The sequence below is a fragment of the Phyllostomus hastatus genome, unplaced genomic scaffold (assembly GCF_019186645.2).
Source record: "Phyllostomus hastatus isolate PE091 unplaced genomic scaffold, TTU_PhHast_1.1 phas_contig_86, whole genome shotgun sequence".
Classification (NCBI taxonomy): Eukaryota; Metazoa; Chordata; class Mammalia; order Chiroptera; family Phyllostomidae; genus Phyllostomus; species Phyllostomus hastatus.
In genome coordinates this window covers 7,829,978-7,974,156 of record NW_025333977.1, presented here as the reverse complement: position 1 = coordinate 7,974,156, position 144,179 = coordinate 7,829,978, and the positions used below count along the sequence as shown (strand labels likewise).

The following is a 144,179-nucleotide window of genomic DNA, read 5'->3' as shown; positions in this document are numbered from 1 at the left end:
TTTCCTACATTCTCTTCATCTGTGAACTGGAAATACAGGTTTTCATATGCTTTTGTGTTTAATAGGGAAAAATTCCAACCCAGCGTTAGACATTCAAACTCTAATTCAGTTGTTATTTCTGTTCTGTTTTTTGTAAGAAGCAAATGACAACCAGAATTTTGAACATGTAACTTCCTGGGGGAGACCTAATCTCAGAGCATGCTTTACCCAAGTCACAAAGTCTTTGATGTCTAGTGATCTCAGATCATAAAGATACATCACACAAGAGAGATTCCACTGTATTTTCCCCATTCTCCACTAAACAGGACAAGAGCATAAGCAAACAGAAATCTAGATATTTCAGCTGGATTGGGCAAGATATTCTTGGTAGGCCTATAAACCAAATCATTGAGTTAATCTGAAGAGCCTGGCCTCCACACATTCTAGTACCAGTCATAAATGGTTGGGGTTGCGTTTTTTGCTTGTTTGTTTGCTTAACATTCAGGTTTGGTTTCTCAATGAGGAAAAGGGTGTTTTTCATTTATCAGTTTTAATGATGGCAGCTTAGTGCTTTCTTATATGACCTCAGAAACTGTTACCTCTATCAGTGCATAATATGTACACCTGTGTGAACAATGATTAGCTTATTTATAAACCTTATATGATAACTATATTAGAGAGTTTATTTATTTCTAATTGAAAATTGGAAGGCACCAACTTTTCCAAAAAAGATAATGCACCTTTCCTATTTTACAATAAAGAGTAAAGTTCACATTACATTTCATGTATTTGTCTAACATTTTCCTGCTGTAACGCTAAAAAATAAAAGGAAATTAGGTCAGTCTTAGCCTTTATAGAAGGCATTTTTACTCTGACACGCCACTGGGTGGAGTACACTGCTAGCCCAGAGTCTAATATTACTGCGTTACTGGGCGTTTCTGTGCCAGAAGAGAGAAACTCCTAATCAATTTTGAGGTTTTGTGTATTGTTTTAAAAAGCTGGACATGTTTAATAAAGGCCAAATGACTAGAATATAATACCAACATTGAATATGCTCTGGCATTATAACTTTCAAGAGTCAATCCATCTTCTCTAAGCCCATGGGAGATAAGGTTTGACACCCTGCCTAGAAAACTCAGAGAGATTTATTTGGAAGAAGGCCATTTTATGTTTGGTCAAAAGAGCAGCTGCAATTTGGGCTGAATTAGTGCTTTAACTCTACATGGAAAAGCATAAAGCTTATTTTTCATAATGGAATCACACCGTATCCAGATATTGAATTTGACTTTTCATTTGATGTTGCTTTGATACAGTTTATTTTGGAGCTGAGCCTTAATCTGACAATAAAATGAACTTCTGTCACACACTCTGTGGGACTATTGTTGTTGATAACATTTACCTGAATTTGTCCTTTAGAACATTATGGATGAGAATAATTCCTTATATGATAGTTGTATATAATTTTCAGTTTTCCCCACTCCATTCTTGTCACTTTCATTCTTCCACTTTAAATTCAGGGATAATGACATTTACCAATCAAGCCTGAAAATTTGCAATCTTACAAATTTATTGTACCTCAAAACTTTGCAGTTTAATACAATTGTGGCATTTTATAAAACTATTCAGAATCTATCATTTTAAATGTGTACTTCTATATCTCAAGTAGAGATATTTACGTTCTTTGAAAGACTGGCTTCTCAGTTTGACAATTGCCTTCTCTTTATTTCTTTTCTTTCTTTAATTCACTTTCCTACTTACAGGATATATATACCTCCTGGTACCTCTAAGCTTTCAGCTCTCACACCTCGCCCTGCAGCCTTCGTGTTTCCAAACCACTCCTCTGGCTCCATTGCCAGTCTAAAGTGAATTCTTTTACCTGTGTATTTTTAACAACATCATATTTTCACTTCTCTCAAATTTTCTTGCTAATGCTGTTAAGAATTCTTTATTTTTCTTTCCCTCCCCCTGCTCACCCCTGCTCATCCCCTCTCACCCAGCCCCCAGGTATTACATCTCATCTATTTCTCTGTACTGCAGCCGTGGTTTACCCAGGGGAGGGACTTTCTCATACACACCGCTCAATGCTATGATGATTTCAATGGTGCCAGCATATTTTAACCACATCATTATCATATAGTCCCAAAGCCTCACTCACTGAAAACAACATCTTTAAAAGGATTTTGTTTCCATTAATCAATTTTAGAACGTGAGATTCAAGCACGTAAGGCATTTATTAGAATGTTCCCTACTTGTTCCCACATTCATGTCATTCTCTTGACTATCTAAGAAAAAGGAATTGTGCAAGAGTCTTTTCTCCCTCCATGCTTACCTCTCCTTTCTATATCCCACGGAGCCCGCCCCCCCAAGTCTATTCTTCCATACAGTAGTTAAATCAGAGCATGCGGCAGGACGGCATTGTGTGAACTGGTGGCCACACAAGTACTTTGTATTCACTGGAGGTTTAGAAGTACAGCAGCTGCATATAAATATGCATAGTTGAGAGATTCATGATGGTGCCACATCATTCTAGTGCTGGTTGGCTGCAGTGCAGGCACTACAAATCAATGAACATTTTCCCCATCCATCAGCTGCTCGCTTGCAAGCAGACAAAACACTTACAATGCCAGAAACCCACAGAGAGCTCCTTAGTGAACGAAACCTCACTGTCACAAGATTTAAAATAGTCTTCTTCCTCCCACTCCGAACCTCCACAGCTCTCGACCTCAAATGTCTTTTTTAATCCAATGTGGATCGCAAGCCCTTAAAAAATAACACCAGGAAAGAAAGCGGGGGGTAGGGGGGAGCACTAATAAATCAGGATTTTGAGAGTCCTCACATTACACTTGTCAAAAACAAAGGATCCTTTGAGCATTAACCCTTTTAGAGAATAAACCCATCATAAAGATGAATTCCCTTATGTTGACTATACTGCTTTATACTTGTAGGGTTAGGGTTAAAAGTGTTGCACCATTTAAGTATGCAAAGTATTGTGCCATTCTGTGGTCGACATTTGTAATTTATCAGTAGTTATTTGATGGGCTTGATCTTAAAGAAGTTATGATATGCTGATACAAGAAAAATAAACCATAGATATATTTAATAGAAATCATGTTTTCTCCCGTTGATTGAGCTATTTTTGCAGAGGGCTTAGATATATTTATATGGTGAATCATTCAATCAATGTAGAAATTTTAATAAAAGTTTAATCTTGTTTAATGAAATTTTATATGCAGTATGTTATCAAACCAAATGTATATTTGTTGGTGAAAATATAAATTTATTACTTCTAGAGAACAAGTCTATTTTTTATTTTTAGATGGATTATCATTAACAACAAAAACAGCTTATTCTTGTATAGAATGAGTACCTAAGTTACTTAAAAGTCTATATGTAACCCTTGCCAATCAAGTTTCTAATAAGAGTAATAATCTATTCAATCTCATTTATTCAGTCATTCACTTATTTTTTTCAACTATTTGTCAAATACCTACTGTAACACAATGGAACATAAAATATGTATGATAATACCTATACACCCTGTTTTGAAGATGTGACTATTCTGGTTGGGGAAGATGGGAAATACAGATATAAATTACCATGTGACTTTAAATTTTTGAAGAAATGTCTAGTTTAGATTTTGGCATGTTGAACATACTTAGTAAACATTTAATAAGTGTATAGGACATACTGATTTAAAACCTACCTAGCTGATTAATAGGTTTGATTACCATATTGCAGGAAGGGTAACACTAAATATAGTGAAAGTAGTTGTGATTATCCATACCTGTAGCTCAGAGAAGCTGACTGACATGCGTACAGTTTATTTGCTTATTAGCAACAAAACCACACTTTGAACCCTTATCTGCCTAACTCCAGCGTCCATCCATTCACTTGCACAAAGCCATGTTGAATTACAAGACAGAATGTGATAATTACTCTACTAGATCTGAGGAGGTAAAGATCACTTCCAGCTGGGATGACCAAAGAAGACATCATTAAGAAGGAGTGGCATTTGTGCAGGCCTTTGAAGAATGGGCACAGGAACAAAGCAAAGTCCACAGGCAGGGGTTAGCGATGGCGAAATCTTACAACTCCAGAAAACAAGTTGCCAGGCGGACGGACATTGCTTTCAGTGAAGTGGATGCTGTAAATAACACCACTATTTAAAGAATTGCCAGCCAGACTCCTCACTTCTTAGAAATGGAACCCACACATGGATTTATATTTCAGGTTTCAAATGAAAGTCAGTTAAACTGCCTCAAGCTCACTTTCTTCATTTCTAAAGTAAGGGCTTGAACCAAATACCCAATGAAGACACTGCTAAGGAAGACTCTTTTGCGATGCTTTCGTTTTCTATTTTTTTCCCCAAGATGTTAGAAGTAATTGATTCAATGTATAACAGTTATAACCTGTGTATCTGTTATTATCCTCAGACTACAAAGCATATGTAGGTATTTACATATTTATATCTATATGTCTACCTCTATCTGCTTATATACCAGTGATATGCCTAATCTAAGCTCTAAATTTAATTTCAAGAGAGCTTGTGCTTGCCATGTATTTTTCACCATTTTGCTTTTCATTAGTATTTGAATGCATACCTATATACATAGGTATAATGAGAAACATATAATGAGAAAGTAGTATATATTAAGGGCATGATGAATTCAAGTTTTGAGGATTATGCCTTCTCATACCTATTTCTATATTTCAACTAGGAAAGGATATAGAGGTTGGAATATTGGATATTAATTCATCAATATAAAGGCATGTTTGTGGGATTTGAATGCTTTTGATTAGATTTACATGTTTTTTACCTTTCTAGACTATAACTCAGTATTCAAAACTAGACTTTCATAATGTATGTCAACTATGTATCATTATATATAGGTTATAAACATGGAATATGTACATGTACATGCATGTATGCATGTAAACAAGTTAAGGGAACATGAGAACTTAAAAGTATGATACAATAATTATTTTTTCCTGACTTCAAAATTTTTTTTCTGTCAACATTCTCCCCTGATTTTCCTCCCAAACAAGAAAAGAGAACAAAGAAAGAGAAGTGTTCTGTTTGAGTTTAGGACGAGAAGAAAATCAAACATGCTTGTTCTCATAATTTTTGCAAAGGCTTCTAAAGGGATATGAGTGGGGCACTCTTCCTTGAATAGAATTGCCCTGGATGGAATTCCATCCTGCCATTGTTGCCGCCAGGCACGTTCAGGGGGAAGTGGATGTCGTGGGAGTCCCAGACTCTTTCATTTTCCATCTTACACTTTCTCTTGTGTCCTGAAATTGTATGTTTTGGTAACACTTACTGGATTTCAGTCTATTTGGAAATGAGCCGAACTTACTAAGTTTGTTTTAATAATTTGAATGAAACAGAAGCTCATTTCCAGCAAACAATGTGATGCTTTGATCATTTTAATTCTGATTTGGATATTAGGTGGGGATAGTTTAAGCTCATTTTGGTTAAATTAATTTATGGTCAAATTAGCTAATTTCTTAATAAATATTTACTGAGCACCAATTATATTCATTAGTGCTGAGTCTTGTTAAGATGAAATATTAACAATGTTTCTGACCTTGATGGCTTATATTTTCTGTGAAGAGATCAAATTAAATCCTCAAAAAGTTAACCAATATAGGGCCCTACATCCATATTAAATGCCAAATGAGTAATGGGTGTACAAAGTTCTTTGGAAGTTCAGAGACTAGAATTTACATAAGTTCTGTCATTTTTAACTAGATAGTGCCATCACCACTTCCTAATGGATGGAACCTCTCAACAAGAATTTGCTTTCAAGGATGTTCTGAACAGATTCAAGTGAAAACCACTGCTCCAGGCAATGAAAAATTCTAAGCTGATAATTACTTAATAAAAAGAAGATAAAACTGGATCAGTGGGTAGAATGCAGCAAATCTTACTATCATAACAGGAAAATGTCCCTTCTGACAAAAGATACAAGTACTATCTTATAGGTGTAATTTTGAGATAGAAGAATATTAATTTTATGAAGGCATTTATGGCGAAAAGCCTGAGTTACTTTTAAGTGGGGTCATTGATTTTTGTGAATAAAATTATCAAGCTTATACATGTAAAAATTAAGAATAAATGCTGTTTGTAATTTCAAAACCAGTCATGAAATTCAGTGCTTATATTTCAAGAAAAAGGTACATGAATAAATACCAAGAAAGCATGAAAACATTTTTTTTTATTGAATTTATTGGGGTGACATCAGTCAATAAAATTTTACAGGTTTCCAGTGTACAATTTTATGACACATCTTTCATACATTGCATTGTGTGTTTCCTGCAAAAAGTCAAATCTTCCATCATCATATATTTGACGCCTTTTACTGCCCACTGTCCACTTCCCTCTGGTAACCATCATACTCTCTTCTGTCTGTGATTTGTGTTAGTCTTGTTTGTTCATTTGTTACTTTGATTATATATCCCACATATGAGTAAAATCATATGATTCTTCACTTTTCCAGTCTGACTTATTTCACTTATGATATTCTCAAGATCCATCCATATTGTCACAAATGGCAGCATTTCATCTTTCCTTATGGCTGAGTCGGATTTCATTCTGTAAGATTATGTACCACATTTCTTTATCCAATCATCTATCAAAGTACACGTTGGTTGTTTCCATGTCTTAGCCATTATAAATAATGCTGCAGTTAATATAGGAGCACATATATGTGTACAAATAAGTGTTTTTAAATTTGGGGGGTAGATAGCCAAAGAGGGTTTTCTGGGTCATATGGTAACCCCATTCTTAATTTCTTGAGGGACTACCATACTGTTTTCCATAGTGGCTCTATCAGTTGACATTCCCACTAACTTTGAATGTGGGGCCCCCTTCTCCAAAACCTCTCCAACACTTGTCATTCATGTCTTGTTGGTGATAGCAATTCTAACAGATGTGAGGAGGTGTCTCATCGTACTCATGATTTGCATTTATATCTTACTACTGGAACTTGGACACAGTTTTAACTTAAAAGTCCTTAAATCTTTCCATTTTTCTTAGGTACCATCTATATAATCATCTGATTGAGGAGCAAAAAGATGTAGAAAAAAGTTAGGTTGGAAGCAACATTCAGATTGTGAATTTCTTCAAGGTGGTCCATTTACTCCCTCAGCAAATTTGGAAATGTATTTCAAATATAAACTTCATATTTCTCAGCAACAACTTGGAAAATAGTAATTGTCAGATAATCTACCTTCCAGAATTATTGCAAGGGTTCAATAAAAAGTACAAAAGGGACTCTAAAAACCCAAATTATCTTCTGGAGAGCAGGCTTTTGTAGTACATGCTTCCCCCACTAGCTGAATGTTCTAGGGACTCCTCTGTATCACTGTACCAGCTGGCATCATTGTTAGAGGCTGCATTCTGCTTCAGCAATTTTTTTTAAGACTCTTTCAGCTCATTTACCCATTTCATGATGGTTATCGCACTGAGTGTTCAGCAGTTTTTGACCAAAAATGCAATGACCCTGTGCCCCACCCTCCCTATTCACCTGATCTTGCCCTGAGCAAGTTTTTAATGTTTCCTCTGATAAAAAAAAAAAGTCCTCAAAAGGAAACAGTTTCCCAATGTGGAGGAGATGAAACAAAAAAATGGCAAAAGCATTAAAAGGCATCAAAATTGACAGGTTCAAAAAAAGTCTCGATAGGTGTATTAGCATCAAATGGAGAGTACTTTAAAGGTGACTGAAGTTTAAACATGTAGGAATAAGTTACCAAGTTTTTAGAAATAAATTCCATTTTTGATCCCCCCTTATAAATGAGGATGCTCTAAAAATGCTGATGTCCAAATTTCAGACATTGTCATTGCTATTATTATTGCCTTCTTTGTGCTATGATATTTTTTTCTCAGTGTTCATCAAATCAAGAGTATGTTTTAAATTGTACCTTCTGATACATTTTTCACAGAAATGGTTTTATTTCTTTATGCTTTTATTCTCTTATACTATTGATATTAGTAATTTGGTATATTTGATACATATATACTGATATATGCACTTATTATTTTAATATGTGGCTAGAGGAAAGGTGAAGGATACTGAAAATTTACAAAATCAATCACTAGAAAAAAATGGAATTATGGATAAAATAATGAGAAAATAATAAAAATGAATGATCAGAATGTAATAGATGAGATTTGTAATGGTTTATTGAGCACTAAATTACAAAATCATGCTATTAAAATCTAAGTGTGAAGAAAGAGTTGTAGAACCAATATCTTAAGATTTAAAAACTATTTTTACATTTAAATCTTACTATTGATTCCACAAGAAAATACCACATGGCTAGAATTTTATTATCTAAACAAAGATAAAATTGGCTGAAAAATTAATTTGGACTAAATTGACATTCCATTGTCAGTACCCATGCGTTGTATATTCAGTTTCCAAATGGAATTTTCACTGCCCAGAAAACTTAGGTGACAGAACAGACAGCCTCTCCTCTACGGAGTGACTTGTTTGTTTCTTAAGCTGCTTGGGTCTGGATAATAATTTGAAAATATTTCTCACCTCTCATTTGAAACAACAAAGGGTTTTTTTTTCTTAATCTGCTGTTACCTAACTCACTCACTGGTTCTCATAGACAAAGCCAAGAAATTTCCTTCTATTTAGTCAAAGTAATGCTTTGGGTTTTAGAATCAGACATTGAAAGTTCAGATTTTAACTGTACCATGTCATGCCTAAGGCATGCTGCTTAATCTCTAAGTTTCAGTCTAATACTCTGTGAAAATAGAGATTCTATCAAATTCTTCTGAATTTCTTATAAAGATGACATGAGATATGTAGAGCACAAATGAACTGGTTTGATGCCTCCCCTGTGTTGAATGCTTAGTAATTGTTAGTGCTGCTATCCAGTTATTTATTCATTTGGCATTTGTCTGTCACATACTGTGCTAGGAAGTGACAATATGAGGATGGATTGGACACATTCTCTCCCCTTAAGGAACGCTCAGTGTGGTGGATGACAGAGAAGCGAGACAGACCAAGGAACAGGCAATTATAATACAGTATAATGAGCACACTGAAGGGTAAGCAGAAAGAGCTAATGGAGCACATAAAAATATATAACTCAGGTTTGAGAGAAGGCAGTTGTTTGTCCATTGGTTTAAACTTTTAGTCCCCTAACAACTATTCATTTAGTGCCTGGTATATACTGGTTAGTGTCTTACAGGCTGGAAATATTATAGTGAGAAGAAAATCAAATACTGTGTGTTTTCTGGGGACAGGTATCATCTTATACAAGAAAACAGTATTCAAATAATTACTCCAATAAATATAAAATTACAACTGTACAGTTGCTACTAAGTTTCCCAGTGCTTCTCATTGGGGTAATTTTGCTCCGCCCAGGGGGCAATTGGCAATGTCTGGAGATATTTTATATTGTCACAGCGAGGGAGGTGCTACATGCATCTAATGGGTAGAGGCCAGGGTACTGCTTGACATTCTGAATGCACAGAGAGGTCCCATAGGCAGGGAAGGAGAATCACGTGTCACATGCTCACAGAGCTGGGGCCAGTGTGCAGCTGTGCTGTGGAACTGTGGACCTGAAACCTATGACGTTTTGTTAACCAATGTCACCCTAATAACTTCAATTAAAAGATGAAAAGTAAAAATTTTTTCTGTAAAAATATTTATGTATTTTGGACATTTTAAATCAAATAATTCATGGGATATCCAATATTCTTTTTTAAATATGTGTTTTATTGATTATGTTTTTACAGTTGTCCTGATTTTTTCCCCTTTGCCATTTCTCCCCCTATCCAGTGCCCACCACTCCCTCAGGTAATCTCTCCACCACGTTCATGTCTATGGGTTATGTGTATAAGTTCTTTGGCTACTCCATTTCCTATACTGTACTTTACATCCCCACAGTTATTCTGTAACTACCTGTTTGTAGTTCTTAATCCCCTCACCTCTTCGCCCATTCTTCCCTTGCCCCCTGCCCCTGCATCTGGCAACCTTTTGGTAACTAAATTCTTTTCTCTTGCTTTTAAGAATCCCTCTTTATCTTTAACCTATGACCTTTTAATAACATGTCTTGGAGTTGGCCTTTCTGCATCCATCACAATTGGGATTCTCTGTGCTTCCTGGACTTGCATATCTATTTCCTTTACCAAATCAAGGAAGTTTTCTTTCACTATTTTTTCAGATAGATTTCCAATTTATTGCTCTTTCTCTTCTCCTTCTGGCATCCCTATGAGATGAATGTTGGACCTCTTGAAGTTGTCACAGAGGCTGTATATGTTGTCCTCATTTGTAGTGGGGGATGGGGGGATTCTTTTTTCTTCTAGCTGTTCTCTGTGGCTGGTTTTTTGTTCCTTATGTGCCAAATTATTGATTTGATTCTCTGCTTCATCCATTCTACTGTTGTTTCCCTGTAAATTGTTCTTCATTTAAATTAGTATATCCTTTGTTTCTGACTAGGTCTTTTTTTATGCCGCTGAGGTCCTCATCAAGTTCCTTGAGCATCCTTATAAAAAGTGTTGTGAACTCTGCATCTGAAAGGTTGCTTATCTCCATTTAGTTTAGCTCTTTTTCTAGAGTTTTGATCTGTTTTTTCATTTGGGCCATGTTTCTTTGTCTCTTTGTGTTGCAGCCTCCCCTTGTTTGATTCTGTGTATTAGGTAGAGCTGCTTTGACTCCATGTCTTGATAATGTGACCTAACGTAAGGTGTCCTTTAGGGTCCAGTGGCACACCCTCCCCCCTCACCCAAGCTGGGTATTCAAGGCATGCCCTTTGTGTGGGCTGAGTATACTCTTCTCTTGTCATTGACACTTGGTAGCTGTTGGCAGATCAATGGGAGGGATTTACCCAGGCCAGTCAACTGCAATGGCTGACTGTGACCACTGACCACCAAACTCCGCCCCCTATGGAGGATAACCTGTGCAAGGGAAGGATGGTGGTGCTTCTAAATGTCTGTAGCTGGGTGCACTGGCCCTGGGTTTCCCAGGTGGTGCAGGCCAAGGTCAGTCCCCACCTGTGTTTTGCCTGGGCCCTGAGCTATAAAGCAACCTGAAATTATTGCTACTTGTGCTGGTCTCGGAGATTCAGAGGTGAAGCCAACCGGTAACTCCAATCAGTCTACTACTAGGACTCACTGAAGCCTGCTATTGCTTATTTGATAGGATTTAGGAGCCAAGACCAGACATTGTTATGGAAAAGCAGTTTGGGTGGGCCCAGGACAATGACTCTTAATCTACATATGAACAACAGAATCACTCGGGGGCCTTTTCAGTATGCACATGCCTTGAACCCATGTATCCATTCTTGGATATTCTGCTTTACTAGGTCGAGGGTGGGGCCTTGGCATAATGGTAATTTGAAAAGACTTCTGGGTGCTTTATGGAGTTGAAATCACCAATCCAAGATTTTCTTCTCACAGTCATGTTATAAGGGACCTTCACATGCAGAGTTCACTATTGGATAGAATGTTAAGAGTCTCCATTCTTTAAAATGGTGACCTAACACCCTATGCATTTTGGATGGAGACTAACTTAACTCGCCCTGCCTTTCTTCCCTGTTTTTACATATGATTCATAGCCGATACAAAAGTCAAAGCCCTACATTTTTTGCCCATGCTTAAATCATATTTTAAAGAGAATTTCTAATAATGTAAAATATCACCAAATACTAACTTACTTTAAAGATTGTTTTTATCAAGGTATAATTGATGTGTATGTAGCATTATATTAGTTTCAATTGCACAATATAATGATTCAGTATTTTCATACAATACAAAACAATCACAGTAAGCCTAGTTACCATCCATCACTATAGTTAAAAAAAAGTTTTATTTTCTTACAAGAACTGTAATGGTTTACTCTCTTAGCAACTTTCAAGTATGTCACACAGTATTATTAACAATAATCACCATGCCATTATAATCTCCTCATAACTTCATTGTTTTATAACTTAGAGTTTGATTCCTTTGACCTTCTTTACTCATTGCTCCATCCCCACAACCTCCTTCCTTTGGTAATCAACAATCTGTTCTCTGCATTTATAAGCTTGCTTTTTTTGTTTGTTTGTTTCATTTTGTCTGTTGATGAGTGAAAGGATAAAGATGCCACACACACACACACACACACACGTGTATATACATAATTGAATACTCAACCATAAAAAAATTTGACTCTTGCCAGTAGCAACAACTATGATGGACCTTGAAGGAATTGGCTAAGTGAACTAATTCACATGGAAAAAGACAAATACCATATGAAGATTTATGTGTGGAATCTAAAAATAAAATTAAGATTTTTAAGTGATTTGAAACCAATATATCCTATATGCTTCTTTTAGAAATAATAACTGAGAGCAATATTTGCAAGTGATAATGAAATAAATAATAGTTAAAATATATAAATAATAACTAAATATGTAATAATTATAGTTATCTCTTATAGAGTACCTTTTTTTTAATGTTGGTCAACCATCATCATCTATTTTTTTTAAGATTTTATTTATTTACCTTTAGAGAGGGAAAAGAGGGAGAAAGAGAGAGAGAGAAAGAAACATCAATGTGTGGTTGCTAGGGTCCGTGGCCTGCAACCCAGACATGTGCCCTGACTGGGAATCAAACCTGCAATGCTTTGGTTTGCAACCCACGCTCAATCCACTGAGCTACGCCAACCAGGGCATAGAATACCTTTAGTATCTGGTGTCTAACCCACTAGACTGTAGGCACCTTGAAGCTCTTACATATTTTAATTAAAATGTGATTCATTTTTTGTATATTTAAAATAGTAGAGAAATGGCCTATTTAAAATTAATAATTTTATGCTTTATATGTGCAAGAAAGAAATTATAGCTTTGATTTTATTTATTCAATAAACATAAGAAAAACCTTATCAATAATGTTTAAATATAATTTTAGCTCTTATTATGCTACTGAAACTACTCCATTACCTTTTGATCACCTAACCAGTTTTTCATTGCCAAGTGCATGGGACACACACAGTTATTACTTTATTGAGTTCTCTGATGCATTTGACTTAGTCAACAACCATGTTTGAAATTCTGTTGACTTCTGTTGTCCCCATCCTTCTAAACTTTCATTATCTCTCAGGGTCTCGTTGCTCCTGTGAACAATATTGTTTATCAGTCTTGGATTTCTTCTCTCTATATTCTGTTTCCGGTGAACACATTACCTCCCATAATTTCCACTCTCACTAGTATGCTGATGGTTTTCCCAATTTTCACCTCCAACAAAATGACTTTTTACCTGAACTACACACATGTTCACTGTTTCATAGATGGCTCTACCAGTATCTTAAATTTCAAAGCCATATCTCGGCAATTTACTTTTTCAGTTTGTTATTACTCTTATACTTTCTATCCTAAGGGGTGGTATCAGAATGAACCAGTTTTCCAAGCTGAAATTTGAGATTCATCTGTGACTCCTCCTTCAGCATCATCACCCATATCTGACTCCCTCCCATGGGATCTCCTAAATATTTCTTGAAACTTTCCTTTGTCTTTCTGTGTATTCCCATTGCCCTGGTTTGGGACTTTCATCAAAACCCTCATAATTTTATGTATTTATTCTAAATCTTGCTTAATTAGTCTTCAATTAAAGAAGAACCTTAAAATATCACCCTACAAATACACTTGAAAGACATCAACTATATGTAACAGGAATTGCAACTATAACATCAATGCCATAACTCCTCATTCTTGCATCTGTGGAAAATTTAGTAATCAAATAAAATATTCTATTTTAATAAGTTCTAATACTCCCTCAGAATCCTTCTCAAAAATGGAAACCATACCACCCAGTTACATCATAAAAGACTTGGTAAGAGTAAATTCATTTGTTGTATTAATTAGCATAAACCCCTTAGTGCAAAAGGAGAGCATCTATCATCTGACTTTGGTCAAAGTCTCCTGCTTCGTGTCTAGCCATTCCCCTGCCTTGCACTCGTATCCTCTGTAACATTTCAGTGATAGTAATTTTCTTTTTACACCATGCCATTTCTTACCCTAGGTTTTTTGACTATGCTGTTTCCTTTGTCTGGAGGCTTTCTCTTCACACCCCCAAATTTTTGCCAATTCTCATTCCAGTTAATTCTTATTCATTCTTGTAGAGTCAACCAAGTTCTCACCCTCATCCAGATTCCAGTCAGAGTTAATGACTTGAATCCATGTTCCAGTAACCCCTTGTGCATTTTCCATCCATATTTACCACTGCCCTTATTATAGTCAGCCATTATTTTTAGTTACATGTTTGTCTTAACCACTAGATAATAGGTACCTTGAAACAGAAAGTTTTATTATTGTTTTCTATTTGAGGACAATTTAAATAGCAACTGTCACATAACCAATCACCCTAGATGTTAAATTAATTAAATTTCAACTTATTTTTTCACGTGGAAAAAATAGTTATATGTAAGAGAGGTTTTCAACCTTTCTTTAAAGCAGAAGTCACAAACTCTTAACATGCACTCTCCAGCCCAGTGCAGTTCACCCCAGTCCATGTAGTTAACTTACAGGGTCAGATTGCTATAAGAACTTGAATTTTAGACCTCTGTGTAAAGCATAAAACATTCTGTGGAAATAGCTACATTCTGTGGAAAAAATACATATTATTTAAATAATGAATCAGAAAATCATTTTTTTGGAAATTGCCCCTAAATATCTAAATTATGTTTCTTTTGTTGAATTATTACTGTACATCATACATCAAAGTTGTCCTTGTTCATGTTTAAAAGAATACACATTGACTTGATTATGTTTGCAATGTAAGTACTATTTATTTACCCCAGAGACGTGCTTTGCTTTTATGTGGTTATGGAATATCTAATAAAAGCGTTTCAATATATTTTTATAATCTAATTTATACTGCTTTTCTGGTCTTCTTAGTCATAGCTGGATACAAAACTTTGTGAATGGGAAAGTCAGTATAAGAGCTCCATATGGCTTAGAAAACCTTGCTATTCTATTAAGATCCATTCTTATATATCAATATATTTTTATTGTTCTCAGTTTAAAAAATGTGTAAGTTTTCTTGCAAATTTACTTGTCTAGTTTTTGTAAAACTAAACAGAAATGATTACATGTTTATGCAGATATTTTTATATTGTCTAAGTTTCAATTTTTGATTAAGGTATGTGTGTGTGTTGTTTGGAAAAAATGTGAGGAGGAACAGCCAGAGGAAAAAAGGAATCAGTTTCAAAATATAAATGCTCTGTAATTTGATCCAATAATACATGAGCTTTTGAGCAGGATCTTAGGTGAACTGGATCTGCTATTTTACATGGAATGTTTTTGAGGATCATGAAACAACAATTTAAAATATTTCTCCTTGACTCACTGAAACATCAGTAAATAGCTCAAAGTAGTTTTCAGTTTGGTGCCTGAATATAATTTGGTGACTGCTAGAATTGGAATGTGTTGAAATAAAGTTGTTTTTCTTAAAATATGAAATAGTATGTGCACTAGCCATCATGGGGATGAATGGACCACTCTCCGGGGTATAATAAAAAATTGTGGAGAGAAAATATGTGTATGAAAAATAGATATAGTACTGTTACCTTTGTTTCATTTTAGCCAGGCAAACGAACATCAGTTAAAGGTCACCCTCACCAAGGAAATGACGTATTCCTGGCCATAGTAAGTCTGCATCTTCATGTGTGAGAGTTAGATCAGAATTATTTCCTCTGAACTGTGTTGCAGCTCAACTCAAGTATTCCTTAGTGTTTCCTGAGCACTTATCACATGTCAAGAATAATAAGCAAACAGATTTGAGTCCACCCTCATGGAGCTTACAGTCTAGTGGCCAAGAGAGACAAATTATTTGATATTCACCCACAAAAGTAAATATTGGCTGTCACAATTGCCAAGAAGAAGGAGTGGAGAGAGACAAGCAGGGTGGCGGAGGAAGGCCTGTGTGAGAAAGTACACATCAGTTGAAATTTGGGGAATGGAGATAAGTTCATAGGCAAAAATTTTAAAAAGGGAAGAGAGCGATGCAGTGTCTCTGTTATGGAGACCCATTCTTAGGAAAGGTAAAGACCACACCCAGAAACACACATGCAGACTTCAGACTGTTCGCGTATCTGGGGTGGGGTGAAGGAAAAGTAGATTGTGTTGGGAGGAACTTTGGCTACAGTAAGTTATTTATCATGTAGCTTACATTCTGGAGCAGAACAGCCAATAAACATTTTAGCAAATAAATATGCAATATGTTAGGAAGTAATAAATGTTATAAAAATAATAAATCAAAACAAGAAGATGGAAACATTAAGGAGGGGTACCATTTTGGATTGGGTGTAAGGGAAGTCATTTCTGAGCAGACCTCTGAAGGTAATAAGATGTGAACTATATCCTGTTCTTGTTTTTTGTTTGTTTGTTTGTTTGTTTTAAAGAGCTAGAGAATGAAGACAGATATTAATTACCATTGCAAAAATGGTAATATGTCTTTAATCTGGGTTGTATACTTAGAGCCTGCTTTGTAATTTATGATACTTCTGTACATTTGTATTTTTAAGTACTTCAAAATTAAGTTTATAAAGTCTACCCTTCCCGTCAGTGAAGGAAGGCTGGTGACTGCAAGGTCCTAGAGCAACCCTGCTTAGGGCCGATAGTGCAGTGGGAGTCTCAGGGGAGACGAGTCTGGGGAAGTGAGTAGGTGCTAAGCCAGCATGTGGTTGTAGATTCTGTTAGTAATCACAGTCTTTACTCTGAGAGCAGTGGGCCAGTGTTGAAGGATTTTAAGCATAGATAGGAGTGATAGGAATAGATCTATATTTTGAAGACTTTAAAAACTTTAGTCAAGAAATTTTACGTTAGAATCTACATTTTGCCAGGCCCTGTGCTAGGTGTGGGGAAACATAATGTTGATACAGCCAGATAGGTCTTTACACTTGGAAGAACTTGAAGTCTAAAGATGGGTGAGCTTTTTGCTATCATCTATAGGTCCACTCACTGACTAGGTATTTGGAAATCTCCCTGTGGGTTGTTCTGTACCTTCAGTAACACGCATGCTATCACCTTGGGCAAATTTTAGGCAATCACTTTGACTTGAATGGCTTTGAAAATTTTGGTAATGTGCAAGTAAATTATTGGGGAGAAATTTAGGTTTTTGTGTAATTTAGTAGCTTTTATGTGCTATTTCCCAGTTTCTTGTTGTATTCATGCAATACTTAAATGATCCTTTTTACATTTGAGGCCTCTAATATTTCAAGGTCAAGACACTCTTAGGCAAAGCACAAAAGAACCATGTGATGGACATGTTTATTGCTAAAACAAAACAGAACAAAATAATTCCTTGGGTTGTGATTTGAGAATTACATCTTTACAGCATTTGCCAAAAAGGGAATTTACAATCCAAACATCAGTGATAAGTGAACTTTTAATATTTGGGGGAGTAATGTCTTCTGTCCAAGAAATATATTACGGGATTTTCTATTGTTGAAGACCTAGAAGAAATGATGAAGATTAATTCTTGATGATAATATATGAGTATATGGAAGGATGCCAGACAGTTCAAACACTGATTTAGGTCTTCCTTTGAGCACTTTCTTCTGATTTTGATATGACATTCTTCTCTGGTGTTTTATCATTTTCTGCAAAACTTAACTGATGTATCTCTCAAGGAAAATGAGGTTCATTCTTTGCCATAGACTGTGCCTGTGAGTTAAATTCAGTTATTGACCCATCCTCATTAGCTGTTTAGAAAATGGCCTACCAAGTTACTTCAGTGTCTCAGGTGATTTATTGAGGCATAAGTGTCATAACAACTTAGATTTGATTTAGGTAGCTTAAAGTGACATCATACACAATAAGCCAATTTATATTTGTCATAAAACCAATGCAGCTATCTTTCTGGAACATGGTAGACTGCTAAATCTAAAAATCTTTGAAGCATCTAAAACTCAGTTATTCTACTATGAAAATAATCATTGTTTCCAGACTATAGAAGAATTCTGAGGAACAAACAAATGTATAGCAAATATTGACATCTGCTTCTAAGATAATCATGGGTAATATAAAAATTAACTGTGTCGTATATGTTATATGCAAATGCCAAAACCATGGTGGAACTGTATCAAGTGGAAGCCTAGGACACAGATACTGTTGAACCCTAGTCAACTTCTTCAACTTGGCCGGAAAAGTGGCCCCAGCTTCATCATCAGTAGACTCAACCTCTTCGTAATTTTATATTTTTTGTTAAAAAGCTATGCCTGGATCTGTGCAGCCATCTCTTACTTGGAGATGGCTTGTTGCCACCTGTTTCAGGGGATCTCCTGCTGCAGCCCTCATATGGACTCGATGCTTTCTGGCCCAACATGTTGAGGTCAATCGGAATACGTTTTCTGTTTATGTCTGCCACCCACAAATTCAGTGCATTTTCCGTCTTAACTAAAACTTTCCTCACACTGTGGCCCTAACTTTTGCAGTTTGAATTACAACCATGAAATGAGAACAAATTTCTTATCCCTTCTCTATAATTTCACAGATAGATTTATTCTTACTGTAGATCTTAGCAACCTCAGCTTCGATTTTTTTTTTTTATTAAGTCAAGAGCTTTCACCTTCTCACTTAAAGGAAGTGTGTTTCATCTTCTCTTTGGTGTGTCCTAATTTCTAGCACCATGACACTGCATTTTGAGACAATTATTAAGTAAAATAAGGGTTACCTGAACACAAGCATTGCATAGCCACCATGGGCTATCTGATAACCAGGACAGCTACTAAGTGACTAATGGGTGGGCAGCGTGTCCAGTGTGGACAGGTTGGACAAAGGGATGATTTACATTGTCAGTGGCATGGAGAAGGAGAGTGTGAGATTTCACCATGCAACTCAGTACAGCATGCAATTAAAGACTTATGAATTGTTTATTTCTGTAATTTTCCATTTAATGTTTTTGAACCAGAGTAGACTGCGGAAAGTGAAACCATGAATAAGAAGGGGTCAACTGTATTCTCAAGCTATAATATCTTGAGGGCCAGGAAGCTGAAGCTTTGGAAAGGTCAGGACAGGCCTTATATTGATTTAAACCATCCTATGATAGTTAAGAAGTGAAGATGGTTATAATACTATAAAAGCTTTGGGTCTTAAACACATTTATGAGATAAATCTGTGTGTCATTAACTAAACCACAACTTCCTGTCACGGTTATTAAAGAAACCAAGACTAAGAGACAACCAATAACCCTCAATCTGCCCCACATTGTGATTCAAAGTATAGAATTCGGTTCTTCAAATTGTAGGATATAGAAGAGAAAATTCACAGTGTCAAATACTATGCAGAAACAATAGTTTTTTTATGAACAAAAACCTCTGTATTGCTAATAATTTCAGAAAATTTAGTATTTTAAAGTAAGCTTTATTTTTTAATCTTGTATTTATTCCTTTGTATTCACCAAATAGAAGAATATAGGTTAACAAGTTAACTTAAACTACTAATAGACATTATTTGGTTTGGATCCTAAGGAGAAACTGGAAGTAAACCTCAAAGCTAAAAATGTGAAGGTTTTAATGGTCATTATTTCTAAAAAGGCAACACTGATTTTAGTGGATAATAAAATTAGGCTTTACTCAAATATTATGATATATACCTAATCATTTATATATCTATAAAATAAGAGGACTTATCTAGACAATCAAAACTTTTAACCCAGTTAGCCTACATATAATACTATACTTTAAAATTCTATTTGAATGAATATGTGAAGTACAATTTTCTATTTGTACATTACAAAATGCACGTTTATTTTTGTGCTAGAGATATATCGTGGAGATATTATACAGTTAGTTGGTCTTATGTGGAAATGCTAAGGTCTAATTTTGCTCCTATTCAGATGTGTTGAGCAATTTGCTTTCTGTGCAGAATATTCTTGCGACCTCTTATTTTGATGAAAGCAATAAAGCTTTTAGGAATGAAAGCTGAAATATGTTTGTACAATATTTTAAATTCTCTCGATTGCTGAATTTCCTTTTTATAAAAGAAGAGGTCTTTCTAAGTGTTCTTAGTAGCATCTTAATAAAAAACAATAGTCTATTCAGCGGAAGAGAAGGAGAGCAGAGAACAAGAATAATATCTAATTTATTTTTAATTGAGTTTAGAGAGCGGGGAAGGGAGGGAGAGAAAGGGAGAGGAACACTGATGTGAGAGAGACACATCGATGGGTTGCTTCTCCCATGCACCTTGTCTGGGACTGAACCACAACCCAGGCATGTGCCCTGACAGGGAACAGAACTTCCAACCTTTCAGTTTACAGGCTGATCGTCCAACCAACTGAGCCACACCTGCCAGGGCCTAATTCATTTTATGTTAAAAATAGTAACTTGCCATTTACTACTTTGTCCTTCTCCAACTGTCTACAAAGTCTTGTGTTCCACATTATGGAAGTCTTCCCTAAAATTGGCAGTCGTTTGTACCATATATCACTTTGAAACTTGTACAAGTGTTTATTTACCGTAACTCTGATTTGGGGGATATTCAAATTGCCAAAACTCTAGTCTTTAATCAAGGATATTTGAGAACAACCTACACAATGGACTGGAAGTATATATTTAAATATTGAACCATATTTGCTAGTGTATAACTTCATTGTGTCCACCAGAATGGTGTGTATATGTGTGCATATTTATATATCTTAAGAGTGTTGAACTATAATCATATCACTTTTTATAGAAAAGAAAATGTGGATATACTGTATACTTTACAGCTTACCAAAATTTTAACAAAAATATTTCCCTGTAATTCTTTCTGTGACATCATTTCTCTGAAATATAATTGGGTTAAGTAAGTTGCTTAAATATTGGCCCACAAAAAAAAAATGCTTCATCATTCTTCCTTCATTATTTAAGCACAGTTGAAAAACTGAAGTGATAAAACCCAACAAATGCATTTTATTACTAAATAATTCTTTATCTTCTTAAAGATACTCACTACTTTAGCTAGATACATCCATAATTTCTATGGACAGAGAAATTATGTCCATTTCACATTTTGGAAACATTTTCTACTTAATGTCTTTTTAAATATCTGATATGACATTTACATTTATAAAACTTGTCCTTTAATATTTTGCAAAGGAAACATGAATTCAATGTTTACTTTGTCCAGTGAGGGCAGAGGCATCTCACTGATACGGTGCGCTTCCAGGGTGGCACACACAAGCCATTTCTGCGATTACAGCCCAAGGAAGCATTCCACTGCTATTGTGTTGCTGCTTGCTCAGTTCCCAGTCTCTTAGAATGCTAGCCTTGAGAGTACAGAGGTGGGTTCTGTGCTTATATAATGTTGATTCTGTTATTGCACCTTCTGAAAACAAGAGGTTACTGTTAACTGCAAAACAAAGTGGGCCAGGGGGCATTGTCTATCTTTTGAAAGCATTTACAAGAAATGGCTTAATACACCATTGTTTGTACCAAAAAAATTATATTTTATTAATTAAAAATTACAAAAATTGTGTGTGTTTTTTAAATGAAGTCTAAACAGAAAGCAAGAGAACGACTTGATTACTGCTTATAACAGGAGAGATCCGTTCCGAAAAAGGGAGCATTTGTTAAAGAACAATGGTAGGTTTTCTTTGAAGGCTGCCCAGAAAGCAGATTTGATGTGAAGTGCTACAGGATGGCTCCTCTCTGATCCAGCTATTGTGTTATTGACTGGTTTTGTCAGCTTCGTAGCTCATGTGCTTCGTTCCTTGATTTCTTTCCTGCTTTCTCTCATTGATTTGTAAGCAGTTTCAGATTAGAATCCTGTCACCTGATGTTTGGGTTTATCTTCCTGCACCAAGGAAAGGAGTTTCGAATGAGGTCGTTGCAATAAATGCCCAGGACATAGGTTATTTATTTATTCAGGCAAGATTATGAAACTTCATTAAGAAGAAGAAACTTATCAAGAGAAGAATATGCAATTCCACTCCCTTTCTTTCTTTTCAATTCTTGGAAGTTACAAAGTAACTTAATGCTGTGGCATGAGTTTGAGGCTGGGAGATGGAAATTCTACCCTTATTTCTACCAGCAAGCTATGTGACCTTGCTTTGCTTTGAAAAGTGAGGATGTTGGACCAGTTGATTTTTAATTTACCTTCTAGTTCTAAGGCTAATTCTATTCTAATGAAAGGCATTAGAATTTTCTTACCATAATTGCCTATGCCAGGTAATATTTCTCTTAAATCTCTAAATCTTAGGACAAGATTTCCCTGAAATCTTGTGATCATATCCACAACATGGACTGAAATCTTAATACTTACATTTTCAATGCTATAAAAAGATGTAGTTAAATCCAGAAGTTTTGCTTTGTAACTTTTGTTATTTATTACTGTTTTCCTTCATTTTTGCAATATGATATTTTTATTTTTCACCACTAATGGCTGTCAATAGTAAAATTACCAAATTAGCCAATAGTTATGATCAAGAGTTTTAACTATTATATCCATGCTGTAGAGACAGCAAAAAAAAAAAAAACCCTCAACCCATATATGATGCTCATTTATGTTGCCAGGGTCGTGCAAATTAGTGGGTGAAATTGCCAGGGCTTTGCCACCAGACAGACCTCTAACACGCAATGTTGACAATAATGTGAAGATAATCCTGCTATTTCACTATGCTCCATGTCATCTATTTTCTATTTCTCTTGTAGGGTATCCTTGAAGATTAATCAGAAAACGCTCATGTGCCTATAATGGTAGGAAAACAACTTTTTTTTCATTATAAAATATGTTGTACTTGTTTTATCCAAGTTTCAATAATCTACTGCTCTTGTTAGATGTAAATAGATCAATGTTGCTTATTCTGAACAACTGGAAAGTGTGCCAGACCTACTTACTTGCTAAACTTGAAATCATCCAACACATAGTGTTTAATCTCCAGTTTGAACTTTTTTCCATACTATTACATATTATATATTATTGTACTTTGTGTTTTCTTATAGGCAGAATTTATTCTTGCTCTTATATTTTGGTATTACCATCTCCATAAATTTCCATATATCAGGAAGGCAATTTTATAATTATACATTTATATATCTTAATATATGTAATATATTTTTAGAAACTGAGATTCTCTTATTTACCATTTCATTTTTTTTGCTATTTGAAACCTGAAACATCTTAAGAAAAAAACAAAGTAACCATAACTATAGTGATCAATAAGATAGTTATACATATCTGAGTGATTTAATAATATAAATATTAATTTGGAAGAATTTACTTAATAAAAATACCAGAAAATGTGGCTCTTTTCTTGGCTATAACATGTACAGACAAATTTAGAATTTCTAGCCTAGTAAATACTTTCTCCAATAATAGCTTAATTGTAGCTATTTCAAACCGAATTGTTTAATTGTGGTGAATCATATGCAAATTGTTCAGATGTAGGTCAGCTTCCCACTCCCACATTCTAGCACCTCTTTTCTAATTCAGGACGAATTGCTCAATGCCTAAAAAAAGCAGAATAGTAGATTAAAGACATAGGACAAAAACGAAAACAACAATGACATAAAAACCAACAGTGGACCGGGAATCAGAATGTTCTCATAAAAATGTCAAGGCAGGTCGCTTTTATTTAGGCTTTAACTAAATGGTCTCTTGTCCTTGCTGTGTTTGTTCACAATCGCTTCTTCACTGCTGGCGAGCTTTGTGGTTGGCAAAGTTTCCTCATATGTAAAATGCATGTAATAATATCATTCTGTTCACTTATCAAACTGAAGATCCAATAAAACAAGGACTGTAAAATGGCTGGGTGATTCCTCTAATCCTTTGGAAAGAACGTATTATTTTTGGTGATCTGGTTGAGTTACAGTAGAGTAGGTCTCACTAATGTGGAAGATTACCTTGTGTGTCACTGGGTGAGGCCAGCTGAGGTAGGTTGCAGTTATAGAAGCTAAAGAAATCCTTTGTTTTTCTAGTTGATACATTATAGGTTTAATCTATTGTGATGGAGCATTGCATCATCACTTTGTGTTGAATAGCCTCGATTTTATGATTCTCTTTAAACTTTATGTGTTGTCTACTACTATACTTTCACAGAAAAAATGTATTTCCAGTTCCGCCAACACTGAAAAATAATAAAGCAGAGACATGGATTTATTACATTTGTTGTCTTTCATCTTTAGGTGATTATTTCTGTTGTTTTTGATGTATTGACAGAAAAATGTGAGCATTGTTGGTTATCAATTTAAAACTATTTTGGCTTTAATTTTAATAAAACTAGAATTCTATCAATATAAATATACACTTTTTTTTAGAAATTGTGATTATTTTTTTTAAGATTTTATTTATTTATTTTTAGAGAGAGAAGGGAGGGAGATAGAGAGAGAGAGAGAGAGACATCAATGTGCGGTTGCTGGGGGTCATGGCCTACAACCCAGGCATGTACCTGACTGGGAATCGAACCTGCGACACTTTGGTTCGCAGCCCGCACTCAATCCACTGAGCTATGCCAGCCAGGGCTTAAATATACACTTTTAATTATAATTCTTCCCTAGAATTTGATTGTTCAATAATTTGAATTTATGTTTTTATATCATTTCATTTTTAACATTTCTAATTTTTTAATTAAAATATTTAATAACATCTTGAAGAAATATTGAAGAATTATTTAATTAAATTACTGAATTAAAAAGTGGCAATGATTTCCTAATTCTTGGAATAGGAAAGCAGATGGTATATACTTTGTACTTCTTTCAATATTAATATTGTTGTTTGAATTATTTAAAATAAAAATAGAAAATTATACTAAATAGAAAGTAATATTTTTCTCAAAAATTATGGTACTTGTTCTTCCAAATTTTTTCTTAATATACACAAACATCAATATCAATATGTGAACATAATGCTTTCATACCATATGCATAATTCTGTGTTTTTAACATTTTAATAAGGAACAACCTTCTAAGTCGATGTATATTCTCTATTTCATAATGCCTGCATATTAGGCAACTCTTTCTTTGATGTCCCATGATTTATTTAATAAGTCCCCTAAACTTTTTAAAAAAATAGAACTTTAAAATAGAATGAAAGATGGCCTTCCTTAATTACACTTTTGGCAAGCATACAAAAGAATAATTCCCATTTGCACATTGAATCAGGAAATTAAGGAGTGAAGAAAAAGTGTTACAGTAAAGAGGCATAAAAATATGATTAGGTAAGTGCCCATAAATTGTTAGGGGAAACAAAGGCTAATACTATAGATGTTCATGCAACGTGTTGAAGCTATATAAAACTAAAATTCTACAAATTTTCTCAAGGTTCACCCCAAGTGACAACTCCTTCCATAAACATTCAAAGAGACTTTTCCCTTCCTTCTCATTCTCACCAGTTTTCTCACAACTCCAAACACTCGGGGAAAAGTTAGATCTCATCACATCATGTCATATGCAAAAATTCATCTTGCATGTACTTTTTGCCCCAAATAGGCTGTTAACCCCTAGAGGGTGATGACTGTGTGTTATTCTTCTTTAAATCTAGTAGATGCTGAATCAATCATCATTTAGCTAAGTTGAAGTGTGAGAAAGGGGAGACATCAAGTGAAAATATTTTATCTTACCCAAATTTTGTAAGATGCCACTATCTGCTTCTCTAATTTAATCTCTAGAGTAAATAATAATGAATTCTTCTGATAATGGGATATGAATAATATGAATAGTTTTTGATATACAATGAAAGTCATTTTAAAATGAATTTTTATTTTTGTGGTTCCTAATATGTAATAAAATTTATTTTAAATTGAATTTTAAATATTCCTTATTATATTTATGTTCAAAAGCATACCTACAAATTATTTCAGAAAAATATATAAAATTTATGAAAACATATTCATACAGATCTAAAAACACTTAGCCAGCTTGAAAGAATTATACACATTTAAGACATTGTTATTATTGGTAAGACAGCGATAAAGTTGGCATTGTGGGTTAAAACTACCTATGATTATTTACAAAATAGAAATAATGTATAAAAGAAGGAACACTTTCTGTGAAGTCTGTTAAAAAGGAAGTATTGTCAGTAGTTGGTGTAATGCAAGTTATTGCTCATGCCATTGAAATGAATCTTTGACATTGTCACAACTAGCAAGAGCAGAGTTACTATACTTTTAATTATGCTTGAAGGAATCTCTCATTCCACATAAGTTTGAATTCAACAGTAATATAAATTTAAAATATTTGAACAAATGTACCAATTTCACTTCTCTTCACAGAAAAATTAGGTGTTAGTGGATGCAAAAGTTTCTTATGAAACCGAATGTAATACTTATGTGTTTCCTCCTCATCTGATTTGCAGAAATCACTTCCCCCAACTCTGATTTGACATACTTTTCCCTGGGCAAGCTGGTGAGGAGGAAAGGATCTTGGTCAATCTATTCTAAGACAAATGCTTGAACTTGATGATGACCTTTACTTGACCAGAACATGAAACTTAGCATTTGAAATGCATACTTTGTCCTCCCAAAGTCAATGCCTTTGCTCTCAAAGAAGTCAGTGTTGTCCCAATATTTGACCAGGGTTGTAAATATAACAACAAAAGTGGGTGTAAGAGACCAAAATTATACAAGAGGGAGCAGTGTGAACTGAGGGACATATGATCATATGCTCAACATGCAAGGGTTACTTCTACTCATTCCAGTCAAATTTTCTAGCCAATTTTATGTTGCAATGGCCATAATTTCTAAAAAGTATAGGGACTTAACTATTGGGATTTCTATTTGAACTTTTGTGGTTTTTTGATGGCTCAAATTTTAAAAATTGGGAAAAAAAAAAAAACAAGCCATGTAATCCACTCAAGACAGACTTTAGGTAAGCAATTTTCTACTCTTGCATAAACACTGTGTAAATATTTGTTCAGTGAGTGAATCATAGACCTCTATAAGAAATAGGGAAATTAAAGAACACTCTAACCTTTGTTCTCCCTTGTCCATTAAAAAATTCATATAAAACTTTAGGGAGGACCATACTTATAACAACAAATACAAGAGACCAGTCAAATAAAAATTTTCAACTATCTCTGGAGTCCACTTTTGTGGAAAGAAAGAATAAACCAAGTAAATTAAGAAAGTGTGAAAATATATTATGATACAGAAAAGAATGATGGCTAAGAAAGATAACTTTTAAATACATTTTAATCTGATCCCCAACAGACCTTATGCTACTAATTCATTACCATATTTTCTTTTCTTAAAGCTTTCTGCAAATATTTTGTCTTTTATTATTATTAAAAGGAAAATGGTGAATGAACATCAAAGGGAAGTCAAATGCGTGAGAAAAATAAATTCAAACATGTAAATACTGTCACATAATCATTAGTGAATAAACATGGATCCAATGGCCTTTGGTTTATTTTACATTCTGACCTGTTTAAGACACTTCCTTTTGCGTTCTCTCCTGCTTTCCTTGTGGACTTGACCTTCCCTCTTCTGTTTCAGTTCTTTGTTACATCACTGCACATCTCACTGCACCGAATGGTATTTATAGTTGCTCACATATCCCTCTTCCCCAAAACTGTGAATCTCAAGATCAGAAACAATATCTTTAAAACTGTTTTTGGAAAAATCACAAACTTATAGCCAATTTGAAAATATAGCACAGGGAATCATTTGAAAGTAAGCTTCCGCCCTAGTGACTCATTACCCTCAACTGCTTTGTAACGAGTCCCCTTAGAAACACAGGTATTTTCCACCTAACCAAAATAAATTTTACCAAAAAGTAAAATCATCAATATTATGTGCTAAGGAGTGAACTGTGTCCCACCCACCAAACTCAGGAGCTGAACTCCTGTTCACTGTACTGATATTTGAAGAAGAGGCCTTTGTGAGCTAAGTAGGTTTAGATGACATCATGAGGGAGGGGCCTCATAATGGGATTAGTATCCTTAAAGGAAGAGACACCAGAGAGCTTTCGGGTAAACACAACTCCAGGGAAGAACTAAGCAGAGCCATGGAAGTGTGGAAGGTCATGGTGAGTGGGGGGAAAAGGTAACATCTGCAGTTCTCCAAAGCCTAGTGAAAGTAGTGTGACAGAGAAAGATGAGTTGAGAATGGTGACAAAAGAGAAGCCAGTAATGGGGACATTTCCCTGCAATAGTAAACCTTGGGCTCTCTCTCTGTGTAACAGGCACATGACATGGTGAGATTTCTACTGTAGTTTGATTGTTGATGGCTAGCTGTGGAGAGATAGGATATAGTGAGACTAAATTGGAGGCCATTTTACTAGTATAGGCAAAAATAAATGACAGATCTAACATACAGAAATAAAGGAAGAGATGGAGAATGGGAGAAAGATGCGGGTGCTTAGATTTAAGAGTCACTTGGAAAATAGATTCAGTGGAACTTCTCACCTATTTAAGGGATAGTGGAGGGGAAGAGGTAAATCACAGTGTGAAAGGAAGGATGAAAGCTTGGACAATTCCTGTATTTATGACTTGGATTCCTGGATGTGTAATGATGTTCTAAATTAAGCTAAGATATATGAAAGGCCAAGAAAGTATTTGCAAAGCAGGGAGAGATATAAAAAGGAATCCAGTTTTGGAGAACAAATTCCAGGTGCCTGTTGAAGAAGAGAGAATGTCAAAACTGGAGAAGTACATGCATATTTCTGTACATTTAATATACAGATATATATTATAGTAGGGTATATAAATCTCTGCCAGTTTTGTCTGTATAACCATGTAATGCTCTACTTTCCCATTAACTTATTGCTGTCAAATTAACTTATTGCTTAAATATATCATTTGAAACCCTAGTAACTCATTACGTGTTTTAAAATATTCCACAGACAGAGAAGAATGCTGTCTCTTAAAACTGGTTCCAGACTTGTGAAAATATCATGTGTCTTTATTGCCAAAGCAAAGAGGAAAATCTTGCCAGTTACATGCCTGAACCTGTTTTGGTTTCAATTACCTGGGTTATTGAGGCAGAAACAGCCTTTGTGACTAATTTATCCTTATAATTGCCATAGCTCTCTGCTTTGCCTTACTTGTGGACATATTTCCATGTTCTACTATTATTAGAAAGGAAAAGTCACTTCCTTTTATGATGGTTCCAGAGAAAGTATTAAAAATATACTTTTCAATTCAAGGAACTATCATTTTCTAAGCCTCTCTATTTAGAGAATGATATAGTGAACAAAGAGAAAAAGTTAACCAGTATTTATCTCATTGTCATGTGATTGTTTGGTTAGCTTTCACTCCAAAAGGTTTACTCCAAAGTTTTGTTGTTTTACAACAAATCTCGGGGACTCAGTCCCATCAATAGTGACCTTTGCACATCTTCTGATTTAAGATGTTCATAAAGACCAAATAGATTCTTGAATTCTCCACACATTTGGGTCAATGTTGTGAAAGTTAGGTCTCCAATCAACTTAAGTACCTGCAAGGAAACTACAGAATGAATTAGTCAATGGGAAGAGAAGACTCCCCCAAACAAGTTCAGCATTCCCATACAGCAAATCCAAAACTGGGGGATTTCAACTAAATGGAGACATCAACAACTCAGCCATTGTTACATTCCTAATATTTCATCCATAACATCTACTCAGGAATTTTCATCAACCCAGTTAATGGAAAAGCCAGAATGGTAAGGGAGTGCATGAGTAAATTATGATTTTTCTCAATTAACCTTTTTGGATTATCTTTTATGAAAGAATTACATAAAATTTAGGTGACACCACTCATTTCCTCCGCACACAGTCCAGTCAGTGTTCATTTCACTTTATATAAAATATATAGAATCCTAAGTATATAAATTGTCAACCTCAAATTAAATAATTAACAAATTTTCAAAGTAAAGTTGAGTTTATTTGGGAATGCAGAGAATTGTACTTAGTGTCAAGGAAGCTACGGTGGTCATAGGCAAGTCCAGAAAACAAAGGAGAGGGGCTTGCCTTTATGGGAGAATGATTCCTTTCTTTTCACAAAATCTAAATAGAGTGTTTTGCAACTTGAAAATATTTCCTAGCCCAAATTCATAAAGCATGTAGGGAGCCTCCCATCCTTTTTTCTTTAAGAATTTATTTATTTATTTTTAGAGAGGGAAGGGAGGGAGAAAGAGAGAGAGAAAAACATCAGTGTGTCGTTGCTGGGGGCTGTGGCCTGCAACCCAAGCATGTGCCCTGACTGGGAATCAAACCTGCAAACCTGCAATGCTTTGGTTCGCAGCCCGTGCTCAATCCACTGAGCTATACCAGCCAGGGCCCATCCTTGACTTTCATCTAGTCAAGGGTTTCTCATTTGTGATCTCATCAGTGAGTACTAACTGTACACTATGCACTGGGCACTGTAGTAGGCTTTGGAGATTCATGGGCATAGTTAGATTTTCTGTCTTCAGAGGGATGCACACACATCTGAGAGCTTTTAACCCTAACCTGGCTCCAAAGTCTCAGGTTTAGCTTCCTAGAAGAGGAAATATGAAGGTGGAATTTGAGGAGTCAGACCAAGTAACAAAAAGTTCGTAGTATGATAAATAAATATTGATGGCAGGGAAAATACACTTGAAGAATGAAAATACATTGTTTGGAACATAGACAGCAGTGGGGGAGGGGCAAGATAAGTAGGTGTGCACCAGATCTCAAGAGTTTTGAATACAATGCTAATGACTTTGAAATAAGTTGTGAAGATAATAAAGAATAGGTAAGTAAATCAATTTCAGAATGAACAGGTTTATATTTTAGAATGATCTCTGGAAGTTTTTGCTTCTGTGAAAACTATATAAATTGATAATATGAAAGGTCAATGAAGAGGACAGTTATCAATGATAAAAACAATTAGAAGGTATAGTTGTATAAGTTATTGAAGAGATATTTTAGCTATTAAATTGATAAGACTTTATTCAAGTATGGGAGGTTAGCACAGGCTGGAAATTTTAGATGACTCCCAAAGTTTGTAAGAAAGTTTGTTAACAAACTCCATTAACAGACTCCAAAGAAAGAACAGGTTTGGGAGAAAACTTGTGCTCAATTATGAACATATTGAGAGGCTGATGTGTTGGGGGGCATTCAGTTGATCAAGTAAGTAGATTGTTAAATAGACAAAACTGGCACTTAAGAGAGAAACCTAAGCTAGAGAGATTGACTTGGGTATAATCTGTAAACATTGGTAAGTGAAAGTTAAATTACTGATGCGAATGTAGCCTAGCATATATGTATGGCAAGAAGTGAACAGAGCTTGAAACCACAGTGAGCCAAGTAGGTTACTTGAAATTGTAAATGAAGGACGGATGTGACAAAAGTATCACCCGTGATCATAATGTCCTTGAATAATAATGTGGGATCACTTCTTTTATAGATATCTATTTTTAAAGACAAAGATTCAAAGTCTAGGAAAAATTATTCTAAAATAAAAGGAAGAATGCTCAAATCTTGATATTTATTTGATTACTAATAATCTTAGTTTTAAATAATCCACTTTATATTTAGGCTCACAAATGTTTGAACCCCTCTTGTTCAAATATGAGCACAAAACCATGATCAAATGTTACTCAGTATCCCATTTTTTCTTATTAGATTTTTTAAAAATAATAACTTTATAACACCCAAATTACTTAAAGAAGAACAACTTTCTCAAAGTGTGAAGTTTTCAATGATCCAGGTCACTCAACTGTGCAATATATATATACATGTGCATATGTATGAATACACATCTATGTACATATACATATATTCATGTAGGTGTGTGCATGCATGTGTAAACACACATATATGTGTATGTGTGTGCATATATGTATACATGCATGTAGTATTAGTTCATTAGAATGCAAGAAAATAAATGGGAATAAAAGTAAATTAAAGATTTGACATTAAAACTTATTGCCCAACTCTTGTTTTGTTTAATGTCACCCATGTGAATTAGCTTGGAAAATTTTACTTTCTGCATTGTAAAACCAGGTTACAGAAAGGTTAAATGACCACAGAAATATAGTCTGAGAAAGCATTTTTTCTTTGAGACTTAAATAAGTTTTAGGCAGCGATTAAACCTTATAAAATATATTCCAGTTCAGTATTTTAGTCATGCTAATATTCAATTTTTAATTAGACTTATAAACATTAATGGAATCTCCATAGGATCAATATTAGTAAGACAATATAAGGTGGAATGCCAAAAGAATGAATCAATCCATAGCCTTGAAGTACTTTAATTAATTTATTATTACTTAGATTTTACCATATTTCATCATTAAAATATTATTTAATCAAATCAGTGAACTTTTATCAAAGCTAGAGGCAAATCCTAATTACCTAATTTGATAATAACTTCTTTCTAATTGATGTTGTCAGAAAATTTATAACATTTTTATTGTATTATCATAATCATCATTTTAAAAAATATATTTGAGCGATGTTTGTCATAGACAGATAAAGCCTTTGTTTCTTATAATAGTCATTTGTATTCATAGTCAAAAATGAATTTTTTAGATATTTACATCACCACCAAAAAATCATATGTATCATTGAGGCAATTGGATTATCTGTCATTATTCAGATGAGTTGATCCATTATCAGCCCCAATCCTCACATAAAGCTCTTACCTGTATATGGTCAATAAATAGCATGCAAATTTGGAATGCTTTTAGAAGCAAACTTTTTTAAAACTTTCTAAAGGAAGAGATTAAAACAAAAAGAAACAAAAAAAAAAGAAAAACCTCTCTTCTTAAATTCTAATCTTTCACATGTTGTTTGCAAGAGGACAAGGGTGAAGGCAGGTGGGATAGTGTGGTTATTTGAAAGAATATTGAAGAAAATTATCAACCAAGACTGGTATTTTCTTGAGCTTCTCAATACAATATATAATTGACATAAATGTTGACAATTTTAACTTATTTTAATATTGTTTCAATCTACTTTTAGCAAGAAACTTGAATCCAATTTTATGGAAGGTATCTTTAATTCAGCATCTGAAAAAAATCAATCAAGTTTAACTATTAACATATTTATCCAGCTTAGAATTTCATGAGCAAGAAAAATTATGTGTATTTCAGCATCAGTAACACATTAATATATAAAAAATGTCATTTTAGGTTTAAAAAGGAATTCATGTATTCATGGAGATTAAAAAAATGAAGACACCTTGACAATAAGTTACATTAAGAAAATGGTGTTTTCTTAGTAAAAATTAGACCTGTCCTTATGCCCAAATTTATCAAATGTTTCCTCTTTTGAAGAAGCATTTTTGTGATGTTTATTTTCTCATTTATCATCTTATACGCCTCTTTCCCTCTTTGACACTTTCTGTCGTTTAGCTTGAGCTAACTCACTCTTCCAGGCCCATGGCTATCTTCTCCTTATTCCCTAGAAATTTCCATGATTTGCATTAAAAGATTCTCATTTTTCCCCTGATAGCTTCTTCCATCTACACTCTTGTAAAAATTGGTCACTCCAGAGTAGCCCTCTGATTTTTCAGTCTCCTTCCTACTTTCTCCATGCTCTAGCTATGCTGAATGCCCCGCCCCAGACCTAGCCTCCGTATTGCCTGGTCAGAGCCCTCCTTAGAATCGTCCACACTGATCTAGCCTATGAATGGACAACAAGCAGAGAAGGTCATCGCACCTACTTGGTATCTAACTTCCCTAATATTTTATAAGCTGAATTACTTTTGTATTCTTAGAAACATACTAAATGATGACAGGCATGTTCTAGATGTTCAATAATGTTTATTGTATGAAGGTATGAAGAGTTACACCCAGAATAAAGATATCTTTATTAAATATTATAGTATTTATAATATATAAATATTTATTATATATTCTGTTTTAATATTCTTATAAGTATTTTGTCAGAAAAATCAAATCTGTAAATTTTTTACAACAGGTCAATATTTTTTTTTATGTATGTATCTGACTATAATTTTATAAAAATACTTATCTGCATTTTAATTTTTCTTCTGGATATGTTTCTAGAACTAAAATTACTCTAATCCTGAAACTTAGGGCTTTTGATACAATTTGCAAAACTCTTTTCCAGAAAAATTGTGCCAAATTACAGTACCATAAGAAAGTTGTAAGACATCTAAACCTACTCCTCTCTTGCCATTATTGGAAAGTCCTATGAAGTTTAAAGTTTGCTTAATGATATGAACATAAAAATTATAATTTATAATTTAAACTAGATTTTCCACTTATACTAGTTAGTGAATAAAATTTTTAAATGTTTAACATCATTTTTGTAACACTAGTCTTCCTGTTTTTTCCTCTAATACACTGCTGTAACAGTGCTATTTATATAAAAATTGACCGCATTGTGCAGAGAATATCAATGATTCCTAGTTGTCAACAAAGTAAATTGCACATTTGTGGTTCAGATTACGATCATATTTACAGTCTATTTAGAACTTCCTTTCTTTTCACTAAATTTCTCAACAATCCCTCCACATACCCTGTAATTGAATCGAGATGGTACCTTTTTCATTCCCCTTCCCCCCATATCTTTTCCGCCCATTTCTACCAATTGAAATCTTACCTATGGCTTAATATTTGGTAAGTATGCCCTAATATTTATGTGAGATCCCTGTTATCTAATATTGCATTTAGTTTTACATATTCTTGTTCTTGGTGTTTAACTTTGCTTGAAAAATCTCAATAGTGACATTGCAAAAGACTTCTGAGAGTTTGTCCTACCAGTGTAAGATTTAATTACGGTCTATAGACCCTTTTTAAACCTTAGGTTTTAAAGTAACCTGAAAGCCCCAGCTGGTGTGGCTCAGTGGGTGGAGTGCCAGCCTGAGAACCAAAGGGTCACCGGTCCAATTCCTGGTCAAAGCACAAGCCTGGATTGTAGACCAGGGTCCCCCATAGGGGGCACGAGATAGGCAACCACACATAGATGTTTCTCTTCCTCTCTTTCTCCCTTCCTTCCCCTTTTTCTAAAAAAATAGTCTTTAAAAAACAAAATAACCTGAAACCCACATATCTAAAACTTTCCAACAATGTTTCTCAAATTTGTTTGCTGAGTCTTTGAAAAATAGCTCAAAGATATATAAATAATAAGTAATTTAACCAATTAAGATAATTTAAAATAATTTACATATGATAGTTACATTCTGTCTGAGTGTACATTTCAATTTAATTCAAAAATTATGCAAAGTAACTTGCATAACTGTCACCAAATGGTAGTCATTAAACCCTGTTTATTTCTGTAGTGTTCCTGGGATATATGTGCTTCATTTTTGATATTCTGCCATCCATTTAGCTAAACACTGTTCTTCTCAAAGAAAAAATTGAGAACATAATAATCAAGATTTGCACTCAGTTTACAAATTAATTACTGATGGAAAATTAGACCAATTGATTTGATAATCAATTCTATCAGCTTGTGTTTAAAGCTGTAACTTCAAAAACTAGAAAATAAATCAAGAGTTATTTTTTCCATCTGTTAATACACCTGTCTCATTTGGGTATATATTTATATTTGAATTTAAATGTATATTTATATCTTATTTAGCATATTATTTGCACTTAGTGATCAGTAAATTGTGGTAGACCTTTTAATAACCAGTGGTAGGTCCAATTATAAAGCCTATATATAAGAAATCAATCATTAAGTTTTAATTACTTTGGCTTATTCTTTTTAAGTACTCTCTGAAATAGACTCCCTATTCCTTTAGTCTAGGTAGTTTGAAGTCTTTGAAATAAAAGAAAGTGTTACCGTAATAGAGGAATTTAGAGTAAAAAGTAGTAGAGACAAGATTCTCAAGTCATACCCTGCATTATCAGGGTCCACATTTATTAATGGCTTTGACTTCTCAGATATAATTGCCAATGAACTCGGCTGAAGAAAACGGATATTTTTATATTACCGAACTTAGTTCATCTAAAGTAAAATGTCTTTCTGGCAAAAACAAAATTTACTTTGGCTTTGCAGCTAAGCACTTCATTTCCAGAATCTTCAAACACCTTGGTCACACAAAATACAATTCCAATAGTCTTCAGACCACACAAATAGTACAATGTCCAATACTTGATTTAACAAAATAGAGGCATTAACACTCACAATTTTGATTCTTTACATATTGGCCAGATTTGTTAAGGCAAAAGATCAAAGTCTCTTTTAAGAAGAAAAAAGAAAACCTCCACACTAGAAAAACAGTGAAAGGCTGAGTTTAAAATTAAATCCTAAACCTCATAGATTGGCTTTTCAACAGCTCAAACCTCAATTTTTGCTTTAGCTCCCATCGGAAACAAAAGGAAATTTGTCAAACATGAATGCTATGTGTTAGTAACTTTTTTGGTTTGTTTGCAACAACATTTCTTCTTTTAATTAGCCTATCTCCCACTTTTATCATTTTCTTTGATTTCTGTTTTCTTTTAATTTTCCTCCTTTTTCCGTGTAGTCTCTTTTTTCTCTCACCCTTTTCCTTCATCCTCCTCTAAATCTTCATACGTGAATATAATAATTAGACCACATAGCTAGCTATTATTTTTGACTATTTGGAATGAGCTTGTATAGATGAAACTATGAAACTTTCTCATGTCGTTGTCCCACTTCCACTATTATCATAACTGATAAAACTCTAATAGATGGCATTTGAGTGAGTACTTTCAACATATAAATTCCATCTTGTTATTCTTAGTACCAGTTTGGAGTGTTTGTCTATATCCTTACCATTGAGAAATGTTATTAGAACATTTTACTACTTCTCAGAGGAGTGATAGTTTTCATCTTTAAATTATTTCTAGTGCTTTCATCTCACATCTCACTATGACTTCCTTTTGCTTTATTAAGAAAACAGATATTGTGTAGAAAATGTGCTCTGGAATCATGGAAAACCATCTTGTGAGGTGCCATCAAACCACAATACTTCAGACCACACAATACACTTCATGGACACTTGTGTTAAACTGGCCTCAAAGCAAACAAACAATAAATAAAACAACTTTATAGCAAAATAACACACACCAAAAACGTTTAAATTTTCACTTTTTGGTTGGCAGTCTTAGCATCCAGAACATATGCTTTAATCTTAGAAATGCCTTGCTTGTAGAGAGAGAGAAAAAGCAGACTAATTAGAATAAAGCACATAAAAAATTTCAAGGTGAAAAAGGCATTCATGCAGACACCATGGCGAGGAGGCTGGCAGTTATTCATCTCAAAGGACAGAGTCTTTTGGCCAGGGCTACTCTCCTGTCTGCTTCAACACTTGGAAATGATAACTGAATTCATGGCTAGAAGTAACATTGCCCTTTTTAATGTGAGGAGAGTATGAAATAGAGATCACAAAATGGATTCATGAATATTAGCATGTGTAATATTAACTGGGGAAAAAAACCAGACTTGCTACTACTATCCATAAGTCAATGATTTGAGTCTTCAGGCACCAGTACATTTAGTTTATTAAAAGGATGATTTGGGTATAGGCATCTCCAGGGAAATGGCTGCCTTTGTATTACTGCTGAACTTCTGTTTTTATTAAAAGACTGCTGAGCTGGACATGGGGTAAGAAAGGGGACCGTTAGAGACCGCATTGTTAATCGTTGATATTTTTCTTAAGGCAGATGAAACAGAAGAATCAGTATATTGTCTCATCTCTTTCATATTGACATGGAAATAACAGTGATCTCTTAATAATTTTTAAAAATTGTTTCTTAATTTTTTAGAAAATTAAGAGCAGGTAAAAAGGAATATAATTTAAGATCAACACTGAAGTAATTTCTGGAGAAGTAAAAAGAAGTATTTTAGATTGGTGACATTTTCTTTGTTTTCGCTGTGCTTTTTTGAGCTTTTCCTGTGTAGTAAAGTTGTACAAAAGATGAACAGTAACCCTGCATTCTATAAAGAAAACAGAAAATAAACCATACCCCCTTTTTGGTGGTTGTTTTCTGAAAATGCTTTATTTGAATTTGAAACGAGAAAAATATATTTCAGGGAGCAATTGTATAATGCCAAAATAAACACATATATAGAAATAAATTGGTTTTCACAACTCTCCTCATCACTTATATTACATACACCAGAAAAACATGCTCTACTCCCTAGACCATCTCGTGACTTTGACCTTTCCAATCTATTCTACTCAACTTTTCATATTTCTCAGCCCCATCCTTTATGTATTTTGAGCAGTCTTCTAGCTGCGTTTATTTTCAGAGCACTAGCATCTCAGTATTTTATTAATATTAGAAATATTACTTAATAATTTACTATCAATATTATCAAAATACTAGTTATAAGCATTAATATTATCTAAGTAATATCAATATTTTTTATTCCCCACTCATCAAAGATAATATATATGCAGACAGATAGATAAACAAGAGCAGACAGGACAGAGCTGTGTGAGCACAAAGAAATAATGAGACCCAGAGAAATTAGAAATCTCACTTTAGAGAACTTCTACTGGGTCTCTTGTTTCTGTTTGGTTGTTTGGGATAATTTACCAGGGATCCCTGGGTTTTTTAATTAGTAATTACAGAATAGAATTGTTGAACCTTTTGACTTCAGAATGTCACTTCTTTGTAAGTCTATAAAATTTTTACTGGAATTCCAATGGGAGCTTATTTCTGGAATTATAAGTGGCATTAAGAGAAATTGACAGAAAAAATAATAAACTGAATTTTTACAAAGGGACAAAAGGCTTTTTTAAATGGTTAAATCTGTCCAGGACTCATTAGTGCAGTTTAACAAGACTCGATCACCCCTGAAGTGTGTGTCGTTGCTACTGATCACAGAGCTTGAAAAACATTAATTGCCAGCTTATTTAGTTTAAAAGAAATGAAAAGAATTAGAAATAAAAAGTTCCTTCAGAGACCCCCAAAATAATATCTTTCTAAAGAATTATTAAAGTTGTCCTTATTTCCAAGCTCCATTATACTATTAATACAGTTGTGCTGAGTTTTGAAGAGCTAGAAAAAGCCTTAAATGGTTTCTAATGGTTAGGGATTAGTTTCTCTGTTTTTGAGTAGGTGCACAAAGAAATTAAATTATTTACACGTATCCTCATGGTTTTGAAATACTGTGCTACATGTATTTACAAAAAAGTTTTACCATTTACCATGGTAAAGTCAATACCATGTAACAAAGTTTAACTTTCAAAGCAAAAAAAAAGTTCTTTTTATAGCTTGAAAACCACTTCCATTACTGGAAAAGCGAGAAAAAAATGCTTTGTGAACTCAGAAGTGGCCAGAAATATAATGCTCTAATTTTTTATTGCTTGTGGAAGTGCACTACAATTGATCAATAATTTGTAAGTGCTTTCTGTATTTTAGTACAGTTTTTGTTGTAGGAAAACATACCGAAGTAATTAACATAGTGCCTCTCCTCAAATATGTTATAATTATGGTAATGTGTCTAAAAACCATGAAAGAAACTTGAGTAATAAAAGGCCATTTACCAGGAAGTGTTATTAAGGATACAGGTGTTGAGAGGAGATGGGGCCTAATGATGGTGACTGGAAGAAGAGAGTGCTTCATGGAAACCTTGGGATTGTAACGACAGTAAAGCAATGGTAGTAAAGTCGACGGTGGAAGGCATCTGGTATGAGGGGAAACTCATGAAGGAAACAATGAAGCTTCCAAAGGGTGTGACCCTTCGTGACACAGTGAGAAGGCAACTTGGAAGTATTTGTGGGTGAATCTCAGTAAATAAATTTAAATCAGAATGATGGAAATAGCTTTTGTGTTGTCTTGACACCTAGATAGAAAAATATGTGTCTGGTGTGGTTTGAAAGAAGAATTCATGGTAGATTTTTAAGCAGAGTTTCAGTAGGATGAAAGTAGCATTTAAAATGGATTAGTGTGGAAGTGGTGGGCTGTATATGGGTGACAGCTGAAGGGCAGAAAGATAGTCAAGAAAGAGGCAGCCTGGAGTCCTGAAGGTCCCTAGGAAACACTCCCAGGAACGCAGGTGTGGAGTGAGTGATAAGCTTTCAGCTTCAGGTGGCAGCAATTAAGATGGTGTGAGAAGAGAGGATACCTGAGGCATTTAATTTACAATAACATGATATATCTATATTTTAATCTTATACTACCCTAGTGTTTGTTCTGAAGGTTGTTGGTTTAGTTCTGAGAGCAAAATGTTTTTTTTGTTAATGCATTCCTTATCTCTGGGCTAAAGGCATTATTAAATTCCACATTGTCCTGTTTACACAAAGATAGCACTACATAGTATTATGGATCTACTAAGAGCACACACTTTGAATTATTTTCCAGCGGTGGCAGTAGAATTTGCTAAACCAGACATATCCACCCTTATTATGAACAACAGCTGGTGCTTTTGAGATTTTTGGCAAGGGTTAGTGACCCAGTTGACATTTTAGGACTGAAGACTTTCTATAGAATAGAAAGGAGCAGGTACATAATGGGTCCCATCCCCAGCAGTTTCCTAAATTTCATCTAGTAAGCAGCTGAATCAATCTACCGTGAACAGTAGGAATGGTAAGGTAGCTGCCAGAAAGATGTTTTTAAAAAGTAACACAATTTCTCTTTCAGCTCGGTGTGTAAAAAGGCCTTTGAACTTTTCACAAATTTTGTACCTGATCAAACTGCAGACTCTAAATTAAACTAATAGCATATTGGATGAAGACATGAGTTTGATGCTTATTTGAATCTTCCTAATGATAAAGAAATACATTTTCCATTTTAAAGTATTAACTCATACCATGCTTATAAATTACAATGCTATTTAGAGGTCACTTACAGGATGGGATTTAGTGATATAAGCATGAGGATTCTTTCCATAAAGTGGGACACTTTTTTCCTGCCCATTGGAAGGATAAGGTTTATATTATAATAAAGGCATGGATGTTAGCAACAGTGTTTTGCTGTGTTATTGCTGTTTTGTTTGCTTTCAGAATTGGACCAAAGAGCCTTAACCACTATATACTAGTATTTGCTACATAGCCTCTAATCTGACTAAGGGGGTCGAATCAGGATGGCTTTGATGTATCACATGTTATATGTGTTGTATTAGCAAGGGCATAGGCAGTTCCATTTGTCCTACTGGTTTAGCAGCTGATTTCTCACATCAATACATTGATATCCAAGTGACTTAAACAAGCTGTCTTTTTAGCTCAAAGGATTGCTTTTAATATACCTTTTCCCCTTGGACATTTATACAACACCATACCAAGTCTTTGTGTATCTAACAGTCTATTTTTGCCATTTGTACTTCGCTAAAAGGGACCTTATTTACTTAATGGATACTTATGGGTTATATTGCTGTGATCCATAATTTGTGTCCCAAGTATATTGCTATATATTATTTCTACATTGTGGGTCATAGAAGAACTCTAGAGATGTAAGTAATATATTATCTGAATATTAGTTAATGAAGCAAGTGTTTTTAGGACTCTTTGAACCTGTGGTCCCAACTTCTATTTTAGAAAAACACGAGCGACCCATATTTGAAAATCTATAGAAGTTTGCTCTGGGAAATAAAAGCCTTTCATTTTCAAAAGGGGAAGATAAAACTTGACTTTATGAGCTGTATTTGCTTGGAGAGAAACTGTGTAGGAGCTTTGGTACGATCCTGACTGGTGGCCTAGTTGTCCTTGGCTCTGAATTGCCTAGAAAATTTGAGGGCAAAAACAGATTTAAACTACATAGAGTTCACTGATTGGGGCCAATTTATCTATTTGTTTCTTGTGGCTACAGTGATAATTAAAATCTACTCATCAATATAGGGATTAACTACTTTAAAAGGGAATGTTTAAAGAAACTGCCTTATTTATGATGCAGAGAAATTATAAATATTGTAGATGGGAACATCAAGACGGTAGAAGTGAAAATGTGTCAGAGGATCATGGAGAGGAAATGTATCACAGGCTTCTTGAAATACCCAAAGAGCAAATGATGAATAAATTGTACAGCAATATTTAATGAGTGTTTTGATGGTTTGGATGATGACTTCAGGGTACGAAGACTATTGAGTAGACAATTATAAAGTATATTTAAGATATTAAATCAAAATGCAAAGACCAAGAATTGATTGCACCAGATCTCACCATACTAAAAGGGAAAGAAAAATGAAGCAGACATTTTAGATAAAGACTTAAAATAGATCTGTTTTTAAAAAGTCTAACTCTGCTGAATTAATACAAGTAAAGTTGAAGGAAATTTAAGTCAGGGGCTTGAAATTATTACTCCAAAATATATGAGCATAAAGTTTATCTGAAAATAGCTCATGTAAATAATTTATTTCTATTACAAAAATTTATATAAATATAAAAAATGTAAGAAACTATAATTAAATTTCACAAGTTAGAACTTTTGAATTACAATTTTCATTCAGAGAATCAGTCAGAATTCTTATGTATTTCTTTAGCTCTACAAAGCACAAACATATCATTGTCTCATAGGAGAGAATAAAATTTAACAGATGGAATTTCTGGACATACATGGCACTTTTGCCTCTGATTAACCACTTATTATATAGTGCAGATCATGCAAACAGCTTAATCATCCTGGAGCAACCAGTTAATTTTTTTTTTGGTTTTCTGTTTATCCATGTGTTAATATATTTTTGCAATATAATTGATACAGTTTATTTGCTAATCACAAGATGAGTATTCTCAAGATGCTCTATTAGTAATCATTTTTATTGAAAAAGTTATCCTCTTAGATTTCTTTAAGTTTTTTTTCAAGAAATGATATATTGTCATAAAAGAATTTTTCCATCAGTCTATGCATCATAGGAAGAGAATGCAGAGAAGAGAAATAAAAGGTGTGTCATGACTGAGTGAAATGGAGAGTGTGAAAACCTTTAAGAAGAAATTAGGACACTGTTTCGTAAATAAAAGAAATCGGTAATAAAAAACAAAGAGAACTGATCAACCATGTCATTGATGTGCATGTGTTATGCGCTGTTGAGTCAGCTCTGACCCCTGGCAAGGCTGTGAAGGAGTGACGTCCACGGTGCCTGTCCTCACCAGCCCCACTCGACTCCTGTGAACTCATGCTCATGCCTGTGGCTTGTCTCATCGAGTCAACTCATTGTATATTTGGTCTCCCTCTCTTCTTGCAATTTATTTATTTTTCCCCAGCATTACTGTCTTTTCCAAAGGTAACTGCTGGTGTAGAATACTGGATATCCATGAGAGAGCTTATAAATGTCACTGTGTATAAACATTTGTGTGGGGGGATGGAGGATAGAAAGGAAGGAGGCATCAGTATGTTTTTTTTTATTCTGGATCAATTTTCTATTTAGATGCAGTTACTACAATGGTGTTAAGATTTCTGAAAAAAAATAAGAATGAGAAAATTTTACTTTTGCAAATACATTCAATATAACACATCCAAGTTTAGCCTAAATACATTTTAATACAACTTGTAGACCCATAATTCTTCAAGAAGTGGAATCAGTGGTTGATAATAATTGCACATCTGTTATTAATTAGTTCAGATGGTTGAGTCATGGATCTAATGAGGCCAAAGCCTGAGTTGGATCTCTGTGCCGGTGAGGTTTGCTCTCTTCCTGGGTCACCCACAGACCACAGTTCAAACCCAGGCCAACTATCTCATCACTGAATACCACTAGCCATTAAAAAAAAACTGGGCAACAGGATACAAATCCAACAGCATTCCTGGAAAAAAATCCCCAACTGTACACAGTGTCTGCTTGTTAATGATTTATCAGCAGTGCTCATGTACGAAGAGAAACATTGGTTATGCACTCAGTACTGCTAACTACAAAAGGATGCACAGGAAACTCTGGGGCCTCGTGGCACATTGAAGAATAAATGATACTAGAGGATTATCTAAAGAAAGCATAAAAAAACTAATTCACAACCACAGATTTAATCTATTTTTAAATTGCAAGGGAAGCAAAATTCCACATTCTGTTGATTTTTCCTCAATAGATTGTAAGGGCCCCTTGAACAAAGGAGGGAAAAGAGGAGGCAGATAGAAAGCCAAAATATGGCAAGCTCACCCACCCACTCAGACTAGTAAAACTAGGTCTGCCTTGTAGGACAGTACCCATTTTATTGTGGGAAGGCCATCTTCCCCAAAAAAATATGACAGTGAAGGGGATTGAGTTATGCATGGATAGTTTAATTCTTGCAAACTTATTAGTCAGATTAGGTCACTGGGAATTTGAGTAAGAGGAGGGAGGTCTGGATCATTCTATGTGAAAGAAAGCATCAAGGGTGGAAAAGAATTTCTGCCACACCCTACCTCACCTACATAATTCTTTTTTAAATTCAATAAATGGCCAGTGCAAGACAAAAAGTGGAGGAAATGCCAGAAAGGAAAACTAACACTGTTTGTACATTGTGGTGGTTAAATACTTGTAAACTGTCAGGAAATCCATGGAGCTCTTCAGTGTGGTGATCCTTCTGGATGGTCTCCCAAATTTATGAGTGTGGATGGTTCCCATGATATCTTCCACATCGTCATCATATATGTAATCATAAATAAATACTGGACTGGAAATATCTACATACCATGATGAAAAAGTCAATTCAAAGCAAATATTTTGGTGAAATAATTTATTGTACTGGCTCATCATCATTAATGATAAACTTGCATAACCATAGTCTAATGAGACATTCCATGCAAGTACATCTTTTAAATACTGTGTGGCATGTTCCATCTTACAGATCACAGTGCATTTCGGTTCTTTAATGTTAGATTTATCACATCATTTCCCATATTTTGATAAGGAACCCCATTGCAACTGGTGTTTGAAAAGTTTAAGATTGAGAGACACATCAAAATTATGGTATGACCAAGTTCTTTGTAGCAAGATTTTATAGTGCCTACTTTATCACTAACAAGAAAGGGAGAATTTATCCTCCAATTATGTTTGTTTAAAAAATATAAGTACGTGGTATACCAAGTGGAAAGAGTGTTTTTCATGTTGTAGAAATAATAAAAGCTATTTTGTATGTACATCATGCTGCAATCTATAGAGAAAGACTCTAAGTATATGTTTGCCTTGCTGTAATTGTGATTTTGAGCATAAATGGCCACCAATATACTAATGATTTTGCTAAAGGAAACTCCACACTTGTCAGTTTTTTCCAAAATATTGCTTTGGTCAACAAAGTTTAAACTATGGTATAAACTGTATTATTTTTGCCCCCCCCCAAGGAGAAAAACCACCTTGCAAGATTAACTCAGTTATACAAGTGAGAACACCTCAATGTCCATTAATTCAACAAATACATATAGAGCCCCTCTTCTGTGGCCAGCACTCTTCAAAACACGGGTGATAGAACGGCCGACAAAACAGACAAACACCCGTTCCGTAGAGTTTACCTTCTAACAGAAGACAAAATCTCTTCCTCTAGTTCTCAAATAGTGTGAAGTAAATACCTCTCCAAATTTAAATAAATAAAAATATTTATCATCATGAGAAAAAAGGCCTCTGAATAGGTTTCTAAGTCCAGTGAATAATAAAGGGGCAGGATTGGGGTTGGTGGAACACATGTGTTTGCTCTTTTACAGACAGGCAAGTGGTAGAAGGTTATACCCAGTACAAAACCTTTATATACTTTAGAAGCTATGGAAAGCTGTCCTTATGAAAACAACTGGGTAAATATTACTTTTTTATCTTTTTGTTGCATTTTTCTCTATTGTCCTATTCTTAATCTTGAGAAAACTTCTAATAATTAGAGCATCATAGTTGACTTTATTACCTAACTCATCTGCACTGTATGACTGAATATACCTGAATTTTCAATCACTAAACAAGAGACTAAGTTAACCGCATTAATTTCCTTATTCAAACTCTTAAATGTCTATGTCTGCCACATAGTTTAATTTTTAATACATGTGGCATTTTGTCCAAATATGAGGTTTTTTGATAACTGTCAAGTGTGAAACTTTACTTTTGGTCTAAACTCTATACTTCATCAATATCCTGAACTAATATAGGTTAGGACAGAAAATATGTCCTTCCCCTAGTAAAAAAAAATAAATCTGATAACCAGAAATTCATAATTTTCTACTATAACACTAAATTACAAATATACTTTATATACATACAATGCAATCTAACAGGATAATTATAGTTGTTATTGATTTTCTGGATTTTAATTTACTTTAAAGGAAACTTTATTAAAGATTAAATATTTTAAAAAATAAAATATTAGACAACACTATACATTTAAATAAAGTTCTTTTAACTTGATGAGGTTGTTCTCTTTGAAAATCACTTATGAATTTACATTTTGTGGTTTACAAAAAAAATTAACCTGAATTTATGTACAAACATTGATTAGATTTTGGCCTCAATCTCAAGTTCCCATTTAAGGTAAATATATAACTGGAGTCTTGTGAAATCTAAGTTTCACAAACATTTAAAGTTTAATTTGATCTTTGGAGAAATTGTTATAAAAATGATTCCACTACATTTGAAAGGCACAAAACTTAATCATGTAGATTCAAAATTATATAAAAATATATCTTAAAATGTTTTTCAAAACTAGGCCTTTTGTTGGTGAAAATATTCACAAAAAAATCTTTGGAATGTTTTCTTATTATGCTGATAAGACTGGATGATAGTATAATGCAACTTGGATTCTTACTGAATGTTTTTCCAGGGTTATCGCAAAACAGAACTCGAAACGTTCCCCACATTCCCCATGTTCTCTGTGTAAAGCAAATAGTCCAGAAAATCCAGATTTCACCAAACACAAAACAATTTTCTCTTACTTATTTTTATTAAATTTTATTTCCCCACCTCAAACCCCAACATCTAATGGTCTAATTAAGACAAAAGAATATTCAATATCGTTATACAGGAAATATAATTGTATATTCTATTCCTCTTCCTACCCTCATTACTCCCACAGGTGGGAGATGGGTAGGGAGGAAAAAAGAGAGATAAGAACAGAGACAGAGACAGAGAGAGAAGGAGAGAAACAAGAAGAAAAAAATGCAAGCTAAGAAATGTACTTAAAAAAAAAAACATGTTTAATTAAAAAAAAACACTAGACCTTGGATAGTAATCAGATGACCTGTGTTCTTGGATTCTTATATCTCAAATATATTATTTTAAGCTAATATGTTAGTCACTCTGACCTTCAGTTCATTGATTTGTAGAGGGCCATAATAGAATCTGCCTTGGCTAACTTTTAAAAATGTGATGATTATCAAATGATATATGTACAATATAGTGCTATATCAATGCACCGGAGTGGTAGCATCACTGACATAGTAATGTTCCCAGAAAATGTTGCTGGAGAGCTTTTTGTTATTCAGTATTTTTGATTGGACATAAATCTCTGAGGCTTAAAAAAAAACAACTATATTAGTTAGTATTGTTTAATGCCTACCGTGTACTAGACATGTTCTAACCCCTTTATTTATTTAATTCTTTTAACAACCTAATGTAGTCATTATTATCTTTATTTCTATTGCAAAAGAGAAGAAAGTAAGCACAAATTGATTAAATGATTGACCCAGCATCACAGTGCAAATGGGCCTCAGACTGGTTTACCCCATCTCAGTGGGGTATTCTCGCTACAGGATTCCTCACCACAGTTTTGCAGCCTCTGTTGCAACAGATCTGAGTGCATGAGGCAGGCCTATGGGTGTGCTCCTCTTGGGAAGACTTCCATGGTAACTTCCTGGTCTTTGAAAAGCACCTCCTTGAATAAAGTTGATAGGTAATTCCCCGTTACTAGCAAGTATACATGTCTAGAACTGTACAGAAAAACTACTTCTGTAATTCAGTACTTTTTTTAAAATAAAATATTTCTTTATTTGAATAAGGTCAATGTCATTTCTTAGATTCTAGCTAGCATCAAATTACAACCAGGAAAACAACAACAACAACAAAAAAAGCACTTGACAAAAATGTTATCCAAATGAAATGCAGTGGATAGAAGACTTTTTTAAACTTTAAAAGAAATACATTAAACAGGCTACATACAGGTCTAAAAAGTTGAAAGTGGTGTTTTCACATTACTTTTAATAAAAGTAAGGAATTTCAATTACGATTTGGACAAATGGTAGTGCATGGAGGGGGCAAGTTTTAAAATAAAATCTTAAATATGATAGGACCTTATAAATGTATGCTCAGATTCTTGTTATTATGTATACGATGAAAGGCATTTTGTAGTATAATCTATGCAGTAAACCTTTTGAAATAAAACATATTGACTGTGCTTGCTCAACATATGTAAGAAATTCTGGTATAGACACAGGCACATGTTAAGATTTCAGAAGCTCAGATTGAATAGTTAAATACATTCATTCTCCACTACCTGGATATTTATCTTCTAGGAACCACCATTATCAAATTCAAATACCTGCAGTTAAACCCAGTGATCACTGGTGCAGTTTGTGAACAAAGCAAACGAAATTAAAAAGTCAGCTCTAACCCTAACTCTGACTATACTCTAAGCTCTGTTTTCTAAAACACGTTTGATTTCAAGTTATTAGAGTCTTTTTATTAAATAAAATTACATATTCAGCATCTAAATATTACTCTTGCTTTCCAAATCTAATTTTTTTCTCTTTGTATCTTAAAATAACAAATAGTAAGATATTCTTTTTTAGATTGAGAAAATTATAAAGAATAGTTTTATTTAACTGTAAGTAAATGACACTACACACAACAATACACATGCATTCTTCTCATGTTATTTACCATTTGTAAATTATAAAACACATATTTGGACAAGCAATGAGTGGAGTCTGTTTATTAGAAATAAATTTCACAATTATTTTAAAAACAAAGTCTTGGTACATAGTCTCCCTTGTAGCTACTTGAACTGTTTAGTCAAGCAAAAGATACAATGGGCAATGATTTTACTCATATATGTGTATTACAATTGAACTTCATCTTTTTGGTTTCTATCTTCTGCTCCAAATCTGGTATGTTCCTGTCTGTGGGCTAACATAGATACTACACTGAAAGCTTACTTCTTCAGATCCTTCTTCAGGACACCATCACACTGAATGTCAGACACAGCTTTGCAACACATCTCATCGAGTATATTATTTTTGGAAGCACAGAATTAATTTTGAATAATGTCACAAAATATTTCTTAACTTGTAGATTTTTACTTAACCATCAATGTGTAGGTATACATAAAGCTTTTCTAGACTTATCAACACCCTTGACTTGGTTGATTTATCGACCAATGTTCATTCCCTTTATATTTGTCCTCAACCACCTGTTGGAGGGAAAAAAATGGCCTTATGTTAAAAACTCTTTGACTTGTTTTATAATTGCCACAAGATTTTAAGGCTTTTGAAAGCATGGGAATCTTCCTTAAATAATAGCTTATACATATACAGTTCTTATTATTTATTAAATATTAAGAAAGTGATGGTGATTTTGACACTGTTGCCTTGGGTGTGTTTTTTTTTTTTTCATTCCTGGCCAAAAGAAAAGTACATGCAGTTTATAAGGAGCTGTCAGAGACCCTGACAGACAGAAAAAAAGCGACATCCAACACAAAGAAAGAAAAGGAAATCAGGTTGATAAAACTCAAAATATAAAACATATATAAAGTAACATGAAATATAAAATATGAATATGTGAAGATATAAAGGCCAGGTAGTTTAGGACTAAATAATCAAATTCTATTTTTTTAACTGTATTGAGCTTATACCAATAGGCTACATAGGCACTGAATACTATGGCAAGTTAAGTGACCACATTCTTTATTTTTAATAGATTTAATTTTTACAACAAAACTGAGGTGGTTTTCCATATACCCCTGCCCCACTGCATACATAGCCCGCCCTTAGTCGACATTCCCCGGCAGAGTGTCACATGTGTTATTACAACAGACGAACCTACCTTGCCACATCACTCTCATCTAAAACTCTGAAGTTTGCATTAAGATTTACTTTTGGTTGTATACATTCTATGGATTTGGACAAATGTGCAATGACATTTATCAACATTGTAACACACAGAGTAGTTTCACTGGCCTGCAAATCCTCTGTGCTCTGTCATCCCTTCTTCCCCACCCCCACAGCTTTCTGCTGTAAACCTGTGTGTGCATGTTTTTCTGCGCACTTATGTTTCCAGCTCTTTTGAGTAAATACTGAGGATCATGATTTCTGGATTGCATAGAAAGAATATAATTAGTTTAGTAAGAAACCACCAAACTGTCTGCCAAAGTGGCTGTACCTTTTTGCATTCCCACCAGCAATGAATAAGAGGTTCTTATGTTCCACTTCCATGCTAGCATTTGGTATTGCCAATGTGTTAACTTTTGGGCATTCTACTAAGTGTATAGTGGTACCTCATTGTTATTTTGGTTTGCATTTCCCTGATAACATGTTATATAGAGCATATTTTTATATGCTCATTTGCTGTCTATCTTCAGTGAAGTATCCATCATGGTCTTTGGCCAATTCTTTAACCTACTTAGGTTTTTTTTTATTATTTCTGTTCCATTTTAAGCATTCTTCATATATCTTGAATTACTGTCCTTTGTCAGATATGTCTTTTGCATTCTGAGGCTTATTTTGTCATCCTCTTGGTACACTCTTTTTCTGTGAAAGTCTGTCTTGCTCCATTACAAACTGGGACACTCTGATCAACTAAAGTTCAATAACCAAAGCCCATAACAGTATTACCTAGAAAACAAAATCTAATAAAAATAACATTAAGACAACATATGCTTTTTAGCAAGTAAAAATGTGAAATGTTGTCTATATATATATAATATATAATATTATATATATATATAAATTATATTTTTTAAAATTATTTTCCTAGTCTGGCTGGCGTAGCTCAGTGGATTGAGCATGGGCTGTGAACCAAATGTCGCAGGTTTGATTCCCAGTCAGGGTACATGCCTGGGTTGCAGGCCATGACCCCCAGCAAGCGCACATTGATGTTTCTCTCTGTCTCTCTTTCTCCCTCCCTTCCCTCTCTAAAAAATAAATAAATAATATCTTTAAAAAATAATTATTATTTTCCTGTTAATAGGATAAAGTTCCATTACTAAGAAATAATTTGTGAAATATTCCATTCTCTAATCATGTCATATGATATCTATGCCCCTGTAATATCTTTTTATAACTAAGTAATGGGAGGAGAGAGATCTGTTTATGGTGAGTTCAATTCATGCACAAATAACTTTCATTCTTTTTATTGTTGTTGTTACACATTTTTTGTAAAGAATGCTTTTAATTCATGAACATAGCATGAATAAGTTATTCCTGCATTACTGAATAAAGGTTGTTGAGAAACAATGAATAATGCTATCCATATTGATAGCAAATGGAGAAAAGCTTGCATGAAAATATAAACAGTAAATCCCTTGTGTAGCCCATGATGATTCCAAATGTAAGCATCTCGTGGAATTTTCATTTGGTTCTCCTAGAGAGATGAAGGGGACATAAAAACTGATGTAGTCAGACCAATGGCCACCAATATGACAATAATCTGGAGAATTCCCATGATGGATCTGGGCTACATTTAACGCAATTGAGTACAGATGGTGGCATATGAATATTCTATGTTTTGCTAATTCTGCCCACTCTTGCTTCAACCAGACTCCTCATAAGGAGAATCTATCATCACACATGGAAAAGATGTGCAAACCTGGAGGATGACATTACACCAACACAAACCCAAGTTATTGCGGAGGTTGAGGGCAATTTTATCTAAAATTAAATTAATTTAAAAGATCAGTAATTGATAGTATGTAAGTGAGGGTAAAGTCAGGTCATATGTGACTTTTCAAAGGTAAAACATGTTATTTTAATTGAGAACAGACACTGGTCGAAGATCTGGGGAGATGTGGTGAACAGAAAACTAAAATGCAATTTGTTTAGTAGATTTACACACTTTAGGACTCTGTAGGACAGCTTATCTCTACCTTTCTGGCATGAAATTATTTGATAATTATTCTGGTTTTGATTCTATAAGCATCGCTACATTATACTTGGACATCATTGAGCATATGCATTTGACTGCATAGAAACACTCATAAAATAATCCAGCTGCTGAAAGGGACCAATGAGTAAATGTTCTCAGCTCTGAGTGTCATGCCCTTCCTGGTAGTACCCTCAATAATGTCTCAGATCTGGAGTCAGGTTTGGACTGGACACCTTTGGCTCATGTTCTGCTTATTTCCAAAGGCTTTATCACTTCATGGATGCAATCGATGAAGTCATAGGAACGTTAGACAGCGAGTCCAGAATACCCCTGTGGTTCTTCCCATTAAGTAGATAGTCATATCTCGGCTATTTATAGTCATATCTCGGCTATTTATGACTTCGCTGTTTAACTCTTTTAATACAAACTTCCATTTTAATAAATGGAGGTTCTTAGAGTCCTTCATTGAAATGAAGCCTAAAATTAGTTACTATATAAAACAGAGCCACAAAATGGGCAAAAAAACATGCCAAATTTCCAAAACTTCCATGCCTAATGTATGAGCCTCATCTGGTAGTTGAACCAGGAAATGAAGTGTCATGCGTATTTAAGATAAATGCTCTTCTTAAACAAAGTCAAATTAATAAGATAACTAACAGTTTTACCCATCTGCATCATGTCTAAGTACACAAATTTATTAATTTTAAACTTGATATGGCTTATCTTTCCAAACTCTTAATGAAACAGTACTAAAGCCTATTAAAAATCCCATGGAAGGAGAGTATTTATGACACACACTTTGAAATTTTTGGTCTTGAATTTTGTTCTTAATGTCAAATCAATTTATTTCTGACCCTTGTAATCTGGTTTGTATGCTTTCAGGGTGATGATCTTAGTACCCCAAATTCTTCTTTTTCTTTTTTTAATTTTAATTGTTGTTCAAGTTGTCTGTCTTTTACTCCCATCCCAGCCCACCCCAGAGCCCTCCTCACCTCTGTCCCATTTCCACCCTCCCTACTTTTTGTCCATGTGTCCTTTATACTTGTTGCTATAAACCCTTCCCCTTTTCTCCTGAAATTCTCTCCCTTTTCCCCTCTGGTCACTGTCACAGTACCCCAAATTCTTAAATCAGACAAAGTCCAAAAGGATCTACTAATTACTTGTGGGCTAAAGCTCTAGATCTGAGAAGAATCAGATATTCAAAAGCAACAAGCGGCATTTTTTTAATTACTTAGAAAGGACCCATATACTGAAAATTGCATGTTACTCATGATCTCTGTTTTGGAAAAATAAAAATTGAAATGTACAATTCCATAGTTAGTGCAAAAGTAATGGTTAAAACCCTAGACCACTTTAAACACCAGTGTTACCACACACTTAAAAACAGCACTTTTTCTGCCACATGATGGGTAGTAACCACACATGTATGAACTGAATCAATTCATGTAAATTGCTTAGAACCAGACCTATAATTTGAGAGTGGTCAGTAATAATTAATATTTCTCTATACATCTGTCTATTAAGGGCTTTAATATAACTTTTAAGTATACATATTAACTCATATCAGTAATAACAAAACCTCCTTTCACTCTATAGTCAAAGTTTTAAGAAATAACATTTATTTAAAACTTTTCAGCACTTCCTATCTGACACAAGGATGATGAATGGTCATGAGGTTTTAATGCGTCTTGGTGTTTAGTTGATCAGAAGAGTAAAAATAATAAATGATTTAATTTTCTGCATTAGTTATCTAAAGTCAGTTAGTTTTTTAAAAAAAGGTTTTGTTCTCCATATACTCACTCTAATTTTTGAAGGAAATTCTAGATAATGTTGTCTGTGGACTTCATTTATGTGATTTAATAACTGCTTTTCATAGTGTCACTAATAAAGCATGATTTTGTGAAGGAAAATCTTAGTTTCCGTGAAAATGATAATTCCAGTAGACGCCTACCATTTTACCCACATGGCCTCCGAGGAGTACTTTGACTTCAAGAATATACAAGTTATTGTTTACTACCCTTCCTCCCATCTGGGCTTTCCTTTTGAATTTCTCTTTGCACTTGATGTGTTTTTTTTTTTCTTGATGTAAGTTTAATTTTTTAAAGAGATTATCTGAGGCACATTAAACATTTAAGAGTTTATCTGAGCAAACACTGATTCCAATTGCTCAGTGCCAAACCAGAAGTGGTTACCAGTGCTGAGAAGCACGCCCCCCATAGGAACGAGGGGAAAGACTTCTATAAAGAAGCCAAAGCAAGGAAGTTGTTGGGCTATAGACTACGCAGCTGCCTTGTTTGGAAAAGCCTAGTTGTTTGTTTGTGATTGGTTGTCTATAGTTTTCCATTTCTTAACCTTCAAGCATTACAGGCTTAGGTTTTAGTTTTTGTTTTGTTTTGTTTTTGTTTTTTTTTAAGATTTTTAAATTTATTTATAGAGATGGAAGGGAAGGAGAGAGAGAGAGAGAGTGAAACATCAATGTGCAGTTGCTAGGGGTCATGGCCTGCAACCCAGGCATGTGCCCTGACTGGGAGTCAAACCTGCGACACTTTGGTTCGCAGCCCGCGCTCAATCCACTGAGCTACGCCAGCCAGGGCTAGGTTTTAGTTTGTTTAAAGTTGCATAATAATAAAAAAAATACGAAAAAATACTGTATGGCATTTAAAGCCACCCTAGTCTAATGTCCTCCTTGTTTAATTCACTTACCAATTTAAATATCATTTTACTGTCACAAATACATTTTTACCATGCCATTAAGAATGCCATGTCAGCTGTCCCCGACTCCCAAACCACTGCCATGCAAGAAACACCTACAACCACAACATACTATACTGTTTCTTATAGCCATCTTATTTATATATTTTCAATTTATGATCTAAATAAATTTGAATCTTTCAGGTACTTTGCCTCATGCAATTTCTTCTTTCAGTGATTCTCAGGATGGTATCATCAAGAGGCCTTGTAAGAGGCAGCACTATTTCTCAGTAAAATGATAAAAAAGTTTGAACAGGAGAGATTGGGAAGTAACTTCATCTAATTTTTTACTTTGTACAAAGCTCCACATTTTAACAATAAAACTTCTGCTCGTATTCCTTGACAATGTGAGAAAAGAAAATGTAGAAGGACAGTGAGGGGAATTCCTAAGTGGGAGGAGTTAGCAGCTTTTGAAGACGTCCTAGAAGAAAATAAAGAGGAAACAATGAACTGAATCATGACACAAGATTCCAGATACATAATTTAGCTCAGAGGCCAGCAAACTATGTTCAGTGGGCCAAATAAATCCAGGACCTGTTTTTGTATGGTCTACTTGCTAATAATGTTTTTTCTTAGTTATGTGTGTTTGAAAAAAGCACACTTTGTATATGAAAATTGATGAATTAAATTTTTGATGTCTGTAAATAAAGTTTTATTGGAACACTGACACATTTTTTTCATCTATGTATGTATGGTCTATGACTGTTTTCATAGTGCAGTAGCAGAGGCGAAGAGTTGCAACACAGGCCATGTGACGTGCAGCACTAAAGCATATATTATCTATCCCTTTACAGAAATTCTGCTGGCCCTGATTGGAACATTTCACCAGGCTAATTTCCCTAGCTGGTCAAATCATTGTTTAACAAACTCCACTCTGAAATTTCAAGTCTAGGTAAACCAATAGCAAGTTCAGATTTTTCCAGGAATTTTCTTTTTAATAATGCAAGAACAGTACAAACAATTAGCCAAAGCAGTTGTTTTGTTTTATTTCTTACCCCCCAAAATGAATAAACTGTTTATTTTGTGATAACTCCTATGCAGTTCTAAGACACAAAACAGAGAGGTACCATGCATTCTTTAGCCAGTTTTCCCTACTGGCTAAAGAAAACTGTAGTACAATATCACGAGCTACATATCGATGTGGATACAGTCAGGATATAGAATATTTCCATTACCATAAAGATTCCTCACATTGTCTTTTTCTACTCACAGCCACTTCCCTCCCACTCCCATGGCCAGTGTTAACATCTTAACTACTGGTCTCTTTCCACTTCGATCATTTAATCACTCCAAGAATTTATAATTTGAATCATATAGAATGTGACCTTTGAGAATTGGCTCTTTTCACTCAGCATCATTCTCCTGAAATCATTCAGAAGAGTGTATCAATAGTTTCTTCCTTGTTATTGCTAAGAAGTAGCCCATGGTATGAACGTACCAGTTTGTTTGACTGCTCATCAGTTCAAGGACATCTGGGTAGTTTTCAGTTTTTGTCTATTATGGAAAAAGCTGCTATAAACACTCATGTACAGGTTTCTGCATGAACATAAACTTTCATTTCTTTGGGATAAGTGCCTGAGTGAAATTGCCGGGTCTTATGGAAAACATATGTTTAGTTTTAAAAATAATATGCCAATCTTTTCCTGAGTTGCTGTGCCATTTTATCATTTTACATTCTAATCAGCAATAGAATGAGTGATCTGAAACCCTCACCAACATTTAGTGTTTTCACTATATATATAGTGAATGTATATGTATATGTATATATGTGTATGTATATGTATGTATATGTATATGTATGTATATATATTTCATTTTAGCTGTTCTAGTAGGGCTGCACTAATACTTCGTTGTGATTCTAATCTCCATTTTCCTAATGACAAACAAAGTTTGACATCTTTTAATGTGCTTATTTGTCATCTGCATATCCTCATAGATAAAATGTCTCTTCTTATCTTTTGCCCATTTTCCATTTGGATTGTTTTACATTTTACTGTTGAGTTGTAAGAGTTCTTTATATTTTCTGGATATTGTTCTTTCCAGACATGTGGTTTTTACATATTTTCTTCCCACCTGTAGCTTCTCTTTTCATCCTCTTAATGGAGTCCTGTATGGAGCAAAAGTTTTTAATTGTAATGAAGACCAATTTATCATTTTTTTCTGTATGGATTGTGATAATGGAGTCAATCATAGGAACTCTTTGCCCAGACCCAGATCCCACAGACTTTGTTCTATGCTGTTTTCTAGTTTTGAAGTTCTATGTTACATTGTAGTCTGTGACCTATTTGAATTAATTTTTGTATAATATGTGGAAAAGACTATTTTTCTTCCACTAAACAGGTTTTGCACCTTTGTCAATAATCAGTTAGGCATATATGTGGGGGTCTATTTCTAGACTCTCTGTTCTGTTCCATTAATCAACATACCTATTCCTCTACGAATACCATACAACCTTGCTTATAATCAAGTTGTAATCTACTACTATACTTATTATTAATAATATAGTCTATAGATATACATTATGCCTAATATTAGTTTATTTAGTGATATACTGTTATGTAAGTCTCGAAATCAGATAATTCCTTCCAATATTTTATCCGAAACTGTTTCAGCTATTTAAGTTCTTTTGCATTTTTTATGTAAAGTTTAGAACAATTTTATCTATCTTTACAAAACTACTTTTAGGATTTTGATAGGAATTCCATTAACCCTATGTATAAATTTGGGAAAAAATGACATCATTACTATGTTGAGACTTGTAATCCATGAATATATGTCTCTCAAGATCTTAGGTTTCTTTAATCAGCATGTTATAGCTTTTCCCTTACAAGGTCTATATATGTTTTTAGATCATTACCTAAATATTTCATTTTTTGAGTGATTTTAATTAGCATTGTATTTCTACTTTGTTTGTTATACTTTATTATACTACCTAGAATAAAACTTGCAGCACTATATTGAATGGGTGGTTAGAGAGTGAACATTCTTCTTTATTGTTGCTCTTAGAGAAAGAGCATTTAGACTTTCACTATCATATATAATGTCAACTGTAGCTTTTTTGGAAAATATCTGTATTAAATTGTGGGGGTCCCTGCTCTTCCTATTGGTCAGGTTTAAGTCATGAGTGGGTGCTGAAATTTTTCAAACACTTTTTCTGTATCCATTCATATGTTGAGTGATTTTTTTCCTTTAGCTTGTTAAAGTGTTGGATTATATTGATTGATTTTGGAATATTGAACCCAAATTGCATCCCTGGAATAAACTTCAAATGACCATGCTATATAACTCTTTTTACATATTTCTGAACTCTATTTGCTAAAATACAATTAAGGATTTTTGAGTATATTTGTGAAGAATATCAGTCTATACTTTTCTCTTTTCATATTGTCTTTGTCTGGATTTTTCAGAATAATATTAGTTTCATAAAATAAATTGTTTTTTATTCCTTCTTCTACTTTTCTCCCAAAATGTGTTGAATTGGTATTAAACCTTTTTAAAAATATTCATTAGAATTATTCTTCTAAACCCTCTGGTCATGGAGATACCTTTTTGAGAAAGTTTTTAAATTACAAATTCAATTCTTCAATAGTTGTTGGGCTATTCAAATGATCTAGTTCATATTGGGTGCATTGTAATAGATAATATGGGTTTTAAAGAACTGTTGCATTTCATGTTAAGTTCTGAGTTTTGTGACTGTAGTTTTCCCTTATTGCCTTTAGATGTCTGTGGAATCTGCAATGTTATGTCCTGCTTCATTCCAGAAACTGGTGGTTTGGGGTGTATCTTCTGGGTTTTTGGTGTTTTTTTTTTTTTCATTTGTCAGTCTTGCTGGAGGGTCACCAAGTTCATTGAGACTTTCAAAGAACGAACTCATGGCTTCATTGATTTTCTCTATTTTCTGTTTTCAATTTAATTTATTTGTGCTCTTATCCTTAATATTTCTTTCCTTCTTCAGTTAGGTTGACTTTGCTCTTCTTTTTCTTGGTCCTTGAGGTTGGAACTTTGGTTATTGGTTTGAGAGTCTTTTCTAACATATGCAATTAATAGTATCAATTTCCCTCCAAGGCACTGTTATTAGCTGTGTCCCACAAATTTTGCTATGTTGTATTTTTATTTGCATTCAATCCAATATGTTTTTCCTTAAGACTTCTCTTTAACCTATGAATTATTCAGAAGTGAGTTATTAGTTGCTAAGTAATTTTTTTAGTTATCTTTCTATTATTGGTTTCTAGATTGATTCCACTGCAGTCCAAAAGCACACTGTATGATTTCACTTACTTTTAGTTTGTTGAGATTTGATTTATGAGCCAGGAAATAGCCTATCCTATAGTATGTTGGTGGGCCCTTAAAAACAATGTGTATTCCATTATTTTGGGGCAGTACATCTAAAAATGTCAATTAAATCCTGCTGATATCATTGAGCTCTGTATTCTTGCTAATTTTCTGTCTAGCTCTATCAATTGTTTGGAGAAGTATGTTGAAGGATACAATTATAGTCATGGATCTGTTTTTTTCTTTTCTATTTTACCAGTTTGTACTCTACATTTTATAGCTTTTTTGTTTGGTGCATACACATTCAGGGATTTTATGTTTTCTTCATGGATTGTCTTTGTTTAATCATTTTATGATTACCTCTGATATGGAAAATTTCCTTTGCTTTGAAGTCTTTTATTGGGTATTAATATTGCTACTCTTGCTTTCTTGAATTAACATTTGCATGATATAAGAATGCTTTACTTTTCTTATATTACCCATTTGCCTGAGTATTTACTTTTCACCGAAGTATATTTTCTCTCTTTGGTTCATATTTGAACATTGCTATTGCTCTGTCTTTCAGTTCACTGCTTTTCCTTTCCTTTGCCTTCTTTCCTTTTCTATTTCAGTGATTGTATTTTTTTCAGCTGTGAAGTTTTCATCCGGTTATTCATTTTTGTTGTTGTTGTTGCCATTCAAGTACAGTTGTCTCCATTTCCCCCCACTCATCTGGTTGTTCTTTATATCTTCTATTTCTTTGCTAAGACTTTTCATTTTTTTTTTGTATTTGTTTCAACCATGTTCATGATTGCTCCTTAAAGGATTTTCAGGATAGTTGCTTTACAGGCTTTGTGAGATAATTCTAATATTTCTATCATCTTGGTGTTCCCATGTATTGATTATTATTTTTGCATTCATTTGGAGATCTTCATGCTTCTTTGTGTGACAAATGATTTCCCATTGAAATCTGGATGTTTGGGGTACATGTTACAATGCTCTGGATGCTATAGAAACCTTCTGTTTTAGCTAGCTTCCTCCAACACCACTGCAGCAAAGAAAGAATATGTGTCTTCACTGCCAGATGTGGGTAGAATTCCAGGTCCCCCCCACCAGCCACATTAACACCTGAGTGGGAGGGCTTCTCATCACTGTTGGGTAGGGTGAGAGTCCCTGTTCCCCAGTAGGCCTCCACTGATGCCTGCCTGGCTAGAATGGTGGGAGTGATTTATTACTACTCCCATTGTGGCCTCTTCGGCACCTTATAGGTTGGGGGATGGTGAGGTGGCTTTACTGCTCCTGGGAAGTTTCTAAGGTCATGAATTTTCACTGGGCCTCTTCTATTTGATACCACTTTAACAGGAATAGAGAAGGTGCCTCATTACTGTTGGACCAGGTTGCAAGTTCAGGTTCCTTGTGTGGTCTGCACTGGCACTGTATTGTGGTTGGTGGGGGAGCCCCTGACAGGAAGGAAAGTCTCAATGTTTTACTCAGACTTCCCTATACCGCCTGGAACTGGGGAGGGAAGTTCGGGATTCTTTGTTCTATTCTAGCAAGGGTCGGCACTAAACTCCCCATTGGGCCTTTGCAGGTGTGGGGTGCATTTTTGTGTGGTGTTTTCCTGGAGTAAAATGATAACTGTCTTTCTAGCTATTGCCCTTTCCTGGTCCTTTGCCTGGAGAGAGCAGGCTTTTGCTGAGGCTTTTCTGGTCTGCACCAGTTGGTGTCTCTGGGTTATAGGTGCCTTCATGAAGCTGCCCATTTTGGGTATATCAGGCAAAAATAAAATCCAAGGACCTCACCACCATGCTGTTCTTTGGGTTCTGAGGTCTCTGACTGGTCGGTCTTCTCTCTGTCTTTCAGAGCCTCCTGGTGTGTGTTTCATGTATAACACTCAAAGTTGTTTTTAGTTGTGCTTAACAGGAGGATTAGGAAAAACTAAGTCTATGGCATCTTCTGGAAAGTGAACATCTCCTGTTTCTTTTTCTTTTCTCTGTTATTTTAGTTTGTTGACTGAGAGGGTAACATACAACTCTCGAATTAGTTTCTTCAAGGAAGTTAAACAGACTTATGAACACTGATTAAATTTTGAGTTAAAAAGAACACCTGAGACAGAATGCCTCTCTATCTTTATTTTTAATATCCATTTCATTTCCACTTTCCAGTTTATACTATTGTTTCTTGACCAGTTTGTTGCCAATAAACGTTCCCTTAGGGCCAGCAATACTTAGGTTTAGAAGTGAGCTTTTTCTCACTTGAAAGTTCTTGAATGACTGCCACGTGGGAGCATGCCCATTTGATTCATTCCTCTTCCCCTGTGCTTACTGTGTTTACTTAATAAATATCTGCTGAATAAGTGAATGAGAACTGAAAATGGGAAGTTTTCTTTCCATTAGAGATTATCTGATTTCTTCTCGCTGTGCTGAGGCATGGGGCACATGGATCTGCCAGCCATGCTTGACTCCTTGCTGCATACTCGCCATGTGCATTAGGACACGAACAAAATTTGTCCAGAATTTCACAATAGAAAAAAGCCATTTTAGTTTCAGCACATGTGTTAGATTTTGTTTTATGATTTAGAATTGTTTGTCTTTTGAATTACAAATGAGGAGGACACCAGAATGCTTTTCGTGTGTGTGTGTGTGTGTGTGTGTGTGTGTGTGTGTGTGTGTGAGCATTCATTCCTATGGCTTCAAAAGAAAGTGACCTGAAAACATGCTACAAAAAAAATAGGTCATTTGAAAGATGTTTCCTAAATCCCTCAACTTTGTGGATGACTTTTATATGCAAGTTAAGGTTTTATTATCTTTTTATATCTTTGTCGTTTGTTGTGCAATGTGTGTGTTTGTATATATACATGTAGGAAGGATAACATTAGTCCATCATTTTGTAAAGCCCCGAATATAACTGCAAATTTTTCTGCAAATGAAATTATACTTAGATAAAGATCTTCCCATCATCAAAGTTTTTAAATGCAGGTAGGAGAACATGATTACTTTCAGCACTATTGAATATGTTTGATTTAAATACTAATAGGACTTGGTTTTCCACTTGGCTGTAGGTTCTGCTCAAGGAAATGGTGAAAGATTTAATTCCCTTTACTTTTGTTAGAAAGTATGGAAATGTTTTTCCATGGGAACTTTGGTTGCCTGCTAGAATGGAAATTCATTGGGGAGGGGGAACCATCTCATTTTATTGCCCATGAGTTGTTGATACATTCCCTGCATCTTTCAAAGGCATCTTTCATTCCCGACAGGCAAACCGTAGCCAGTGGAGGAACAGAAAGAGCACTTCTGACATGAGTCAGTCTCAGCAAACAAGCGCAGCAGCTGTGCTAGGTAGTGCAGAGGATTACCCCTGGACCCAGTTGCAGGGTTTTGTGTGGTCAGAGAGACAACTGGCTCTTCTCTCAGGGGACCACTCCGAGGGAGATCGCAGCAGTCCTGCATCCCCACTGTTGCTGGAGGATATTGTGTCCATGTAGTACAGAATCAGTACCACCTAAAATCAGAGAGGAATAAAAAGCAAGAAGAATCTCTGAGCTTTTAAACCTTAGTGTGAGAAACTAAAACAAATGACCTGGGCTTGTTGCATTTACTCATAAGGAAAACAGAGGAAGGGGTGCCTTAAACTCAGAAAACTTGCGGAGTGTTCAGTCTCTTCATTTGAGAACCATTTGGGTGTGCTGTGAAATAAAGTTCAGAGTAGGCATGTTCAGACCTTTATTTGCTACATTTAATATGAAAGATTCCCCCACCCCACCCGCCCCCGAACTACAAGAAGCCAGAGTTTTCTGTGCAAACTGAAACAGGCGTTGCAAGAATCAGATTCACTTTGGACGACTCTTCACATTCCAAGTCATCATTGCATTAGGCAGCACAATTCCATCTCTGGTTGATGGGCAGAAAAAGTGGGCAGCTTGCCAGGTAGACGTTTCCATGACTCCCAGCCCCCAAAGGTGATGCGTTTTTTCAGCTAATTCAATGAAGAGTGGGCTGAACTTTGGGTCTAAACGAGACAATAGCTGCCTTCGCAGTATCAGCAGAATGGTTGATGGGAACGCACTCTACATTTGGCAGAGAATCATGTGACCTTCCGACTGAGATTTTGTGATGGTGCCAACGGAGACTTGGATAGCAGCAACCATCCTGAGTTTTTTCTTCTTTTCTAGCATTGCTCAGAAAATGGTGGATCTTAATACTTGACTTTAGCCAGACTCAGCAAGCGACTGAGCTTTGAAGCACAACTTCGCCTTTATTCTGGGTTTTTGGCAGGCCACCAGGAGGCTGTCCCTTTCACGCCTGATAAATTCTGCTGCTTATCTCTAAGTAGGAAAAAAAAGAAAAGAAAAATATAAACAGAATATTGAAGCATAACAAGTGAATCCTAAAACTGTGTGTATTTCGTTTTTTGGTTGTTGTTGTTGTTTTTTTTTTTTTGCCTTTTCTAACTGCTGATTTTTTAAAAATGTTAATACCCTTTCTGCTTGCTGAAGAATCCAAGTAGGTTTTTTTTCTTTTCTTTTTGGTTTATAATGAACAGGCATTTGAACTGGGCAAACAAGACGACAGCAGCAGTGAGCATGAGATCATTGCAGCAGTGTAGCAAACTGGCACCCTGCCTTCTCACCCTTTTGGTTCAGGAGACAAACGTGTGCAATCCTCATTTCTAAAGTCAGCACAGCCTGGAAGGATTCCTGGTCTCTCCCACCTTCTACCACTCTGCTGCCAGGGACAGCAAGGATTGGTGCAGCTTCTGCGCAGTGCTTTGTGCCTGGAATGCCGAAAAGGAGGAAAGAGAAGACAAGCGCCGGGGTCCTTTTTTCCAAGAAGTTACAAGAGCCCTGAAGAAAAAAAAATCAAAACCAAAAAACGGAGTATGTCCCACTCCATGCAACAGTGATGAAAAAAAATGAGACGTTCCTGCTCAAAAACAAAAACAAACAAAAATCTAAACCAAAACAAACCAAAAAAAAAAGCAAACATTGGCTTGTATAACTACAGAGACATCGAGCTTTGTAAAGCAGCTTTGTAAGGCAACATAAGCAAATGAGCCTTCTTATTTTTATTATTTCAAAAATATGGCATAATTAGCAGTATATTGCACTTGGTGAAATCGCACCTTTCATATCAGGTACAACTTTTTTGTTGTTTCCTTTAAAACCTACTGTTATAGAAAAGAGAATCCTTGAACTTTCAGTTTACTTTTATTTAACTCGTCACCCACTTTACTCTTATTAACTTTTTTCTTTTACTCTCTTGCTCTAATCCTGCTTAGAATAGAAACTTAACTATAAATAGAAAATCTCTATGAAAAAGATGGTCTATGTTTTTATTTTTGTCAAACATAGAAGTTTTAGAAGGACATTAATATGTTATCTGTGCTTTTTTGTGTACAGTATTAGTTTTTGCTATCTAAGAAAAGTGAGTGTTTAGCCCTAATTGGTGAAGAAACGAAATCTTTCATGTGCTGTGACTCATAATTTGAAATGTGAAAGAAACTTCTTGAGCTTCTAAAAAAAGGGTCATATTAGAATATGCATTAAGCTACTGATACATAAAATTAGTTTGGGGGAAGTTATATTAAATAATTTACCAGGATTTCAGTATAATCTAAATAGTGCTGAAAAGATCATGTTCTCCGTTGCTAAGTAGAAAAGAAGCTTGTTCCACAATAATACTCTCTTTTAAAGTATACTTTAAAAGAAAATATTTGTCTTAGAGCTGTTGCAGGGTGCTTTGGAAATATCCATTAGCTATTTCAGTGGAAAAAGTACATACAAACTTGTTTTAAGTTTCTAGCAAGATATTGGCTCAGCAGATAAGTGCATTGCATTCTAATTATTATGTTTATAGAATTAAATTGCTAAGGAATTTAAGCATTTCATAACAAACAAAACCCAGTTTTGCCTGATTCAATGGGAAAGGATTAACAGATGTATTCCATGGATTTTAATTTTGACTAAAACTTTCTAAACATGTTTAAAAAATAAAATGCTTTGAAACATACAACGTATAAATGAAGACTATAATTTGCATATTAAAAACTGATGCTATAATATTTCATGAAAAGAATAAACTTTGAGCAAACTATTGTACTTCTAAAACCATATTTTATTATATTGAAAATACATTGGGTAAACAATGACTAAATATAGAACTGACGAATTATTTCTTTTTTGTTATTCTGTGAAGAGTTATAGGAAATCACAAATGCCCTGGATACTGATAACATTCAAATGAAACATTTTATTAAGTTTATGGTTTATTGTTCCCTAATTATTTAAAAAATAGCTCTTGTTTCTTTGTGCTGCCTCAGCTAATGGAACGTCAACTTGCACAGGCTTAATTAACATTTATAAACCTGTTTTCATGTTTCAAGATCCTTTAGTTGAAAAACATTATTTTAAACGTTATTTTTAGGAGTCATTAATCTCTACACTCTTAATTATCTTATTAAGCTCATGCCAAATCCACATCTCTTTTCAGCTTTCACTAGTTCATTGTGCAAAACCTAGTCGCTTCCTTAACAGCCATGCCTCCTTTCACTTTCAAAACTGTTACTGTGAAAACACCACCAACCAAAATGAATGCATAAATGCAAACTATGAAACCACATTATATGTCATATGAGGAGCCTTGGGTGGGGCTCTATGACTCTTCCAAGCCTTTAAAAAATAGTTTAAAAGGTTTTGCCCATTTTCGTATTGTTTTCTTCTCGGTAGTCTACCTTCATTCCCACCATCCTCCCAGATGCTCCTTCTGGACAGCAGTTGTCTGATATTTCTCCTTTTGTGGTTGTTCTAGGGAAAAACTTAACATGGAATGAGAAGTGAAGAAAGTGATCATAGGAGAAAATCACCTCAGGTAAAAATGAAAAGCAAAAGAACAATATTTAATAATTTTTAAGAAAAAAAACAAAATAATTTTGACTAGTTATAAGAATTCACTTCATATTATTTATGAATCTTGCTGTTGAAATTTTAATTGGTGGTTGAGACTTTATTATGTTACCTGCCTCTTTGAAAAAAATTTTGTTTGAGTTTGTGAGCAGTATATGGTTTGAGTCACTTTGAATAAATATCTGTATATCCATACATATGACATAGATGAAGTACAGTTGCATTGAAAGTTATTTAAGAAAAAGAAAAGGTGTATTTTATCAGTTCTTGTGCCATATAAATGTAAATTAAATTTGGCAAGGTGGAAGAATAAAGTCATTTTTTTTCTCTTAAACATATGATCTAATAAGACAATGAAACCAAAATAGACATTTTTTTAGTTACAATAAAACCCAAAATATATGCCACCTTTTATTTCACATCTAAATTTGTGAATTTTTGTTGAAATATTTTTATTATAATTGAATGCATGAATCTTGAATGTTGATAATTTGGAAACAAATAATGGTGAAAATTATGATGACCAAATTTTGTACATAAAGTCTATAAAACACATATTATTTCAAAACATGAAAATGCATAGTAATTTGTATGTGGTACTATTATTTTTAGCAGTGAAGGTATAATTGAAAAATCCTAAATATTGTGGTTATGAGTGAAACAATTAATGATCGTACAAGTTATAATTTTGTTGCTGTTGAATTTTGAACCTTAAAAAACATGTATGTGGCTGGCTTTATATTTATTCTTGTGTGTTTGTCCATGGTCTGGTGATTTAAGTATTTTTGATTATTTTTTTTACCCAACCTGTTGACCAGATAAGAGATGTATGTAGCTATATCTTATGTCTTAAGTATATCATTTTTGAAAAATAAATTTAACTTTATGGAGTATGAGAGATGATAATCCTCTTTAATGAAATAGATCCAGAGTATAAATGTTAGCGCTCAGTAGAAGTAATAATGCTATTAATGTGATGAATTTTAGTTTTCTATTATTTATTGATTCAAATATTGTTAATTTCAGTGTTATTCTAACTATAGGCAGCTATGTATATATTGAGGACTTTTAAATAACTTCCTTCGGTACTCTGCCCAGTTAACAAGATTTCATTTGTTTTATGAGAAAGTTATATGTTACCAATTCCTTGAAACCACTAACCGAGGTTTTATAAGAATCAGAACAAACACAGTGTTACTCTTACACAATTAGCTTAATAGTTAATTTGGTCTTAATTATAGGCTCATAACACTACATTCATGCCTCACAATTACATAATTCATACATGCATGTATGGATTATTTTTTTCTTTTACAACTCATTGTTAATTAGAATAGTGTAATTCTAAAATATTATTAAAATGGAAGTAATCTGTGGAAAAATCTTTCAATCTAGTATTTTTTAAATTCTTATGTATATGAACCTCCATTTAGTTTAGAATATTTTTGAAGGCCTTTAACTGGGAATATGCATACTTAGAGCATTTCAGCATTTAAAATATTTATATGAAAGAATTGATATTATTGTTCTCATCTCCTAAGTTCATCAGATATTTGCAATAAATTCTGCTTTAATAAGGAGCCCATGTGAGATGTCGCCCATTGGCATAAACCCGTAGATCCGATCTTGTGGTGAAGTGGACCGCACAAGCTCGCTTCTATGGGTCTGTGTCAGTGCGGTTAATCTGGCAAAGTGCTGTACACCAGGCTGTTAGATAATATTTCGGCCAAACTCTGGTAAAACTCCAGTTGATTACTTTTGAAGTAGTTGTATTTTCCTTTGTTTTTTTTTAATGTATATATTAATCCTCATCTGTCTTAGAGGGCAACTGTTGACCACTCGGAAGAGCTCAGGGAATAGCCATTCAAGTTTGAATGCACGGATAGTAAATTGCTTAAGAAACTTGGATTTTTTTTATAGCAAGGTATGAACCAGGATCTGAATAGATACTGTTCGGAAATGTCAATTCATATTACAGTGGTCAGTGCACCTCATCAACTTCGATAAGAAAATTAAAGGCAATATTTGGATTTATGTGTTACTTTTAAACCCTCTTCTCTTGAAAAATGAAGCTGAATGCTATAGACTTTTAACATTATTAATTACTAGTACAATTATGCCAAGAGAAATGTCAGAGGACATTTCGTTTGACCTATGCTAGAAACCCAAGAGGTTAGGATAGTCCTAGTAGACACAAATTAAGTTAATTGGTAAAATGTTAGAATATTATATCTACATCCTTGCCAAGCCCTTAGGTGTATGGCCGCCATATTTGGAGGAGCTGACTGAAGATATGATAAGGAATTTGAAGCCACAGTGGAAGCTGTGTGCATCCGGGTTGAGGTAGTAGGTTGTATGGTTTAGAGTTATACCCTGGGAGTTAACTGTACAACCTTCTAGCTTTCCTTGGAGCACACTTGAGCCATCGAGGAATTCTTCATCACTTTAATCTGAATGAGCAAATTACTGTGTGAAAAGGTAATGTGTCATGAGTATTTTGAAAAATTTGAGTCTTTATTACATTAAAATGATATTTTTGTTCCTAAATATTAGATTATTCCATTTACGTCCACTTATGACACTGGCAAGATGGTATTCCTAATGGGTTGTAACTCAGTGATCAAATATTTTTAAAAACTGGTGTGTAGTTACTGAAACTGCATTAATATTGCAGCTTTTTTCATACACAGACTCATAAAATTTGACACTTAATTTTGTGCACTGATCACTGTTCTTTTTATTTTTATTGGCTACTTAGACCCTACAGTAAAAAAAAAAAAAGTCTGCCAGTGTCAATGACTTCCCCAGCACATTGTCTGAGTCTTTCTTATGACACATCACTTTTTCCCTTATGTTATGCTAAGTGCTTGTTTATTTTTTCCATACTAGACTGTAAGCCCCATGAGGGCAAAGTCCATGCTTTATTTTTCATTGTATCCCCTGCAATGCCTCATGCATAATAAGAACTAAATTTTTATTGGATGAATGAATGGAGTATAAGAACTCTCTCTGTGATGATTTCTATTTCTATATGTGATTGAATTACAACAGTGGTCACAAATCTGTTGTGTTTATTTGTTCTAAAATTTCCCCAAATTTAATTCCCAGGCTGTACTGATTCAGTAATATACTTGACTTATTTCTTGACTGGATTCAGTGTGTTAACTCATCCTAGACATAAAATTTTAAAATTAGGAATGCTTTTTATCTAGAATAAAAACAATAGAATGAATTCATTTTTATTAATAAGTTTATATAGTTTATAACCCTAAATTTAGATTGTGCATATTTCTTTTGAAGTTTCAAATTCCTTAATTTTCAGATGAATGTTTTTTATTTCAATACCAATTTTAAAATTAGCTTTTTGTATTCTGTATACTTCTCTTATCTACTATCCTTTATATTTATATAGCTGTATCTGTTGAGTAAAGCGAAACAACTAAATCAGAATCATGTCAAAAAATAACAATAAATAAGTACATCAAGTATGATGTGAAGTTTGGATCACATTTTTGTTTGAAGGAAAGGCACCTACATTATTATGTCTGTACAAAGCAAATGGGTCTCTTTGGAATTTGTTAACTTGCCATCAACTTTAGTGGCAGTGAATTGTGTAATTTATATAAAGAGGCTAGTTTATGTAGATCATCTTTTAGTCACATAAATATTTGTCGATATTAGAACTAAATTAAATTCCAAACATGAAACATTGAATACATAAAAAAAAGTTTGTAGATACAAATATACACTTGTATTTTAAAAACCATAAGACCTTGTCTATGTGTTGATGAGTTTTCTAGATAACAACAATCTGGCATTCAGAATACTCAGGGTTTAGAATTTACCAACAATGATAGTGAAGAAGGAACCTTTGAGTCACCAACAGGAAGAACACATGCGCCTCAGAAAGCCAAATGCCAATGGCTTACAGCAAAATTAGTTGACTGGTATGCAGAAGTTAAAGACTAATAGTCTCTAAAAAAGAAGAGTCTTTTTAGGGACTAATTAAGACACCATGGACAAGGAACAGGAGACATAGACAAAGACTGAGAGAGACAGAATGGAGAGATGAAAACAACAAGACATTGGCTTCTAGCAAAGAGAAACAATGACATGTCTAATGGTAGCTGTTCAACACAAAGGTGGAAGAAATAGACAACTGAGTGGTAAACAATGAAATCTTCGTGGATAGTGTAACCCATGAAAGCTAGGGTACCTTTCTTGTGTGTGAATGTATTTGTGTGTATCCTAATACTCAGTGTATCGAGTTGGAGACCAACTTGTTTAGACATTGATAGCCCAAACAGAATACTATTGCCAATAAATGCCTGTTTCCATGCAGTGCAATAATGTATATCACAGAAATCCACTGTGATGTGTATTATAAAGGATAATCTGATAAACATACTATGATAAACGCATAACATTATGGTCTCTCATCTACTGTATCTAAAGTGAACCTGTGTTATAGGAGAATGGCTGAAAAATGGCAACAATGTAGCTCTGATTCATTGTGTTAGTCATGCAGAAATGATAACAATTCTGAAAGGCGGAGGGTATAATTAGCCTCAATGAAGAAAATAGGGTGAGAATACTACATTGGAAGAATTATGTTTTCACTAGTGATTAATACTAAATTTCATGCTTCTAGCTACTGGGATTATTTAATTTACTATAAATTTATGAAAACGATGTTAAATGGCAAATGCACAAATTGAAAGGACTCTTTTTTAAAAAAAATAAGATTCAGGATCATTGCTAATGTCTGCATCTAGAAATAGTTAAATTGGGTCTAAGAAACCATAGAGAAACATTGTGTATAAGAGGTTAAAATTCAATGAGGGAGCAACTACGTGGATTCAGCTATTCCTTTAAGACTTTTCAGTGATCATATTTTACTGTATACCAGGGTTTCCACATTTGGTGACAAAGGAAAAGTAAAAATTTAGGAAGCAATTAAATATCAGTAAATCATACTCTACTGAACTAATATCTCTTGATATTTGGGGACCCTAAACTGCACATATATCTTTATGTTTGTAGTGGCTGACTTACCTTAAATGCTTTGGGAATGAAGCAGGAAGTAGTTCGAGCGGGAAGGAAGGAAAGGGGCAGTGGAAGAAATGAAGGGAGGGAAGAATGAAAGGCAAAGAAGACCAGTTGCAAAGCAATTGAAAATGCCTTACCAGAAAAGCCTAATTTAATTCCTAATATTATGAACTAAATTGGCCAAAGTAACTATGAGGAAATCAGATAAATTACTTGGCAATTGGACTGAGTCTCCTTGAAAACAATCCAGCAGTATGTGAACTGTTATTAGATAAATGAGTCACTCTCTGTAAATAATCATTTTGTTTCTACTAGTCCCTATTATCAAAGGCTGACTAGTGAGCATAGGTGATCCCCCAAGATTTCCAGATGATGTGACACAGAACTTGAACACCCTGAGCGTTATTTCACACCCACGCCTAGTTTCTATTCAACAGAACCTGGGAATAATTCTGAGGTCACCAATCTTCACTACACCCGTACCAGCCCCCTAAAAACTAAGATCCCTAGAGAATGCCTATGAGAGATTATTAGGTGAAGGCTCTGGCATTTCAAAATAGCATTTATCTCTTACTTGCTTACTAATATCTACCATTTACTACTCCTTCCAAGCAAACCCACTACTTGATAATATGTTCTTCAAGATTCTTATATATCACCTCTCTGTCCAAGAAGCCTTTTACTCTTTCTCTAAGAGGGACTTTCTCAGTTTTAAATCCTTATAGGTCTTGCACCTTTTATACCTACAGAGTTTTTCTGACTTCCATGAATAGTAAGTACATGTATCCAAAAGTGAATGTGATTCACCTTTGGGTATGTGTACCTCCTGCAATGTACATACTTTTTTTTTTAACTGTTGGATTGAGTTAAACTTTAGATCATTTATGGGCAATGGTGAGACACTATATGCGACTTAAAATAAGCAGTGACTCATCAGTCTTAAGTATGTGATATATTTGAATGTGATTTATGAAACACCAATCTTATTTCTAATAAATAAAAACTCTGTGTATACACAAATACCTGTCTTTTTCAAAGCTCACGACTCTTACCACAGTGCTCAGCTTATAGGGTGAATTCAAGAACTATTTGGTGAAGGAACAAGAAAAGTTAAATGAAATAAAAACATTATGTGATACAGTGGAGCCATTCTACATTTAAGTGGACTTCTTCAAACTTTAAACATTTAGAGTTTAAAAGAAATTAGAAATATCACTTTAACTTTTGAGAAATCTGTTAGATAGTGGTTCTGGATTTTTAGGTTGGCATTGTTTTGTGTGTGCCTTTATTTTTTAACCTCACACTATGCTATGTGAGATGTGTAAGTTAAATAAACTACCCATATTTCTTCCCTACATCTGAGTACCCTGATCCATTCTATTCTCTTCACCCTAATCTCTTCCTTGACTCCAATCATATTGAGTCTTGTGTTTCCCATTACTTTTTATGTGCTTAGACAATAGGTAATAAAGTTAGATTGTAAGCTGTATAATTCATGTGTACTTCCACTTACTATGCATTTAAGTCATACTTGATTAAAATTAAAAATAAAATCTAGATTTATGAATTGTAAGAACCTTAGAGATCAACTGGCCCATTTTCCAGATGACCAAACTGAGTATTTCATGACCTTTCCAGTGTCAATCCACTAGTATGTACTCAGCCCAGATTTCTGTTCAGATCAGTAATCTACCCAAGACAAAATATTTTATGTTTCCTAGCAATAGACTTTCAAGTATTTTTCAATTGGTATCAATAGGCTCTTGAGTAGTGTCATTAAACAAATTTTAATTGATTGAGATTAGATAAGGCTTTATTTTGGAAAAACTACAAATAACAAAGTAATTTATTATTAGACTCAAGTATAATAGCTATATAATTAATTTTATTTAGAATGAATTCTGTATGCCTATAGCTCTTTCAAGTACAAGTACAGTCTTATTCTTCCAGTCATACCAAGACACTTCTTTACCCTCTACTTCCACTGTGATTCATCTTCTTCCAGAACTGTTTTCTATAGGAGAGCAGTATACTCCAGCAGTTGGTGAAGTATCATAAGTAAAAAAGGGGATAAGTTCAAATTGGTAACCTGTTAGTACTGTGTTGCTTGGGAGAACAAAAGGTAACATAAAATGCTAACCATAACTTACTAGACTTAAGAACTCAATTGCACGTCCCCCTTGAGATATGCAAGATATAAGTACATACAAGGCATCATGAACATAAATGACTTCAGGATCTAGGCAGTGTAGTAAGATGGACTTCAGGACAAAAGGAAGCAATGGGGACTGTGACTGAACAAGGCAGGCATACTCACTCACTTTCAAGATATGTCAACATGACTTCTTCAGTTCATCTAAATTAGACCTTTAGTAAGGGCAACCAGTTTTCCATTTTGAAATGAAGACATCACATAGTAAAGCAAAGCTTCAGTAAGTCTGTTCTTTTGATGAAACTAACAGCATTTTTACAGTGAAGTTGATAATTTAGAGAATCTATGATATATCCAATAATTCTAAAGTATATAAAAGGATAAATTCTTATACACATGTGTTGCTATTATTTTAAATAGATGTGTATGATCCATGAGAGTATAAATATTTTCTTGAATTGTCTGACTAATGAAAAATATTAATTGGTCAAGCAATACCTACCAATTGCAATATTATTTTGATGCTATTTAATGAAACAAATGTAGCAGTAGTAATTATAGTAGTCCTAGTAGTAATGTGTAGTTTTACGTTTCCATTTGAATCTAAATCTCAATGCACAAAACAAAAAATGTTCTTATAGTTCTTATATCTCAAGTAGTTAATACTACAGACAGATGAATAGATAGCATTTTCAAGTGAGAAAAATCTATAGGCTGTATAAGGTGAACACAAAGTTCAAATGTTCTCATCTCAGTATAAAGTCTCACACAACTTCATAGAGTTCAAGAGAGCCAGTAAATGGTATTGTTATTAATTATATCTTATTTTGTTATAATTAAAGGACCAGTTATGCTTAAATCTAGAATTAGATCAGGTTTGTATCCATCAATTTTTAATATAATTTAATCTGATAAATTTGGCAAGTAAAAATGATACAATCAATTATGAAAACACTGAGTTTATAATAATAAAAAAGACATGTGTTTGCAATTTTGCTATGTGTAGTACAAACATTCCTATTTGATATAATTGGAATCAGTAGTTGATCAATTAATCCACAGATTTTTGAAGAAACAGATCTTAAAACTTAATATATACATACAATGCATATTTTGTTTAAATTTTAAAATTTAATTATATACCCAGTTGCCAGCGTTCTTAACGAAGTCATGACATATTTTTATAATGTAATTTATGCAATAATTTTTCAAATAAAATGACAGAAAACTAAATTTAAGGGATTTTTAACTTGTGATTGTGTTTATTTTTTATTAAATCTTTATTGTATTTGTTGCCATTGTCATTTAGTTCCATTACACCCCCTTCTCCCCTGCAATCCCCAGTCTGTTGTCCATGTGCATGAGTCCTTTTTACTCTTTGCTCTATCCTTCCATCCCCCAACCCCCCCACTAGCTGTCATCTGCTATTTATCTATGAGTCTGTCCCCCAGATATTTTTGAGTTTGGGTTGCTGTTCACAGATCTTAGTCACTTTTCTTTCTGTAAATCCCATAATGCATCATCTATGAATTATAATTTTTGTTGCTTCATAAATGTCTTTAAGGACAAATCTAATATAAAGAAATCTGAGAGCAAATCCCTATATTTTCTATTTTTTTTCTAATTTTTAAAGTTGTCTTAACTACATCAAACTCATTAGGACTTTTTTAAAGGACTGAATTTCAAAAATTTCCATGTGTAGAACATCTCTTATTCTTTTTATACTTGTATTTAAATTGGTTTACATAATACTTAATTACATTATACAATTTCATATTTACCCAGCTGGCATAAACTAGTATGGGAACAGATGTAAATGACTGGCTACCAGAAAGTATACAAATCACTTGTTTGGAGCAGAAATACTTGGGTTTTCTAGAACTTTCTAAGGTGATAAAATATATTCTGCAGTGCCCTAACAGTATCCACTAGCCACATGTGGTTATTGAGCATTTCAAATGTGGCTAGTGTGACTAAAGAACTGAATTTTAAATTTAGTTAATTTTAATTAAAATGTACATAGTTATGTGTGTTTTGTGTTTTGTATCTAGTGTATTGGACAGTGTAGTGCTGGAGATGAGCTCTCATCCAGCGGGCAAGCTGGGGCATCTGTTGAAAATGTCAGATAACCTGTAAGGTGGTGAATGGTTAAGAGTACTTCTGTAGTTGAATTAAGATTTAGGGGGAAACTCTAAACTAATTTGGAATTCAGGTTTTGTTTTATTGTTTTTATATGTTTATTTTGGTTGTATTTGAGTATAGATTTAGTCTGATGGAATTTTAGAACTTTACTCAAAAGAAGGAAGCCAAAACATTAGGAATACAGAGGTTTGCAACTCCTTCTGAAGCATTCAGTCAACACAAACCTAATTAGAAAGTAATGACACTGCTTCTCATTTGGGGGAAAAAAAGTTGTTAATTAAGAGCATAGATTCATTAGAGCCATAAGATGAACATGCTGAGAGTCTCTTGGCCCTTTGAAAATACTCACAGAACTTTGAATGCCTGTGCATGTGTTTATTTTTCTGAGGAAGATGTTCCAGCTCTTGTCAGATTTTCTTAGGAGTCCATGATTCTTCAAAAAATGACAGCATGGATGGAACTGGAGAATATTATGCTAAGTGAAATAAGCCAGTGAAAGGCAAATGACATGATCTCACCTATAAGAGGAAAGGAATCTAATGAACAAAATTAACTAATGAACTAATTAACTCACTAACTTCCATACCAGAACCACAGGTATGGGCACATGGAACAGACTGACAGTGACTAGAGGGGAGCGGGGAGGAGGATAATGGTGGGAAGCAAGGAAAGGCACCAGCTCAATAGCATGTGTGAGTGACCCACCACATGGACAACAGTGTGGGAATTCACTGTGGGGGCGGGGTGTGACGTGGGGAGGAGGGCAAAGGGGGGAAAGTTGGGGCAACTGTAATAGAACAACAATTTTAAAATCTTTCTAAAAAAGCAATAAATGCATTTGGGTTCCTGTTTAATACTTTCTGAGGTACCAGATGTAGTGCACTTGATAGCATTGAAAGCCTTCTCTTACAAATATTGTAAATTCTGTCTGTCTATCAATCTATCTAATGATGCATTGATCCATATACACATTTCAAATTAAATATGTAGTTTTTTATGGAATTAAATATGTAAAGTTTTATTTAAATGTACAACATATATATGTAATTTAATTAATTATATATATAATTTAACCAATTGGCTAAAACTCTGAAACATGGTTGAGAAGAGAAAGAATAGCTTAATTCCTTGGAAAGATTCAATAAAATGGGAAAAAATACTGTCATATTAAATTTGAATATTCAATTGTAAATTATTAGAAAAGATCATAAAAATGTAGATTGAAAAATCTCTCAGTTTACTGTATCTGTGCCATTAGTTTTGTTTATTAATGATGAGGCCTATTGAAGTGGTACAGTATGGTTCTGATTTATATAACACACAAAGACTGACACTAGTTCCACACTCAGTGGGAGGATTTGTCTCACATGAGAAAACTGGAAAAGTTAGAAAATTGTACTCATTTGTTTCCAGAATAATTAAAGATACATATGTTTTAATGTATTTTTATGTCTCCCTTACTAACTAATATTTTTGTTTAATTTGTTAACTGTTGATCCCAAACATATCAGGTAGGCTGACTTCAACTATGACAGTGTTAATCCTCTTTCTAATGTGAGAGTACTACAGTCAGGGGTTTATATAGTTTCCTACAACCACATGCATGGAACTGAAATAAATGTGTCCTGCACCAAAAGGACTTGATTCCAACTACAGAGGCTCAGCCACTTGAAAGCAGTAGGTACACACAGTGAAAGTTTAAAAGTAAGACTTACTCTATTTAGAATTAAGTGTCCAGCTTCACTAGGCAAAACTTCCTAGACCAGTGTTTCTTTTCATTCAGAGATCCATGCAACAAAAAGCCAATGAGCTCTTTTCTGCTTCTGATTTTTCAAAACATAGAATAGCATGTTGCCCGGCCTGCCTGACAAGAGCAAATATGTTTATTTCACACTGGGAATTTTTCAGCTCAGGGTGGTAAAATGTTTATTTGATGATAAATATTGAGCTACATCTATCTATTAGCTAATGATCACTTCTGTTTTTAAAGTCTAAGTGTTTCAAAATATGTGAGTACCATAAGCAGACTACTTGAGATTAACTGACTGGTATTTCAGAAATGTCCGACTTGTTCCATATATGATTGATCTAGGGACTCGGCGCAGACCTTATTTTCTGTTTTTTTCTCCTTCTCTAATAATATTAGCTTGACACTGCTTATTATTCACTGCCTTGCCCTGGGTTTTAAGGCGTCTTAGAACAGCGGTGGTTCTCAGCTTTACTGTTTGAGAACACGAAGAGAGAGGGGACAGTGTGGTGGCAGGTGGGAGTAGTTGGGGAAAGTCCTCAGTGTTACTCAGATTTTATGTCTGCGTGGGCCCACGTTCCAATAGGCGTTGTTTGTGTCATGATTTCAGAGGCCTCAGAAAGGTCCCCCTGCTCCAAAATAGCCTGGCCTTTCACTGCACATTAAAGTTATCATCTGAATGTTGGCCAGCCCCCACTCCCCAGTAATGCGGAGACTGCATGCCAGCCCTGCAGCCAGGCACACCTGAATCCACAACAAATGTGTCAACCACAACTACAAAAGCTGATCTTTTCATCAGTGCTGTGTGACTTTCATCTGTAAAATGAGAATGATGACACCAGTATTACAAGATTTTTGTGAGGATTAAAAGATTTTATTTATACTGCACTTAGCAAGCATGGTGCCTAGTAGATACAGTTGAAAATGATATAATTATTAGGAACATCATTGCATGTATTCAATGGTGCAGAGTATGGTTTACTTATTAAATGTCCCACCGGCCCAGTGCTGTGGAATGTACACAGGCAGTGGCAGCCACCGGAAACACTGGAAGGAGGCTGTTTCTTTTGAGACCTCCGCCTTGATTCCTGAACAGCAGGGCTTTGCTGCCTGGATTTGCTATTTTGAATAAACCACATTTCAAGTATTCTTCTCATTGTCAGATCGTGGGAAACAAGAGGTCTCACCTTTTCCTCCCAAAATGGTAGTCCTTCTTCATACATCTGAAGTTAAATATTTTCCTTTTGATAATCATTTTATTTTGAAAGCGTAAGAAATTTGTCACCAGTGTTTATGTACGAATAATCAATTGCTTGAGTGCCTTAGTTTTCTCATCTGTAAAAAGAGGGATAACATTTGCTTCCTGCTGCCTTTCTCTAGACTCTTGAGAAAATAAAAATCTATAAGGTAAAAAAAAGAAAGAAAATATCAGCATTCCCACAAATAGAAAATTAACCCATTTAAACTTATCCACAAGAAATTTTATAAACAGATTTCCAGGGGGGGGAGAAGTAACAAAGTATTTTTAAATTGTTCATATGCAGGAAGAAAACATCTCTATCAATCTCTCAGTACCTCTCCTCGTCTCTGTCTCTCTCTCAGTGTCTTTCTCTGTCTGTGTCTCTCTTCCTCTCTTCCCTTCTCTCTCTCGTGTTCTTTGATCTTGCTATTTCTACTGCTTAACATTTTGCATTTCACTTTCCATCACTATATACAAGTTCCTTTTTTAAACCTAGCCAAGTGCCTAAAATAAATATTATATGTAAATTGGTAAATAAGTAGTGTGTGTATATATATATACTAGATAAACAAATGAATTATTGAATTAAATAAATTAATGAGGACTACAGAAATGTAGAGTGTAGTTCATACGTAACTGGAAGGTATTAGCTTCAGTGTAATGAACATACTAATCATTGGCCTTCTTGGTCATGGGGTGCCCTAGGAAGCGTGGTCAGTCTTCTAAGTTCTGCTTAACAGGTTCCTTTCTTAAAGTCGACCTTTTCCTTATGAGCAAGGGCAGCACAGCATGCCAGTGTGATAAGATTGACTTACATCAAACATTTCTTACAGAAAAGTGGAGTGCATCTCTCTGTTTCAGAAGCAACTTGATTTTTTAGTCTGTAGAAACTGAATTCACTTTATCTTGGAGAGAAAGCATTTTCAGTAATTTTATTGTAACCAGTTTTCATTTTAGGGAATAGACAGAAGATTTTCGAACTGGGTTTACAAGTTTGTGAGATTTTGAACATGGTTCTTTTTCTCTTTCTGCATGCTGGATGCAGTACTACATATGTGAGGGTGTTAGGTGCTTTCCCAAAACAGAATCACTTATAGAGAAGCAGTGTCATAGACATCTAAAGTTCAATGGCATAATGCACCTAGGACTTGATTCCCATTAACTACTGCTTTGATCCTGTCCCACAAATGTACAGAAAGGCCACCCCTTCTTCCTAGGTCCTGAATGTGGGCTTAAATACTCTCTAGGAAATATCATTTTTACCTACTTGGCCCTAAGTACCTATTGTTACCTTCATGGTAGTGTCAGAAATTTCAGGAGCTGGGATAGTGACCTTGCCCTGCCCATTTTCAAGTGCTTACTACTTTACTTATGACTGTCAGAGTTGTATGGCCTTCAGAGTAGGTCTTTTCAAATCTGGTGCATGATCATTAGGTGCAGGGAAGGTAGACCTTCTTCCTTTGCTTAGATAATTGCATTATAAAGCATTGGCTTTAGAAAGAGGGCTACCAGATTTAGCAAATAAAAATATGGACACCCAGTTAAATTTACATTTCAAATAGACAATGAATAATTTTTTAGTATCCCTATGTTTACTATTCCATGTTATTTTTGTTGCTTAATCTGACATTCAGATTTGACTTCATGATCTGTATTTTTATTTGGCAATTCTTTTCAGATAGTATTTTCTATAATAAAGTGTCTTATCCTATTTCTCCATATATGCTCCACTCATATTAAATAAAGGAATAGAAGCTAATAAAGGAAACAGAATAAGATTTACCCATGAAACATTTGGGAAAAGCATATAAAATTAATATAATATTTTGTATTATAATAATAGAAAATTAGAGATAAACTTTGTAAATGTTAGGATTATGTAAAATAACTATTAGGTCATATTAGTTAACATGATTTAAGAAAGTAATTTAGTAAATGACATCTAACAAATGGAAGCTAATTCATAATATCAGCTTAAATTCAGGGAATTAAAAATTTGCTGTAATGTTAAAGCCACATCGCCTGTTGCATTAAAATATCTGTGATATTTTAAGCCATCTTTGCATTAGTTATGACAGGTTCTTTTGAAAGTCTGGAGGGGAAATTTTCCAGCAAATGATCATTCTGGTTAAAACAATTTTACTTCTGAGTTAATATAAAGAAAGTGTTGCTTGCTTTTCACATGATCTGTTGCTATGAGTTACTTTAGGTTCCTAGTTAGCTTTTGAAGCATCAATTTCCATCACAACATAATTTTTATACTTATAACCTGTGCTGTGTATGTTTTTACCCTAGACTTGGCTGCATATTTTTTCTTTTTTTTAAATTTTCTTTTGTTTTTCAATTAAATTCATTGGGGCGACATTGGTGAATAAGATTATATAGCTTTCAAGTGTACATTTCTCTGAGACATGATCTGTACATTGCATTGTGTACCCACAATCCACCACCCCTCTTTCCTTTATTAACCCCCACCCCCTTCCCTCTGGTAATCACCGTACTGTTGTCTGTGTCAATGTGTTTTAGTTTTATATCTCACGTGAACGAAATCATATGGTTCTTAGATTTTCTGACTGAATTACTTCACTTAGCATATTCTCAAGGTCCATCCATGTTGTCAGAAATGGCAGTTTTTCATCTTTTCTTATGGCTGTGTAGTATTACATTGTCTATATGTACCTCATCTTTATACAATCCTCCATCAAAGGACACTGGTTGTCTCCATGCATATGGCTACTGTGAATAATGCTACAGTGAAAATAAGGATGCCTATATCTTTGCAAATGAATATTTTCGAGTTTTTCTTTTACATGGCACCTAGAAATTGGTGGTACTCTCTCACTGTCGGGCACGTGTTGCAGCTTCTCCCCTTCTCACAGCTTGATCTTTTCCTGCCTGATCATCCCAACTGCTCAGTGGCTTCCACCCTTTCCAATTCTGCCCAGACCCTCCACCCGGAGCCAAGTTTCCCAGCTGGGTCTTCTCCCGACACTCATCAGCCCCAAGTTTCTTTCTACCCTTGCAGCCCTGGACAGAGGATAACAGACCTGGAGATTTTCAAAGTGTCACGTATCAAGTCACACCAGGCACATACATGGCTTGTCCACATGTTCGCACGCAATGAATCTTTTCATTTTATGAGGAAATTTGTACTAGCAACTTGGCCCCGTTCCCTTTAGTTTATAGAGAAGGATGTAAGCACATAACGATCAGGATTTTGTTTTCAAAGTCACATAGTTACAAGTCAAGGCTGGAACCTTCATCCCTCCATTAAATCAATCTTTTTCCAGAGTTAACGATCGTCCTCTGTCATGTGGGATCTTATGGCCATAGCGTGGTGTTTTGGTTCTGTTTGTTTAATTTTTTGAGATTAAATAAGAATTTTATTCTAGCTGAACTGCTTATAGTGGGTGTTTAGAAAATATTCCCTCCCCTCATTTTCACTAACAGGTAATTTGTCAGAAGACCTGGCTTTGGTGGTGGGTAAGGAATAATTCATTCTTTGATCCCTGCCTGTCTTGTTTTTGGACTCTAACAATGTTATTTAACTTTTTTGTTCCTGAACATAGTTCTTTGTCAGACAAAAATGTTCTGTGATTATATACATTTTCTATTTTAGCTATTTAACTATACATTTGAAAGTAATATAGGTAATATGTAGCTTCTTTAATTATTTTAAACTATAGAATATTTTAAGGTAATTGGATTTGTTTCACTGCCCCATATATCTAAGTTAGATTTTTACTCAGTATCACAATATTTCTCATGGCCCTCATTTAAACCTCAGGCTTCCTTTACCTCCTGAAGTTCCTTCCCCTCTATTTCAGTCCATACTCAAAGAGTAAGGTGTATTTACAAAAGTTATATTATCTTGCATGCACAGTAATGTTCAAATTACTTGCAGGACATTAAGGGACTTGACAATGTTTCCAGTGCACCAACATAAACTATTGCCAGGTACTCCCTCCATCACCTGCACCATCTTTCTCCACCCCATGCCCATACACCACTAAATTCAGTCACACTGGGGCTCCATGCCCAAAAGTAGCTCATGAAAGTGTGGAATGGAAGGCAATAAGATGAGTAAGATGTAGAATCACAGGTTTTGTAATGAAGCAACCAGGACACTAATGTGGCTACATCATTTAGTAACTGTATCTATAACCCTCACTTGTTTTATGTAAAACTAGGGTAATAATACAGTATATAGCTTCTATGGGATTAAATGAGATAGCATAATTTAAATTATGTTATAATTTGCTCGGTACATGGAACGCAATAGTGGAAGCTATTTGTAATACAGCGAAGATGAACACGAAGACTTTGATTAGTTTGTTCCTTTTGTCTAAAAAGATTTTCAATTTACTTTTTTGACAATATTGCATTCATTCTTTTTTAAAGATTTCATTTATGTATTTTTGTAGGGAGGGAGAAAGAGAGGGAGAGAAATATTGATATGAAAGAGAAACATCAATCAGTAGCCTCTTGTATGCACCTCAACCAGGGAACAGACTGCAACCCAGGAATGTGCCCTGAACGGGAGTCAAACTGGTAACCTTTCATTTTGCCAGATGATGCCTAAATAGCTGAGCCACACTAGTCAGGGCTGCATTCATTCTTAAAGGTTTATTTACCTCCAATATTCACATTAATTTGTAATTAATAATGTTTAAATTGCATGTTCTGGCAATTCCACTTATTTCTTAGTTGATATTGTATCCTTTTCAATACTTTAGATGGGCATTTAAAAAAATCAGTCATAGAGGTAATGAGTGAAAGGGACTTTTGCAATCACTAGTCTAATATCCTTATTTAATATTTAAGAAAACTGATGTTCAAGTTCATTAAAAACATATTTATTGCAATTCATTGTATAATATCTGCCTCTTTAGTTGTCCTGAGTTACCAAAAAGTAATACATTTGTATATCCTGATAGCCTGTTCAGCTTAATATTCATAATGATTGGCACAGGATGGAACCACAGTGATGGATATTTCTGGAATAAATGAATGTCATGAAACCACTTCTGGCCAGACTTCCGAATTCTAAGTTAGTACTATACTGTATTTCCTTTCCTTCCAACTTCATCTTATTCTACAGATTTACTTAACTGACAAATCTCTCTTGACATCTTTTGATCACCCCAGCGTGGCTCATATAAATCTGATCTTTGGAAGATCCAGGAACACTCCTGCTTCCATAGTTGAATCACTTAACTCACTTTGCATTTGTAATGATGCATATTCGGAGGCGGGCCCAGAGGACCCTGGACCTGCAGCAGTATTATTCTCTCCTGGTAAAGTCATATTAGACATGGGGATCTACTACACCTGGCATCAAAAGGTCCTCTCTTTCATCTAGCAGTTTATTGTTTCAACTGTGACTCTTTAAAAATACCTATTTTGTTATGATCTTGGCTGTCTGCAGACTACTTTCATGCTTGTTACCTTGATTTGCTCCCTATTAACCCAAGAAGAAGCAGTGAAATTATTAGGATCCATATTTTACAGGTATGGAAACTAAGGTTTGATTTGAATTCAGATTTCCTTTTTCCCATCCTCGTGTTCTGTCACTGCACAGTTTTGCCTGTCGTTGTTCCTTTGTGGCTACCTTAGACCCATGGCAGAACTATTCTATACCAATAGACCCTTGTACGCTTTTTTTCCACCACTAAGAGAAACCTAATATTCTTCCATGTAATTTCCAGCAAAATTCTAAGAACAGTCAAAGGCTAGAGACTCACTGAGTGTCCACGCTTAAGGCCCCTTCAGTTCCTGAAAATAAATAGCTGGCTAGTTCAGATTGTGGTTTAAAGATGCACATTCTGCATTTAGTAATTAGCACTTGAACTGAGCAATAACCTTCAATGAGTCTTTCATTTCCCTGCTCAGGGAGAGAGACATCAACAAACAGAGATGGAGTAGGCTCCTTTATCAGTTTGTCAGAGTTGGAATCACTTGTTAGATATATGGCCTTAAACAAGTTCTTTATCTTCTCTGTGCCTCAGATGAAGCATCTGTAAGGAATTGTCAAGTTCAAAGGTTGTGGAAAAGGGTGAATGAAATAACAAATGAAGCAGAGCAGTGCTTGCCTCACTGTGAATGCTTAATATTACCTCATCATCATCATCATCATTATTATGCATAACTTTGTGAAAATTAAAAAGTTTCATCCAATCTGAGTTGATCATTAAAAATATGATCGGCCCTGGCTGGCATAGCTCAGTGGATTGAGCTCAGGCTGCGAACCAAAGCATCGCAGGTTCGATTCCCAGTCAGGGCACATGCCTGGGCTGCAGGCCACAGCCCCCAGCAACTGCACATTGATGTCTCTCTCTCTATCTTTCTCCCTCCCTTCCCTCTCTAAAAATAAATAAATAAAATCTTTTAAAAAAATATGATCGGTCAGAGCTTCAGTGGTGCAATTGGTTAGCATGTGGTACTTACAAAATATGATCATACTTAAATTCATGGAAATAAAAAATTCCTTTTAAAACAAGAAATAAAGGGGCTCAGAATTTTTTTTTGTCTATAATTAAGTGATTATAATTCATTCCCTTCTCAGAAGAAGCATTTTGTCCATTTTGACCATGGTGGAGACTGAGCACATCTCCTCTAGCATTGCTGGCATTGCTTTGGGGATGTATATCACTCTATATTGAGAGGTTAATTACAAGAACCAGATTCTTTCTTGATACTTGCTTTCGGTTCATCCCTTTGGGCTTATGTGTTAATAGTGAAGGGTGGAAATTTGCTGTAAGCATTCAGGTTATTTAGACGTAGGTTAACATTGTTTGCCTGTAATATATTTAACATTCTACAGCTGCTTTCTGAGTCATTTTATCATATCTATTGTAAAACTAACAATTATTAATCACTCCCATTTTTCTATTAAAGCAGCTAGGACACAACAAAGCAGAGTATTGATATAGCTTAATATAAGTGAGTGATGGAATTGCAAAGCTCTTTCTCCTCAAGATAATGGGAAATATTCTGTGTAGGCAATTGTCAGTAAAAAAGGAAATCTGGCCTCACAAGGTTATCTCATATAAATATTACTATTCCTTATATGGCCAGCACTTCCAGCATTTCATTTTTCAAATGCACTTTTTACAAACATGTAATATTATGGTCCATTACCAACCACTAATGGAGGATTTTATGACTAACTTTTGCACCAAAAATGATTATGTGCTGTGCAAGGACAGATTTGCAAAACAAGATATGGAAGCATTTAAACGGCCACTTATTTTTAGTAGAAGACTGCCCCAACTGTGGCCCACGGCCTAGATTGCCTTCTTACGACACCGTTGTCTGCAGCCCCAGATGAGTGCCCGTTGTACTTAAGGAGTGCAAGGGAGACCAATTTGACTAAAATGGGCTCTTTCTCATCATTAGGAAATTTGGGGATGGAAAATAATGATGTCTGTAATAAATACATGGTTTGAAATCATGTTCATCCTCCAAGGTAATTAGCAGCTTATTTCTTACACAAACTAGAAGGCACTAGATTTTTCTACTGAATTTTTTTTTGAGAGAGAATAGTGTGTATAATTTGTGAGAGGTCAAACTGAGCAAAATGAACACTTAGTTGTGAAATGATGGGAAGCAGTCCATAGCTCATTTCTTCCTTTAAACCCATGAAATTGTTCTTTTAACGCATTTTACAATTGAAATTTCTAGAAAAGTACCTAAGGATCTCATCTTATAATAACATCATGGTTCTTTTTATCTTATTTTTCTTTGATTTGTTGGCTGTCGGGATCCATTTGAGGTATTTTAAAATTGTCTTCCTCTATTGATGTTGCTACAGTCCATTTCAAACATTGATGTCTGAGGCTAATGATAATGTAACAATGATTCAGTAAAAGATAGAATTTACATATATTTTAAATAGTGCTTAGCAAATTTGATTCTTAGTCTAGAATTACACTGAGATACAAGGTGATAATGTGTACCTGTTTCTAACTCCTGGTATTCATCTATATTTAAATAAACTTTAAGTATTCATTTTATAACTAACTAATCTCCACAGAAAGCTCTTTCAAACATTGTTTCCATGTTGTTTAAAGTGTAGATGAGGAGGACAAAAAAACATTCATTAAAATAGATGTGACCTGTCTGAAGCCACAGAGCTAGTACATGTCTGTGCCAAGAATCAAACTTAGATTTTCAGATTTGCCCATGTTTTTCTACTACCCCTTTTAAAGAAGTTAGTGTTTTATGACAACTGACCTCAGTACATGGTTTAGTATCTTTGCTTGTCAACACAAAGTACAGTTCACACTTACGGTATTTACATAAAATATAAATGCTAACATGATACCCAGTATGTGAAGCTTAATCACAAATAACAATATAATATGGCAAACATTCATTAAATTGCTAATTCTGTCAATATAAATTGACAGAATTAGCAATTGTGACTATTAGCAATTGTGACTATTTCTGTGACTAGCATTCTTTTTACCTTAAGGAAGACACATAATACCAATAATTAATGAAAGGTGAAACCAATTAGTGGTAAGATGCTTTCAGATTTTTATAACTGATTCAGTAATATTCAATGTATTCAGCAGCAGTATTAACAACTTTAATTGGCATTAACCAAGATGAGACTCTGCTGTTTGTCTGACAGAACATTTGCTGCATTACAAAAGTGATAAATAAGGTCATATGATTTTGGAGAACTTTAGAAATGTAGTTCCAAAGAGAAAACTTTCTACATGATGGAGGAAAAAAATAATTTAGATATTTTTCTGAAACAGATGCAACACAAAATAAAATTACAAAAGCATCGTCACGTCGTCTTTGGAGTAAGACAAGGACTTGTGGAATTTAAGAAGCCGTCCCCTACACACAAAGCATCATGCTCTCCTCCTTTCCCATCTTTTCATTTCCTCCTCCATGGCCTGACAGACGTGCATCAGTCTTAGGTACCTCATTCTCCTAGAATCCCACCCTGCCAGGCTCCTGAAGGCTGTGGTGAAGACTTTCCAATGTATTCCTTAGTATCCTGTACTTTGCCCAACCTTTGCCCCAGTGTGATTAGCATATGTTACAGTGATTGCCCATGTACCTGGCATTTTCTCCCACTAGACTCTGAACTCCACGAGAAAAGGAGCTGGGTGTCCCATTAACTTAGCCCAAGTGTCTCCCACATAGTGAGTGATCAGCTCACACTGACTGAAGGGTGAGTTAAGTTAAGCCCTGTGCAATTCTTGACAGTGTATAAACACAGGATGGCTTTTGAGGTCCTTTGCAACTCCTTATTTCACCCATATTACAGATGTGAATGCTAAGACTCACAGAGGCTAAGAGGTAAGAGATGACACATCATAAATGACAGAATGAGGAAATAAAGCCTATTTGCTCTCCTCATATATTTTTTTCCAACACCTTTATGCTGAACATCCTCTACATGCCAGACATTATGTCAGAGCTCAGGATCCAAAGATAAATAAGTTAAGATCTCCTGAAGCTCTCTGCCTAGTTCGAGGACTAGACTATAAACAGTAATTATAATACAAGGTGATAAGGGCTTTGACAGAATAATGTGCTCTTGTGTGGTGGGATTTCCACAGAAGGAATAAAAACTGTGCATATTCAGTTGCTCTATTTTACTTTATCTTTAACATTTTTAATACCCTTTTATATCTGAATGGTTAGTATACACCCACTCTAATTCAGGAAAAGGTAGGCAAAGGCCTGTGCAAATGGATGAAGGTTTTAATATTGAAATACTATTTCTCAATTAATTTTCATGATTGTTCATATTATACATTAATTAAAATATCCAACAAAAGTCTATATAAAACTTAATTGATGGTAGTTTTAAAACACTTGCTTAGGAAAATCATTATCATTGTTATTTATATAACTTAGAATCCTGAGGTAATTCTACACAGAGAATAATCACAAACCTATTAACAGGACTAGACAAGTGGAGGGACCAGGGCAGGGATACAATACAGCACAAAGATGGCTTGGGCTGAGTCAGGGACTTCCAAGGCTGTTCTAGAAATCAGTTTGTGCTTGAGTTTGGATCAGAAGTACATCAACTATTTCTTTAATCGTTCGAAGATAAACTAGTTGACTGGATTAAAGGATTTGTCTCACTTTTTTAGTTTGTAATTTATGATTCAGAGAAAAGAAAACTGCTATGGGAAAGTAGTGGTATTTAATAATGGCAACTAAGATATTTTACTAATGAATAAAAAAGAAGAAAATGTCAATAAATAGCACATCTATAGGCATTACCTAGTAATCACCAAGCCATTCAAAATGAAAAGCTGATAAAGAACAGGCCACGAACATTCTAGTGCCTTGAAGGGCATTCCACAAGGAAAGGGGCCTTGTCTTATGTACCTGTGTAATTCCTGTGCTAAGTGTCATCTCATGGCTGAAAGGCTTCAACCAGTATGAGATGATGCTCTCAGCTGAGAACTTTATTATTTAATTTAAAAATAGAATAAACACAAAAAAATGAAGAGACTTAAATCAAAATGTAAATAAAATGAAGCTTGACTATAAAAGCTAGTTTCAGAAACCTAAGAGCAATCGGTAATCAGTGAGTGAGAGCTAGGATACCCCCTGAGTGTTTAAAAGTACTACCCATACAAATTGCCAGTCATATAAATAGTCACAAGGATGTCAAGTGTAGCACAGGGAATAGAGTCAATAATATTGCAATGACTTTATATGTTAGATGGATACTAGACTTATCAAGGTGATCACTTCATAAGTTATTTAAATGTCTAATCACTATGAAACTAATGTAATATTGTGTGTGAACAGTAATTTTAAAAAAACTTTAATGGAAACACCCAGAATGGTACCACAATTTATCCTAGATGCTATATCCAGTTTGCTGAGCAAGTTTTAAAACTCCTGATATATCATGCTTAAATGATAAATATGTACATAAGTCGTTTTGTTGACAACACACCATGAGAATATTATCCACACATTTAATAAAAAACAAAATACCTGCTTCCTACTGAAGCAGCCAAACCAGTGAAAATGGGCAGGAGCCAATGAGCGGGCAGTCACCCCTTCCAAGCATCTGAAGAATGCACATTCAAAGCATTCCAGGAGCACCTCCCCCGCTGGCAACTTCACTCAGCCCCAGCTCATCCACTTCAAACCACACTCTGCAAAAATTAATAGGAAAAAAAGAGAGAGAGAGTCTTTTCTGGAATTGTCAAGTCGTCCCAAACTGGTAACCCTTTCCCTTGTAATCAGAAGAAAAAAAGTCAGTCATAAACCCATTGGGAAAAGGGGAAAGGTGTGTACCCAAATGTTACTAGAAAAGGAAGTAGAAAGCTTTGCAGAAATAAACACACTAGCCCACATAGAACTCGCTAGATATTTTCTCCTTCTAGCAACTCTTGATAATTCTTTGGTTGAATCCCCATTGACCACCCTCAACTGAGTGCTCATGGTTTCCAATGATAAGAATGGAGGGGGAGTTGTTTAATTGTAGATTAAGGCTCCCCCACCTGTGGTTTAGTAATGTGAACTGCATCAGTAGACAAAAATCTCTGCTGTTACCATTGTTCACAGACCAACCGATTGCTACATATATTTCAAGCACATCAAGGGACTCATCCCACCCTTGATAACTAAAAGCAGTAAATCAGCAAAGTGGGCTAATCGTACTATGTTGGTACCTACGGACATAGTAGCTTATATAGCTATGTAGATACCTAAGGATATCCATCAAGATATGCTAGAACTTCACATGTACATAGATGACTTGCTCCCAAGTCCTTTACTTTCTATCAAAATCATCCATGTTTTTCTCAGTAAAGTCACACAACTTTAGCAACTTTTTAAAAGCTAAAAATGAGGTCCTTTTAACTAAAATTTCTACTGGAAGAAGACAAGACAATTATAGTGAGGTCTACTAATTATGTTTAGTATGATTTCACTGTAAATTCTGTTTTTTAATGTATATTAACAGCTATCTTAAAACATTTTTAATTACTTTTCCACCAGAGAGGCATCATGCTTCCATTTTTTTGGAAAACAGTTTTCACCTTCTGGCTTTATTTTCCAAGGAGATTCTAATTTAATGTTTACTTTTCAGTATGATCACATGTAACTTGAGGTCATAATCCTGCTTTTAATAGTCCCTACCTTTCTAAATTATAGATGTAGAAGGATGGAAGGTTATGTTTGCCACAGAACAAATCCTGGGAATATTTTGGTCTTGCTTTTAAGACCAGTCATTTATGTAATATTTTATAAAATATTCTAAAATAAATGTCCCTATTCATTGCTTGTCATGTTTTCTATTAAAGGTGAATTTTATTACTAAAGCTACTTGAATCATATTCTTAAGGTGATGCATTCACCTTATTTCATACTTCAGTCCATACTTCATATGAAAAATGGTTAAAAAGATTGTTTTTATGGGACCAAAACCTAGAAATAAACTTCTCCCCCAAATAGCTGTATTTCTTTGACATTCTGCCAGGGAAAAAATGTATGTCCTTGGGTTTTACCAGCATGACATTATTTTAACACTAAAGCTATGTAATTTTGGTTTGTGTTTGTATGTGTATTTACATTTATATATTTCAAACTTGTGGCATTTGCAATTGTTACCATTAATAGGCAGGATAAACTCTTAAGTGCCTTGTGTTCCCTGATTATCTATCTACAGAAGATATAAGTCAGTGTACACACCTTGCATTGAGAACTTACCTACTTCTCTTGGTCAGTTGACAGGCACCGAGAAATAAGAGAGAATATATCAGCAAAGTTATGCATAACATTTTGGTGTTGAAACCATGTGGCCTGTTAGTATATTATGTTTCCAACGTGCTGTGCTAGGTGACACATTCCTTACCACTCACACTCACAATCATGTTTGCTATTTTCACTTGATTTTTTACCTGAAGGTATCTCGTGTGTGTGTGTGTGTGTGTGTGTGTGTGTGTGTGTGTGTGTTGAGGGAACATGAAGATTATTTGGAAGATAATATAGGCAGGAGACAAAAATTGTGGAGGAAGTGAAATGATAGTCCCATTTTAAGTGTTAAATACCATCATTTAAACTCCAAAAGAGTTATTGTGTGTATTCAAAATTGAAAATTAAAATACGGGTATATATGTTTAAATAAGTACTTCTTCCTAAACCTAGGCCTATTGAAAAATGCATGCCATATTAAATATAATTAGTCAGAAAACACTTACATTGAGTAGTGAACTGCATCCTGCACTGTGAAATTATGGCATTTCTGGTTAAACATTGCATAACCTAAATGCGTAAGATACATAATTTTAAAAACTCAGTAACTTTTATCCAATAGAAGGATTTGCCCCTAATTTGAGTATGGATTCCAGTCAGTCATTGCTTTTGTTTTTATCAGTGGAATTTTAATATAAAATTCTTATAGAGAATGCAGATGAATAGGTGATAGGGTTTTTGAGATGATTCTGAGCTTTTGGCTCATGTTAAGTACTGTAAGTTTATAACTTGGTGACACTCTAATATCATTTGTCAAAAAAGCAGTTTGTTGTTTTTCTTTTTCTCAATGAAAGATTTAAGGAAAGAATTCAGATTTAAAAAACTTTAAATACACCTACCATGCTCTGGTCTCTCCCTTAGAAAGTACTTTATAAAAACTAGCTTCACTATTTAAGAAATGGGAAATAAGAGGCGAAGGAAGAGGACAGTATTAAAAAAAATAGAAAATTATGGATCCCTATTGGAAGGCAGTTGATTAAAAGAAACTTTTCTTTTACCTCAGCAGCTTTCATTTCATATCCCATAAATTAAGTTTAAGGTATGCTAAAAATAAAACTTTACTTTAAATTATTAAAATTAATATGACACCCATATTTTTCAGTTTTCCCTGATTTTCAAGATTCTAGGGGTTTATTGTGAGACCTCTTAATCAAATGTTAACATTTTTAGTGTTCTTATGTTCTCACTGACTATTAACACCTCAACATCATGCATCAAAATCAGGTCTCTCTTAAGCTAAAAAATTATAGTAACTTCAATTTTTTCACTAGAAAAAACTAGAATATTTTTTCTTAGAAAACATTCTCCCCTATGTATTTATATGTGTTTCTTGACTCCATATTTGGCCTAGATTAATCTCTGTTAATTCTCTTGTTCAGTTGGCTGAAAGGAGGACTTCAAGCATTATATTTCTTGCAAACTAAGAAAAAGTGAGTGCCACACATAAGAAAATATCAAATTGCCCCTACTTATTTCTTGCAGGCAGTTGACTCAAACACGTGCATGCATCACAACCTTCTGCACTGAAATCAGTTTTTACATGAGACCTTTCAACCTTGTAAAAGACATCTAATCTACTAAATGATACATTGTTTGCATCTTGGGTTCCAAAACATAGGTTAAGTTTGTGAATCCAGTGTTGGAAGAAAGGTAATTTAAAAAGTATTCCAAATCTGTTTGGAAGAATGCATTGCTGCAAGGTGGCATAGCCATGTAAACATGATGCCACTATCTTATGGAATGTACAAAAAAGGGTGGCTCTTGTGCCAAATAAACATTCTTCAATTAACGCTTCACAATATGTAGTGTGAACGTTCATAGTCTGTGTTTATCCATCCTGAGGCTGCTACTTTTAATGCCTCAAAAACTGTTGCCTGTGTGTATTCTCCTTCTGGTGAATCTTGGGGGAAAGATCTGATTACAGGCACATTTCCCCCTTGACTCCGTCTAATAAACTTAATTAAAACCAAATGAATACAAGATAGAAAGCCCCTTATGATGAACTACGTTGCGTCCTATAAATGGAGGTTACAGAGGGCTGCAAGAACACTAATGGCATAATAAACCCTTTGTATTTGAATATATAATGCTTATTTTAAATTCCGTAATCAGGATACTCCTATATGAAAAGTTCCCTACCCAGAGATGTTTATGGGGAAAAAGTTTTTGAATAGGCATGTTGACATTCATTTTCTGTGTGTAGGGAAATGATGGGTTTTCAAAATAAAGTAGACTCTGCTTCCCACTCTGTCCCTTTTGAAAAATTTACTCACAATGTTCGTTTTGTCTGTGCTATGCTAACCTTAAAAAAATACATGTTCCTTTTCATTAATTCTGTTTATTTAAATAAAATAGAACACCTCAGTTTTGAATAGCTATGAATAGTTTTATGTATAATCCTTCAAAAAGGTTCAAGTTCAGGTAACTACGATTGACCTGGGAACAACATGGGTTTGAACTACAGGGGGTCCACTTATATGTGGATTCTTTTCAATAAATACAGTCAGCCCTCTATATTAGCAGGTATCACATCTGTGGATTCAACCAACTGCCAATCAAAAACAGTATTTTTGATGCATGATTGGGAGTTTAAGGATGTGGAAGGCCTACTGTGTGCATTGTTCTGTGACTTGAGCACCCACAGATTTTGATATCCACAGGGGTCCTGGAACCAACCCACTTGCAGACACCGAAGGACAACCGTAGTTAAATATGAGGAGAGTAAAAAGTTACCTGTGGATTTTCAATGGTGCGGGGTTTGCCGCTCCTACCCCCACATTGTTAACTATATAATGGTTCTATTCTTTATATTTATCATATATTTATACATATTCTGAAGAAAAAATGCTTATCCTTGGGATGACTTAAACTGCATTGCTCTTATTTTCTCAGGCATATTCATATTTCCTGGAGCAGCCAAAATTTGGGTGCTTATGTTAGTGGAAGGGCATGTTTTCTTCATGTTTTAGCAATGAAGCTGTTTCAGGACTCTTTCTTTTCTGTTGTCTCCCCCCTGAATTATTTCTATTTGCTTATGTTAAATTCACTTTCATGAGTCTATTTAAAATGCCAGTGTTCAAATAGTTGAACACTTCTTTGATGTTCAGGTTGTAGGCCTTGTTTGGTCCTACCGACATGATTTTTTCCAGTTAAACATTAGCCCATTCCCTCTAAGCTGCCTGTTAGGTGGTCGTAGCTGAGGTAGATGTAGGTTCCTTTTCCTGCAGGAGAAGCGTTGATGGACTTGGCAGATAACTTGGTCAGTGAGTCTGTATCAAATAGTGACTTAGAGGCTTGTTGAAGTCACAGGCTGTTCCAACAGAGCTAGTGTGGTATTTTTGAACTGTGCGCAGCTGGAATTCCTCTTGATGTCTATATCACCTCTTAGTCATTTCTAGCTTTTTTTTATTTATGATTTTCACTGGAGGAGAGAGCCCTTCTAATGGTAACCTTGTTATATTCCCTTTTGTGTTGTATATATGTACATATTACTTAAATCACATGTGAAGTAGATCTGTTCTTCAGTAAAATGTTAAAACTAGTATGTCCTTTCTTAATCATTTTTATAGAACTAAACTATTTTTAATACCAAGTAAAGTGAATGAGTAATGGTCTCCTTGGTGTCGATTCTTAACCTAAAACTACGTGATGCTCTCTGATAACCAGACCTCAAGGCATTAAAAAGTATATATATATATATTTTTCTATGATCAGAAACATAGTTAGTGTGACCTAAAGCTCCAAATTGTTATTGTGCTTATGAAATTCAATTCTCTGGCCACTTCTTTCTTTTTCAAGTTATCTTCTCTGAGAGTAATGTGTTATTACTGCACTTCGGGAGAACTCAAGGGTTTTCTTTGCTCCAGTCAAAACCAGAAAATATAATGAAAATTCATGTAATGAGTTTTGTATGTATAAGGAGAAAGCAGTGGGGTTGCATTATTTGAAAACAAGGTCAAGCATACTTTTAAAAATTACTGTAATGAATAAAGCCAACATTTATTAACACACTCACACTGTACTACCACCACGTAGACTTCAAATGAAGACCACTGGGTAAAATTAATAAAGTATTTTCTGAAGTCATTGCTAGAGTCTCAAAGGATAAAGAGGCAGTCACAAAATCATTTAAAAGCTTTGTTAAAAGCCAATGGAAATTATAGGAATGGTAGCAAAAATATCTTGAATGTAGGTAGAAATAGAGTTGCGCTCACCTGGGCAAGGGCAGTAGGATTTCTGTTATCCCACAGCTTCATGAGAGGCTGGGAGGCAGACTAGAAGGCATGGTTTATAAATTTATCTCAGTCCATCTGCTCAGTGGTGAGTAGCTTAGGGTATGCGGGTTGTCTGGTAAATCCCAAGTGGAAGAGGACATAAGCCAGCATAACAAGAAAGCAAAGGATGTGAGAGTAACACGTTTGAACGTCCTATGTTGTTAAATTCTGTGCTCTTGCTAATGTCATCTTTTTTATTATTTACCATTGTTATTTCTCAAGAATAGACTGTTCTGTGACTTATTTTCCTTGTCTTCATAGTTTTAAAAATAGTATCTAACACATTTTGTGCTTAATCTCAAGGAAAATTTATAAGGTTTCTTTCAATTCTAACTCAGAGTTTTTCGAGATAGGGCAAACCATTCTGAAGAAAGGAACACGACATTCCAGACATGTTTGAGATTTGTAAAACCTCTAAAGTGCCTGAATCCTAAACAGCTGTAGACACAGCCTAGGTAGCTGTCCTGAAAATTAGGGAGTCACACGCTCATTCTTTATTCAGAAATTTTATCTCTGTATTGTTCAAGACAGACTTTCATGAGGAGTTTTGACTATAAGGAGTTAATGAATGAATAAGCGTTTTTTATTAAACAAGCTGGACTTTGTTCCGTTGCTACTGTTCCTTTGTTATTACAATGCATGCTTCTAATTCATGCAATACACGACATGTTTTCCTTCTCCTTTGGAAGTAACCCTTACTGAAGTACTTTCATTTCTAAACAATGAAATCTTATTTTAGTTAACAGAAATATATTTTTCCAAATACACGGAAGGCTACCTGAGCCAGGAGGTGAGGGATACTTAGAATAGAAATATCCCCACACTATTTACTCACTTAAAAAATAATAAAAATAAAATAAGCTATAAAATGATGCAAGGGATATGAGTCTGTAGTACTACTTTACAATGATAAAAGTTGGATATATGAGGTTTGCAATCACAAATCAACTTCCTTTAAAACTGGTTGCGATTATTCAAGAATCTACCTGATGGATGCTCTCTTGTCTAGTCAGAAAGCCCCCAGTCACTACTGGTTTTAGGACGGAAAGACCAGGCTGCATGGAAGAAAACAATAATTATATTTCCCTGACTTAGCCACCCACCTCCTCCTCCTTCCATAAGTAGTAGATGTGTTGTTTTTTAGGGTCTGTATATAAGTAACTGTTTAAGAAAAATAGTTCAAGGCCATCTTCTCAAAGTAATCTAAAATGTCTTCATATTTTTCATTGGTTTGTAAATCTAGAATTTTTGGAACGGACATGTGAATTGAGATAGTGTTATTATAGCTTGGAAACTTTATTTGTCTAATTCTTAACAGAATAATAGTGCTCCCAGATTCTGAAAATTCTACTAGCTGTCTTTATTTTTTTCTATCCTACTAAATTTGATGCCCATCAATCAAAGGAAGAAGTTCAGACTTCCTCCTTTACCCTCTGCTCTGTGTCATGTCTTCAGAACCCAACAACTCTGTCACCGTATCCCAGATGCACAAAGCCAAGTTTGAAAATAATGAAATCAGTTATGAATTTTCTACTTAGCATAATTTGCTTTAAAAATAGCAGGTGAAATAACCAAAAATCAATCTGTTACATGAGAATGTTGTATTATATATATATATATCAATTTTTGTTTCTTTGGGCTTAAAGTTGCAAAATTGACATTCCAGTCCCATGTGGCAGCTTCCTTGAAGTGCTAACTATCCCGTCGGTAGTTGTACAGTATACACGGCAGAGGCAAAATCAGAACCCAGAGGTTTTACATTTTGGCGTATTTTTCCATCTGTATTTATTTTACATATTAAACTCCCTTATTAGAAGCACTCTTCGCTCTTAAAATTAATTTAGACCTCTCAAAACCCCTTTTTCTATGATACATTTGTGCTTACTTTTCTCTGATTTAAGTGCTTATTTGCCAAAGGTTAAAAATGTTAGAAATGTGAATGAAATGGAAATGAAAATAAAAGCCTCCAAACTGATATATTTCTTGTTTTGATAAAATCCTCATGGGAGATTTGGTCCAAACTTTGATGTTCTATCACTGACCTTATTTCTTGGAATAGACATAATGGTGCATCGCCAAAAGTTCTTTTATCATGTAACTTGAAACTACCACATGCAAGAGAATAGGGTATTTTGTTGATATGTCCTTTGAACATTAAAGTATTTTGTGGCTACTCTCAAAGTCTACCAGATAAAGAAAAAGCCTTATCTTTAGGTGATTTTCCAGTTATATAACTTTTCGTCAGATCAGAAATAGATGGGCAACAATATGGTTGAGTAACGAGCCAATGGAAAAATGAATGAATGATGCAACTTGTAAGCAAAAGCTTTAAAGAAATCATATTAAATAGCATAGTCCTAAGTTTGATATATTGTAAAATTCAAGTAAAAAAGGAAAATATCTCTAGGCCATCAATTATTCAGTTATACCAAAGTTACTCAGCTGTTTCAAATCATTTTAACTTTCCCACTTCTGCAATGTTATACAAAAGGGAATTCAAGTAAAGAACAAGACACATGGAGAAAAGTATTGATTTCAACCCTATTCATAAAATTCCCAAATTGAAACCTCTAGAGATTCTCAGCAGTTGGGAAACATTTCAGCAAATTATGGTACATTCCCAAGGTGAAATTTTATACAGGTACTTAAATGATTAATTAGACAAATTGTAGCATGCAGTGAAGGAAAGAACATGAGCTTCGGGATTGGACAGACCTATGTTCCATTACCTCTGTCATGTCAGAAACGTTCAGAATACAAAGGGGTTCCTAGAAAGAATCCTTGTACCCTCTCAGAAGTTCTTTGTAGGATCTTCTGACATGATATCGACTGCCTATGTTGCTGGATAGTGAAATCCAGATTCCAAAGTGTCTTCTCAGAGAGACCAAATGCATCTTGAGAGGTGGTCTGACAAAACAGTTAAGAGATGAACTTGGAATCAGAAAGACCAGGATCAAATTCTAGCCATTTACTTCTGGTATCGTATCTGGTACATTATATAACTGTCTTTGAAGCTCAGATCGCTTGCCAATAAATTGCAAATAAAGATGCATACTTAACCTCACGGGCTCATTGTGATGACATCATGATATGATATATACCAGCATATTGAATGCACAGGGATTAGGTGTTGAACATGGTAATTATTTGTTTTATTGTTGTTTGGTTATTACATTAATCAGTAACCCCTTCTCAAAAGGATTTTAGTTATTTATTTTTACCTAAATAATTAGTTCCCAGCATAACATTTAAGACCCTCTAAAATTGTGCTCCAGTCCAACGGCCTGGCCATTTTTTCTGAATAACTGTCCTTAAATAAGCCAACATTCTCCCACTTCCTCCTGGGCACTTCAACACCAGTGCACAAAAGTTTGAGCATTTCCTCCTGCTCTGCCCCCAAACCAGATGTTTTTTTCTCTCTACCTTTGCTTTTTCTAACAGTCTGTCTGTTCCTTCAAGGTTCACCTGAAATGGAGCTTCCTTCTATATAAGCCGTCTATTTAGAGTACTCAATATTTATTGTGTCTCTCCTCTTTATTTCTTTAGCACTTCATTTTTAATAGTGTACTTCATATTTCTCATGTATTATAATTTCGTTTGTGCCTGACTCTTCCACATATATTAAGCTGTTTGAGAAAAGAGGACATTTCTCATTTTATTAATCTTTTCAGCAACTTGGTTACCTGTACAGAGTAGACCTCTAAACATATATGTCAAATTAAATACAAGAGTGACTGAAAGCTCTGGAAATAACGTGTCACTCTTCTGGACAGGTCTGTGTCTTCGAAGTGCCCATTTATGTATCATTTTCCAAATTTTTACTTACCACATTTTTTTATTTGTAATGAGTTTGGTTCTAAAAAGACAATTACCTATTAGAATACTTGACTTCACCTTTTCCCCGCTCTCACTTCATTTTAACTAATTGCACAGATATAAGGCTTATGGATACAATTATGTGGGTATAATATTTTTTTGCCTAGGCTAGTTCATGGACATTGTCTTTATATAATTTACAAGCTCTATCCTTGGCTTGCTTACAACACTGCCTATAATATTTTGGGAAATTTCTACCACTTAAAGATATGGAATGACGTCTTCATTGATTAAGATAGTATAGTTGGAAGATTTGTAGATCCTCTGGAAAGAAAATAGACTCAAGATTTCAAACATGATATTTTATTATTCTATCTTTGAAAAGAAAGAAGATTAAACTGATTTAACTACACAAGTGGCAAGATTGGGGAAGGAAAAGACCAAACTTTGATCCTAATGTGAATGTCAGCTGATCTTGAAAGAGTTCCTAATTTTATTCTGATTAAATTAATTTCTGTAATAGCCACTGGTAGGTAATATCTGCCAGGCCTCCAAAGACAAAAGCATCTTGTGTAGATTCCTGATTTCTTTACATCTTTAAAAATCTATGAACCATTTTTTACCCTTGGAATGACTGAAAAGATCAAACCACTGTATATGTATTTATGTGTATAAATGTATTTGTGTATATTATAATTACATGCAGTTTTCCCCCCAAAGAATCTGTACCCAGATTAATGACCTGTTACTTCCTACCCTAGAGAATTTGGCTAAACTCTTGGATAAAACATTCCAAAGTGCCTAGTGGTATCCACTTTCTGACGAGGAGTCAATATATGTGATAATCCAATCAAATAATCAAATGTTTGTTCATAATCTATTTTTAAATATCATGATTACTTTCTCTTGGTATTTCATTTTGAATGTATATTATTAAGATCCAACTCTGAACAGAGAAGTGACTAGACTTGATAGAGTTTAACAACAAAAAAAAAGAATCAAATTTAAAAAACTATAAAGATCAGAGTTGATTTTCAAAGATCTTTAATCCTGGTCAGACGCAGTGGTGAACTTAAACTTTAAAGATAAATCTATCCGTATTTTGCAAGTTATTATAATAGCCAATTCTCTTTTATCAGAAATAGAGAAAAAAAGTATTTAAATATTATATATCCCTCTTTAAATAGAAAAGAGACAAATTAATTCATATGTGATCCTGACTTGGAAGTATTATTTGATTTAGGAAAACTCTAGAATATGTGTGAAGAATCTGTCTTATGAATGCTTTCTCGTTTTACCCCATATTTCTTCTCTAATTCCACCTTCCTGCCATCTCATGTTCATCTATATGTAACAAAATTGAATTTTCACCCCTCCCCGAATTTATGTTTTTGTTAGTTTTTATCTTGCCAAGTTCCAAACCATTTTTAAATATGTAAAATTGTACTATTTCCTCATTAAGTAAGACTGATCATACTCATGTACCATTATGAATGAAATATGCATGTAAGCAAACAACTAATATAAATAAATGTTGCCTTCGTGATTAAAAACTCAATTATTAGGCTTTAAAAGCATGTATTAAGGAACAATGAAATATAATTCTTTAAGCTAGTTTATTGGTAATTATACAGAGTAAGGCAAAAATTTAATGAATGTAATATTTTAAAATTAATATTGTGGCTTTCTTAACACCTAGCCCAAAGAAATTTTTTTTTAAAACTATTATTATCACAAAAGTTCACATGTAATTGCTTAACAAAGGATTTGAAGTATTGCAAAATATTTTGTCTTGTTAGTACTTAAAAAGAGTCAAGTTAATATTAATGGACTCAATTTTATAAAAACAAAGTACATTTTCAAATAGATATGGAATATTTGCCTATTTTAGACCATTTTTTCTCAGTCTGTCAGCTCAAAGCTAGATTCAAAACCAGCCTTAGTTCTTGAAGAAGAAAGAGGGCGAGCATACATTTTTAGAATTCAAAAATCTAAATTCATATCAAATAACATCAATATGGCATTTTTCTATAAATTTTTCATAGCCTATGTTGCACAAAATGTATATGAAAATATTTATAACTAAAAGACCAAAGAAACTGTGAGAAAAGAAAATGGGTAAAAACTTGACCCAACTTTGATAATAACTACATTTAAGTGAGGAACTAACTTATTTCTATTGCCCTGAAATTTTAAAAGGTACTGCTCACGTTAGTGACTACTTCATTATTGATTAAATCATATTTCCATGTATTCCAGACTATTTTTCTATAACCTTTGTATCTGGTCACTGACACACCCAACTCAGTCACACATTGACCAAGTGAATGAAATTAACCAGCTTTATGTGAATTTAATATCTAATGGAGAATTGCAACTTACTATTTGATCATCACCTGTCTGTCATTCAGTATAAGCTGAAAGTATGCTTTACTGTTTAGTTTTTCACTGTTTTGGTTAGAGGTACAGTATATACATCAGGAAGTTCCTGACTGATGATCCGATGTAACTGAAATGGCCACACAGTTCATACGATGGCTACATAATGAAAATAACCTGTTTGTGGACATAGATGACAGTGTGGTGATTGCTGGGGGGCGGGGGGGAGGGTTTGCATAAGAGGACTAAATGGTAATGGGAAGAAATACAATAAAGATTACATTTTTAAAAAGTACTTGTTTACTTGTATATTGATTAATTTAAGAAGCAAAAAAAAGTATATTTGTGATTTGTTTGTGTGTTCATTTTCCCAAGGTGACTATCTTTTTGATGGTTTTAATGAAGAAAAGGATGCATTTGAAGCGATATTGAAATTTAAATACCAAGCATGCATTTATTCTCTGGGTTTGTAGTTGCTTTAAGTTTATCTAATTTTAATGAAAGGCTCTTACATCAAGGATTGGTTGTGTCAGTTTTTGTTTTGGTGAGTCCGCACTCGTGCCCTATTTGTAGTTAGATGCTTCCAGGTTAGAACAAAAGTGGCTGCTGCTCTTAGGTTTCTTTTCTTCCAGTGCCAGGATCAGCTCCCTGTAAGACTGCATGTGGAACATTCTTGATCTGAGTTTGTTTCTCCCAGGACTCTGGCTCCCTGGGGATTTGCCTGCCTAGCTTGAAGGAGATATTCCATCCTGCTTTCTTTCGGATAGTATTTCTCTTTCATTTTATCCAAATAGAGGATTATACTAGCTAAACATGATTAAACTTGAGATATGAGTAGGTACATTTCTGGTATCTGGTTTAGTTACAGATTCTTATGGTCCCCCAGCATTTCTGCATGTAACATAGTGTTTTAATGCATCCATCTTTAAATAGCTACCACTCCTTGGAAAAAGTTTTTGGAGAACCCTAACCAAGTTGTTTGAAAGAAACAGGCATTTAAGTGCTTAATTCGATTAGCAACTCATAAAGTCTGTACTGATGAGGATGCAAATAGCCTTTATAAGCATTAATTTCATGAAATGAACATTTTGTAAAAGTGAATGTGGAGTTTGTAGTTCCTTAGGCAAATCTTCACTGTCGATTGAATTTACTTAAAGAGCTTTTCTGGTCACCTTTGAACCTCAATGATTTCTCCAGATGTACAGAAGTGAACAATGTAAAAATCTTGCTGTTTCAGCAGAACTGATTCCAGCTGGCTGGGAACTGGATCTGCAAGTCATTGGTTACAGCTGTGTTTCGATTTATATGTGATGGTTGAAAAAATAAATTACCCGATTAGATGGCTAGAAAGAGGACTCTTTGTTTAGCCCTTGTGTGGGGACTGAAAGTGTTTATGGTGCTGTTTTCTACACAGTCTTTGCAAAGTAAGCTGGACAAATAGATTTATTCAATGCTCCTAAGAAATGTTGCATATTCAGCTTTAATTCTTTGCTAAAGAAACATTTTTTTAAATAATGCTGTCATCTAGCAAATGTTTTAAAGTTCTAGCATTTAAGAGAAGCAGTAAGTTTTCTTCTATCCTACTGAGCAATGTGTTTAGTAGTAGAAAAGCCGTTTTCTTTTGTTTAATGTGTAGTTTAAAACATGTCTTTGTCAGGCATAGGAATGGAAATATGTTTGCCTTAAATTCAAAGCTTCATAATAGCAAAGTATCTGAACAAAAATTCCAATTTAACCATTTTCTTTAATGAATTGTGGCTCATGGCACATAAGAGAAAATGAATTAATTATATTGCTAAATAAAGAAGTATAATTAAGCATTACTACGGAAAAATTGGCATGCCTTGTAGGACTGTTAGGCTATGAGAGTTTTGAATTTGTGAATATTTTCAGTGTTATCTAAGAGAAGTTTACAGATAGAGTAGGAAAAGCATGCAGCTTTTCAGGTTAGTAAAAGTCAAAATGCTAGTAAGACTTGGAGGTTTAGAGTAGAAAGTCTTACAAACTCCCCACCCAAGAGGATTAATATACCACTGTAACATTGTATGATGCTTTGTGCTTTGTTCTTGTATTAAATTGGTTCCCGAGCTAGCTTAAATTGAGTTCTTCAGTTTCTTTAAGTTACGAAGCTGACAGGACCAGTGGATTGTTTGCAGCTCAAACTGTTCCATTAAAGCATTAAAAAAAAATGAATGAATAAGGTGGCTCTGGAAAGGAAAGCTACAATGATGTGTTTTCATTTTGATTTTCTCAAATAAACACAGATTTTCTAAATGAATTCAACATCTTATGAAAGTTTCTTTTCTAATGCTTTGCAAAATGTTGAAAATGGACAAAATTCTCAAGTGAACTTGAGAATGGGCTGAACACTTGATCAGGTATTACAATGTCCAAGTTCCATATCAATTCACTGAGGGAAATACCCAGAAATGTATCCTTTATACCCATAAAAATAGTCAATTCTTTATCAGTTTCTTTTTTCAGCTGAGATATGAAGTGTGGATTTGAGTAACACAGAATGAATAACCATAATGTATCCAAAAGAAACAAAGGTGAGATTGATCTGTCTTGAATTGGCAGACAGTTTTACTGTGTCAGGCTATTTCCTTGATCAATGAAAGTATACCCTCTAACCTTTAACAAATCAATACATTTGATTGGAAAGGATGAGAACAAAGCAGGATACACTTGAACCTTCATGGTTCAGAAATATTTAAATGATGTTGATAACACTTAGAAGTATTTTCCTCTACTCCCATAGAATGGAAGTTTCTTTAACCTACATTGAAAACCTAGGTAGCAAAGTTTGAGACAATGCTATAGTGACATTCTTCATAAAACAGCATGTTCTCCAAGTTTAACTTGTCTCATAGTATTTATACTTCTAAGAGTGTATTAACCATGATATAGTTGATATCACTGAGAATAGAGATAGCACAGTAAAAAGTCAATCTTGAACATGTATGATTGCATTATATTAAGTTTCAAAAATATGCATAATTTTAATATGAAGAAGCAGGAAGGAAATAACAGTATCTATAAATAAAGAATACTTTTTTAATCTAAGCTAATTTAATCTACTATTTGTGTTTCATTACTACCTACTATGATTAATGAATAAAGTATTCTCTTTTCTTTAAATAAAAAGGCCCTACAAAATTACCACATTTTTCCTTAGTGAAGAAAACTCTAAAACTCTAGAACAAAATTGATTATGAGCGATCAGAATAATAACTTCATTAATAACTTTATTCCACCTGAATTAAGCAGCACTCAAAATAAATGTTTTTAAAAACCAACAAAGATATTTTTAAAGATTTTGGTAGTTGATAGAGATTTCCATACTCTTGATTCACCTGATTTTTGGATAGATAGATAGATAGATAGATAGATAGATAGATAGGCTAATTTTCTTACAAATAACTTTTCCAGTGAAGCTATGAGTTCTTCTCCTTAGTGTGTGCACATAACAGTGTATACACATTTTTCTGACTCTCAGAAAATGACTGCTTTCCCAGCTCTAAATGAAAATACACAGTGGGGCAAAAGTAGAGTTATAGTTGTGAGTACATGAAACACGGAGTTTGTTCTTGCATTATTTATTAATTATTGTATCATTTTCCATACAACCAAAATATACCTTTGCCCCACCTTATATATTGTATAATTTCAAATAAATGAAATTTTACATGTGAATAGGGTCATCTGTAGAAAAGATCTATAGATTACGCAGCAAATCTGAAATTGTGCATTTTTGAGATTCAGTTATACGTGAGAGATCTCAGGGACATAGAGATAGGACATCCCATTAGTCTTTCTGAGAACAAATACTACAGGACAGTACTGTGAAGAATAAATGAGACCATTATATATACATTATATACATGAATACTGTATCCAACCAGTAAATCGGAATGACCAACATGTGTTTGCAATTTTACTCCCCCTCATTGCACAAAATTTTAGGCTGAATCAGGCCTTGGTGATTTACCTAGTCATTCCTCCTAATTTTAATGGTAAGAAAACTAAGTTCCTGAGAGTTAAATGACTTATCCAAGACCGTAAACTATTATTTACCCAGTGGCACTAGAACCGGTTTCCTGATTCCTAGATCAGTTCCCTTACCACTTCCAGACCTTCTTTCAAAGTGCTATTTATAAAATGTAAGGAAAATAGTACTCTTCTATAGTTATGTTAGCTAAAGCATACATTATTACTGCTCCATTGCGATAGTATTCAAGCTTTAAACATGGCAGTAATTTTGAAGTCATTTGCTATCACTTAAACTTTTCCACTATGCCCATCTTAAAGACAAGATTCATTCTTTTCTCTCTCATCTGTTGGAAGCACAGTAACACAGCAGAAACATCCTTTTGCTCGATATATCTCCTGATAACTTTTGAGAAATACTTTTCCAGGTTTTAATATAATTTGATAATGACATCATTGTTTGCCATCCCCACATCGCCCCTCATCATCATTTCCTGCCATTTTCCTGAAAGAGAAACACTTCACCAGCATCCTCAAAACCCATTTGTTCACGAGTACAGCTGAACTACACTGACTATTGTGGCTCTCCCCTCAACAGCCCCCTCAAGTTCACGTTGTTGCTCTAATTCCTCCTGTCTCAGACTTGCTTTTTCTCAAATCTCCTCTTGCTGGCATGGCTTTCAATGTGGTCCCCTTGTGGATATTGATGACAGATTGGATTGGCAAGTGGATTTCACACTTGGGGGATACAGAGCGGAGCAGAGTGGGGAGAGGAAGGGGAAAGGAAAAAGGGAGGGAGGCTGGGAGAAACAGAGAAGGATTGCTAGAGTGAGTTACAATCATATCCATTTCCTAAAGAGTGGAGTGGACATTAGATTTCACATGCCAGAGTTTAAAGTATTAACCCTAAAAGGAAGAGAAATGTATAATATTATTTCCCATGTTAATTGGGATACTCTGCACTTAATTATCAAAAAAGAGAGAGAGAGAAAAACCCAATTTCAGGATGACCAATACTCCTTTGGCATCCAAGTCACACACTGGTCTGTGTTAATCACTGAGTCACCCCCTAGTCCAAGTACTAAAATTCTAAAACAAAATATGGGTGAGATATTTTTCCTCATTAAAAACCAGTTGCATATTTCTCTGTAGAAATTTTGAGGCAATAACTTATATATATATATTTTAGTTTGTTTTCATTTTGTTTAAGGTAATTAGTTCCAGAATCTGATTGGTAAGTCAAAATTATCTTAACAAAGTCTACACACACACACACACACACACACCTGTTTTTTCTCAGTGTTTTATTTAATAGAAAATTCCCAACAGATCTTCCTAGTTCATCAATATCTGATTTTTGTCTCCCCTGTACTTTAATTATTATTTAAAAAAAGAAAAAAAATCTAACCATAGTTGTGGCCAATCTTAACTGCTATTCCTTCCTTGTATTGATAAGATTTTTGAAAAGTGCTCTTTCTATCACTTTTTGCTACTTAGACTACTATTACATCCCTTTATTGAAAACAGAAACATGTGATCTATGTTGTTTGACACCAAAAAAGATCATGACTGTCACTTCTGGAAAGGATAGACACGTAAAGAATCTCTCAGCCCTGGCTGGTGTGGCTCAGTGGGTTGAGTGCTAGCCTGTGTACCTAAAAGTGGCTGGTTTGATTGCCAGTCAGGACACATGCCCAGGTTGAGCACCAGGTCCCCAGTTGGGGGTGTTCAAGAGGCAACCCATCAGTGTATCTCTTGCACATTGCTGTTTCTCGACTCTTTCTCCCTCCCTTCCCCTCTCTCTAATAGTAAATAAATAAAATCTCTGAGATTTATCCAAACTTTAGATTGAGTATTTTGTGTGTGTGTGTGTGTGTGTGTGTGTGTGTGTGTGTGTGTGTGTGTGTGTCTTCCCATGCTTTTTAAAAACTACCTTAAAGTAAATTACTGTATAACACATCCCCTTAAATAGTCTCGGTTATGTCAAAACTAGTAAATAAAACCACTACATTCTCTTCAGTCAAATGGAATCTCTCATTTTAGATCTTCAAATAAATCAATGTAGATTCATTCTCTTAAAATAGACTGGAATGAAAGTTTTGGGACTCCAACGATCAATTATGCTATAAACTTTTCAGAAAGACAGTTTGAGTCAGCACTGTCCAGTAAACTTTATACAAGATTGGAAATGTTTTATAGCTGCATTGTCCAAAATGGTAACCACCAGCCATGTGTCCTATTATATATTTGAAATAGGGTTAGAGCAACAGAGAAACCAACTATTATTTTATGAATGAATGAAGATGTTTCTACTTTTATTGAATTTATTGGGGTGACATTGGTTGATAAAATTATATAGGTAACATTAACTGTATATTGTCTTGTTTGTTCACTGCCCCGAGTCAAGTCTCCTCCCATCATTATTAATACCCCCTTTATCTTCTCTTACCTCCCCACACCCCCTTTCCCTCTGATAATCACCATACTGTTGCATGTGTCTATAACATTTTTTAAATTTTAATAGCTACATGTGGTTTGCTCTAACTTATTGGAGAGTGTATTTTAAGTAAAGCAAAGAAGATATTATGCAAGTAATACAAACAATATGTTCTGCACATCCATAAATTTTGAGTCAAAGTTTGGACTGTGGATCATTTTTTGTCCTCCTTCTCCCTCACCCTCAACCACTCTTTTAAACCATGATTCCCATAATAAAATTGATTTCAAATAGTCCATAACGAATAGCCTTAGTAATAAGATAGAAGGCAGGTTGTATTACAGTATTTCAGAGTAGTTATTGCTTCCTTTAGCTCAATATATCATTTAATACACATCCAGATACACCTTAGTTATTTTTTTAAGTTAACAGAACAAAATTCACCTAATATAAAAAAATTGATTTACCAAGACCATACACATGTTGCATTGCTTAAATTAAGTATAAAACAGAGAAAAATGTTTACTTTGTAAATATTTTAACCATAATCAGAATCTTATTTAGGGATGTTTTAATATTGATGATTAGAAGTTTAGAATCAGAAGAGGCCTTAAACTCATATCTGTGACAGTGGTAATTGAACTGATTGATTACAACATCTTCTTTCAAATAATATTGATTATGCAGAAAGTCTACAGAGCTGAGATATCAGTAGGCAGTTTGTTGTAAGCGCATGTTCAATTATTAAAATAGTCGACATTCTATGTCTGATAGCCATAGTGAGGTCATGACATTAATTTATCCAGAGAATTGTGGGCAACTGTCTAGAAAAAAATAGCATAAATGACACAGGTGCTGGAAAGCTGAAAACAAAACAAGAGATGAATCCCTGAGCAAAGAGACTTTAAGAGATGACAGGTAGACTTGGAAGTAGAAAAGGAAGTCAGCAGGCATCTCACTGCTACAGATAATATGTATTTAAAGCTATGCTGTGTATGCATTAATTTCTGTTATAACTTTTCATTAAATTCTCAACTTGAACACTATTCCTGAGTCTCCGGTTTCTGCACTTTAATTTCAGATTTTATTTGTTGCTTCAGTGCTCAGTGATTTTTTCTCTTTACTCTGATTTTTATTTCCCCTTCTTCATTCCTCTCCCTCTTCCCATTTCTGCATTTCCTTTTCTTTTTCTCATATGTCTTTCTTCCTGCTTTCTCTTTCATGAAATCATCTACCAAATTTTATGTTTCCTTCAGGTGCCCACTTCTTTTTTCTTTGCATTTCCGGGTTTTGCACTTGAGTTTTTCTTTCTTTTTTTCTCTTCCTTTTCCTTTCAAATCAGAAGCCTGTAGGAGCTTACTGTAGACATACATGTTCGCCTGCAGATGCTTCTTTCTCTTTATGGACTGTGTGATCTTTTCTTTCGGGCCTCTGCGAATGGCTGTCCTTCACGTCGGTTGCCACAGATCTGTTGCCAAGCTGCTACCTTAGTTGGTCCTGCAGTGCTGCAGTGCATGCTGGGATCTGTCTGTGTGAGTAAACTGAAATTTCAACAGCACCAGGCAGCATTCGAGTTGGCTGGAGGATTGCTGTTCTTCTCTTTTGTATGTATTTCTTGTATGCCACAGAGTCACCGGTGGCTAACTCTGTCTCATAAGTAATTCAGGAATATTGCTCATGTAGAAGGGACAGGTGGGCAGTTTACTACATTCTGTCATTACAGGGAAAAATTGAAGAACAAAGGAACCGGATGGATACCTATACGCTGCCTTTTGTGTTGTGAAACACCGAACACAAACATAACTATGTTCAGTCAAATATTTTACTTCCTTTTATAACAATGCATATGGATTATTTTTACATATGCACACAAATCCACATTTTATGTAAACATCTATTCAGTCTTTAATATTTGTAGCCTGCAAATATTTCTTAATCTCAAAGATTTTTACATATTCAACAACACGGCTGTTTGATGTATTTTTTAAAATGCTTAAATAAAAAAAATAATAATAAATGCACTACTATCCTGTTGGTTGATTTCATTCCAGGAACTTAAGATTTCAACACGGTTTAAATCATATTGATGATTCAGATGCTGGCAGAGCTTATAATTCTTGTGAAATGAGAACATGGCTAATAAAAATATTAAGCAGTTATTTTTATTAAAATCATAGTTTCTTTCATTAGTAAAAAGAAACGACGAATGTATAGAGATCAGTATCACTCTGGTGTCTCTTGGGGAGTTTGGGGGTTTCATACAGAAGTGAAAAGACCCCTTTTGCCCTTTCGACAGCAGGGGGGATGGAGGGAGGGAGGAAGAAGGCATAGAATAAAGTCTAGGACTGTTAAAGAATTGCTGGCGTTATTTCTCTTTCTCTCGTGTGTGAGTCTGGCTGCCTGCTCCCTGGGATAGTGAATCCAGGATGAGACTGGGTCGGAGCCTGTTTCCACAGCTGCATTTGGAGCTCTGTCTTATTGATTAGGGGAAAAGGGGTGGGGATCAGAGTGTGAGGTGAGGGGAGGAGGACCAACTGGCTACTGGCTCGTGGAAGCACAAGATATTTTCTTCCGGAAAGATGTCAAACAACTGAGACATAGCCGCAGAGGAAGTAGAAAGGTGGAAAAATGAGACTGTGGGAGAAATGAAGGCATTTCTGATGAAAGCCTTGAGGCTTTTTCTTTTCACTCCTTTGCTTTCTTTCAGTTCTTTCTTTCCTTTTTTTTTTTTTTTCCCTTCCATCATCTGACATGCAGAGGCTAGAGTGACAGCGTCATGCAAATGCTGCAGTCCCGCAGGTCTGGGAGAGGGTGGATGCTAGACTGTGAGTTAATGTTAATGATGAGTGCAGTGAAAATACCAGCCGCTGCCACCCCCTGCACACAGAGCGCTCTGAGTCAGCATCAGATGCTTTGCCTCGCCTCTCGCTGGGTGTCTGTATGCCTGTGCGCGCGCCTGCTCGCTCGGGCACCCGTGTCTAGCCGAGGGGAGGGGGTGGCGTGTGAGTGCGTGGAGGGTAAAAGCCAGTCAGTCAGTGAGAAGCAAAGGTACGTTGGAGAGCAACTAAAATCTGACTGATTTCCATCTTTGGAGCATCAGATGTATTCCCTAAGGAGGATGGGTCTCCGTGATGGGGGTGGTATAATTATGTTAATGTCATATTTATGGAGGGGTGAGATTTTTCATTCTAATAATTGGTTGAATGCTATGGTCAAAAATTGTAAAGCCATATTCAGTTTTAAGGAAAAGCATGGACTTAGAATTAAGAACTGTTATTTTTTGCTTTTTGTGAGTGCTGCTTTTTTTGTTTGATTAAAAAAAAAAACTATTTACTATTTTAAGCCATAACTGATTCAGTATGGAAAAATCAAATGATAAACAGAAAGAGATCTTATATAATGATGCATTGCATCATGGAGCAGAATATTTAAAGTCTTACAAGGCAAAGTAAAGATCTGGACAGGGGGTGGGGGGGTGGTTGGAAAGGGGTGTGGTACTAGGGTGGAGGAGGGGGGCAGTTAGCAAATATTTTGTTCAGCATAGCTTTCCTTGCAGCTTACTTGGAAATGGATGATTCACCTGTTCTACAGGAAAACATTCTAATTCTTTCCATGTTTTTTTTCCCCTCCTCTTTTCCCTTTTAAGATCAACCACTTCAGAAGAACCAGATTCCACTTCTGTGGCCAGGACTTTTATGTTATGGCTGGTCCGATTGTTTTACCCTGCGTTCTATGCTACTAAACCTTGGATCATTCCTAAAGTACAAATTCTGTTCTCCAACCACAAACAAGGCTAAAAGATCGGAGGAAATTCAGTGAATGTACAGGATTGGGATTGTGCATTTTTCAAAAGTACTGAGCTTTCGAATGCAACTATATAAGAAATAGGATCCTTTTTTTTTATGTTGCTAGCATTTTAAGTTACATGTTTATTAAGTGGCATTGCTCATATAGCTACAGAGTATGCATGGAAATATTCGCTGTCTGAATAGTTTGGAGACTCAAAGAGAAAACTCAAGCTTCAGAGGTATTAAATTGTGACATGCAAAAAAAGTTTTTGTTTTATTCTTAACTGCAACAGTATATATTGAAATCAGATTTAAAGTATTATGTGTCCTGGGCCCACCTTAACAGATGTGCTGTATAGAAGTCTAATGGGAAGCAAAATTTCAATCAGGGTCCCATTACTGGGATATAATCCTTTTTTAATGTAATAGAGCTATGGTGTTGCTGTACAAATCTGCTAGAAACAGATTTTAACCCATTTGTAGTTTTTCTTTGGATCTAATGGAATGACTCTTAACTGTTCATTGTTTGTATTGTTTCTCATATTCCTCATTATTTTAAGGTTTGTAATTGGTTACTGTCGTGAATATTCAGCTCATCCTAACTTTTATATATCATATATATACATATACAACTATTTCTACGTATATATTTTAATCAGTATTTAGAGGGAAAAGTTTAACGGAACCCATCTGTAATTTGTAAGCTAGCCTTATAACTAAAGAAGAAGAATTCTACCGCATCAAACCAGACTTTTCCTAGTCCCTGAGACCCTAACTTGTGAGGTATTTTAGTAACATCACAAGTCAGGCTCTTGGGACCTAGGCGGAGGGGAACCAGCAGCTTTGGACCTTACTGATTGTCTGCAGTTACCACCAGAACAAAAGAACATGCATAGATTCTGCCTAGGAGAAAAAGAACAATGCTCTTCTTTATAATCAGCAATGTTTTCACCAGGACCCACCCCCAAAAATACTATTTTCAGAAACTGTACCCTAAAGTGATTACAGAGTTTCACTGAATCGCATTTATATAATATTATAATGACCATATAAAAGCAATATATCTGTGTAAGAAGCAATATTAAAATACAAGTGTTTTTAAAATGCTTCTTTTGGTGTATTTAAGGTGGCTGGTCTAAGAGAATATTTCCTTATTTACTAATGAAGAAAGTGGCTTATATTTTTATAACTTTTTCATATGCATAGAATATGTACATTAGCTACTGATATAAATCCTATGTCTCCATGTAACTATGGCTCAGAATTTGCAATATATAGCTATAATCATGCTTGAGGCCTAGAAATAAAATGATTTACAATCCTCTTTACTGACCCTATTAGATTTTACTGCTGATTTTAAAAGAATGCTTCTTTATATTTGGTTTTTATTGCCAGAGTTTCCCTTAGTTTTTTTTTAAACCAGACAAAATACCTTATATATCTTATTATATTAGGACATTCTTTTGTTATGAGTTTGATTGAGAACTCATAACAATAATTAGCCAAAATATGGTAGCTTTTAGTTTTTATATCTTAGTTTGAACATACTATGGACCTATGTGAGATAAACCAGAAATAGCACCTATAAAGTCAGATTGCTCCAGTTCCTCTATCAGCTGAATCTGAAATGCAGTTTTAGTTTTATAAGAATTTTAGTTTTATAAGAGGTAACCATTCCAACTATAACTAATGTGCCATGTTTGAGCATTATTAACCATGACCACATCAAATATGTATTTTTTGGAAGTAGAATTAATGTATTACATCTATTTAAAAATTTTACCAAAATGTTGCAGTTATTAAGATTCAAAATAAAGATGACAGACTTTCCATTACAGAAGAAAGAAAGCAATTTCATTCTTTTAACTCTAATGCTTTACATGAGTACTATAAATTTGTCTTCTGCATTGTTAAAGTAAATTTATGAATGCATTTTAGAACACTGTATGAAGTCTTTGTTCATCTTTTTATTGAATTTGTTACAGTTACTTATGGTTTGAAATATCACAGAATACAAATTACCCATGAGTTATATTTCTTTAAAAATTGAAATTGCAATATGGTAAACATACTCCTCATCCATACAGGGCACATAGAATATGTTTAAGCATGTACTCACACTGTACCTATTAGGGTTATTTATTTGTATCACCTATTTCATTTCTCTAGAATCTCTGCAATTTTAAGTGTGTGCATGTGTGTATAAACATATGTTTCAAAACTCTAAATGAAAGGAAATAATATAAACAATGAAGATTTTGGTAGCGTTTATCTTTTACTCCTTTTAACTTCATTCTCATTGTAATTAAACATTTTTAAAAATATAAGTTTTTCAGTACAAAGAACTCTATATGTATCTACAAAAGATTCTATGCATATGTATCTACAAATACACAAAACTTGATTATATTTAATATCAATGTTTATACAATGGATCAGAAACTACCTCATATAAAATGATATCACATACAGGTATGTTTTTATAGACACCTGTTTAACATAATCATGAATAGTATGTATAAGATGTTACCTCAGTTTAGTTCCAAAATAATATAAAAGGTAAATATTCACTGGCTGTGGTGACATGAGATCTAAGCTTTTCCAAATGCAACAGTTTCTTTTTGTGTTACCATGTTAATGAACAGCACTATATATTAACTGCAATTTCATAAAGGCAAGATACCAAAACTGAATTTAGAATGAAATGATGTTTACTTTCCCCATAACCATATAAAAATATGTATTTTTTACTAATCACAGTGCATTCTTTGAACCCTCTCTGTGTGACTTTCCTATATACGAACTCTTTTTCTGAGAGCAACATGAATAAAGCTTTTCTCTGACTCCATAAAGGTGAGTAAAGCTGTAAGTGGGTGACTTTGTTTATAGAAATTTCTTTGTGCTGTATCTAGATAGATGGATGGCACTTTTTCTGCATTTCTATCGTAGCTGTCACAGAATAATATTGTTTGGGGCTTCTATAATATGATTTGGAAAATCAGATCATACTAAGCTTAAAATAAAAGGAGAGATCTACAACAAAGAGCGAGGAAATGATGTGTGTTGCATACAAAAAACTCAGTGATATTAACAATTCGATGGCTTCCTGGTTGGGAAACCAGCCTGAGCCAGACGCATATATTAAGGGCTGTCTGCTGCTGATGCGAGCTTGCTCAATGCGGTGGAAATGAGGAATCACCTCCTCTCTGACACAAGCTTATTTTTACGTTTTAATTTTGAAATAGCAAGTCACTGTTTTACAAAAGCATACTAACCCTTTCCCTTTTCCTTTCTCACATTGTTTGCTAATGTACTATGAACTTCGAGTTACTTTTATTTAAAATATCATCACTCACTTTAAACATCTATCAACAACCAATGAAGTACTAGTTTTTTCTTTTGTCCCTTTGCATTGTTATGGTAATATTATGATTCTCACTCTTTTAACTTTTAATCTCTGTAAGGAAAACATGAATTTTCCAAAATAGCATTTTTTTAAAGCCATTTAGGATCCAACGAGGAAGCCACTTCTGGAATTTTGCCAAATCTAGATATAATTACATTTCATTTCAAGGTTTATGGGATCCATATCTTTCTTAGTTTAAAAGCCCTTACTTAACACTTGAGTGTTCCAGTGAAGCTACAGAAGAGGTGTAAAGGTATTCTAAAGTCATTTAAGCCTTAGTCCACATTAATAGTGTTAAAGTAGGTGTAAGTATCTCAGAGGATTACAGTCCAAATTAATTACTAATGAAATTAGGAAAGGTATATAGTACCTGAAATTCCTCTTCAAAAGGATGTGCTGTCACACATGCCTGGGCTTGGTCAAATTCACCTGGTAAATAGGTAAAAGGTTTTACAAGCCATCCCATTTGAATCAGTTGCCAGAAGAGCAGTGCTTACAAGATAGGCATTTACCCATGCAAGGCAGCACCCATTTTTGTAAGCAGCAAATGCAATCATCATTTTTGTTACTTAGATTATGTTACTTGATTTCTTAAATTATTTAATTCAGCACTAAAATCACAGTGATCTCTGAGTGTGGCATTTGGAGAGGAAAACAAAGTTCCTAATAGAAGTTTTTTAAGATCCTGGGCATTTGTAAGCATTTGAAGTATAGCTTTTAGTGTAGTTTTGCAACCTCCTGTTTATTCTGCAGAAACTGAGGTAGTGTTATTATCTATCATCTCCATATTTTGCTTTCTGATCTGTCAGTGACCAAACACACACTGAGGTTTTATATAAGTATAAATATATATATGTGTGTGTGTGTAATATATATAAATATATATAACATATTGAGAATTCATCTTAAAATCATCCATAATATTTTTTTCAATGAGCCAGCATCAATTTTTATTAGAGATTACTTTTTCATCCATACCTTCCATTAAATATAGCTTTATCAGGTGAGATGCATTACTGGCCAATAATATGTAATGGTTTTACATGTGGAAGTTTAAAAGCAGGTAGAACTTGAAGAAAATTGAGATTAAAAGAATTTTAAATTCAATAGTTTTATTTTGTATAATCTGTCATTCCATGCATATTTTATGGAGGATTTAAAAGTGAAAAATTCTCAGATGGTGAAATAAATTTTTTACTGTTGATATAAGTAATGGGATTTTAAGTTGTTACCTTAATAATGAATTCCTTTAACAAACAAAACAAATGTAAAAATAATCACAGATTATATTTTTAGGCCAACTAAATAAGAAGAATAACTCTTAGGTTTTATCTTGGTCTTTAAGGTTCTTTGGAGTGTTTTGGGTTATTATATGTGGACAGATTTAACCATTCCTTTGCTCTAAGAAGTTTCTCCCTCTGTGTTGGTGGGCATCTAACAGTTTGTGTGATCACCAGGTGACTATTGTGGAATCACCTTTCCTTCCCTTTGAATGAGCTTTTCCTAGACCAAGAGTCAACATCACTATTGTATGCATCCAAATTGCTAGGTCTTTCTTGAAACCCTCCTACATATTTTTTCTGGCCATGTAAGTGAATTGTGAGAAATTATTGATTTACATTGCGATTATCTTTCCAGTTTCCAAACATCTTAAGTAAGAGATTTGGGTGGTGTTGAAACACTAGCCAGCGGAAGCATTAGGTTTTATAGGATTTAAAAATGTAATGTCTTTCTCATAGTAGACTTCCTATTCTTAGCGGGGAGGGCGAGAACCAGGCCGTGGCTAAGTTATTACTCTGTTATACATCACACTAAATTAAGCCCAGCCTGTGCATTTGTAAACCTCAGGGAGGTTTCCACATTAGACAGCATTTTTTGTTGGGGGATTACACCACAGTCGGTGCCCTTCACTTCTCTCTCTCTTCCTGGCCCCCCTCCACCCAACATGGAGCCTTTTCAACTTCTTCAAAGAAGTGGAGGAAAAAAGTAGACTCTTTATTAATGGCAAAAAACAAACTGGCTGCTAGACTTCCGAGACAGCCCTCTAATAATAAAGCAGAGTAGGCCCTGTGACAAAGAATTTCTGAATGTACTAAATATATAAGGAAGCCTATTTAAATTCACCAGAGGGGCTTAGAGGACAAGCAGCAGAAAGTTTAGAATTCAATTCAAGCCATGCCAGAAAATGAAAATGTACTTAAAAAAGGATTTCTGAAACAATTGTTCAAAGACATGTCAACTTTTAAGGTTCTTTCTAGAATAATGAAATTCGTACTCTAATTTCTGTGGTGACTTTTTCAATTAGAAGGAAAAGTGATTAACAGGATCTCAAAGGACTTGTATCTTACGTTTAAAGAAAACGCATTTTCTTTCCGTGGGGTGTGCTCCAGTGAGGGCCATTTGTGCACTGACTAAAATCACCCGACTATATACACAGGACAAAGAGATGATGTATTTTTTCAGCAATTAGACATATAACAAAATTGCTCTTCCTGCTCTGGAAGAAAGATACTTAACTTGTATGTTCTTTTTAGTTAATGTTCTGCTATTCAATTCTGTGATTTATTTTTTAAATAAATGTAATGAAGTAAATATGAAAGATCAAATCATCAATAAATAATAAGATTATGTAATACTAAGTTTGGAAGATAAAAATATGATCCCTACCTTGTCTCTTACTGATGTTAGAAAATTATCTTTACTTTTATTTATCTGGAAGACATGCTTTTATAAGGGCACCCACATCTGTAAGAATATATACCTTCTTAGTCCTAATATTGAGATAAAGGACTGCATATAAAGTTCACATAAAGACCAATATGGCTTTGATTCAGGGATGAAATTTCTAGCTGGCTTTTCTTAATGTCTTCGTTTAGAATCCACATGGATATTGGGAAAAGATTGTGATTCTTTGTCTCAGGGATTACAAGTTATAAAGAAGTCAGAAACTTCAACTCATTGCTGACACATCTTTGTTGCTATTTCAGAGATTCAGCTTGAGAATGAAGCCCACGTGGAATTCACCAGTTCATAAATATAATTTATCTACTCAAACCACTGACTCATTAATTCATCTATTTATTCACAAGTGTATATCCAACGTTAGAAAAGAACTCTGAGAATTAAGGTTGCATCAACACGTGAGATCTCTATGACCAATTAAAACTTGATCATTTAACAAAATTTGACTTTAAAATTAAATATCAGAAGTATGAGTATTAGTTATAGATATTAATCATTTAACAACAAAAAGCAGTTATTGCCCTCACTACCAACAGATGTGGCCTAAGTCATGCAACTAAACTGGTTTCCATTTGTTTAAGCAGTAATGGCATTTTAATATCAAGGACTTCCATAGGTTTAATTGTTGATCAATGAAATAATCCAAGTAATTTATTAGCTCAGTTCCTAGCTCACGCAAAAAAAAATTAGCTTATTTTTTATTAGCTTATTTTTTTTTCCTTTTGGGTCTTAGTATTTGCTTTTGTTAAAGGGACAATATTTTACTTAACCAGAATTTAAGGATGAGTCAGACACCATTAGGAAATCATTTCTGCTTCAGGAACTCAAAAATCATTTACTGTAAATATCTTTATTATATATTTCCTGTGTACCAATGATAGGAAAGATAAAGAGAAATTCTTCCATTTGCCAACATGTTTTGTCCCTTTTGTGTGATTGAGCTTTTTACAAATCCTTTAATTTGGCAACTTTACTTTTCCTATTTTATAGATAACATTCTAAGAGGTTTATCCTATTTTCTAATTGCAGATGAGATAACCTACCTATATAATTTGAGTTGCTTTGGACAAGATATAGGTAGAGTATTGTTGGAATTTTGCAGTGCCTTGATTTTCTTCATATTATTTCCTATACTACATAAATGTCTTTGAAAACCATAGACAAACCATGAATAGTAATAACTGTGGTTTATGAAACTTGTTTTTCCAGAATAATTGAACCAACATGTAGTATATACATAGGATTTCTATCCCTCTAAAAATCATTTAATTTCTTTTTTTTAAGTTGAATATAATGATATCGATCATACAGTTTCATGAAGTGGCAATTACATTAGTCAAAAGACCAAAACATTCTATAATCAAGCTATTCTCTTGGAGTTAGCATGCAGGATAAACGTGGATTTTTTCTGCATATTTACACAACAAAAGCCACCACTGAACCTGAATAGTGAAGCAGAAGATAGAAGACCAGATTTCTAACACCATTCCTACCACTAGTTATCTTACGGAACTGAACCTCTCTCCTACTCACTTTCCAAATTTACAATGATTTATAAAATAAAGATGTGAAAGAAGATAATTTTCAAGTGACTGTTAGGTAAAAAATTAGTATGTCATTAGATAGTTGGATATTTTTCTGTCCCATGGGGGACACTTTGAGTGAAAGGGGTAGGAAAGAATAGCCTTAGTTGAAATCACTACATTAATCAGACTTTTTCTGTAGAAAAAGCTCAAGCTAATTTAAGCAAAAAGGGAGCTGTATGTATATCCAGCATCTCCTCCTCCTCCTCTTGTTTCTCCTCTTCCACACTGGTCCCTCTCCCTCTTCCTTTGCCTCACCAACTCCCTCTCCTCCTCCATTTCTCTTTTCACTCTTTTTGCCTCTCAGAGTCTCTTTCTATCTCCCTCTTACTATCTGCAGTGTGTTGAATTTATTCTCAGGCGGTTGACTTTATTCTCAGACTCTTTCTATATGTTGGCAAAATTGGCCAACAGAAACTTGAAGCCTACACCATGCATCATTCTTAGAGCCTGTGATTCCAGAGGGAAAAATAAAAATGTACTCTCTACCTCTACATCAATTCCATTTCTCAGAAGGCTCTGATTGGATCAGATTTTTAGCCACTTCCCTGTCCAGATGAGAGTTATCCAGATTGGACAGCCTCATAGGGTGGCAGGGTGAACGTCCATGGCACAAGGTAAAAGAATTTAAAATCAGATAAAAATATAACAGGTCCAAATAAGAACTACAAATTTCTAAATGACTTAACATAATATGCTAAAGGCATCTGCAAAATATGTTTGCCTTCATAAACTTAGTGGAGTCTATCAACATACAGACTACTAAGTTTTTCAGGCCAAATGTACATTATACAGTATTGTAACTAAAAGTCAGCTGCAGCAACAAATCAATTACACTTTAATAACATTTTCCATGATCACTTAATATATAGTATATATCAGGAAACTCAACATTGGGACTCAGGCATTTGACATTAAAAAATTGAGATTATTGGAAATGGGAGTTTGATAAAGAAGAGATGGTGATTGTATTCTGTAGTCCAGTATTCATCCTCAACCATTGTATGTGTTTTTTATTGTATTTATTAGGGTGCCATTGGTTAATAAAATTACATGGGTTTCTGGTATAAAATTCTGTAATACACCATCTGTACATTGCATTGGGTTCACCACCCCAAATCAAATCACCTTCTATCACCATTTATCCCCACTTTACACTCTTCTACCTCACCCCACCCCTTTTCCCTCTTATAATCACTATACTATTGTCTGAATTTATGGGTTTTTATTTGCTTAATCCCTTCATCTTTTTCACCAAGCCCCCAATACCCTTCCCCTCTGACAGTTGTCAGTCTGCTCCCTGTATCTGAGTCTGTTTTGTATTTTGTTTGTTAGTTTATTTGTGCATTATATTCCACGTATAAGTGAAACCATATGGCAATATTTTTCTCTAACTGGCTTATTTCACTTAGCATACTCTCCAGGTCCATCCATGCTGCCACAATAGGTAAGAGCTCCTTCTCTTTTATGGCTGAGTATTCTATTGTGTGAATGTACCACAGCTGTTTTATCCACTCATCTACTGATGGGCACTTGGGTTACCTCCACATCTTCACAATTGTAAATACCACTGCAATGAGCATGTGTATATGTGCTTTTGAATTAATGTTTCACGTTTCTTTGTACATATTTCCAGAAGTAGAATTGCTGGATTATAAAGCAGCTCTATTTTTAATCTTTTGAGGTAACTCCATACTGCTTTCCACAGTGGTTGCACCAATCTGCATTCCCACCAACAGTGTACAAGGGTTCCCCTTTATCTACATCCTTACCAGTACTTGTTTGTTGATTTATAATTGGTAACCTTTCTGACAAGTGTGAGGTGGTATCTCATTGTGGTTTTAATTTGCATTTCTCTCATGATTAGTGATTTTGAGAATCTTATCATATGTCTTTTGACCATCTATATACCCTCTTTGGAGAAGTGTCTATTCAAGTCTTTTGCTCATTTTTTAATTTGATTTTTTGTTTTTTTGGTGTTGTGCTTTGTAAGTTCTTTGTAAATTTTGGATGTTAAACCTTTATCACATGTATCAGGAAATGTTTTCCCACTCAATGTGTTGTCTTTTTATTTTATTGATGGTTTTGTTTGCTGTGCAAAAACATTTTTGTTTGATGTAATCCTATTTGTTTATTTTTTCTTTTGTTTCCCTCTCACAAGGTGATATGTCAGAAAAAATATTACAAGAAATGTCTGAGATTTTACACCTGTGTTTCCTTCTTGAATTGTTATGGTTTCAAGACTAACATTTAATTCTTTAATCCACTTTGAGTTTAATCTTGTGTATAGTGTAAGAGAATAGGCTAGTTTTATTTCTTTGCACATATCTGTTCAATATTCTCAACATCTATTGAATAGACTATCTTAACCCCATGGTATGTTTTTGCCAACTTTGTCAAATATTGACTATAAAAGTGTGAGTTTATTTCTGGGCTTACTATTCTGTTCCATTGATGTATATGTCTGTTTTTATGCCAGTACCACCCTGTGTTGATTTCTATAGCCTCGTAGTATAGTTCTGATGTCCAGTAGCTTGATTCTTCCAACTTTGTTATTTTTCTCCAGATGTCTGTGCTTCCATATAAATTTTTGGAATATTTGTTATTTTTCTGTGAAATACACTGTTGGAATCTTGATAAGAATTGCATTGATCCTGATCTTATTGGGAAAACTTTTAATTTTTGCCCATTGAGTATGATGTTGGCTGTAGGTTCCTCATGTATGGCCTTTATTATGGTGAGATGTGCTCCCTCTACTCCCACTTTGCTGAGTGTTTTTATCATAAATAGATGCTATACTTTATCAAATGTTTTTTCTGCATCTATTGATATGATCCTGTGATTTTTTGTCTTTCCTTTTGTTTATGTGATGTATTACATTTATTGATTTGTGAATATTGTACCATCCTTGCAACCCTGGGATGAATCTCACTTGATCATGGTGTACGATCTTTTTAATGTGTTGCTGGATGTGGTTTGCATATAAGCAATATTTTGTTGAGGATTTTAGCATCTATGTTCATCAGGGATATAGGCTTATAATTTTTTTCTTGGTAGTGTCTTTATCTGGTTTGGGAATTAAGATAATGCCAACCTGGAAAAATGAGCTTGTGAGTTTTTCCTCCGCTTAAATTTTTTGCAACAGCTGGAGAATGGTAGGTATTAGTTCTTCTTTGATTATTTGGTAAAATTCACCTGTGAAACCATCCAGCCATGATTTATTTATTTTTGAGAAAGAGTTGTTTTTTGAGGTTTTGGTTTTTGTTGGGTTTTTTTACTACTTCAATTTCATTAGTTGTAATTTGTCTTCAGATTCACTGATTTTTTTCCTGATTCAGTTTTGGAAGACTGATGTTTCTAGGAATTTAACCATTTATTCCAGACTGTCCCATTTGTCAGCATATAGTGGTTCATAATATTTTCTTACAATCTTTTGTATTTTTTGGTGTCAGTTGAAACTTATCCTCTTTCATTTCTGCTTTATTCACTTGGCTTTTCTCTCTCTCTCTTTTTTCCTAATGAGGCAGTTTATAGGCTTTTCGCTCTTGTTTATCTTTTCAAAGAATGAGGTCTTGGGTTCATTGATCTTTTGTATTTTTTAGATGCTATTTTGTTTATTTCTTCTCTGATCATATTAATTGCTTCCCTTTACTAACTTTAGGCTTTGTTGTTCTTTTTCACATTTATTTAAGTGTAAAGTTAAATAGTTTATTTGAGATTTTTCTTATTTCTTGATTTAGGCTTGTAATGCTATGAATTTTCTTCTTAATTGTTTTCACTGTGTCCCATAGATCTTGGGTTGTTGTGTTCCTATTTTCATTTGTTTCGAGGTATCTTTGGATTTCTTTCTTGATCTCATTGTTAACTCATTCATTGTTGAGTATCATGTAATTTAGCCTCCTTGTGTTTGTGTGTTTTTCAGGGGTTTTTTTTTTTGGTGCTTGCTTTCTAGTTTCATAGCATTATGCTCAGAGAAGATGCTGGATATGATTTCACTCTTCGTAAATTTATTGAGACTTTTTTATGTCCCAACATATGGTGTATCTTAGAAAAATATTCCATGTGCACTTGAGAAGAATGTATATTCTGATGGTTTGGGATGACATGCCCTAAAGATATCAATTAAATTCATCTGATCTAGTGTGTCACTTAAGGCCAGTGTTTCCTTGTTAATGCCAATGGGTTGTTAAAAACCCCAACTATGACTGTATTACTTTTAATATCTCACTTTATTTCCATCAAGACTTGCTTTACATATGTAGGTGTTTACATATTGGCTGCACAAATAATTACAAGGGTAAACATTTTGGATTGCCCCCTTTATTATTATGTAGTATCCTTCTTTCTTTGTTCCTATAGCTTTGTTTTATTTTTTTAAAAGTTTTTTTATTTATTTTTAGAGAGAAAGAAAGGGAAGGAGAATGAGACAAAGAGAAACATTTATGTGAGAGAGAAACATCTATCAATAGCTTCCCATATCTGTCCCAACTGGATACCCAACCAGTAACCTCGGCATGTGCCTTGACTGGGAATCAAACTGGCAACCTTTAGTTTTGTGGGGTGACACCCAACAAACTGAGCCACACTGGTCAAAGCTGACCTTTATTTTAAAGTCTATTTTGGCACATATAAGGGGTATTGCTACACACATGGGGTATTGCTACCCCAGCTTTTTTTCTTTTCTGTTTGCATTAAATATCTTTTCCATCCCTTTACTTTTAGTCTGTGTGTATCTTTCACTATGAGGTTGGTCTCTTGTAGACAGCATATATATGGGTCTTGCCTTCTTACCCATTCAGCTACTCTATGTGTTTTGATTGGAGCACTTAAGCAACTTATATTTAAAGTGATCATTGATAGGTACACACTTACTGCAATTTTTTAAAAAATTTATGTTCCTATTTCTCCTTCTTATTCTCTTCCTTCTTGTTCTCTTCTACTTCTCCTCTGCCTCCCCTTCTGTCTCCTCCTCCTCCTTCTACTTCAAACAAGTTCTTTAATATTTCTTGTGATATTAGTTTGGTGGTAACAAACTCATTTAGCTTTTTCTTGTCTAAGAAACTCTTTATTTCTCCTCTAATTTTAAATGATAGCCTTGATGGGTAAAGTAGTCTTGGTCATGGGTCATTGCTTTTCGTCACTTTGAATATATCATACCCTTCTGGTCTGAAATGTTTGTTTAGAAATCAGCTGACAGTTTTATGGAAACACCCTTGTAGGTAACTAGCAGTCTTTCTCCTGTAGCTTTTAAGATTCTCTCTTTGTCTTTAACCTTTGCCATTTTAATTATGATGTGTCTTGCTTTGGGCCGCTTTGGGTTCATCTTGTTTGGGAGTCTGCACTTTCTGGACTTGTGTCTTTTTCCTTCACCAGGTAAAGGAAGTTTTCTATCATTATTTCTTTAAGTAGGTTCTCCATTCCTTGCTCTCTCTCTCTTCTCCCTCCAGTACCCCTATTATGTGGATGTTGTTATGCTACATATCGCCCCAAAGTTCCCTTAAGCTATCCTCATTTTTTTCTTTTTTTTTCCTATGTATTACTTTGGGTGTTTTTTCCTACATTTTCTTCCAAATTACTGATGCAGTTCTCTACTTCATCCAACATACTGTTTGTTTTTCCTGGTGTATTCTTAATGTCAGATATTGTATTCTTAACTTATGAGTGGTCCTTTATCATTGTTTCTATGTCCTTTTTCATGCTGTTTTAGTTCTCAGTAAGTTCTTTGAGCATCCTTTTAACCATTACATTAAACTTTATATCTGTTAAATTGCTTGCTTCCATTTCATTTAGCTCTTTTTTCTGGAGAGTTCTCCTGATCTTTCTTTTGGGGCCTGTTTCTGTCTCCTGATTTTGGCTGTTTCTTTGTGTTTGTTTCTGTATATTAGACAGATCTTCTATGACTCCCAGTCATCATGGGGTGGTCTTATGTAGTATGTGTCTTGTGGGACCTAGTGGTACTGTTACCTTGATCACCAGAGCTGCAGGAATGTTTCTTGTGTAGGTTATGTGGGCCCAACTGTTGTAATTGAGTCTTGATTGCTATTGTCCTATCTGTACATGGGGCCAACTCTCACACTGGCTGACTGTGAGGCTCAACCTTGACTAAAGTATGTGAGCTGTTGTACGGATGCTAGCCACACAAAGTGTAATTCACCTCAGCATGGCTTAGTGCCTACCAAGATCTCTCTTTGGATATGCTGCTCGTGAAGCTTATTGGATCCTGCTTTGATGTTGTCTGAATCTAGCCACTGGATGTAATTGTTTTGGGCCTTTTGGAAGGCCCTGATGAGACCCATGTCAAACACTGTCTGTGCCTGGCCCTCAGTAAACTATTTGGAGCTATAGGCAATCCACAGTTTGTGACTGCTTCTGCTGAGCTTGGGTACACACTGGAAGGACCAATCTGTGCACAAAAGCCAGTATTTACTAGCACTGGGCCTAAGGGCAGGTCAGCAAAAGTCCTTAAGCATTTGGAGATCTGCCTTCAGGTGCCTCCACCCACTTCCACCTGCTGGCTGCCTGTTAGGTTCAGTTACTGAAAGAGCCTCTGGTGAAATTGGGAGAATGGGGCTAGTGAATCTTCAGTAAAGAGAGGTGCTGGTCCAGCTTCAAGGGAGGTGGTAGGTATGAACCCTGCCCCAAAGCCACACGACTCAGTCTGTCTTGAATCTTGCTCTGATCTCCTCAGGGTGGAACCACTAGCAGTCAGGTGGGTGGGACCTGCTGGGCTTCCAGGAAGGATCTTCCAGAATCCAGGAGGGTGGTTCTAGTGGATCTCCCATAAGGTGGAGTCACCAGTCAGTTTTTTAGGAAAGTGGGGGTAATGCACTCCAAAGGCCAGAGAATTCACTCACCAATACCCCCTGAGTCTACCCATACCCCTACACCTTGACTAAGGTAGCTGACTCCCCAACAGGGCCTAAGATCCCCAGGGTGGGGCAAGTGAGAATCCAGACTATGGGACATTTGTTTTCCCCCAGATGATGCCACATGGAGTGGAGTGCTCCACCCCAGAAAGATGGCATCTGCAGTATCAGAGAATGACTCAGCACAGGGATCCCGGTGACTGTCTCCCCAGAGCCACAAACCCCAGACCCTCCTTATGCAACCCTAGTCTGCTGTGCCCTCCCTCCACAAGAGCCCAGGGTGAGTGGCTGCAAACAGGTGTTGGTCCTTTATAAGAGGTGGTGTGTGTCTCTAGTTGGCCCCCATCTCTTTCTGGTGGATAGAACCCCTGTTGCTTTTCACAGCCAAATGTTATGTGGGCACCTCTACCCAGCTCTGGTGCTCTGGACTGGGGATTCCACTTTGGTACTTAGGCACCACATTTCTCAAGAGGAATCCCCAACAGCTGAGATATCTTTCCAGAATCTCAGCCTCTGTAGGATCAGGGCCAACCTTTTATGCATCTCCACCCTTCCTACCAGTGAAAATATGGTTTCTTCTGTAAATCTTTAGTTATAAAACTCCTCTTCAGCTAGTCTTCAGTTGGTTATTTGGGATGATTGTTCTTTAATTTAGTTGTAATTCCAGTTTTGTCTTGGGAGGAGGTGAGTATAGCTTCTGCCTACTATGCTGCCATCTTGAAATCCAAGCCATCATATGTTTATACTATTCTGCTGTAGTAAATTTATATCTTTTTTACTTTACCACCAGTAATGGGAAGGTTTATGTAGATAATTCTTGAAAACCTTTTATTTTGATTTGTGACTTGAGTTGTCTCTTTCTACCTTCTACTGTTTATAAACACACACACACACACACGCATTGGCCCTTTAAGAGGTTGTGTGTGTCTCTAGTGAGCTCCCAATTCTTTCTGGTGGACAGAACCCCACTGGTTTTCACATATATGTTATTTGTGTATAGACCTATCTATCTATCAATCAATCAATCATATAATACTATCTGTATATAATTGTAACCATTATATGATTTTACATGACTAGGATCTTAGACCCTTATCCTCTGCAGCCTTGCTGTTTATCTTGTTATAACCTGGGCAGTGTTAAATGTTTTCCTATTCAGAATTAGTTAGGGATCTTCCACGGTAATAAAAAGGTTAATTTGCTGTGAATAATGATTCTAATATAAAACATTCTGTTTTTTGTAATGTAGATGAACAATGTTATAAATGTAATTTAGAGAGTTTGAAATTGATTTTAACATCACAATTCTTCTTCTTAATTAATCACATTACAAAATTATGCTGTAGTTTCCAGTATATTAAAACCGGTTGTCATATTTGGAACATCTGTTTATGCTTTTGTTATGAATATGTGTTTCTAAATGTCTGAAATATATTGAATAGATTGCCATAAACAATATTTGTTATTCAGTCTGTGGAAGTATGATACCTACTTCTCCCCACAATGCTTGATTATTTCCCACAGAGTAAATCTTCCAGATTGTATTTTATCATATCCTTATCAAAATAGAGAAAAAAAGACTAGGATTTTAGTTAAGCCTTGCTGATTGGTTAAGAAAAGTGATGATTGTCACTGGCAGCCTTTCCAGACACTGTACCCTGACTCCAGACAGTCAGCTGGTACTATCGCTTTGTCTCAACTATAAATCAGAGTCTCATAATGGCCAAGGCTGACACCTTGACATTTTCAAGAAGAGTAAAAGAGCTGATTTGAATGGAAATCAATTTAATTTCACAAATCTTGGGTTACTACTTTAAATCTTTTCTTGTGCCTTCTGGAAACTTGTTTGGAATTTTCATGATCATCAGAGGAAATTTGTGTGTTATACTGTAGCTTCTTTGACATTAAAGAAGGATTTTTACATCCTTCTTTAATCTCAACATAGGAAAATTGATTTCCAGAACTTTAAATAAGAAAAAAGTCACAAATAAGCCAGATTTTATTTTAAACATGATGTATTTATAGTTTAAAAATATCATAGCAACAGCAAGTGTAACTTAGCTTTGCAAAATTTTTGTCAAATGTTGTGTGATTTAAAAATCTGAACTGTATACACACATTATATTAACCTTTTATTATCTAATAATACAAAATGCCTGTTATGGAATTATTATGAACTTTAGTCAAGTATATCTCAAACATAGAACCCTCTGAAAGTGTTTTACTTTTACATTTTTGCACATAAAGAAGCAGGTTTATTATTGTAGAGTCAATGAGGAATAGCAAATATTTAATCGTGCTAGGCCATTGAGGCATTAAACTCTTGCCTGAATTTTTTTTGACCATTTAACCTGAGTGGAAATAACTCCATACTTGACTAGTGTGAGAAGTTCTTTGTAGATATTTTAGGAGCTTGACATGAATGTTTTAAAAAAATAACCTACTCTGTTGTCTTCCACCTTTAGGAGAACACTACAATTCTTTAAAACCATAGAGAGGAAGAAACTTCTACTTAGCATTTTTGCTTGCTCTCTTTACATGTTATCTGAACTCAGTGAAGCCTTAAACCTTCTCTTTTAAGGGAAGGCATCCCTTTCTCTGTCTGGTCAAGTATGGAAAGAGTAATGACATCTGGCAGTGATTTCTCTGTATCATCTTTATTTTTAGTTTTCATCTTTGTCCAAAATCTCACTTCTCAACAGAAATACTCATTAAATGATAAATTTATATTTTATAGTGCCCCATGAAGAGGAGTTATAGACAATTAAAAACAAGATACTTCCAACACTTAAATCTTTTTAATACACCATTCTACTCACCTGTCGATTCATTAATAATCTGCATGAAACAAGACTCTATGTCAGAAAAACAAAATGATGTTAGAATTCCTTCTTCTCATGAGAAAAAAATTTTGAAAGGCTTTAAAGTTGAATATTACATATACAGAAATAATATACAAATACCCAATGTTTTGGGAGTTGAAAAGAAATATATACTTGAGTTGATGAGAATCAAGAAAAATTCCTTAGAAAAAACTGAATTCAGCTAGTCTGTGATAGGTATGGAGGGTTTCTACAGGAAGGGCTGGAAGGGCTGGGAGTGATGGAAGGGCTGGCTTGCAGATGTGCAGATGTGCAAGTGTGCAGGAGCGGGAAGGATTACATTTGGCATTACATTTTCTTGGAAGATTAGATGCATTTTATAAAATAACTATTGGAGGGTGAGTTGAGATCAGCTCAAGAAGGACCTACCTTGGTCACAGGGTAGGTTTTATAGTGTGGTTGAAACTGGGAACCCTTTAAAGACTCTGGGGAAGACGCAGGGTTAATCTGAAGTCAGTGTAACATAAGATGTTGGAATGAAGGGCATATAAGATGTTGGAATGAAGGACATATCAGAACTAATCAGCAAGGCTTATGAAAACATACCACCCTTCCCACACATGCAGAGATGCATTATGTAAAAATCCTAAGATGATTGACTGTCACTCTAGTTGAGAAAGAAGAGGGTACAAAATGTTGAAATAAGAAAACATCAAAGATAATTAGACATGGGAAGAAACAAATAAACAAACAAACAAACATGTGCTCTAAACCAAAGATTTCTAACCTCCCCTAGCCTTTTGAAGTTTCATGTTTCCATGAGATTACATGAAATATTTTGATTGAATATTTATTTGTCTAGGAAAAATGGTCTACTAGTGTTTATAAGATTCTCAATGGAGGTTAAAATCACCCCAAAATTAAGAACCACTAAGGACAGTGTGAAAAGGAGGAGATAAATGTGAGAAATATCATAACCGTATAATTAAGAGACTTTAATGACTGAATTGCAATTTAATGAATTGCATGTGGATACAAGCTCATACCTTCTCTCTCTCATTTACACACACACATACATTTAATATTTTCATAGTTACTTGTAATTTGCTTTTGAATTATTAAATGTCAAATGAACACTTTCTTGTATATTATTTTAGCATATGCTCATTATGTTATTGTTTGAGTATAACATTATTTACTTAGTCCATTCACAGTTGTAAATTGAGTTTCTTTTCATCCTTTTTTCTTAATATAAACAGAATTCTTATAACAAATGTACTTTTATGTAATTATGTATAATTATTCCTTTGGGATATTAATTGGGACAGATAAATATGGCTTGAATGAAGGTGATGGCAGTAGAAATGGAGAGACAATGAAGGATTAATTTAATATTTAGAATAGATAACTGACAGAGCCATGTGATTAACTATACAGTGGAATATTTGGAAAATTTCAACAAATTCCCCAAATTAGGCTTGTTGCTTTATTTTTTCTCTACTCATCTGGTCAGTGGCATTTATTGTTTTAGTAGGAAGGGAGACACAATCAAGAAGAGAGTTGACAGATAATTTAAGGCTTAGTAGACTATTATTTTAAACTTACAATAGTACAGTAATCTCAAAGTAAACTTATGACTTGGAAGCACTGGGCTCTTAAAATGAAAATAGTTTTATTTTTAATCCCTAAAGGGCAGATCCAGAAATATTAACCTGATGCTAGAGAACTGGATCATTGAATTTATAAAAGTTAATCACAAAGTAGAGAAGGGTTTTGGATATGAATTAGAAGTAGTTTCTCATCACACAGGACAACGTGAAACTTTCTAGGTTGTGGACATTGAGGAGCCTAAAGCAAGAGGGAGGGGAAAGAAGCTGGATATACACAGGGGATATTGCATATTCCACCCCCAGTGTTGAAAGAAGTGGGTAAGAGATTCCTCTTAGATTAGTATTAGACATAAGGGCCAAAAGGGGTTAAGATTCCCACCCACCTGGAACCTTGTGGGGAGTCTACAGATGCTTGTGGGAATAGCAACAGAAGAACCATAGTCTAAACTAGTACCCTTACCCTCCAATCCTCAACCCATCACCTTCCCCAAGAAAATCCTTCAACAGGGCATAGATCAGCTCTACAAAAAGTTTGTCATTTTCTAAAGGCATCAAGGAGATAGCTGGAAACAGGTAGAGAGAGGACGTGGAGTTTCAGAGGATCCACAACAGCAGCTAGAACCAAGGGTAAAGGTTGAATCAGCAAGGCTTTGCTTTTTCTCCTTTTGTATTGGTTCGTAGCAGACACGCCCATTTTTAATTCACTCAATCAACAAACACATTGAGTATCTTCCATATGGCAAGCAGATTATTTTAATTTGTAAGTTTAGCTCTCGTTTGTAAAGTTAGTTTTACCTACCATTTACTTTATTGTTATTTGTTTAATGTTAATTGAATGTATCATTGTCTATATAGTGGATGGAGCATATGCCCCACACAATTCTTACTTATGGATGGATATTAGGGTTATAATTAGAAGTAAACAAAAGCATTCACACCCACACAAACACACCTACCCCCCAAGATGTAGTAAAGATTCATGATACTAAAGCAAATGTGTAACAGAATAATTGAGAAAGTCTGTGTTCTATAAAGTCACGGCGCACCTCTTCAGAATCACTGACTAAAACAACTTCATGAGAAAAACAGTATTAGTATTACTTCTTTGTCTAGTCCTCCTCATATCTTTTTGGGGAAGTCAAGTGGAACAGAGAATCCAGTGAAATCTGGTGCTTTGCATTATTATTAAGCTCATATTTGCAAGTTAATCATGTGTGATAAGGCTAAGATGTGAAAGCATTTGAATCAATAGCTCCTTCAGATGCTTTTCTGATAAAATTGCTCCATTTTTTTCTTTTTTAACCAATTAATTCATGCAAGTGGAAAGATTAAGAGAAAAATCTGTTTATATTAGGAGTAACAGAATCCAGTGTATTGGACTGTATCATTCATATCTTTGCAACCAATAAGGCTTTTTTAATAATCAGATCTCAGAAACATCTGTTTTAGAGAGAGAGAGAGAGACACCTTCTGGCTTCCATTTACTTGAAGTAAGTAAGGGTCAAGAGCAGAGGTTAGGTTACTTCTACCTGGAAATTAATCAGAAAATTTATTTTGCCCTTTGATGTGGTTTTTCTGGTCTTTGTGCCCCTCACACCCATTTTTATCTCCTTACAATTCTAAAGCTCCCTTTTATGCATTGCAGTTGTTTAAAAAAAATGTGAAGTTGCAGATTTCCATATTTACATAATTATATACTGAAAACATAATAGGGTAGGGCATAATGTTTTTAAAAGATGTGACATCCTAAAAAAATTCAAAGGCATCATAAGTGACTCTAATATATTGGCAAATCTCAAGCTACAGTCAGTGATATGCCACAAGAAACCTACTTTCCATGTTGTGTTTTCTCATTTGCGGTACTGCAAAGTTATTCATGTATATGAAAAGGATATGATTAATCTCCACATTCCTTCCTCTCCATATTCCCAACCCAATGTGTTTATAGTTATACATAAAAATACTGCTTTATCTATATATTTCTACATATCTATTGATTGAAATTTGGTATTACAACTGAATAGCAAACTCAAGTGATAAGATTATGTGTCAGATGTGTCTTATTACATCACTAATAGCATATCAAAATTGTCAAATACCTTGAAATCTGATGATTGTAACTGACAAGCTTTAGCATGATTTGTCTCCATTGGGAAGCATTAAATACAGAAAGAGAGAGAGAGAGAGAGAGAGAGAGAGAGAGAGAGCACAATGTACTTCTGAATTTCTCCTCTAAGTGCATATCACTGTTTGATAAACTCTTGGTTTTTTCTGCAAATATTTTTAATAAGTTGCTTTTTTTACAGTGTTCACGATACTGGATACTATAAGTATTCCTGGCATTGAATATTGTAAGTACTGAATACTGAAGTTTCTATGAGCATAAGCTATATCATCTTCTAAATTCAGAAGGCCAGTGCTGCTCCAGCAAGAACTACAGTGATTAACTGGCAAGAAGAAAAATGACCAACCTAGAGGAGCTTATCTCCTTTTAATGTTTGAGTATTCTTAACTTACTATTCCAGGAAATTATTTTACTTGAAAGTTTAGGCAGAGTTCACAAAGAAAAATTATTTCTCCCCTTTTCTCCATGTCTAATCCTATCACTTACAAAAGCAAATACTATTGCTTTATTCCCAATAGTTTTCGCTCAGAAATATCTCAGCATTTGGGAATGAGAGAAAGAGTGTCAATGAATTTCATGGACACAGAACTCATTCATTATCCTGATGAGTATCAAGGATCCCCATCCTTTGTGCCCCGCTTTATCTGTGTTTGGGGATAGCATGGAGGAGGAGAAAGAGGAAGCGTATGTTTTTCTCTTTAAAATTAATTCCCAGTTAGCCATCTTCTAGTGGGTTATTATTAAGCCCAGAAGACATTGTAATTGCATTTTTCTTTTCAGGGATTGTAGCAGATATTAAAGTGAATAGACAATGGTAGGCATGTAGAGAGTTAACCTGGTTTTCTAGACAAACCACTTGTCCGAGAAGATCAAACAGCTACAGCGCATTTAGGGTTACAGTCTCCTTCCCTTCCTCCTTATTCTCAACCGCAGTGGAGCTTTTTCCAACGTTGCCATGGTAACACTATATCTGGCTGCTAGCTCTGTCGTAAGTTATTGAACTGAGACTGGCTTTTGGTTTAGCAGATAATTAGGTTCTGTCTCACAGGTTCATTTTCCTGTGACTGGGACGTGAATATGACCTACAGCTGGCCTCAATTTCAGTGTCACAGGCAAAACTTTAACCCTTCCCAAGCTCCCGAGCACCCTCTTAAGTCTTACTTGTGAGGCGGAGTCCAATGCAGCTTACTCACACCTCAGAGAGGGTTCCCAAGTCCCATTTTATTTTTTATTTTCATCAAAACACCAAGAAAAATGTGGACCAGGTTACACACTGGAGGCATTTTGAAAATTAAAAGTATATCAACAATATTGTGTGTATATTTATGTATTTTATTATTATGTACATGAAACTACCATAAAACATGTCATTTCTCTGCTTTCTTAACAATTTTTAAGTTACATCAAAGTATTTTTTGTTGCAGTTTAGATTCCACAGCATTTGGTTTTCAAAACCCCATTCTCAGGAATATCAGCTTGATACACTTAATTCTCAGCTTCTTGAGGACTGTTTGCCAATAGATCCATGCCCTCCTCCTTTTTCTAGGTCCTAGATTTTTAGCCAACATATAAAGTTTACTTTGGTGTCACAAGCAGGTCCATAATACAGGGACCAATGTCACCATCCTAAAAACACCCAAACATTTACTCAAGGCTTGAATCTTGCTAATTTGTAAAACCAGTGAAGATCTGCCCTTTCTCTAGGACAAAGAAGGAAGCATAACTTTTGGAACAGATACTGAATTTACAATACTCAGGGCAACATGGAGAACTGTAGGGTTAATGTGAGAATGTGTGTCTTTCTATGCCAAACAGTACAAAGGATCAATGAAATCTGTGAAAAGGTTAGTGTTTTTCACCTAAAACCTTACCACTAAAGGATAAGAAAGGAATAAGGGAGAGTTTAGGCCATCATAATTAAAACATGAATTAAAGAAACTCTATAGCTTCATTGGCTGGAAAACTGTATCAGTATCTCAACAGGTAGGACAGATTTGTAAAAGGACTTAGAAGATTCAACAGTTCTATACTAAAACCATAATTTATCTACATCTGTCCATGTGAACCACATAGATATCTTCTGTGTTAATTCATTCTTTCCATTCTCAAATTGTAGATGAGAGAGCATCTTGAATGGCAACAGCCTCAAATGTCCTGAGTATGTCCCCTGGGTGCAGAGAACTTAGTAGAAAGGGTCAGTATGAAGGGAGTTTATATGAATGGACGGAGAACGGATATGTGAGAAACCAAACAGCTTCTAAACTGAGCTTCTTTTCACCTCTAGTCCAAAGTATGTAATGCCCAGTGCTCTCTTATTAATGATCAATAAGTGTGTGTTGAGTGAATGTGCAAATTTTCCTTACACTCTAATATGTGGTAAGAACTAAATTAGCACCAGATTTAGAAAGTCTACAAGCATTTTCAATCCAAATTCCTTGTAACTGTCTTCTCATGGTTCCTAGTAATCCCTAAGCCCTATACATGTTCGTCCTCTCTTGCCTGCATTTTTAAAAGAGCCTCATAACTGGTCTTCTCCCCTCTTATTACCCACTAAAGTCTTTATTAGGCACAGGATACTAAATGCCAATGTAAAATGCAAGTCACTTGAAGTGAGCACCCTCCTCACAAGTTCGCAGTGGTTTCCCATGTAATTAGAACAACACACAAATTCCTGACGTACTTACAAAGCGCTGTGTGACCTTGCCTCTGCCTACCATGTTGGCATCATCACTGCCCTCTTTACACTCTCCACCTTGCCTTTCCTCAGTCAACTGAGCACATGCCCACTGGAGAGCCTTAGCCTTGGCTAGGCACTCTGCCAGGAATGTCTCCTTCACTTTATTCTGGTCTCTTTGCTGAAATGTCACCTCTTTAGAGATGCTTTCCCTAAACATCTTTAAAAGTGCCTCATTGTTTCCCCAACAATGTTTGCACCTTAAGTTTTCCTCATAGTGCTTATCACTTCTTGATACATTAGACAAGCAAACAAGTTTGTGCCTTTTCCACTGAAATGTACGCTCGTATGTGCGGAAGCTTTGATTAGTCATGAGTATACCTCGAGTGACTAGAACCTAGGGCTGGACCCTAGGAACCATCAATGCATATCTGGTGAATGACTAAATAAGTGAATGACTAAGTGAAGGGATCCGGGCAGAGGGTCTGAGTATCCCAACCTATGTGAAACTAGATATGGGTGTTCCTGACATAATGAATGAAGTCTCACCCTACGTGATGAAATTGCATGAACAGATGCAATAAAATTTAGGGACAAAGTTTGTATTTCTGTGGCTTTCTTCATCAGATTGAAGTAAATCAAGGAAACTCAGCTTATTTCTGTCATCATTGCATGAAAAAAAAATCCAAAATAAAGCCTAATCCATATACCAAGACATCACAACCTATCTTTCATGGAAGACTTTTTTCTGTCAAGGACCATTTAGGACGTAATTTTGGTCATGCGGGCCATACAGACCACATCACATCAGCTCAGCACTTCCGGTGAGGCGTAAAAACAACCATCAACAAGGCACAAACAGGCGGGTGTAGCTGTATTCCAATACAATGGTACTCAAACACAGGAAATCAGCCACATTTAGCCCCTGGGCAGTGCAGAGTGTACTGACCCCTGATGTAGTCTTTCCCCAGTTTCTCTCCCTGCCAAGTTATTGAAATAATGCTTAAAACTTATGGCTCTCTTACCTAATTCTTTCAAGAAATGAAACACACTGGGGATTGTCTAGTGGGTGGAACACTGCTGTGGCTGGTTCCTTTTCTTGTCTCCTCTTATTTGTTTACAATTAGTCCTTAACTCTGAACTGTCATGGCCGTGGCAATAACTGGGCCACGTGAGACCCTCACAGTGTATCCCTCTTTCATTTTCCTAGGCACCTACAGTGGCGTATTGGTAAATGTCTACCAACTGGCTCTCTGGGAGAAAAAAAGACAAAAAGACAATTATTAATTTCTGTAGTAAATTCTCCCATCGTGGCCATTTTAAACTACTAATATGATGTCACTTAACTTGGAGTTGAGAAAAATGGACATACTCGTCTCCTGAATCAGCGTGAGCTGGCTCCAGCCCACAGCAGGGTGTATGTTTAAAAGCTGCAATAACTTTGCTCCCTGCCATGGCAGAGCCTGGAAGACAGAGTGGTGGTCTTGATGAGAGCAACTGGCTGGATGGTCTCTTGGAATGCCAGAAAATAATGACAAAGTGTGTAAATGCAATGCTGACTGTAAAGCCCTTAGTTCTACTTTGATTAAAACACATACTCAGTAAACAGTAGCCATTATCTTCCTAGTTTGTTATTATAAGCAGTAAAGCATAATGTTTAGCTACAGATTTAATCCAATTTTAATGCCTTTGTGTTAATAAGGCCTCTTAACATTGAAGCCAGAAAGATAAAGGAATTTTATGTGGCTATTCAGGACTCTACTCGGCTCAAGGTTAAGATAACAACAACATTCTCCAGCCAGAATAAAAGAAGCCTCCACTTGACTGCGCCTCTTCATAACACTTCACAGGGGTCAAGCAGTGTTATTTTCCTTCAGTGTTAAACGGAATGTGTTTTAGGAGCATAGTTCAATTATTGATTGAATAATGGGTTCCGTCTGACGATAATCCAAACAAATACACTCCAGCAAGTTCCAGACCAGGAAAGGGCCAACGAAAGGTAAACTTTTCACTCAAGCTTCAAGGCAGACACTCAGATTGAATTAGTAACATGGATGTCTTACATGGCCACAAACAGAACAGTACAGTTTGGTTCCAGTTGGACAAACTAATGAAATAACAGAATATTGACAATAATTTGAGTAACCAGACACCAAAATGGACATCAGTCTGAAAGAAATTCATGAAATAATGTTTACGGTCCCTGGAAGTAATTAATACACAATTTAGGACTAAGTATTTGGTATTAGGAGAAACATTAGCTGTTCTTTTTTTTAAAGATTTTATTTATTTATTTTTAGAGAGGGAAGGGAGGGAGAGAGAGAGAGAGAGAGAAACATCAATGTGCGGTTGCTGGGGGTTATGGCCTGCAACCCAGGCATGTACCCTGTCTGGGAATTGAACCTGCGACACTTTGGTTTCCAGCCCGCGCGCAATCCACTGAGCCAGGGCTAGCTGCTCTTTTGAATACTGTAAAATCGCTTTTTAAAATTACCCTCTAATCTCCTCTGCTAATTTCCTCCAATCTACAAAGTTTTCTATACTTCTATAAAAGGTACAACTTAGTATTTGTTCTATGAAATAAGGTAAGAAGAGTATTTTATTTGACCTTCTAACTAATCTTAATCTTTTTTTCTCTGCTCTTCTGTTAGCACATAATTCAACTATATTAATCTTGTAGCAGTTATCCTGCTCTGCTTCTTGAAGGCACTCTTTCCTAGAGGGCTCATTTTAACAGGGGACGACTTCTACCCAAACCCTGGCCAGAACTCCTCTGTCAATCCCCAAATATTACTGAAGGAGTTGACTTTTCGCTGTCAGTGAATTCTTCCAGATGATTTTTTTGCTACATTTTCTTTTTGATTTTCTTATTATACTGATATTAACAAAAATATATTTTAGGTAATCATTTTTAAAAGCCTTCCATTATGGTAAATTCAAATATATTCAAATTAGAGAATAGCATAATGAACCCCTAAGTACTCATCACACATACAGGTTTCACTATTCAACTTATTTTTTGTGGGGAAGAAAGATAAGTGACATCCTTTTCCCAGCTATATTGCAATGTAACCTGACATAGTTTAGCTACATAGTTTGTTTGTTTGTTTTTTGAGGGTGAGAACATTTAAGATCTACATCTTAGCAACTTTTGGGTAAGTGATACAGTATTGTTAACTGCAGTCACCATGTTGTACATTATATTCCCTGATCTTATTCATCTTGTAACTGGCACTTATTTTCCCCACATCCCTGGCAGCTACCACCTGTGATTTGTTTCTATAACTTTGGTTTTTGTAGATTCCACATAAATAATTTCATAGAGTATTTGTCTTCCTCTGTCTGACTTATTTCACTCATCATAATGCCCTCAAGGTTTATGCATGTCACAAAGTGTTTCCTTCTTTTATGGCTAAATATTTCATTGTATGAGTATGTGTACCACATTGTCTTAATCTATTCACCCAATGACAAACACTTAAGTTGTTTGCATAACTTGGCTTTGTAGATAATGCTGCAGTGAACTTAGGGATGCAAATAGCTCTTCAAAAAGTGATTTCATTTCTTTCCAATATGTACCCTACCATTATCACAACATATAAAATGCATACATCTATAAATATTTCAGTGTGTATCTCTAAAAGTAGAGTACCATTTTTTAAACCATAGTAGAATTATTATTCTTACAAATATTTATAGCAGTTCTCTAGTGTCACCAAATATCCCACACGTGTATATATTTTTCTAATTGTATTTTTACAGTTAATTTGCTTGAATGAGGATTTAAACATGGGCAATATACAGCATTTGGTTGACATATTTCTAAAGTCCCTTTTGAGCTATAGGGTTCCTCTTTTTTCACTTTTTTGCAATTTATTTGATGATGAAACTGGTGAAAAAGACTACCTTTAGTGTCTTTCTCATTCTGGATTTTTCTGATTGCCTCTCCGTAGTGTCATTAACCATGTATTTCTCTACTGGTATTTCCTGTAAACAGAGACCTAGATTGAAAAGTTTCATTTGGGCTGCTTTCTTTTTTTGTTTTAACAAAATTCATTCATAAGTGGTATCATGTACATCCCATTAGAAAGCACATGAAATACCCGTCTCTATTGTGACTGAGTGGAGGATGTTTGTGATTTTATAAGTACAGTTGATCCTTGAGTTAGAGGCACTGAACCCCAGTCTAAAATCTGTGTGTAACTTTTGACTCCCTAAAAATGACACCAGTCATCCCTCAATTTCCATGGGTGATTCACTCCAGGACCCCATGGATACTGCAATCTGCAGATGCTCAAATTCCTCATATAATACTGCATAGAACAATGCATACAGTCAGCTCTCCACATCCTCGGATCCCCGATTGCAGACTGAAAAACAGTTTTGACCCACAATTTTTTGAATTCCCGATGCAAACCCCAATGCTATATTTATCAAAACAGTCTGTATATAAATAGATACACAGGTTCAATTGTATATTTATTGAGAGAATCTGCATGTAAGTGGACCCATGCAGTTCAGACCTGTGTTGTTCAAGGGCCAACTGTATAATATCATTGTCACGTCACCTGGGAATCAAATATTTCATGGTAGAACTTAGTGTCATTATTTCACAATATTTCAAAAAGAGTACCTCAGTCTTCAGTGATTTCACCAAATGAGCAAGTTTGAGCACCATAATAACAGATTATCAGAATGAATTTTTCCACTCATATGTCTGAAATTGAATTAAAATATGGAAAAAAAATCTAGGGGAAGTCCCTTTTAAGAAGTACAATGTTCTAAATATTCCTTCTCCATTCCAAAATATCCCTAAGTTATTTTCAGAGAAGAATGAGTAATGTTACAGTAATATAGTATTTTGGTGAACCTTTCAAGGGAAGAGCAATATGCCCTGGGTTACAGGGGCAACCGAAAGCACCAGAACTGTCTTGGGGTGGAGCACATGAACCATTCCCCCCTATTCCAATGAGGTAGTGCATCCCTGCCATGCAGAATTGAGGTAAAAATATGAAGTCATGATATGAAATGTCAATTGTCTTTTAAAAGCAGAAGTAGGTGTGTATTCTTGAGAATGAAAACAAAAGTGTGATTGCTTATGGATTTTCAGAAATTCATGTCTTTTGATACCTGTTATTAGATGAGTAGATAAAACAACTATGGGACATTTACACAATGGAATACTACTTGGCTATAAAAAAAAAGGAAATTTTGCCCTTGGCAGCAGTATAGATGGACCTGGAGAACTAATGCAGAATGAAATAAGCCAGTCAGATAAAGACAAATACCATATGATCTCACTCATAGGCAGAATCTAAAGAACAAACCAAAGTAACAAAGACAATGGGGACAGACATAGTTGGAGAACAGGATGGCAGCTAGTGGTGGTGGGATGTTAGGGTGTGGAGGTATTGAGCAAAAAGGATAAAAAACTCATGGTCATGGACAGCAGTGTGGGGATTGCTGGGGGCAGTGAGGTATAAGTGATAAAAAGGTAATATAAATAAAAAGATTAAATTAATAATAAAAGAAAAGAAAAATTAGGTGTTATTCCTTTGTAGTTAGGTCTTTATGACAGAACTCTAATTGCATGCCCCTTTCCAGATATGAAGAGGACATATCTTTCCATTATATATTTATTGGAAATGAGTAATTATAATTCATTTTATATGTATATGGATGTTTTTAGCTGAAAGCTAGAGTATCATATATAAAATATTCCAATTATTCAATAATACATCAAAATCAAACTAAACCATTGGAGAATATCTTACTTAGACTTTAGAACTATTACCTTTATAAGTTCTCTTTAAATTTTAAGGTTCTTTGAATATCTCCTCATTCCATAGCAGGGATTAAAGAATTTTTTCAAGAAGTTACATAAATCTACAAAATGAAATTTGGGGATCTGAGACCCACTTTTTACACTTATATTCTTCCTGCTGCGTTTGTCCCCAAAGTAAGAATATAGACATGTTATATCTTTGTTACCATTTTGTGAAAGAATATTTTGTTTTAATTAAGTTCCTTAACCTAACACATAATTTTAAAATTATTATTTCATGTAATATCTTACTTGTCACACTGAGGATCCTGGAGCAGGCTGAGCCTTTAGAGAAAACTGATGGGGTTATTGTGAAATGGACAAGGGTAGCCCATGATGATCCCAACCTCATAATCTCTACAGAACAATAGCCATAGGATGCTCTGGGCAAAGATGGACAAGGCATTGTTATACTGGTCATATAGTGGGATTCTTATTATTTTATGTTATATGTCATACAGGACCGCAAAATAAACTCTTTTAAGGTGCTTCACATTTCTTCCTCTGACAATGGTTTATGTCGACAAGAATATTTACAGAAGTGTTTGGAATATAACTCACACCAAGGAACAGGTTAGTTTTTGTTCACTTAATAAACCCATGCTCTGAGAGTTTTACTCAAGAACTTGTAATTCAGTTGCGTATAAACAATGGCAATTAATCAGGAAGCCTCAGATGGTTTTGTTTTATGAACTGTTGATGTGACAATATATAGTGGTGTATTAAAGTGTGAAAAAAACATGCATAAAATGCAAGTAAATGCATTTTGCACTAAATTGTTATTAAGTATGTAGTTTATGTTATTGTGTGACAATTTTAGATTTTGTTTCTATCTATTTATGATTCATTTGAAAGGTTTTTCTGTAATTAGATTGATTTGTTACAGAATACCAATTTCTATGGAACATCATTAAAACTCTGTATTTGTGATTGAACAATTTTTTCAGAAAAGATATACTTTTTAGTAAACATTTGAAAGTTTAAGTATTTTTTTAAATGACAAAAGCTTATGTGAGATGTTTTCAACCAATGTAAGTGTTCTCTCCTGAAGCATGCTTTCTTTTTTTCTGGTATTTGGAAGCAAAAGAAAATGAACAAATATTTGTAGGAGCTGAATCAAGGAATTTGCTCTATGAAGCATGCAAGCTTGGCTTCATTAATTGCTCTTTTGAAAAAATGGAGACCATAAAATAGCAGAATCTTCAAGTTTGAAGATCTCTTAAAAATTACCCACCCTCTCCTTTGAGGCTGAAATCCCTTAGCAGTACATCTGGCTTACAGCTACACTAGGACTTAACATTTCAGAGGTGGGGCACTTACTACTTTCACAGAAAGCTAATGACATATTTGACTAGCTGTAATTTTTAGAGCGTTTTTTTCTTCTTCAAGCCAAATTTTGTCTCTGGAACAATACCAAATATGTCTACACAGTAATATTTTGAGTGTTTGAGGCCAGTTTTTATGCTTCTCTTTCCTACAAATTTTTAATATGCTATTATACATTTTTAAGGATCTCTAAAATTATTGTATTATTACTATACGCCTAAACTCAGTGAAGTGTATAGTCTTCCAGGCCATCAAACCTGCCCAAGAATTTTGAGTCCAACTACAAGGAGTTATGATCCAACTACAAAGTTAAAAGGAAGTGTGCATACAAGACCATCTTTATTTCTGACATCAACTGCAAGTTCAGGGTTTCTCAAATGTACCCTCAGATTTGATATATCACTAGAAACCTACTATACTTACAGTATCTATTATAGGAAAATGATGGCAAAACTCAGCCAAAGGAGGAGACAGTGCAGAGAGCGAAAGAGTTCCAAACGTGAAACTTCCGTTGCCCTCAGGATACATTCCCCACCTAATATTGACGTGTGACAATACACATGGACTGCTGCCAGCAGAGGAAGCTCACATGAGCTTCAGCACCTGGGGTTTTATTGGTGCTTTGTTGCACAGGCAACACTGATTGATTGATTTAGCAGGTTGTCCAAAGGATTCACAATGAATAACAGACACTCCTAGCACTTGGGTTACCTCCCAAGAACCAAGTATTAATACAAAGGCCAGACCTCTCTTCTTTGTTTGGGGGCGGTGCACGGCAGAATTCCTTCTCATGCAGTATCACTTACTACTTTCTCGCATAAAACACTCTTATTCCTTTACTTTACATAAACTACAGTTTTAGAAGCTTAACATATCTTGGCTGCATTTCTCTAGATAATTCCTAATTTATCACTGTCTTCTTTTGGGTCCCAGAATCTTTGGGTAAATTTGGCAACAAAATATGTACCTCATATCACTTGTCTCCAGAAGCTCTGACATGTGGATGTGTTGGACCCCCCACTACAAAGTGTGAAGTGACACACTGGACATGGAGGTCAGAATCCTGACATTTAACAGCCATTCGACCTTGTGAAAGTTGCACACTGTTTCTGATCTTCTATTTCCTCATAGACACAGAGGTAATAATAACACTCCATATATTGTGGAGACTGAATGAGATCACATGTACAATCTCTAATGTATCATAGGAGTTTAATAAATATTAGTTCTTTTCTGGAAACAATACTGGATGGTGTGAATTTGTGTTTGTGAGGTATTTTATACAACATTTGCCTAACAAGCCTTCTAGAATAGAGGTATGCACACATAATTAAAACAAAACAGAATTCATCCAGTTCATCAAATATTTATCTAAGTCCAACTGAAAAGTGTAAAGCATTGTGTCAGTGACTGAGGGAGAAAAAGATAGTTCTTGCCTTCCCAGCATGAGAACATGTTTGTAAATATCTTTGATATAAGTAGGTGTTGAATTAATGTACATATCTGATACCAGAATGGAAATAAGTGGGAGCAAGAAATCCTGGTTGGGGTTATTGCTGAATACCTCTCTAAGAAGGTGATATATCATGGAAGGCCCAGAGGAGTAGGAGGGCTCCGATAGCACTTTCAGGAGTAGTGAATGCCATTTCTCAGAATTTCTAAATGAATTTACTTCGTAGAAAAGTGAATTTCACAACACAATGTAAATAAATTCAAGAATATAGGAACAAAATGTAAGTAAAATGAACTTATTGTCAAAAATGGGTTCTTTAGCCCTGGCCAGGTGGCTCAGTTGATTGGAGCATTGCCTCATAGACTGAAATATTGTGGCTTTGATTCCCAGTCAGGCAC

General features: G+C 34.8%; 1 long non-coding RNA gene across 2 annotated transcripts; it reads left to right on the top strand.

Moving 5' to 3' along the window:
- The first annotated feature begins 22,607 nt into the window (after nucleotides 1-22,607).
- Nucleotides 22,608-111,596, top strand: LOC123827328. Of its 2 annotated transcripts, none has more exons than XR_006787214.1 (3): nucleotides 22,608-22,655; nucleotides 65,486-65,545; nucleotides 111,209-111,596. It is a non-coding gene; the product is annotated as an uncharacterized LOC123827328 (long non-coding RNA). The 2 variants fall into 2 exon arrangements; XR_006787215.1 differs by lacking the exon at nucleotides 22,608-22,655 and adding an exon at nucleotides 63,314-63,812.
- Nucleotides 111,597-144,179: the final 32,583 nt, after the last annotated feature.